Consider the following 137,866-nt stretch of genomic DNA (forward strand, 5'->3'; position numbering starts at 1 on the left):
CCGGATGGCGAGCGTGAAGGTCGTCTGTGTGGAATAATAAAACAAGTATTCTCGCTGGTGCGACACGATTTAAAGGATGTTTGTATTGCAGATCGCTCTCGTTAAATATTCAGTGCTCACTGGACGAGGCTGGCGGACATTTAAAAGACGTTTAGCTGAAGCAGATCCGTCGGAACGAGCAGGAAGTTCAAAGAAACCGAACAGAGAACAAAGTATGAAATCATTTATTGGCGTCATTCTCGTAGAAAGGCTCTTTGTGCAGGTTTCATTCCGTCAGTGAGGAACAGAAGTGAGATTACACATCGGCGGTTTCGCCCCCCTTTTTTTCCGCCAGAAGTGCGCGCGAGAGCTCGACGACGACGTTACATACACGTGATCCGCGGCGGGGAGGGGTCAAAGGTCAAAGACAACAGGACCGCCTCACTCAGAGGAAGCGAGGCAAAATAAGCGCTTTTCTTTAATAAAAAGCTCTCGGTTACAAGCGCCATGCGGAGACGACCAAAGTGCATCAGTGCCGGTACCGGCGAGGCTCATGGGACGGCGTGAGACCCACTCGTCCCCCAGTACGAGCAGCAGACATCGAAATATTTGCATATTATGACGCATTATTATAATCACACCAACACAGGACGTCGAGATGGAAGCAAACTTCAAATCTCCTCTCGGTGACGTCGTGGCGACGGTTACGTTTCTTCTTTGCGGGAATAAAGCATCCGACGCTTCCTTTGTCCCTGGAAGAACCCTGTATACTTAAAAAAATAACTTTCATTCATCAACATGAAGTCTACAATTTGCCAGGAACAAAAACAAAGCACAGTTGAGCTCAAAAATAAGGACGCTTAAAGAAAACACTGACTCCAGTGGAGATGTGAGCACGATCAGCACGACTTCTTCCTCCACTTTGGACAGAAAGTCAACAGATTTTGGTCAAAAATTCCAAGCAGCCGACCAAAACCAGGAATAAAGTCGTTACGGTTCCCGTTGCTGCAGACGGACGCATTCAGCCCAGCCGAGTCGTGACCTCCGACCCCACGGGACGCCTCAACAACAGAACGTTCTTCTAACAATTACAATATTACACTCACACCTAAATTGGGGCGTCACTGATGTAACAGCGCTACCTGCCCTCGTCTGGTGGACGTCTTTACAGCATTGCATTGTGGGATATTTATGCCGATGTTTGTACACTAAAACAGTATTATTGAATTGATGCAACACTGAGTCGGTGCGAAGGAGCGGCCCGTATGTTTTAGCGCATTAAATGCGTTGCGTTAGCGTGACATCTGCTGCCCCCTAGTGGTCAGATGCTATTTAACGCAGTCGCGGGTTCCCGTTGTGAGAAAGAACGAAAGCGCTGTCAACGGCTGTCAGGTCGCTGCGAGGAGTTCCAGGCCGCAGGGAGGCGTCCGCGTGCAGCCGGTGGGGCTTCACAGTGAGCAGGAAAGTGCGGCGGAGGAAGGCGAATAAAAGGCGCGCGAGGGAACATGATAAAGGAGATAGAAGGAGTCCTTCCCTTTCATGTAGTCATTTATAGTGAAATTGTAAATGAATCCTCTTAGAAACGCTCGGATCAGAGAGCATATGTGCGATGAGCCAAAACATATTCTATTTAAATTCAGATGTGTTTAAATCACCCACATCATCAATCACCCAATCTGATGCCTGGAGGAGTTTTAACCCTGTGAGCTCCATCCTGAGCCGAACCGACCGGGACTTGGGAATGAAACATCGAGACATCGAATCTTTCACATTCATTCTGGATATAAAAACGTTACGATCCTGCTGGAGTCTTTTCTCAGGCATCTTCACAGCCCATCATATTGCTTTGATATGACATCATGCAGCGGTTAGTTCTCAAAAAGCTCTGTTGGGAAAAAGGTGAAGGAGTGACATTAGTTTAGTGTCTGTTTCAAAGATTTGATCGATCGCGGCGATTCGCCTCGCTGGGCCGTCGATTGGGGTCAAAGCCACCAGACGGACCCTTTGAAGCGGTTTCCTTCATCACAGTGAACAAAAGTTAAAGCCATGTTTCATTATTGCTAAAAGGTCAAACCCCCCCCGAGGAGCATGAAGGTCACGACCGCGAGTCAAAATCTGCCTCCTCGTCACTCCGGTCCGTAACCCGGATGTCTCCCCGGCGTGCGGCGTGCTCGCGGTTTCCGATTCCCGCCGGTCGAACCCGCGCGCGTCCTGGCTAGGAGAAGCTGTCCCCGTCCGAGTCGGGGGACGGAGGCCGCGAGGTCTCGAAGAAGGAGCCCGAGGACTTGCGCGACTTGAGGAGTCGCAGCATCTCGGCCAGCTGGGACTCCAGCGCCGCCATGCGGCCGTTCAGCGAGCGGATGTCTCCCCTCAGCTCCTGCTTCAGCTCCAGGAAGGAGGCCTGCGCGCTGGCGTCCGGCGCCGCGCAGAGCGCCGCCTTCTCCTCGCAGCGGACGGGGCTCTGCTCCGCCGGCGTTCTGGCCTCGCCGGCGTTGTCCAGGCGGAGGTCGCTCTTGGTGATGCCGCTGTCGCAGGAGTCCGTTTTCTTGAGGGGCGTCTCGTCCTGGGACTTGGTCCGGTCGGGCAGCGTCTCCATGGACTCGGCCTTGGAGACGCTGCTCCAGGACTCGGCCTTCCCCACCGTCTCCCTGAACCGGCCCCAGCCGCGGGCTTTGGGCGGCTCCGCCGATTTGCAGCCGACGGGGCCTCCGTTCGGGGCGGCGGGCGCGTGCAGCACGACTCGGCTGGAGGGCTTGGACGAGGCGGCCGCGGCGGTGGGCGTGGCCGCCGGGCCCTCCGTCACCATGTCGATGCGGGTGGAGGCCAGGATCTTGGGACCTCGGGGCGGCTCCGGGGGAGCGGCCTTCTCCACGTCGGCGCGCTCGGCCGCCAGCCGCGCCTCCCTCTGCTGCCGGAAGCGCTGGAAGAGGCGCCGGACGGGGTGATCGGGCGGAAGGTTCAGAGGAGCCTCGTTCTTCCGCCTCAGCATCTCCTCTTCCTCGCGTTTCACGTCGCTGATCTTCCGGAAAACGATCTGTAAAAAAAAAAAAAAAGACAGAAGCGATTTCATTAACAAATGTCTCTAAGAGAATGTGAATCAATGAACTGATAAGAACTGAAAATGGAGACAAATTGATGAAGCTTTTGACGCACAGTGAAGAACTCGTGGACTTATTTAGACCCTCAGTAATGGAATTAGGTTTGCTGAACAGTGTTTCATCTTGAGAATGAAGATCTCCTAATTAAACGCTGTGCTGGATGGAGACATCGTAACCAGAGGTCATCGAGACCTCCTGACCTCTGCCCAAGTCCAGCCGCCGCTTTGTCATCAGTATGTTAACCTCCCCACCCCTCCCTCCCCCCCTCGAGCCAATCGGGAAGCTCCTGACCCGCTGAAATCAGATCGCGTGGACGGAGACGTGGCAGCCGGACGGTTCTCAGAGAGCCCCCAGGAGGAGGGAGGGGGGGGGGGGGGGAGGAACGTGAGAGGACTGCTGATGTTCAACTACTGCTGCACTGACTCTCTGTGCAAAAACACATGATACTGACCACTACAGCCCCCCACCCCCCCCACGGATTACTGGTCCAAACGAGGAAAATGTGAAATATGGCGGACTGTGTGAAGAGGATTTGCTCCCTGCATAGATATTTATATATATAAATAAATATATATAAAGTCTTTTTTTCAGGTGATTATGCAGAGTTATGAATAAATACCTCCACACTTCGTCTGTTCATTTCAGATGAAATGGAGGTAAAGTTTGAGGTTTGTGGCTCCACATTAGCAGTGTTGCGTCAGTGGTTCTGTGGGTTTGGAGGTGAGAGACGCCCTGCAGGTCGTTTCTCCACCAGCGCCATTATTGCACAACCAAGCAGAACAGGACACGACGGCGTCCACATCGATTTACAGCAGGGGAGAGAGCGAGAGAGAGAGAGAGAGGGAGAGAGAATACTGTCCCAGTGAAATCCCCTTATAGGGAATGTTCTTAACTCATCTTGTTTTAGATCAGGGTCTATAAAATAGAGGAACAGAAACTTTCTTTCTTCGTCCTTTCTTTCTGTCTCTGATATTCACATGTTGCGATTAACGGGTTTTAAACATACAATTTCCTTGTATGTCTGACATATTTTGGTAATAAATGTTTCCTGATTCCTGAAGAAAGCACATGTGAGAGTGTGTTGACCTTCAGGCTCCGATCAGCTGTATGTTTAATATCGTATCTTATTTCCAGAGGACCTGTTGAGCTTTGTGCATCAATTCTGCTTTATCATTTTAATGATTAAAATCATTTCTTAAATCTTACAGCTGATCGAACCTAAAATCGCTGCTTGAATGTTGTTGTTGATCCGATCAATAAGTCTGATTAAATTGCCCTTTGTGGGGCTCGAGACACATTTATGTTCTTCTACTGATAATGTCAGAGAAGAAGAAGAAGAACCACAAGGGGCCAAAGGTGAATCCACATCAAACTGCTTATTCAGTTAATTTCACTACAGTGTAGAAATACGTTGGTGTGTAGACGTACAGGTCATGCATAATCATTTTGGATCATTTGTGTCTAGGTGGGGGGGTCGAGGGTGGAGGGGGGGGGGGGGGGGGGGGGGGGGGGGGTGTTGTAAGATGGCGTGTTTGCATTGCAACCCGACCTCGGATGCTCGGCCGTGCAGCGTGCGTGTTGTTAGAGCAGCTGCCGGAAAAGACTGCAGCGAATGAGTGAAACATCTTATTGTTGTTCTGGGCCAAATAATAATAATAATATTAATGCAGGAGGTGAAATGAGAGGATATTTAGAGAAATAGGGTTTTAACATCAAATAGCGAGTTAATTGCGATAAACTCGTCCCAGCCCACGCAAAGATGGCCGCCACGGCCAGACAACCGAGCGGCGAATCGAACGTTTAAATTCGTCGTGCGGCCGTGGAGGGGCTGAACTGAGCGCGTCGCCCATCGGCTGAGGTGTGAACGCCGTCGAGGCGTCATCGCCCGCCTCCGCGCCGCACGCTCACAGCTGCTCCGCGGGGGGGGAACAAAAGCCGCTCATCCGATGTCCTTGGTGTGAGAAACCCGGCGACGACAGAGCGGCTCCGGCACCCGGCTGCAAGGCGAGCCGAGGTCATGTGACTCAAAACCCCCCCCCCCCCGGCCCGACAGACACAGACAAACACGTCCATCCTCTTCGTTTATGCTCCTTTCGGTTTGATTTCAGCAACATTTCGAGGGGTGTTTTTATTACATCTGTAACATCAGACACAGAGAGGACTTCTTCTTCTCTTTGTCTCCAAAATATTCTCTTTTTAGAAAGTCCTCGTTACAGATAAACGTTATTTTGTGTGTTTTAAACGCTGTTTGAGGGACAGTTGGATCAGACGGACAATCGAGGGAGCAGAAAGAGGTGAGAACTTAAAAGTGATGATTGAAGGGAGGAAGACGAACGCGAAGCCGACGCTTCCCGCGTGGAGCGGCGGCGGATGCAGACTCACCCTCTTCCTCAGGTTGTAGGTGAGCACCAGGTTCCTGGCAAAGTGGTTCGCGAAGGCGGCGTAAAACTCCAGAACTTTCTGCAGCGCGTCCCGCTTGATGATGTGCAGGTCGCAGTAGGTCAGCGCTCGCACGTTAGCGCAGGACTGAGCCAGCGTCATCTCCTTCCAGAAGACGGCGCCGAACACGTCGCCTTTACCTGCAGACGCAACAGATATGTACATACATAACAATACTGTGCATAAATAAATACATGTATATGGATGTATATGCGTATTTACACACGCACACATTTAAATAAATATACATCCATTTGAATAAAGCTGTACTATAAATAAATATTTACACAAGACAGTACGTGTAAATATATATATTTCAAAATAGAGTCACAGAGACACAGAATCTAATTTGTATTAGAAACCCGTTTCATTAAAAGAGACTTTTTATTAAAAGGCAAAAATTTTCTCTGGTTTCTCTTTAAGGGGTCGGACCTTCCTCTGCTCTGTGCAGCCTGGAACATCTGTCTCACACATGGAACATAGTTCTGCTTCCGATGTCACAGATTTATCTCCCTCAAACGGATAAACAGATAACGGACAACACGTCGGAGGTTCACGCTGACGAACGCAGTCATTAACCAGGAAGCAGAGGACGCAAGGAAAGTAGATGAGAAGAGAGCACAGACTTCACATTGTTAGCGGAGAAAGTCCAAATATTTATCCAGAGACGAACCGTAGGCAATTCAGTCTGCAGACAACCCCCCACCCCCTCCTCCCCCTCACCAAGAAAAAAGACAAAACATGCAGCTCATGCTAATGTTAGCATGTTAGCTCTCACAGGAATTCATTCATGTTATTCAAAACTGAAACACAGATGAAGTCAGAGGATGAGTCGGCAATTAGGTTCCTTTCATCCAAGCTGTTGACATTTTAAACAGCTCATGTTTTATGCAGAAGAGAGCAGAGTGTGTGTGTGTTGCATAGAAAAGAGTGTGTGTGTGTTGCATAGAGCAGTGTGTGTGTGTGTGTGTTGCAGAGAGAAGAGTGTGTGTGTGTTGCATAGAGAAGAGTGTGTGTGTGTTGCATAGAGCAGTGTGTGTGTGTGTGTGTTGCATAGAGAAGAGTGTGTGTGTGTTGCATAGAGAAGAGTGTGTGTGTGTTGCATAGAGCAGTGTGTGTGTGTGTGTGTGTTGCAGAGAGAAGAGTGTGTGTGTGTGTTGCATAGAGCAGTGTGTGTGTGTGTTGCATAGAGCAGTGTGTGTGTGTGTGTGTTGCATAGAGCAGACGGTGTGTGTGTGTGTTGCAGAGAGCAGCGTGTGTGTGTGTTGCATAGAGCAGTGTGTGTGTGTGCTGCAGAGAGCAGAGAGTGCATGTGTTGCATAGAGCAGTGCGTGTGTGTGTGTGCTGCAGAGAGCAGAGTGTGTGTGTGTGTTGCATAGAGCAGTGTGTGTGTGTGTGTGTGTTGCAGAGAGCCGACGGTGTGTGTGTGTGCGTTGCAGAGTGTGTGTGCTGCAGAGAGCAGAGTGTGTTGCCGAGTGTGTTTGCTGCACAGTGTGCGTGTGTTGCACAGAGCAGAGAGTGTGTGTGTGTGTGTGTCTGTGCTGCAGAGTGTGTGTGTGTGTGTTTTGCAGAGTGTGTGTGTTCTGCTCACTGCGCAGCATTCGTATATCACGGAGCGGTGAAAGAGCTCAAAGAGCTTTTGAGATTTCCTGAATGAATCTCGAAGCTGCTCCGCTTCAACAGTCTCCTCCTCCGTCAGGTTTCTTCCGTGTTAGTTTCTCTCCCTCCGTCGGTTAAAACCGAAAACAGGCAGCATGTTTTATTAGTAAAATAAATAAAACTGATGCTAATGAGCCCTGCTGCTTCCTGCCTGAAATGTTCTTTGTTTCTGACGCTGTGAGGAAACAGCGGCGCGTCTCTTCTGTTTCTGTGTTCGTGTGTGTTTGTGTAGCAGGTGACTCCAAAGAGCTCCACTTATTGTGTTTTCGGGCTCAGCTGTTTGCTCAGCGATCAGGTGGTAGAACACAGTCGCACAGTGAAAGAGGAGCTTGTGACGCAGCTGAGGGAGCTTTGATACGCGCTGATGGAACAAAGTCTCTCAAATCAGCAAAACAAGACAATTGCTCCTCAAGCCTTTGGTTTGATGTCGAGGAGGGAGATTCATTGTTCCTCCATTTAGGAACCCTTTTTTGCTACGTCATGAGGAATCTAGTTGTCACTGTTGAAAAATCGATGTTGATTTTCTTTGATTCATTGTTTTCTACCCTTTTATAACGTTTCTTTGTCCTATTACGTAATAAGACAGTGCTGGTCTCATCTGGTTTAAATATGGATTTTCCAAAGATGAATCTGTAATGATCAGCTTCTTGCATGGAGGAAATCTGCTGCGACTCACAATCGTGAAAAGTAACTTTAATGTAAGTGATATTAAAGTTAATGCCTCGGGTGCTGCTGAGGAAAACCTGTGTTTTATCGCAGAATCCCGACTTCTTCAGTCATCGAAGAACCAAAACTCACCTAAAATGGCCACCACCTCGTCGTCCTGGATGACCTCCAGTGACCCCGACACCACGAAGCAGAGGCTGTCCACGCTCTCTCCGGCGTGGAAGATGAGGTCGCCCGGCGCGCTGTGGACGGTCTGGAACTCCATGGCGAGGGCGCGCAAGCAGCCGTCGCTGGCCAACCGGAACGCCGGGTGCTCCTTGAACACCTTCCTGTTGAGGTGGACGCAGATATCCGCTCGCATGTCCTTGGGACAAATCTGCAGCACCTGCAGACAGAAGGGGCCGAACCAAGGTCCAAGTTAGGGGACATTAGGGTCTCACTAAGGTCACACCGAGGTCATACTGAGGTCAGACGGATGCATTTGCAACTCTCGGTCAACGGGAAGTTGAAAGACAAAATTAAAAAAGGGGGCTTGATGATTAACGCCACGGCGTTACCTTGTCGGTGTCGATGCCTCTGGACATGGACCAGGTGGACACGATGTAGTCCATCACCCTCTCGCTGAGGCCTTTGGGGACCTGGTAGAGTTTGAGGAAGTCCCTGACGCTGTTGAGCATCTCGTGGTAGCGGTTGGTGTTGGCGTACATCTGCTGGAAGATGGTGGTGACGTTACCGAAGATGGTGGCGTACAGCAGCGCTGGCGACGAGGAGCAAAGAGCGTTTACATTTTAGATCTACGAGACGTTAGTTCACGCATTAGTGTTGTACATCCAAAGCGATCCCATGTGGCGTTATATTAACTGGAAATACGTTTTACTGAACTAAAGAGAACGTCTTCTTTCATGTCAGAAAACGAATTCACATTTGATGAATGCAGCGCCGCCTCATGCTCATTAATGAGCGCCGAGGCAAACAGAATAATGGAGGATCATTTCCCGTCTCTTTGAGCCCAGTGGAGGTCGCCTTTGCATTTCCAATAAACTCTGCATTGTTCTGAAAAATGATGCATTGCTGTTTTTAAAGAAACATTTCTGCAGAAGGTTGCGCTTGGACATTGTAGTTTCTACAAGTCGTAGTGAATTTCTTTGGTAAACTTTAAAGCCTTGTTTCTTTAATATAAAACAAAGAAAATACAACCACGGCGAGTCGATTGCAGCAGATAAGGCATCATATGGAAAACAAATGCACCCTTTGGGTTTGATTTGCTGAATCCCCACGTTTGGTCCGGTGTCCCTGGAAGCAGATGGAGGATGCTCAGGAAAGCAAATGGACCGGTTATTTCTGTCCTTCCTCTCAGCACCCGACGCGAGGTCCCGCTAAGCGTCACAACGCTGGCGCTCGCTATGCTAATGACCCAAACTCTCATCCCGGATCCGGGATGCTGGCTGTCATAGCAACCGCTTTCCATCAGTCTCCAGCAGCACTCAGGCACTTGTTTTTCGTGGGCCAGGAAGCTGACAAGAGGTGGTGTTGGTGGGGAGGGGGGGGCTTAATTCAATACTCAGCTCCCTGCAGTGTTCCACATGAATCTAAATGCAAAAGCAAAAAGGGGTTTACCCAGACCGCATTGCTGCCCCCCCGCCGAGGGACACGGCGTCAGCGCGGGATGAGCCCGTGCGCCGAGCGCCACGCTCGCCTCCTGATCTAATGAAAACTATGTGAATGAATCAAACACACCGTGTCGTTTACAAATGGGTCCACACGCGGTGACCTCAATCACGGGTTTAGTTAAAAAAGAAACCGTCAGAAGGTGCAGCGATTCATCCATCAGTGGTTCGGAGGAGAGAGCGGAGCCGCTCGGAGGAGGTGATTGATGATGGAGGAACAGACGACGGAGGCTTCTCATGAAGGAGACTAATTGTCAACATTAGAAGGTCGCTGGGGAAAGCTTTTTACCCACAGGTGTTCTGGGAAACCTCCACTAAGCATCTGTCTCCTCTTAGTGTTACACGCTGTGTGGAGTCCGCCCAGATGTTCACGTTGGGAGGAAAACACGAGAAATGTATAAAAGCTTCACTATTAAAAGACGCACAAGAGTCTTCAGTAGCAGAGGTAGAATTATGTTTTGCAAACACGAAAGTAATAAACGAAATGAGCGTCTGAATTAGATCAGATTAAGATTATTAATCCACAGAGAGTAAAGCAATTAGGTTGAAGAAAAAAAGTTCATCAGAGTAAACGAAATATATTTTAGATATTTAAAGACGTCACTGGACTACGGGAAGAGTTTTGACTAAAGGATCTATTCATTAAAAACAATAATCAGCAGGCTGACGAGTAGCCGTTACTTGATAGTATCTCCTCCTCCTCCCTCCATCCCTCCGGCCTGCTACGCCACCTCTGTCCCCCCGGCAGCCTCCGCTCCACTGGTGCCAGCCTGCTGTCTCCACCACTCAGGACCGAGCACCAGACCGGTGGTGACAGGCCCGTCTCCATGGCAGCGATCCGCCCTCTGTCCCATAACACACACCTCTGAGACCGTGCCCATCTGTCCACATTCAAATCCAAAATACCTTTAACCTGCGGATGTTGTTTATTTGTTCACTGTCATTTTTTATAATGGAAAGTGTGATGAAAAGCTCTTTATAAATGCAATGCCATGTTATTCAAATGTTTGTCTTTTTAATGCGTCTTTAATTATTATTATTAAGAACCAAAACTGAATAATGAGAAACAGTAGAACTAAATTCAATTTCATTATTATTAATTACCAAGACAACAAGTTTAACCACTGAATGATTGTATATCATTTATTTAAAAGTTTGCTGAAAAAACGCTGCTTTTCTTCCTGCCGAACCTCTTTCGCTCGTAAGAGACTAAACAGCAGAGGAGCCGAGGAGGTTTCACCGGGTCACGATTTCATCCTCAGGAGAGAATGTGTTCGGGATCTTAACAAATATAATTCTGTATCTTTAAAAATCTTTATAATTGTGTACTTCACTAAGAACTCCTCCCTTCCCCGCTGCAGCTGCTTGTTGCCGGGCGGAGTCGCTCCACACGCCTGATACTGGACGAGTGTCCTGCAGCTCTCGTGCGTCCCGCTGAGCAGCTGGATGTGTGCAGACTGCAGCGGACTGCAGAAGAGGAGGTACGCGAGGCCGGCCGATCCGCCGCTGCGGTTAATATTTCAGTGCGGAACTCCGCCGCGTCAGGACTCATCATATCGCCGTCGCCGAGGCAACTTGCTGCTGGCGTCCGAGGCCGCCCCGTCGGATCGGATCTCACCAGACGGGCCTCTCTGAGCCTTCCGGTCATTTATTACCACGTCAGTTAAAGAGGTCGGGGTTAAGGTTAAATGTTAGATGTCATATTTGTATTGTCTGGTACTAACGACTCAGTGTTACAGTGCTAAAGCGTTCACAGACAGACCAAGAAATCCAGTGTGATATTTCAATCTATTTGACAGCTCTTATACCCCTAAAACCCGTTTGCAGACTTCTGCGTGTGCCATTGCAAACTGTGCCAATCATCAGTGAGCTGAACCCCTCTGCTGTCACAGCAGGTGCATTGAGACACGGAGACACGTTGGATACAAAGAGTTAGAAGGGTCTTTTTTTGTGTGTCAGGAGCAGATTAAAGTCCAGCTGAGAACCTGTACGCCAAGCTATTAATTCCAGTGAGTAACATTTCTATTCCAGCTCCTTTCTTATTGGATTAGACAAATTACAGACAACGTTTCCATAGAAACACTTACGTTTGCCAAACACACCATAGTGCATACGGTTGACAATATAAATATACATTTAATATATATTTATAAAGCAGCCAAACTGATCATCAAGAGGATGAAACAACAACACTGGCCAAGACTGAGAATCTATTCCTGATCGGCTGCTGTTATCATTGTAATCTGCAGGTGTGCCGTGCAGAGAATATCATTTAATAGTGGAAGAAATGGAAAGAAATCTGTCTGAAGTGATGCAATCCAAAGCCACACAGCTGCGATCCTCCATGCGAGGGCGAACGGACGATGTGGAGCTGGTGTGCGTTTGCGTCCCGGCTCAGGCCGCAGACAGCGGGGACCTCGCTTTGCTTCTCGCAAGCAGCCGTGACGACGGATCCAGGTTCCCAGATTATCTTCATACTACCGTCTGTTCAAAGGAGCCTTGACTGCTGCGTACAGTCAGCGGGGGAGATTTCTCTACTCCCAATACGTCACTCTGACTTAAATAGCTTTTTCATCACCGACACGCAGCATGCGAGATGAAAGCAAAGAGCACATCTGGAGTAGCTCGTTCTGAAGGTGCAGCTACAGACGCCACACAACCACACCTTAGAGCTCCGCCCGGCTACGTTGTTGGGCTTGATGTTGGTTTTTTTGAGGTGGAAGAGGCAAACTGCTTTTTATTTTGCACCAAATCCACTAATTTTAGCGACTGAATAGCAGATAAACTGTGTATAATTAAAGCGGCTGCATCCGACGCCGCGTTCAATAACTGTGAAAAGGAAGAAGAAGCCCCGACTCACATCCGATCATCATCATGGCCACGGCGAAGATCTTCTCTCCGTCCGTGTTGGGCGCGATGTTCCCGAAGCCGATGCTGGTCAGACTGGTCATGGTGAAGTACAGCGAGGTGATGTAGACCGAGTCCTTGCTGGGCCCCCCCTCCCAGCGGCCCGTGCCCGAGGCGTTGAACCGGTACGGCGTGCCCACCGTCTCCCCCAGCAGGAAGAGCCAGCTGTCCATGCGCACGCTGTTGGTGTCCTCGTCGATCACCTCGTAGTCCCCGATGCTGAACCAGATGCAGGCCAGCCAGTGGGCCGCCAGGCCGAACACGCACACCAGCAGCACCAGCACGGCGGCGCCGTACTCGATGTAGTGGTCCAGCTTCCTGGCCACGCGGCCCAGGCGCAGCAGGCGGACCACTTTGAGCGAGCTGAAGAGGCTGCTGATGCCCTGCAGAGGAGAGACGGGGGGAGGGGGGGATTAAGATTAAGATCAAGGGGGGAAGTTTTCATTCTTAATGTCCCGTCTGCAGTCACTGCTTTATTCTGCATTCTCTCGCCCGGCAGCTTTTGGTGTCAAAAACCTTTGACACTTGAACGCATTTGGTGGCGTTTGGGCGGCAGGACACAAACTCATTCTCAAAACTCCTATGAAACATCCTCTGAAAGGGTCGACAATGCGGCGAGGTTGTGACAGTTTGTGAGGCTGCGAACATCCACGAGGTTGTGGATTTGAGTTTCAAAATATGCTCTCACAGCGTGAAATGTGATCGACCGTCATCACACAAGTACGATTGATCTCATTGGATCCACAGGAGTCTCAGCTTTGCCCTCACACCCAATGTTTGCAATTCCCAGCGGGGTTCGGGGCACAAACAAAAAGCATTTATTGTATGCAAAACAATGGCTTGTTTGGAGGACCCGTTTTCATCCATTCAGACATCTTCAGGTGAAAGGTCAGTCCCAATTCACCGTGATAGGTCGATGTATGAAAGCGAAACACATGACCGACATCATGTGATCTCACTGGTCCGCATGCTGTTAGATCCTCGTCCTCCACCAAGGCTTTTAAAAGTGGAGACGGGTGAGGTCGCCATGAAAGATTCATGAAACACGTATGAAACATGCAGCAGCTTCGCGCCGCCGTCTCTCATCGCGGCATCCAACCACCTGCGTTCACCAACGACGTTGTTTGCTCTCCCACAATGCACTGCTCCTCCATCGGGAGCCCCTGGTCGCCGGCGCTCAGAGACGCCGACGTGAGCGAAAGGCGGGAAGAAAATGTTTGTTTTTCTCTTTTCAACGGAAGCTCACCGGATTGTTTCCTTATGATCAGAACATCTGATGATCTGATGACTTCCTGCTGCGACAAACATCAGATCGCTTTTTTAGATTCGGTTTTATGAGCTTGTAATTATTTTTGTCACAATTTGAGCCCAACATAATGATCTGAAGTTCTGAACACGCGTTAAACCGATCAGCACTTTAACGAGGTTTATTGATCACAGTTTTGTCTCCAGTCGGAAGTTCGACGTGTCCTCAAATAAAATGGAAATAATCCCCCAATATCTCCTCTTACTTTCCTCACTTTTCCTCTGCTCTCATTTCTCGCCGGATTTATATTTTTAGATAAAATATTTTATGAGGAAATGGATTTGACATCTTGGAATGTGAACGTAAACAGAAACTCAACAGGGGCTTGAAGTCATTATTTTAGCAAAAAAGAAAGAAAGAAAGAAACATTTGGGATTCTTCGCCTTCGTTTAGAATAAAGTGAACTGTGAGACAACTGAAGATGCTGAGAAACTGATTCCATTCAAGTTTACTCAGAACCTCTTTAGCTGATGTTGTGATTGTAATAAAGAATCCACACTTGATGGTTGGAACCAGTCGGGTGTGCGGGTTCCGTTTCTGTCGCTTTCTCTCTCACACAAAACGAACGGATTAGGAATCACTTTTCTCTTTAGGGAATTTGGTCGGAAAAGAGAAAACCAACCGACCGACAGCCCTTCCTGCCTGCTTTGAACGCCACACCGCTGAAGTGGTTTAGTCAGTGGACACATGACTGATTTCTTATATTTATATATAAATATATTCTTGTTGCTGGAGGTTTCGCATTTGTGCCGCGTCAGCGGTCATGGCCTCTTTTCTCTCTCTGCACCTTTATGAGTCATTTCACGCTGGCAAGTCGAAGGATGTAAAAGCTCACAGGGCGACAGCCGACATTAAAGATGCATCAAAGCTGCGCCGCTTACGTCCTCTCTGAGGACTTCTGACGGGCGACAACAGAAATGCCTAAAAAACACAAATAAGCAGCTTTGTCTGTAAAAAAAGACTTAGTTTTCCGTAGTTTTCCTCAAACCACCGGGACTTTAAGAGGGAGGAATTAAGCCCACCGACCTCGTCGACGTTTTCGAAGGCGTTGATGACATCATAAGGCAGGCAGGACAGCAGGTCGATGACGAACCACGTCTTGACGTAGTTCATGCGGATGAGCTTGGGGTCAGAGATGACCTCGCCGGCCGGCCCGACAAAGGTGGTGTGGAAGTTGAGGACGATGTCGACGAGGAAGATGACGTCCACGATGCTGTCCACCACCAGCCAGGTCACGTTGTTCTGCTTGGTCTTGAAGGAGACGTTGTAGGGCACCATGATGGCGGTGTAGAAGGTGAGGATGAGGATGACCCAGTCCCACGTGGTCTTGAAGAGGCAGTAGTGCAGGATGATGTGCGGCGGGGTCTTCGGGGTCTCCTGTTTGTACTGAGGCAAGATGTCCGAACCCAGCTGCAGAACCTGAGAGACAGAACGCAGGGTTTTCACAACCTGCCAAAGCGCCGCGGAGATTTTCACCAAAATCTGCTGCACGCTGAGCTCCGAATATATTTAACAGTCAGATTGTTAACTTTTTGGTTTTTATTTGTGGGAGGACCATTTATTTTAATCATTTGCTTTATTTCTACCAATTAATTGCGCAACGAATGAAAATAAAGCAGAGTTAAATTTAAAAGGAAAAAGGTCAAGCAAAAGATAAACTACACGATATCATTTATAATAAATGAAAGCATTAAATTATACAGAAGAGCATCAACGTTGGAAGCTGTTTTTTAGTTCATCATTTTAAAATGTTGGGTTATATAAATATAACAACATTAAATAGAAATCCTGACAGGAGGATGAATATCCAGATTTCATGTTGCATTCCAATAAAGGGAACCGGACTCTTTCAACTGTTACATCTTAATTACATTATTATTACATCTCCACTTTGTCATTACAGCAACGTACAAGTGATTATCAGCATCGAGGTATCTGAAACATAATGAGTGAATTAACGCGCCGCTCATAAAGAATAAAATACCTCGATTTTACAGGAGTTTTAATGTGGAGGACAAACAGCATCTCTCGTACCCATAAACTCCCGATAATAGACGACTTCCTCAGAAAGGATGTCGTGCGGTTAGCGGGGGGATTAGTCACAGTTAATTACCTCTAAAGGGATTTAACAGCCTGTTTGCAGGGAGCTGATACAACAAAATACACGTAACGCATTTCCTTTCTTATGATCTGGAACAAAGAGCTGTGAGGACGGTCGGCGCTCCGACGCCCTGCAGATTATCACAAGACACAACAAGGGACCAACGCACAGAGGAAAGGTGGAATAATTAAATATGAAATTATGCAATCAATTTATGTTCATGCAAAGACCCCGGTGTTGTTAAATTTAACTTTATTTATTTGTGTGCCTGGATGCAAACATCACGTCAGTGTCAGCTGAAAATATGTAATCCTTTTTAAATCTTTGTCTCCTTTTGCACTGAAAATCTTCATTCAATTAGACAAAACCTTTATTGTCAAAGTATTTAATTCAATCTAGAAGTGTAACAGAAATCGTGATGTCAGTTGTTTTGGAGATATGAATCAACCTGCTGTTACTGTTATTAAGAAAAGTTGAATTTCTTTCTTACACAAATGTGATCTAAAAAGAATGAGTGGTCCGTGTGCTATTAAAGGGAAGGAATAATCAACTTCCATCTTTCCTACGAAGCCTCGTTCTGAGAACACTCATAACAGGATGAGACAGGATGTCAGAGCTGCTTTGTTCCAGATCAATGAAGAGTACCTCTCATCGCACGACAGAAGGAAAACATCAACGTTGAATATGTTTCCCGTCCTGTGTCATCTGTATTTTGGACATTGTTACGGCTCGGTTCAGATAAAGAGTCCTCATTTATGAAAACGTCGGGTTCAAGCCAATGGAAAGCTTTTCCAGAGACCATGTGACACGGCGAGTCACCATCTGTCTGTCTCGGTCCAAAAGGTCTTATTGAGATTGATGTCTATCCAAACGTTATCGTCACGGTTTCAAACCGAGCGCGTCAGGTGGAGGAGAAAGCGCTCTCACCTCGGCCAGCCGGGAGTGCTTGTGGACGTTCTCTCCCTTCTGGACGGCCGGCGCGAGCTGCTGGAGAACCCCGCGGCTGCTGGTCAACGCTCGGGTCAGACGGGCAAACTTACCCCAACCTGCCGAATAGAAGAACGCCACAAGAGAAGGATTTCAAAGCAAAACGACGGGACAAAAGCGCTGCAGCTTTGAATCACGCTAGAATCTCAAAGGTCTCGTTCGCTGGCAGATTCTGTATCAATGTTGAAGTTTTGAGGCTACATTTATTGTCATTGTACACAGGTGTGCACGACAGAATGTGGCTATAGTGCCTTTACTCTACATAAGAAACACAAGTTTATACAGAGGCCCGAAAATGGCTTTTGATTGATGAGCTAAAAGATGAAAATTATCATTAAAAAAAGCCTCACGACATCCGTTTGCCACAGATCTTTTTTTTTTGTCAATAACCAAATATGAAATTATATATTTTGAGGGATTAAAACAACCAGCGAGTCTGTGCAGTTCAGACGTTTGTACGCGTTGAGATGACGTGTTACCAGACACGCCCACCTTTCACAGAGTCGTCCTCGATTGGCTGCTTGAAGGCGGTGATGTCACTGAAGGTGCAGAGAAACAGGACCACTTTGTCCTGCTCGTTCCTGATGGGAGCGATCTTCACGAAAAACCAAACTGGCATCCCTGCGGCACACGCACACACACACACATACAGGACGTCAGTCAGTCTCCTTGTTCCTCACAGGAATTATGTGTCAACACACTCCACAGCACACGTCCACGAGAGAGACGTGTGAAGATCGGTCCGCTTCACCGCGTCTCGGTACGGAGGGGCGTCTTATTTCGTGAGGAGTTGTAGTTTCTAGATCGGCAACAGTAACGTTTACAACAAAAATGTCACTATTTGAACACACACACACGGGTCATTTAGCAGACGCTTTTATCCAAAGCGATTTACATTGCACTTTAAACCCATGGCTTTTTTCACATTTTTGCCTGGGGAGCAATTAGGGGCTAGGTGTCTTGCTCAGGGACACTTCGACATGGAACATGGGGCAGCCTGGACTCAAACCACCAACCTTGTGCTTCCCAGCACACCTTCTCTAACCCCTGCGCCACGACTGCCCCATGAAGTTGCTAATATCTCACTGCAAGTATAATCTTTCATGTGAATGAAATAATAATCCTTAGTGAAGTCAATAAAGAATGAAGAGTTTGTCGTTCACTTTAAGTTTGCCATGAATTTTAAGATTCATGGCAAACTGAGCTCCATAGTAATGACATCTTTTGTCTGTGCTTTTCTAAAATACAGCTGTGATGAATTATAATTGTCGGCTATTGGTAAAGGTCTTATTTTGCTAATGTATTTAAAACTTTAAAACATGCAGTCTTAAATGCTCGTGCACGCTGGGTAACAAAGCATCAGTTTGGGTTGTTTACAATGACCTGCTGACTCATCCTCCTGTTTATGCTTTGTCCCAGTTTAGGACTCAAAGCTCAAACTCAAGCCTCTGGGTTTGTTGGGTGTGTGTGTGTGTGTGTGTGTGTGTGTGTGTGTGTGTGTGTGTGGTGGGCAGGTCGGGTCGGGTCAGGGCTCCTTTATCGCTGAGTACGTGACGCTTCACTCACGGTTTTTCTTGTACATGAGAATCTCAAACGAGTTCATCTCGTAGTTCTCGAAGGTCTGCCGAACCTTCTCCGCCATGTCCTTGTCCGTCAGCTCCCCGTACATGAAGCTGCAGGAAGGAGAAACACACACACACACACGCACACCGGTGAGCCTCGCCGGGTCCGACCTCGGCGTGGGCTGGCGAGGTCGCTGCCACGTACCTGCAGGTGCTGCTCTTCTGCATGACCTCGGCCCGGTGGAAACCCGACAGCTTGCAGAAGCCGTCGTTGCTGTAGACGATGGGCCAGTCCACGATCTGAGCGTTCCCCAGCACGAAGTTGGTGTCTGACCGGGCAAACCAGCGCGGTTACGATGAGTCACGTGACAGGGAGGTCACGTGACCGCGTGTCTCACATGGCGGAGGGCCGCGCGGTCGTTTATGGCCGGTGACAATTATCTTTGTTATTCCTTAGTTTGCAGATTATTTTCTCAATTAACATTGGGTCTGTGAGAATGGACATAATGTCCATGGGGACATTTTAAAATATGTCCAATAAACAGAAATAAATCACGCTGATAAACTGACACCGGTGATTCTTTTCTTTTAAATTGATTAAACTACTGTTTGATTATTGTAAAATTGTTGCCAATTCATTAATGTGTGTTTTCGCAGCTCAGTCCATAAATTAATTAATCAAGACTTATTTTTTCCATTTTAGTGGTAAAAAACATTTTGTTCCCAAAAGACAAATGAATAATTGGGATCAATAATCGTGTCCTCAATATAAAGCCAATCATAATTGTCATATGCGCCATAATCCTGCAGCAGAGAAAAGATAAATACGTGATATTTATCTTTTCTCTTTATACCCACATATTCATCCAGCTGCGATGTAGCGGAACACGTGTGAACCTGTGTGCGTTTGTGTGTTTTATCTCCATCTCTGCTTGTGTGTGTGTGTGCGTGTGTGTTGTGCGTGTTAATGAAGGAAACCTGTAAAGTGTTTCCTGTGCACAGGTGTTGTTTTTTCTCATCATCCACCTTCAGAACGGACTTCCTATTATTTCACGCTTCAGGTTTATTTTCTAAACAAAGGACCGAGTTGAATCCCTAAAGAGAAGCTGACGTTCGCTGCCCCCCCAAAAAAATACATGACCAGTTAATATCACATAGTTCAGGACGCAGATTCGTTTTCACAATGAGAGACACACACGACGCCGTCGCGACCAATAAAACAAACCGCATGATGATGATGAATGAAAACACAGACAAAAATATTAGAATTCAGTTTCAGATCTCATCTTATAGGTTATTGTATTTCATAGGTTTTGTTTTTATTTATTTAGGTTAGCTGTGTATCAGCTTTCTACATCATCACTACAGCATTACAACATAATCCTGTTTAATTACAGATAATAGTGAATTAGTGACTCTTCCTAATTTCTAAAGGTCTTCAAAATAAAGACTAAAATGTAAATTAGCCCAAACCTCCCTGAAGAGATGAGAATTAATAGAGTGCACGAAGCGATCCAGTTAATTAAAATGCATCCCGACCTTCCCTCTAGCGCCACCATCAGGGCCGATGCTTTCTCCCGTGTGGCGTAATGAACACGACGGCCCGGCGGAGCTTCAGGCTCGACTCTTTCCTTTGTCAGCTCATTAATCGGGGCGAATCGGGCAGAATGTCCCGCTGATGAATTGTTCAGCCGCAGTTTATCGCACTGAATTAAACCGCGGCCTGACATCCACGACCTGCTGCTCATTTAACTGCACCGGGAAAACACAAGAAAGACGTTTGACGGAGAGAAATGTTTATGCGCTTCGGTGTGTGTCAGAAAAAATATAATTAAGAGGTAAAATAGCTGCTGGTTTTATTTCAATAAAGCATGTTGACTCTACCGAGCTGATGCATGTCTGGGACCTGGGATATATACATATATGTATATATTATATACATATTTTACATATATATATGCACACACACACACACACATAGTATAATCATGGGTAGGTGGGAGGGGAGGGGTACATGTACACAACATTAAGTGGAAACACTGGTCTGTACCTGTCTGTCTATGTGATAATGTCCAAACTGAAAAGTCGAAAGGAAAAGTGGTTAAAGGAGCAAAAACAGATGAACGATCAAAGACGAACGAAAGCTGACGAGGCCCCCAAAAAATAAAATAAAGGCTACTTATAACCTACTACTACTACCTATAAGTAATTGATTATCATTTCAGTCCCTGGAGAGTAATTCAACTAAAATAACGATGAATGTAAAGCTTATTCTAAAAAGGGTTTCGTCACCCGACATCGGAACAGCAGCACAAATATTCACCACCGTCGTGGTGGACAAAGAGATATGTCTTAAAACGTGGTAGAATAAAACAGATAACAGAGTGCTGCTTATCTTATTATATCTTATATTATAAACATGTGTTTTATGTGGCAGTAATATTTGGCTAGAATTGGTGATGATCCTATTGTGGACTATTTAGGAATCGGATGAAGCAGCTCCTGCGTGGAAGCAGCAGAAGGTTTCTTTGCTCAACAAATAATTTCAAAATAATTGATGATGATGTGTGTCTGTTAACTGTTTAAAACTCAAATAATTTTAGAATGTTTTACATAAGAATGGAATTACTGCTTGGGTTCAAGGTAAATGTGACGCTTTTAGAACATGAGACATCATTATTAAAACACACTGCCTTTTTAATCTGAATGTAAACTCTGCTGAACCAAGAAGCAGTCAGACGGGGTGTGCAATGTCAGGCCAATTAAAAAACAAGAAAAAGGATCAATTTATGTGTATTAGCTAACGTTAGTTTGAAAACACGGGTGTAAATATTCCTGAATGATCCTTCAAAAATGATACAGTGCTGATGTTCTTTATATGGAAATATTCAATGCAGCAAACATTAACTTATATGAAAGCATAACGTTATCTGATTACATGAAAACAATCCCATTTACGAGACGTTGGTTGAGTTTACGCGAAGGTTACTGGCTAATTACGTTAGCATCCTGCCGGTGAGCAGCCATTGTAAAACAAATACCTGTTAGCTTTGAGAAAGGCAGGTCAACTACTTAACGTTAGCTGGTAGCCTTTAGCCCGAAGGAACCAACCGCACAACCAGCAGGTTTCCCTAAAATAATCACAGCCTATCACAGCCGAGCTGTCCGATGACGACACAGCCGAACGGAACCACGAGGAGCGAGTCGACCGGGCGGAACCGGATCCTACCGTTGGACCGGCGGACGATGTTCTCCAGGAACGTGTTCTGGGGGGCCACGAGACCCCGCCGTCCTCCCGCCATCCTGCCGCAGCGCGAGAGCGAGCTGCTTCCCGCCACTCACATATCTGATGCCGCGCGAGCCCCGCGCGCGAGGAGGAGTGGGAGCCGCTCTCTCTCTCCCTCTCTCTCTCTCTCTCTTACTCTCTGATCATGTCCCTCTCTCTCTCCCATGCTGCCCCATGGTCTCTCTCTCCCATACTGCCTGATGGTCTCTCTCTCTTTACCATGCTGCCCCATGGTCTCTCTCTCTCTCTCTCTCTCTACCATGCTGCCCAATGGTCTCTCTCTCTCTCTCTCTCCCATGCTGCCCCATGGTCTCTCTCTCTCTCCCATACTGCCCGATGGTCTCTCTCTCTCTCTCTCTTTACCATGCTGCCCCATGGTCTCTCTCTCTCTCTCTACCATGCTGCCCAATGGTCTCTCTCGCCCATACTGCCCGATGGTCTCTCTCTCTTTACCATGCTGCCCCATGGTCTCTCTCTCCCATGCTGCCTGATGGTCTCTCTCTCTCTTTACCATGCTGGCCCACGGTCTCTCTCTCTCTCTCTCTCTCCCATGCTGCCCCATGGTCTCTCTCTCTCTCCCATACTGCCCGATGGTCTCTCTCTCTCTCTCTCCCATGCTGCCCCATGGTCTCTCTCTCTCTCTCTCTCTCTCTCCCTCTCTCTCTCCCATGCTGCCCCATGGTCTCCCTCTCTCGCTCCCATGCTGCCCCATGGTCTCTCTCTCTCTCTCTCCCATGCTGCCCCATGGTCTCTCTCTCTCTCCCATGCTGCCCCATGGTCTCTCTCTCTCTCAGCAGGCTCGCGGATGGCAGATGTTTGCAGCCATCGTGAGGATGCTTGTGGTCGAGAGACCAGAGGTAGCATGTGAGAGAGAGGGACCATAGGGCTGTGTGGGAGAGAGAGAGAGAGAGCATAGGACAGCAGGTGAGAGACACATAGAGACAGGTAGAGAGAGAGAGACATAAAGTGAGATAGGACTACGAGAGAGTGAAAGACATGCAGAGCGGGAGACATAATGAGACATGAGACAGAGAGAGCGCGGGAAATAAAGGAAAGGAGAGAGACATGCATTGTGAGAGTCAGAGAGAAATAGACATGCATTAAAAGAGAGAGACACACAGAGGGATATTTCGAATGTTAAATTGACGACTGGAAGCCAGATGTTGAGACCATAAACTCACAGTGAAGAGAGAAGTAATTTTCTCATTGACTCTCGCAGGGGGAGTCGCCCCCTGCTGGTCAGCAGAGAGAATGTCAAGTTGAAAACACTTCGGCATCGCCTTCACTCGGCAGAGGAGGTTGAAATGACACATTCATAGCGGCCATTAAAAAAGTTGCCAAACTCACTTTAATAAATGATGTCGAGTCAAAGACCGGGACATAAAGACAGTTTTAACCACCCGGGGATCTGCACTAAATTATGCTCTGTTATTTTGGTACTATTGCTTTCTGGGGGTTTTCTGTATGTTTATTGTTTTTGTGTGTTTTCTATGTTAAATACTGTGGCTTACCCTACCATCAATAACTGAGAAATATTTTTAAAATGTACCTTTTGACGTTTGACTTTTCATCATTTTTTAAATGAGTTAATTGTACTATATACTGTCAATATGGACAGATTGCCAGTGGCTTCCCTGCTTTAGAAACGTGCATTTATTGATAGTTATTGATTTATATCATTGATTTATCCAAATCAATGAAATTGAAATAATTGATCAGTTTAAATCTGTCCCGCGAGCATCATGGGTCCTGTCTGTATGACGGAAGTGTTTAGAGTTAAATTGTTGAGCGGTGTCTCCCCCTGCTGGTCATTACGAGTCGGTGCAAAAACACTTTTATTAAAGATTTCCAAACATCACAGACTCCGTTTTTCTTTTATTTATCTTACTATGGGCCGTGTTGCTGTTAAATATCCGTTTTAATGTGGCTTTGTAGCTATTTTAATTATCGTTTGTGTATTAGTTTGCTGTTGGCGGAGGGATCCGCTGCTACAGAAGCCGCAGTAGCTGGAGTCGCACCGCCGCCAGAGGGTGCGTAAAAAGCCTTCCGCCGCGGTGGTTAGACCCCACTCGGTAATCGCTTTAACTGGTAAGAGAAAAACCTCCCCAGCGGTTGATTTCGCATATTAACACTGTCTAATGTCCAGAGGAGACTCTGCTGTTGAGATCTACGAGGCCTTATGGCCCGAAGCGATTGTAAACAAAGCGGCGGGAGCAAAGAGAGGAGCGCGACAGCGACGCGGACGGAGCGGCGGCGAGCGAGCGAACAGCAGCGGAAAAAAAAAACTCCAGCTCCTGGTGACATTTTATATTCCGACACCGCGGCGGAAAAAACGGCGAATTCGAGCGCTAAAATGCCGGGAATGATGGATAAAGGCTCGGAGTATTTAGGGAAAGGTCGATCCAACGGCACGAAGAGTCCGTCCAACGCTTCTAACGGACATTTTTCTGACGAAAGCGGCAGCGACGACGAACACGGTGAGTATAGCCTCGAACAGCGTCTTGTCGCTCGCGTATATGTGCGCGTTTTTAACGGGCGCGATTCTTTTTTGGAATCGAACTTGTGTTGTTTTTCATGCTGATGTTTTTCCCAGATGTGGGTATGCGGGTCGGAGCGGATTATCAGGCCAATATTCCCGAGTTCGAGCCCGGTGAGTTTTTTTCTACTGGTTTCTACCTGAGTGACGGACGAGGGTAGCCTCGGTACATGTAGTCTATCGTGAACTAACGTTACCAACACAGCGAGAACACAGTGACCGAAGCGGAACAATTTAAACGGTGTGCCAGTTCATTTTGGCGGCTTTGCCCCCTTGAAATGAGCTGCGGAGAGAAACATGGACCGAGGCTATCTCTCCTTCTCACTGACAACTTGTGACATTCGGGAATTTTTGTTAATGAAGCCTGATGGAGTGAGTTTGTTTACATTCATCTCCCTCAGTTTCTCTCCACTGTAGTAATTCATTTAATGTATATTCTTTGCAGTGGGAGAAAATATGGCCGGCAAAATAATAAAGATAAAACTGTTAATAATAATTATAACTTATTTAAACAATAAATACATTTTAAATAAATTAATAGTCTTATGTCCTATATTTTATTGTCTAAATTCAATTTTATTTCCATTTTTTATTTTAGAACAACAAACAATTTTATTTTTAAAACAATTAAACAGCATCAGGTTACCTTTTTTTATTTAAGAATAGCCTGTAATGCGTACAAAGCATTTAGGACAAACTTATCAATGCCTTTTAAAATTAGTTATGAAATTGAAATGTCCAGACTTTGATTCTCTATTATGGCTCAAAATAAGTCTCTCACAATGCAACAGAACCTCGGACCGATCCTTGGAGGCACAGAACATATTTCAACAGTACTCTGAACTTTGATGAACTTTGTCAATGTCGCGGTTTAGAAGCTAAAACTGAGAAATGATGTGTTTGTTCAGGCTCCACTAAGTACACAGATAAAGACAGCGGAGGGATGCTGGTTTGGTCTCCGTATCACACCATCGTCGACTCCAGGCGTAAGTCAACTCACACACACACACACACACACACACACACACCTGCACACAAACACACACACACCTAAATGTGTGTGTCCTCCACAGTGGACGAATACATCGCTTTGGCCAAAGAGAAACATGGATACAACGTGGAGCAGGTGAGTTACTCTCATCTTTCTGTTTTAGCCCCCCCCCTTAGTCTCATCACAGAAAAATACAGTACGTTTGTGTGCGTTTGTGTGTGCAGGCCCTCGGCATGCTTTTCTGGCACAAACACAACATCGAGAAGTCTCTGGCCGACCTGCCGAACTTCACCCCGTTTCCAGACGAGTGGACGGTGGAGGACAAGGTGCTGTTTGAACAGGCCTTCAGCTTCCACGGCAAGAGCTTCCACCGCATCCAGCAGATGGTAAATGCCCGTCTGTTTGTTTGTTTACCACCATGCATGCGCCATTACGGCCACAACGTCACACAGAACAATGTAACTAGACACTATTCACTGATCTGACGTCTGTAGCTACACATCACTTGTCAGATGATGTTTTTTAAGCGACTTCAAGAGCGGTAAATGTTGAATTTTTGATCACGTTCTTCCTTCAGTTACCGGACAAATCCATCTCCAGTCTGGTGAAGTACTACTACTCCTGGAAGAAGACCCGCTCCAGAACCAGCCTGATGGACCGGCAGGCCCGTAAACTGGCCAGCAGGAGCACGCAGGACGACAGGTGCGTCGCAGGGCCTCCGTCCCAAACCCCCCGTCCCAAACCTTCCGCCAGGAGGAGTGTTGATGCCAAAGTGCAGTAAGGAGAACGTTTCTGCAGGAAGTTAGAGAGTTAGTGGACACGCCTGAAGTTTCAGGAGTTTCACCGTAAGCCATTTCTGTCATGGCCGACTGTGTTGTTGTCGTCAAAATGACGTGGACCGACTCGGCTTTGTGTTCTTGTTGCCGTAGTGATGAGGAGATGGAGGAGGCTCCTCCGATCGAAGCCCAAGACAGCGACTATGACCCCAGCAAGCTAACCAAGAAAGAGGTATGTGGACTCACCCGACCTGCTGTTACCACGACGACAGCAGATTGAAAGTCTTTTACGGGTTTTATAGATCAATTTGAAAATGTTTTTGTTTAATAAATTGAGTAACCGATTCAAAGATAATCCTCAAAATCTGTCCTGTGGCAGGTCTGCAACGTTTCTTTTATTTTATTATGATTATTATTCTTTTTTAATTAGCTACTTTATCTATATGATTCTGTTAATGGGTCCACTCCATTTCTCTCAGTGAGCTTTGGCAGAATCACCTCTCTCCAACATAGTCAACATATCTAACACAGTTCGACAGCATAATAAACCACATCCTTTAAAATCATCATGGAGTTGAATCAACACAAACAGAACATTACAACCTGAAGGAGGATTTATTACAGGAGCGTTGGACAGAAGACTGTTGGTTCAATCTGGTGTGCCTAATAAATCTGTATATATTTCATATATAAAAAGACATTGAGAAGCTGGAGCCGGTTATTGTTTGTTTATAAAACAGTTTAAATGTTCATTTTTAGATTTAGATTTTTTTATTTATATATATTTGAACTTTTTCACAAATGCAACCCCGAAACTAACAACGGCCTGTTCCATGTTTGTTTCTTTTTGTCGGTTCCAGTTCAAACCCAGTTTGCCTTCTTCCCTCCAGAACCAGGTGGAGCCGGTGGTGCCCAACTCGAAGGTGGCGTTGGGTCGCCGGGAGCACCACACCCTGCAGCACCGGCACCACCAGCGCTCCCGCTGCCGCCCCCCGAAAGGCATGTACCTCACCCAGGAGGACGTGGTGGCCGTCTCCTGCAGCTCCTCCGCCGCCAACACGCTCCTCCGTCAGCTGGACATGGAGCTGGTGTCGCTCAAGAGACAGGTAGGAGCCGCCGCGCTCGTCCTCCCGCTCCACCCACGCACCTGAGAGAAGAAATCCATGCCCTTTTTTTTTAACCAGCTTTTGACCACCGCTCGACGTTTAAGGCGTAACTGGTGACTTTTTTTGTGTTTGGCTGTCGTTTGTTCAGGTGCAGAACGCCAAGCAGATGAACAGCGGGCTGAAGCACATGTTGGATTGTGGGATTGAGGAGTTCAAACTGACGGAGGTGCGTCACCGGTGACCCTCGCGGTTATTGCTTTCCACCGTCTTTGTATTGTAATCACCACCAGAGAACAACACAGGTTGTCGCGCCTTCCTCTTCCCGTCAAACCGTTAACCGTCAGTCGTTGCTGTTGCAGTGTAACCAGAAGGTCAACGCCCGCTGGACCACAGACGAGCAGCTGCTGGCGGTTCAAGGTGAGCTTCTTCCCAGGTGGTAAAGTAACGGGTTAGAAAAGGAGCTGAAATCCGACACGATGAAGAACTTCTGTTCCTGTTTTTAGTTTTAAAGTCACAGTGAATCAGATGTTTTTGGGTCTTTATCTTCAGCAAGACGGCCTTGAACAACATGAGGAGAGGATTAGCACTTAAAGTAGACATACTGTTTGTTAAAGCTGCTGTTATTCATGTTTCTGTGTTAGCATTGGATCAGATGAATACATGTATGTGAGCGAAGTTGTTCGTGGTTCAAAACACAAAATTAGCAGAAATCTACCAATCTTTTTTGGTGGCAAAAACTGGTAGTTTTAAGAATTTGATTACATCGTTGCAAACCCTCTGTGATGTTCTTCAGGCGTGAGGAAATACGGGAAAGACTTCCAGGCCATCGCTGACGTCATCGGCAACAAGACGGTGGGCCAGGTGAAGAACTTCTTTGTGAACTACCGGCGGCGGTTCAACCTGGACGAGGTGCTGCAGGAGTGGGAGGCTGAGCAGGGAACGCGAGCTCCCAACGGGGACGGCGTGACCTCCGGGGAGGAGGGGAAGACGAGCTCCGCCACTCCGTCGGGGAAGAGCACCGACGAAGAGGACGAAGAGGTGAGACAGTAAAGGCTTCAGGTTATCAGCCTCAGTAACGCGGAGACCTTTTCCCAGATGTGATGCGTTATATATTATATAAGGACAGAGATGCCCTGTTCTTTGAAGGTCTAATTTAAATAGCTTCCTAGAGACGTGAAGTGTTAAAACTCTCCAACAATAGAGAAAGAAGTAATCTTACGCCCCTTTTGGAGGCTTAGGTTGGAAATCACTGCTTTAAATGGCAACTTGAGGACCTGTGAATGATGCAGACGTGGCCTAATTATGCCCCGCCCCCCTCTTGTTACTGCAGGGTCAGGTGACCTCCTCAGGGGCGTCTCCCGCTGCCTCGTCTTCCTCCTCTGCTCAGGTCGCAGCGACGTCCGGCACCTCCTCCCTCCACCAGCCCCCTCCCCTCCTGCGGCCCTCCCTCCCGGCAACGCCCTCCCTGCACCGCCAGCCTCCGCCCCTCCAGCAGCAGGCCCGCTTCCTGCAGCCCCGCCCCACCCTGCAGCAGCCCCCGCCACTCATTCGCCCCTCCAACCCCATGCCCCCACGCCTCAACCCACGCCCTCCCGCCCCCATGTCCCTCGGCGGCAACCCCGGCGGGTCAGGTCCGAGCTCCGCCCAGCAGCCCCCCGGCGCGGCCGTCCACCAACCAGAGGCCTCCTCGTCTTCCTCGCTGCACTGACGAGCGTCGGACAGAGGTTCTGCCGAAGAGACACGAGAAAGAAAATGTTCAATCTGCCGCTGCGTTCAGGTCCCGTGGGAAAATCGGAGCGAAGAGGTTTCAAATCTTCTCTCCGCTAAAGAGCTTCGACTACAAGTCGATCAGTCTTTGTGAATTTGTCACTGAAAGCGTGCAGATTATTAAAGCTGAGCTTTGTCGGTCAGCAGACATGTGGCGTCCCACAGGGTTCAATCCTGGGTCCCTGCCTTTCCTCTTCATCGTTATGCCTCACTCGGACATTTCTGCATTAACTGCCATAAACAAAGGCACGCGACAGCGGTACCTGTACATTTCAACGTGACTTATCAGTCCTCCTCAGCAGCATAGTAGAAACTAAAAGCTGGATGTTGCAGTATTTTCTAAATTAATCTAATTGAAATGAGGTAATAGTCTTATATAACTTTCAATTAGGTTTTAAATTCAACTTGAATCAGCGTATCTTCTTACATTAAGAAAGTCAACATTTACATTTCATTCATTTCGTAATCATCTTTTATGAGTTTTGCTCATGAGTTCTCTAGGTTCATGCGGAGTCTCTGCTGACTCTTGCGTTCCTCAACCCTCTTTTGTTGATTGTTTCGAACAAATAATCCACCGACGACTGGCTCCCCAGAGGATGAATCCCTCTGGATGTTTGTGTCCCGCCGATCTTTCTTCTAGCGTCACCCGTAGAACTGACTTTACACTTTAAGCAATGTTGTCTGAACACTGCAGCCTAGAGGTCACTAACGTGATCACACATCTTTACGAAGGGCTTTGCTTCACTACATACAACCTTAAAGCTTAGATACAAATTAGGATTAACTCGAGGCTGATGCTAAAAGCTCTGTATATTTCTTATTGTCAAACAATCCCATGTTTACACTCAAACCAACGTTGTGTCTGACCGACTGTGCGTCACCCTAAAACCGTTTAGACAAACAAGCAGGATGAAATGCTTTAATTGGGAACTATCTTCAGCGGTGGATTAATCCCAGTTTGGTGATCTATTGGCAGCAGGACGGTGTGTGTGTGTGTGTGTGTGTGTGTGTGTGTGTGTGTGTGTGTGTGTGTGTGTGTGTGTGTGTGTGTGTGTGTGTGTGTGTGTGTGTGAGTGCGTTAGAATAACCTACACTGTGTTGTCATGGTGATGAAGAAACGCCCAGTGAAGGAGCGCCTCTCCGACGGACAGATGGAGGTCGAGCTGAGCGCCTCAGTAGCGTTAGACGAGTGCAGTTCGGGGTCTATTTGAATGGTTTGTAACCTGCGGTCCCTCCAATCGGCTGTCAGTAACTCATTAACTCCGTGACAAACGTTTGATATGAAGCCTTTTTGAAAACCCTTAAAAGTCCTTGAAATGAAAAATGTCTGTCAGCCACATGAGAAAATGCTCCTCACTGCTCTTCTAATTGTTCTGTTGTTGGATTTAACTTCCTCACAGTAGCTGATGTTTCTTTCCTTCGTGTTGAGGATTTATTTTGAATGTTTTACACTTAAATGTTTAATGTCATCTGGGCAGTGAGCTTCAGATGTGTTGTCTGTCTTTTTGTTATTTATTCTTCTTCCTGGTGCTATCAGTTTGGACTTTGTGTGAAAAAAAAAAGTAATTGTGAAAGTGCTCTTAATGCTTTTTGGGCAAACGGGCATCACAGCGTTAAATATAACTGGAGACATAAATAGAGTCCTTTTGAGTTTCAGTGCTACTTGTAAAATATTGCTGTTAAAAATGTCTCATTAAAAACTACATTTGTAACTTCTGTTTGCCGAAACACATCCCAGACTGTTTTAACAATTAAAAAAAAATTGATATATCTTTTGCAGAAAAGAATATTCTCTTCACAGTGAATGAAGATTCGATCGGTCTGTTATTGTTAGCAGCTTTCTGCCGTCACTAAACAACTTATCAGATTTGTGTTTTTACCGTTAGCTACTTGTACTGCTGATTTGTACTTCTCCTCCACCCCATCTCCAGGGATGATATTCTACTTTTTTACTGTGGTAGTTATTTAAAGCTTAGGTTTCTTTGCAGATGCCAAATATCTACATGATGTATTAACTTAAAAAGCTTTATATAAAGTAAAATTAAATAAGCTTCACATTTACCAAACAAAGCGATCAACACATTCCAACAATAGTTCATGAATCCATAATATTTACGGTGTTTATTATTCTTAAATGGGCCAGAATGAAATCAGCAGGTTGTTGACACTCACTTCCTGCTGGCATAATTTCCTCTTCCGCTTCTGCTGCTGTTCGGTCTGCAGATAATCGATACTGATCGTTAATATCGATCCGGAGGAGGGAGGACCAGGGGGGGGGGGGGGACCTCTCGGACCGAGGTATGAAAACCCGCCAAACCGGAGCGAGATGTTCCGTCTCTGAGGGAAAGTGAAAGTAAAGCAGCCGATCCGGGTAAGGAACCTCCGCGGGTCGAAGTGTGCCACACGTTGTTTTATTTTAAAATGTAAATCTAAAAACAAAGCGTGCAGAAGATCTGGATTGATTTACATGTTTAAAATACATTTTTTTTAAAACGTTGTCTTTAGCATCACCCGTGTGATCTCCTCAGCCCGGGCCTGCGCACGCATGGCGACGCCGCGCCCGGAGTCCGGCCCGCCGCCCGGGGACGTCGCCAGGAGGTGCGCGGAGTCCGCGATGAGCTCCTGGGAGTCGGCGCTGACCTCCGTCCAGCACTCGCTGAAGTTCGTGTCTCCGCTGAGGGAGGAGTTTGTCTGTCCCGTCTGCGGGGGAGTGGTGCTCAACCCCCAGCAGAACTCGTGCGGACACATCTTCTGCTTCCTCTGCCTGCGCGCGCTGCGGTGAGACGCGCGCGACACCGGCGGCACCTAAATGAATGGGAAACGTGCAGAACGCGCGTGACAAAAACCTCCCCAGTCTGCGTTTGTGTTTCAGGGAGAGTTCACCGGCGGAGTTCACCAGCCCGGTGTGTCCCGTGGACGGAGCCGCGATCACACCTGCCGGGGTCAGCTGGGCGGCCGCGCCGTGCCGCATCCACCTTCGCCCATGCAATGCGTCCGACTCCAACGGTAACCGAGAGCTTTCCGCCCGCAGGTTTTCCAGGACAACTGCTGCAAACGGGAAATCTCCGGTTTAGAAGTGTACTGCGTCAACTTCCCAGCATGCGCCTCTGTGGTCACGTTACGCCGCCTGCAGGTAGAACCTACGCACAAACAATCTGACAACTTGGTTATCATAGACGTCACCCATTGGCCCTCTAAGACCAATCGCCGTTTTTCGGTGACCATCATATTAAATGCTAATCAATTTATGAAAACAAAGCGATCCACCTGATCCACACTTAAGAACGCACACCGCTGGTCACCTGAAGATGTGCAACGCTTTCTATTAAAAAATCAACAACTATGTCCTCTGCAGGAGCACCTGGCCGACACCTGTCCTCATCGCGGGGAGCCCCGCCCACACCGCCAGCCACCGCAGAGGCTCACCTTCATCCAGGTGGGGTCGCGTGTGACGGCTCTAATCATGGAGAGAGTGACAAACATGATGTTCTTCCCCTTCATGCGTGTTTGGTGTAAAGAAACCAGAGGATTTCCACCCTGAAACCCAATGTAGAATTGTTGTTGGAGCACAGTTCTTTAATATAGAAGAATCTTTAAAGCTGAAATACATCTTCCTGTAGGATCGTGTGCAGAGCTCCTGTTTGCAGGTGGACTGTCCAGAGAGCTGCTCCCCGAAGGCTCCCAGACACAAGGTGAGACCATTCATACACTTCCTAAACCTCAACATCTAAACATTGGAGAAGGGCTTCTCCTGTAATTCTTCTTCACTGCCTTTTTAATAATCTGAAGAGTTTCTCCACCTAAAATAAAACGTCTCCGTATTCCAGCTGGAGTTGTGTCCAGAGCAGGTCGAGCAGGTTGACTGTTCATACAAGAAGTTTGGCTGCTCTGTGCAGGTGAGTCTCACCTGAGTGCGAGAAAGAGAGACCAGAGGGCAGCATGAGAGAGAGACTGATGACCATCTCGTGTGTCCTGCAGGATACTCGAGGGAGAGTGAAGCTGCACGAGGACGCCGCGGTCCATCGTCACATGCTGCTGGTCCTTAGGAGCAACACACACCTGGAGCAACAGGTGCGTCTCACAGACCCAGCTGAAATTACATTATTACTATTATTATTATTACTGATATCGGTGTAGGCGGAGTCATGAACATCTCTCCATGGATGACCTCTGATGGGGAACTCCGATTTCCTTCTCGTCTCCTCGGGCAGGTGGAGGTTCTCCGGGAGGAGGCGCTGCTGATGCAGCAGGAGGTCCAGACGGACGGTCTGCTGCTCGCCGGCCTGCAGAAGACAATCAGGCCGCTGCTGCAACAGAAGGACGGACGCGAGCTCACGGTCTCTGCAGCTCAGGTGAACACGTACCAGGATTCTTACATCCTGGGACGATTTCCCGCATTTTTAAAAGTAGTTTTAAGCCTTTTGTCCAGAGGGAGCTTTGTAAAGTCTTCATGTTAACGTTGATTGAGGACGAAAAGTGAAAAGTGAATCCCTCAGACCTCTGTAACAAACCACGATCTCACCCGCTCCTCTCAGAGGAAAAGTTGCATTGTGGGTAATGAACAAGTATACGAACCAACAGGGAATTTTATTTTATTGTTTGAAAAAAGAGTCTTGTAAACCATAATGACCCTGGTCTGTCTGTCCTGTCAGAGGACGCTGGGCCGGCAGGAGGACGTCCTGTCCACTGTCCGGCTGGACGTCCAGCAGGTGTCTCGGGGACTTGGCGCTGGTCTGCAGGAGCTGGAGGAGCTCAGGAAGTCTGTGGACGCTGTGATCCAGGAGGTGTCTGCAGCCGAGGCCCTCAGGCGACACCTGGGTAAGGACACCTGGAGTGGACCTGCCCCTGTTCTTAAAGGGGCAGTTCGCTGAAAAAAGGTGGATGTGATGTCCCTGCTCGCCCTGTGGTCAGAAGGTTGGTGTCGCAGTTCACAGTCTGGCCAGAACCTGAAGGCTGCTCTTCTTCCAGGAACTTTGGAGGAGGATCTGAAGCAGCACTCGGGTCTCCTGGATCTCCACGCCGCCCAGCTCGGCGGAAACGAGCGGCACCTGCGGGGGCTCGGCGGCGCATCCTTCGACGGCCGGCTGATCTGGAAGATCGACGACTTCACGAACAGGAGGGAGGCCGAGGTCAGAGGTCGGCCGCCCTGCCTAAGCAGCGTCCCGTTCCATGCCGGGACCTGCGGCTACAAGCTGGCCTCCAGGGTCTACCTGAACGGGGACGGCGAGGGAAGAGGGACCCACCTGTCCCTCTACGTGGTCCTGATGCCGGGGGACTTCGACGCCCTGCTGCCGTGGCCCTTCAGGCAGACCGTGTCGCTGTCCCTCCTGGATCAAAGCGGCGCCGCCAACCACCGGTGCCTCAGCTTCAGACCCGACCCGTCGTCCAAGAGCTTCGGCCGGCCCGCCGCCGAGTCCGCCGGCAACGTGGCCGTCGGCTTCTCCTGCTTCCTTCCCCTCGGCGAGCTGGAGCCTCGTCACAACGCCGAGTACGTGAAGGACGACGCGCTGTTTGTCAAGGTGAAGGTGGACACGGCCGGTCTGGACCCGTAAGCCTTTGGTCTCCACCTCACCCGATTTTTAGGAATTCATTTCTTTATTAATAAGTATTGTCAGCATTGTCTCGCTTTCTGACGTAAGTTTGGATCAATAGTTTTTTTCTTTAAGCTCTTGTAGCACCTCAGGGATTCTTTGATGGAGGTCCGACTGCGGTCAATCTTATCTTGAGGTCGAGACTAAATCATCTGACACTTGGAGCTTAAATCAAGTTATTTTAATCTTTCATCCTGAACTCCGGAGATCTAATTGAACGGGAGAGGAAATGCGAGAAATGAAGACTTGACTTTGCTTCATCGCGACTCTAAAATAAACACAATAATACGTCCCGTTAGTCTTGTATGAAGCGCTTGTGTAAACGCTGGCAGGGCGAGAAGGCAACAAGGTCGGCCAGATTCTGTGATGCGTCTCGCACAAAGAATTAGAGATGATGGAAATAATACTTTCAACATGTTTTTATTTAATCAGCAATTGGTCAAAGTGCTGGTTAGAATATTCAGATGCAGACAGGAGGAGCAGGAAAAGCATATATTTTGTGCAGATATAATATTGAACAAATATTAGTGAAACCTCTTTGTCTTATCTTTCCCTCACATTCCAATACATTCAAAGTATGTATCAAGTGAATATAACAAAGTATGGGTAGTTTGTCTTCATCTTATAACTAGTACACTTTAATTACAACACAACACAAATGATCGCACTTCATCATAAGGTTTAACACCGTTCATGTGGTCACTCAAGATATTTGCCTCACTCGGCTGTCTTGCATCCAGTTGCTCGTCTACTACCCGTTCTCCTCATTTCTACTTGGACACCCTGAAGTGCTTTTCTTCATACCGCCGGTAATGAGGCTTCCTGCGGAAATATGGAGTAATTGCAAAGCTACATGTCCTTATGTTCTTTGTCACCATAGAATTGGTAAATGTTGATGTTCACGTCTCCTCCGACGTTAACATTTTGAAGCTGAGGCGCGACATTGGCGCCTCCGTCCTGATTAAGGACCGAGGGGCTTCTTTCGTCCCTCTGATGTTCAGCTGGATCCTCCACAGGTTTCTTTGCTGGGAGGAGACAAACAAAAATGATCTTTGTTTTATTCCCTCACTGATCTGTTAATATTCAGTTATGTCACATCGGAATGTGACATAACTGAACACTTAGGAAAAGACCTAAAGGATTAAGAATAAATATAGATCTTTGCAAAAAAAATAGAATAGGTGGGCCTGATAGGAAGACCACCTCATCGCGCGGCTGGCTAGATTAGCTTAGCATAAAGACATACATAGGTACAGTATGTACCTACTGCGGGCCGTCTGTCATCATGAAGATCAGACAAGCAGTTAATGTTAATCTACTTCATGTGTGATATTATTTCCCATGTTATGTTTACTTGAAGAATCTTCAGGCCAAAGGGTTTATTGGTTGAAAGGGTTATTGATGAGGTTCGGCTCTGGTCAGGAGAGTCAGGGATTCCAGGTTCGGTCACCAGATGGAGCCCGAGAGGAAGGTAATGAACCGGCTGGGCGTGGATGAAGTGGGCGGAGCTTCTGATGGCCGAGCAGCCAATCGCAACGAGGCTGTAATATAATGAACATAAGTTGTTGAACTCTGCACCTTTTGGTCGTACAGACTGGGGGGGTGGAGATTCTCTGTTTTAGTGATTCCTTCTGTTACTGCACCACTTTCTTCTTCTTCCCCTCACACACTAGCTAAAGTAAGAACACTTATTCATGACATCGATGTCACACTTATTGCTGTGAAGGTGATGAACTTCTGAAGGATGACCAGTACAGAGACACCCATCATCTCATAACTCATATTTATTGGATGACATTAGACGAAGCTTGTCGTCATAACGACCACACAGCGACGGAGAAGGTCTTCTATATGTGTTTGTGAAAACTGTAATAAAGTTAGTTTCTTTTTGAGGATTTGGAATTAGTTTTCCACTCCGCAAAAGCAGCAGAAATAAGCGTCCTCGTCCTCCTACTGATGCAGCTACTACAGCGGCACTCTCAAAGAGCCTGTAGCAGCATCGACCAGATGATCGATCTGGGACGGACTGAAGTTCTCACAGGAGTCTTCTGATATCTTGAGGCAGGACACTGAACTTAGAGCAGAAGGATTATCAGACAATGGATTCAACAAGAGAGGGTTCTTTAGGAAAGATTGTTAAATGTTCTGTCCCAATCCCAAGAACCAAGTCGAGGTTGTGGTTAAAACAATGAGTTGGTTCATTAACACTCCGACAGAAACCGATTGAATCTAACAATGAGAGAAATTAAGTATACAATGATTACCTTGTCCGTTTTAAGGACCAAACTGGTTAAGAACTGTGAAAATTCAGATAAAAATTCAGAATTATTACAAACCGGCTGGATTGTTTTCCAGGTTGGCTGCGAGGGACTGAGAACCAGGCTTTCAAAGGACTTATAATCCAGTTTAGGTTTAAGGTTTATTAAAAGGCAGGAGTCATAAATAGCTGCCACTTCACCCCCATGACCCGTTTCTCAAGGAATGTGAGGATTAACATGGAGGAGTCGCTTCGTTTAAGATGAAATATTCCCCATTCGATAGCCACGTTTCAGTAAAACCAAAATATATTAACGTGTAACCCGTGTTGGGTATTACAGTTTTTTTCAATCGCTAACAAGCACTTACCCATACTTCAGAAATTTTTTCTAAACTCTTAACACAGACTCACACCTACAAGGCACAATTGGCCAAATTGATAATTTTCTTCTCAAAAACACATTTTGTTAAATATATACTAACTCTTAATTTCAAAACAGAACACATCTTTCTCTGCACACACTAACTTTACCAAAACACTGGAAATCTGATTCAAAATGAAATTATTCTGTCAAAGAATAACATTTGTTTTCACTTGACAAGGTACATGCAGTCAAACGAAGTACACCAGGTTTCAAAATTCTGGCTATTGTTGACATTATAAAAATTGCATAGACTTTTAGGTTTCAGGTAACATGCAATCCACCATTTACACTAAATTTATTGGTTTGGAACTGTATGTGCACATGTACGGTAATGTTCACATTCAAACGCATTCCAGTAAAAAGCAAATCAGTTATTTTTTCTTAACTGTTTACCAAAGAAGGTACAGTAGAAACAGTATAATAGAACAGAAAAGGTTTATTTTATTTTAACAAAATATCCATGAAACACACGAGCATTCTGAAAAAAAAAAAAAAACAGCCAAAAGCCCAGATGAAAAGGGGGGAACTAAAAATGGCAAACAATGTATGCATCTAATCCCTGCGATCTTCAGGGTTCGGCCACATGTTTTCGTCAACATCACATCTGACATCATCTAAGGCGATGCACCTGGGATCAAACCGCTTGGCATGTCGGATCCACCCTTGGCCATCTTGAACTGTGATGTCCCTGCAGCCAGCATCCATGGCTTCAAGGAGGGACATCTGGTCACGTGGCTGATGGTCATAAACCTTCCACCTCCATGCAGAAAAGAACTCCTCTTCCTGCACCTGCTCCTCTTCCTGCACCTCCTTCTACATCTCTCACTGGACCTGCACCTCTTACTCTTCCTCTCACTGCACCTCCTACTGCACCTCTCACTGGTCCTCTTCCTGCACCTGCACCTCCTTCTGCACCTGCATCTCCTTCTTCACCTGCACCTCTCACTGGTCCTCTTCCTGCACCTGTGCCTCCTTCTGCACCTGCACCTCTCACTGGACCTGGTCTTCTCCCTGGGCCCCTTGCTCTTCCTCTTCCTCGTCCAGACATTACAGTGTTTGTCTTTTTCTGTTTCTGTTTCCAAAAACATCACTCCTCAAAGTCCTCCTTAAATAAGCCAGACTGGAATCAGCTGTTGCTGGCCCAATTTACCCAACATAAATCAGCTGTCAATTATTCAATAGTTTGTTCATTATCAGCTGAGATATATTGTTTTTGAACTGATATCATTGCAGAAGCAGAGGTTTTTATACTGTATCTACGGTTTGGAATATTGTTTTTGCTATTGTGGGATGGTGTGTGTTAACATTTGTGAATACTACTAAAACAATCCATCGTTTTGTTGGGAGGTTTGGCTTGTCTGTTAAGAAAAATGCAAGCATTGTGGACATGTGTTCACTGACTGCATATTGTGTGAAAACGACATGAAATGTGTGAATGGTATGGCCACAAAACACCGATGCTGTGCTAATTGTGTTTAGAGTTTTGAAAATGTGACAACTGTTTGGACAAACGCTTGTTAGCGATTGAAAAAAACTATAAGAGTCTATCCCGCATTGGTAATTGTATTTTGAACAGTAAACAAGAAGTTGTCAATGAATTAACATGTACTTGTATGAACTGTTGGAGATTATTTTATATATATATATATATATATATATATATATATATATATATATATATATATATATATATAATCTAATCCAATGTAATATAACTCATGTGTAAACCAATAAATTCTGTTCAGTGATCAATTCGCAAGTTATTTATAAGGCAAAAGAAACTTGTTCAACAACCAATGTACGTTCCTTTTTTATTTTTGTTTGTAAATCATATTACAAATATTCACCAAAAAAAGCCCAAAGTGGCTTTTAATTATTCAAACTACTTTTTACACCAAAAGAACATTTGCATCTATATTATTAATTCACTTTTATGCAGTATAACAATAACACAAACGGTATTCTGTGAAAATATGAACATATTAAATATTCAACAACATGTTTTCAGAGGCTTCACATCTGATATAATTTGTCTCTTTTACTCAAAGTCAACCTTCAGCTTTGGATATTTAGTGAAAATAAAACAGTCTGGATTGAAAAGGTTGAAATAGATATTCTCCATAAGGCGTCATGATACAGAAATAAAGAGGAAAACATACAGTATTTATATAAAATATGTACATTTATTCCCTTTAATGAATAAAATCATCACATGAAAGAAGAGAATGATTAATTTACTCCGACAGGAGAGATGATCAGAGGAGCAGAGTTTCTACCATCGTAATAAACACCAGGATTAAAGAACGGGAAGAGCTTCTCAGTGAAGGAGCAGCCAGTGAAGGAGTAGATGAGAAATGCAGCTTCTACGTCATAAAAGGAGACCACACCCTCCTCATAGTCCACAAACACCCCCACCTTTTGAGGACCAGACTTCACAGAGAGAACAACTGGAGGATCATCAAGAGCTTTGTATTTATTTCCACTTATCAAACGTGTGATCCAGTAACCATTCTGAGGACTCAGTGAGATGAATCTCTCCCTGTTGACTGACTCTCTGATCACTCCTAAATCCCACTGAGTCTTTCCTTCAACCTGAACCTCAAAGTAGAATCTGCCTGAAGAGAAACTCTGCTTTGTTAAAACACAGAGCCAATAATAAAATCTCTCTGGGTTGTTTGGGAGATTCTTCTCCACATCACCAAGTTTCACTTGTTTCCCATCGTCAGACAGGATGAGTAGAGGATGAGCTGTTTCAGGATCAAGAGTCAGATCCACTGCAAACTTCTGGACCATCTTCAGCTCAGCAAACCACTTCTTCATCTTCTTACTGAGTGTCTCCTCCAGCTGAGACACAGCTCTCACCACAGTCCCCTCATATGAAGGACAAACACTGACCTCTGTCCAGTCCTTAGTGGGTGGTGGCTGATGGATGTTTGAGGACTGGAGAAGATGGAGGTGGTCTTCAGAGAGAGAGAGCTGCTCCACCTCAGCGCTCCTCTTCATAAACTCAGAGATTTCCTCTTCCAGCTCTCTGATGAAAGCTTCAGCCTGATTCTTTGTGGTTTTCTGCTTCTCTTCTATGGTTTTGAGGAGCTCCTTCAAGCCTCTTTCAACTGACTCCATCAGATCAGTGAAGACCTGAACACCTTCTGCTTTCTCTCTGCCTGCATCTTCCTCACTGAGGTTGACCGAGTGTTTGATCTCCTGAATCTTCAGTCTTCTCTTCTGGATCATCTGCTGGATTTCACCCTCTGTCTTCTTCAGCTCGACCTTCTTTTCTTCACATTCTTCTTTCAGAGGAACAACATCATGGTTCTTGTGGTCTAAAACACTGCAGAGCATGCAGACACACGTCTGGTCGCTCTTACAGAACAGCTCCAGAGGTTTATTGTGCTTCGTACACATCCGGCCTTCCAGGTTCTCCACAGGGTCCATCAGCTGATGTCTCTTCAGACCTGACATAGTCAGATGAGGCTCCAGGTGAGTCTCACAGTAGGAGACCAGACACATCAGGCAGGACTTGAGGGCCTTCACTTTGCTTCCAGTGCAGACGTCACAGGGAACTTCTCCTGGTTTGGACTCTTGTTGCTCTGAGCTGCTGCTGCTGGCTTTCTGCTGAGCAGACTGTCTGAACTGAACAACCATCTCAGAGAACATGGTGTTGACTCTCAGATCAGGTCTGGTGATGAAGTCCTTCTTACACATTGGACACAGGTTCTGGTCGCTGGTGTTCCAGTGTTCATTGATGCAGTTTATGCAGAAGTTGTGTCCACATGGTGTGGAGACTGGATCAGTGAACACATCCAGACAGATGGAGCACAGGAACTGATCTTCAGATGGACCATAGTTTGCAGAAGCCATGTCTACACATGTTGTGGAAGAGAAGAAAAACGTTTTATTTAAAATAGTTTTTATGAATAGTTTTATTTTGAAACCAGTCCAGAATGTGTCCACATGCTGTGAATAAAGAGCAGCACGCTAACAACGCTCTGCTTACTTGGTGACAAACACGTAGCGTCTCATTTAGATGACTCACACTAAAAGCCTCCAGCAGGTTCACTGTGGAACACGTTTAACTTGATCCACCAAAAGGAAACAGAGGAAGGGATCAGGAAACAGAGAGAGACTACTGTGGGTGGCATGCTGGGCATGTAGAGAAATGCCTTTCTCAGAGCTACTGTGCCTCCTACAGGGATTCATTTACTTAAATTGATCCCCTCCTGCATGCCTACATTCATTTCCCAGCATCCTTGCATGACAACATATTAGTTTTACATTACATTACATTACATGACATGTCATTTAGCGGACGCTTTTATCCAAAGCGACGTACAATAAGTGCATTCAACCATAGGGTACAAACTCAGGAGAACAACAAACAAGAAAGTGCAATTTTTAGTATTAGACTAATGTTTAAAGCACAGAGATTCAGCTCCAAGTGACTGAAGTCCTGGACAGTTTGAAGCTGTTAGACTGAGTTACTGTATCGTGGGACTGTGGATAAACACACGTGGTTTTATTGTTAACATTCTATCAAGTAGGAAGTGAACAGAGAGGAACTTCCTGCCTGAGTAAAGTACAAGTTGTGTGTTCTTCCTGCTTGTTGAAGGTGTAAATGTGACCAGCTGTACTCACCAGTGTTCTGAAGAGACTCTGCTGTGTTGCTGAGGAACACCTGATGACGTCACTTTGACTTTTCTCTCAGAGAAACACGGAGACTTGTCTTCACTGCAGCGCGTCTGCCTCTCTGACCAACGAACTTTCATTTCTGGAGAGTGACGTAGAAGCCCCGCCCCTCCATGTAGCTCCGCCTCCTACTGGAGCGTCATCAGCTGTTTTTTTTCCTCCCTCTTTTTCATCCTGACTGCTGGAGGAGTCAGTCACATGAGTCCCAGTTGTCCCTCCTATACACACCTCGGTGTTCTTAGGAAATACATTAGGTACAAGTTCAACCAATGCATATAATTCAATTATAGTGATTAATCTCAATTCGGGGGGCAACACCAACATTTTGATTTTCCGACAAGGGCTCTCTGACAGCTGCTGGGAGCGTGCTCACCTGTGTGGCCCCCTGAATAATGGGAGGGAAACACTGCATTACAAAGGTAAAACGATGTCATGAAATGCAGTAAAGCTGCAGGACACACTTGGTGGGGCTGAAATTAAACTGTTAAAACCCTGAAGACGTTTATGAGGTCTGTGCATATTCCAATGTAGGTAATAATACAGTTAATAGTATAGTTTTCTCAAAGTGGTTTGTGTTCCCACATTCGTTGCTGTTGACGGTGATACATTTCCATTATATTGTGTTGTTGCTTCAGTGAACAGAGCAGAGACAGTTACAAGGAGACGCAGAGTAAACATCATCACACATCTTTACCACAAGGTGGCAGAAGACCTGTATTTAAACCATAGATTTAATTATATTTAACTGTCTATGTTATTTATCTAGGTTATTACAGATGTATTTAATACTGTTTCTTTAATGTGATCTTCAGGGTTAATTTGCAACCCTTTTTCTATACATCTTGTTATTTTTATTTACTTGATGAGAAGATCTAATGTTGGTTAAATGCTGTGTTCCATAAAATGACTGTTTTATTGTCGTAATATTAGTTACCATTTTATAAATAGTTAGTCTTAAATTATCACTGATTGGCTTCGTTTTAGTTCCTCCTCAAAGACAGATTTTAGGCCAGCTTCACACAGAGTTCCCACAGATTTAGAACCATTTTATTTCCAAGAGAAACCCATTGTTAAACATTCGATTCTTATTTTGAGGAAGAGTCTCCCGGGTAACTCGGCCAGCGAGGCCGATGCATCAGTAGCTGCAGAGCAGAACCAACAAGAGGTGGACTCACTGACACTGACACCACACTTTGGTACCAATAAAGCGCTCAGGAACAGGAAGTTGCAGAGATGGAATGTGCTTCACCCAGATGTTGGTGCACTGCTGGACAGTGCTGTCAATCATTTGCCACTGTTCTTCAAGATGAACTCAAATGCCTGATGTTACAAGAAGACATCGTCAGCACTTGCTATGTTTTTCTCTTTCATCTACATAATAATACCTCTGCTTCTTTTTGAGTATGAATGAAATGTGATTTACGGTGCATTTCAGCCCGTTAGTTGCTGACGTCACTGGTTGTGATTTATTGTCTTGTATGATGCAGTTGTGTAAACGCTGGCGGGGCGAGAAGACAACAGATTGTGTGATGTGTCTTGTCCAAAGAATTAGAGATGGTAGAAATAATACTTTCAACATGTTTTCATTTAATCAGCAATTGGCTAAAGACCTTCCTAAACCCTGTTTTGACTTTGGTGATGATAGAAGAAATTAATCAAATGTACAACTAAAGAGGATACTAATGTTGTATTTCAAGTAAGAGGTGTCTCTTTGTCACTAGAGACAACCTGTCCAAACATTCCTTTTTTCTACTAAATTCTTACTTACTTACTACTCACAATTATTTGAATAATTTCTGTCATAGGAATTGCATGTATTATACATTGTTCATTCTGCACACATGGCATCCATTGTAGTCTGTCCATCCCGGGAGAGGTTTTTCTCCTCTGACGTTCTCCCTAAGGTTTCTTCCCTTTTTTTCCCTCTTGGAAAGGTTTTTTCATTTTTTGGGGAGTTTTTCCTGTGCCGATGGTGGGTTTCGGGACAGAGGATGTCGTATGTATACAGACTGTAAAGCCCTCTGAGGCAAATTTGTAATTTGCGATTTTGGGCTATACAAAATAAAATGAATTGAATTGAATTTTGGCCCTTTGATCTCTTCGGCGTAACTGTTGGATTTATGTTGAAGTGAGACAAATACAGCAGAACGAATGAACCAAACATCTCTATTCTTAAACTGTCATTATTTATTCCTCAATGAACAACAAATGTTCCCTCTTCCATGACATAAACAGACATGATGTATTCAACTGGTTTCAGATAAATAAATATCAAATGAAATAAACACAAGCATTAAATGCATCTGTCTCAGTACCTGAGATAATTAACAAAGACAACTAAATATCATGCCTCCTCCTCATTTGCTTCTCTGTTCTGTGGTGTTCCTCAGGGGTCTATATTGGGTCCTCTTCTATTTACCATATCGAGTTTCATTGTTGCGCAGATGATACACAACTTTACATCCCTATTAAGCCTGATACCTCTACCACCTCCTGCATCATGTCCTGCCTTGCTGACATTAGGAATAGGATGTCCAAACATTTTTTGGAGTTAAACGACTCAAAATGCGAAGTTGTTATTATTACACCTGCCTCCCCAAACACGAGCTGTGTTGCTGATCTGTGCTCAGGACTGGGCACGTTATCAACATTTGTCCGGCATGAAGCACGCAACCTGGGCATTCCTTTTGACTCTGCACTGTCCTTTGATGCTCGGGTTACCAGAGTTGTGCAGATCTGCTTCGCCTAACTGAGACAGTTAAGGAAAATTAGATCTTTCCTCTCACTTGCAGACCTAGAAAGAGTCATCCACGCACTTATCTTCTCCAGACTGAACTATTGCAACGCACTCTATTCTGGCATTAGCCGGCGGAGCATTCAGAGACCCTTACAAAGAGAAGCAACCACATCACACCAGTCCTCGCTGCTCTGCACTGGCTACCTGTGAGCTTTAGAATCATTTTAAGATTTGATTGCTTGTTTTTAAGGCTCTGAACAATCTTTCTCCTGCCTACATCAGTGAACTCTTGAGCCCGTATGACCCTGAGTGCTGCCTGAGATCTTCAGGCAGGGCCTTATTAACTGTCCCAAGCTTTCGATTGGTCACTAAAGGTGACCGGGCCTTTGCGATCAGGGCCCCTAAACTGTGGAACTCCCTTCCCTGCAAATTGAGACAGGCAATTTTCCGTGTCATTTTAACTAATTGAATCAGGCTTGTTTCACAGCACGGTATTCATATTTATTAACTGATTGAATTTAATTGTTTTTTTAAATTTTGTTTTATGTTTTAAAAATATGACTATTTAAATAAAATGAAATAGATGAAAACTATCCATCCATCCATCCATCTATATTATTACTTTTTATCTCATCATTTTAACTTTTATATCTCGTTATTATTCATTTAGATCTCATGATCTTTTTTTTACTGGCGTAAATGGGCTTCCATAATAAGTAGCTATTTAATGTAATTAAACTGATTAATTACTTCTCTGCATGAACAGCTTACAGAGAGAAAAGAGAGAAGTCAGCTGTTAGAACCAATCACACCGAGGTAACTTTAACTCTTAAACTTAAAAGCCAAAAGTTAAAAGCAGACAGAAAACACGGTGTGTTGTTTTTAAGGACTCGTGTGCTTCAACTACCTCTTGGTTTTAGTGAGTAAAGTGGTGATAATGAATGTGGACTGTGACAGTTTGTGGTGTTTGTGGGCGGAGAAAGCAGAAGGCAGCCAATGAGAGGGCAGGCATGGCCAAGGTGAGCACCATCCTGCTGTAACACTTCCTGTTATCACCTGTCAATCCACTCACCACTGATTAGTGAGCAGTACGAGATGAGGAGACAACTGACTGAGTTTTACTCAAATATTCAGTGAGTTAAGTTTTATGAAACCTGAAGTGATGAAATAAAAAGTCGCCAAATAGTATTAATATTATCATTATCATGTAGGTGTTTTCCTTTACAGAATCCCTATTATTTAAACATGAACACTCTATAATTAATAGTGAGATGTTAAACCGTGTATGTTGTTCATTCTTTGTTACTCAGCTGGTGTTGTGGGTCTATTGGACCTGCAGCATTTTGAGGGTTTTAATCAACAAAATCAGCCAAAGCCAAAAAATCTGAATTTAGTTTTAATAAAAAATAAAAACATGTCCGACAGACCTGAACACCAAGGGTTAAAAAAGAAGTTTATTCTAACAAAAGCATGTAGACGGCTTTCACTTTTAAAACTCGCCTTAAGACACATTGGCCTTTTGCCAGGTTAAGTCACCTGCATTCGATCTTTTATTTGTTTTCCTTTTACTCTTTTACTGTTTTTTTCTAGTTTGTTGTTTTACCTTTTCTTGTATTGTTTTATTGCTGCTGATTGTTTTTATCCTGTAAAGCACTTTGACTGGCCATTGGACTTTAAAAGTGCTATATAAATAAAACTGACATTGACATTGACATTCATAGGAACTTACTGAAAATGAGTGACTTTCTGTGAGACATCACCACTGTAAGAAGCCCATTGAGGACATGTGTCTTCACCTCGCGTCCTTGTGCTCCTCAGGAGACCACGAGAAAGGCGCGGACCGCCTGACCAACGCCATCGCCGTGTGTGGTAAGCCTCAGCAGCTGCTGCAAGGTGGTGCAGCAGACTCTGCCTCCACCCGTTTTCCAGATGCTGCTCACCAAACTGCTTTGTCCTTCGTTTGGACCTCACGAGACCTTCTGGTGCTTCCATGACCGTGTTGGGTATTACGAGTCCATCCTGCATTGGTAATTGTATTTTGAACATTAAATAAGAAGTTTTTGATGAATTAACATGTATTTGTATGAACTGTTGACATTAAAAAATATAACAATTTTTTTTTGCACTTAGCTTTATTTTTAAGTCATATTGCAAATACCCACAATACAAATAAAAATGAGCCAAAGTGACTTTTAATTATTCAAACCACTTCTAACACCAAAAGAACATTTGCATCTATATTATTAATTCACTTTCATGCACAATAACAATAACACAAAGTGTATTCTGTGAACATGATGGAAAGGTCAGAGGCGTTTATGAGAAAATTAAATATTCAACAATATGTTTTCAGAGGCTTCACATCAGAAATAATTTGTTTTGCTAATTTACTCAAAGTCAAACTTCAGCTTTGTATATTTAGTGAAAATAAAAACGTGTGGATTCAAAAAGGTGGAAATAGATATTCTCCATAAGGCGTCATGATACAGAAATAAAGAAAAAGACAGTATTTATACAAGATATGTACATTTATTCCCTTTAATGAATAAAATCATCACATGAAATCAGAGAATGATTAATTTACTCCGACAGGAGAGATGATCAGAGGAGCAGAGTTTATACCATCGTCATTAAAACCAGGATTAAACCACGGGAAGAGCTTCTCGGTGAAGGAGCAGCCAGTGAAGGAGTAGATGAGAGCTGCAGCTTCTACGTCATAAAAGGAGACCACACCCTCCTCATAGTCCACAAACACCCCCACCTTCTGAGGACCAGACTTCACAGAGAGAACAAATGGAGGATCATCAACAGCATTGTATTCATTTCCATTTCTCAACCATAAAATCCAGTAACCATTCTGAGGACTCCGTGAGATGAATCCCTTCCTGTTGACTGACACTCTGATCACTCCTAAATCCCACCGAGTCTTTCCTTCAACCTGAACCTCAAAGTAGAATCTGCCTGAAGAGAAACTCTGCTTTGTTAAAACACAGTGCCAGCTAGAAAATCTCTTTGGGTTGTTTGGGAGATTCTTCTCCACATCACCGTGTTTCACTTGTTTCCCATCGTCAGACAGGATCAGTTCACAATGAGCTGTTTCAGGATCAAGAGTCAGATCCACTGCAAACATCTGGACCCTCTTCAGCTCAGCGTCCGCACACCACTTCTTCATCTTCTTACTGAGTGTCTCCTCCAGCTGAGACACAGCTCTCACCACAGTCCCCTCATATGAAGGACAAACACTGACCTCTGTCCAGTCCCTGGTGGGTGGTGGCTGATGGATGTTTGAGGACTGGAGAAGATGGAGGTGGTCTTCAGAGAGAGACAGCTGCTCCACCTCAGCGCTCCTCTTCATCAGCTCAGAGATTTCCTCTTCCAGCTCCCTGGTGAAACCTTCAGCCTGTTTCTTTGTGGCTTCCTGCTTCTCTTCTATGGTTTTGAGGAGCTCCTTCAAGTCTCTTCTAACTGATTCCATCAGATCAGTGAAGACCTGAACACCTTCTGCTTTCTCTCTGCCTGCATCTTCCTCACTGAGGTTGACCGAGTGTTTGATCTCCTGAATCTTCACTCTTCTGTTCTGGATCATCTGCTGGATTTCAGCCTCTGTCTTTTTCAGCTCGACCTTCTTTTCTTCATATTCTTCTTCCAGAGGAACAACATCATGGTTCTTGTGGTCTAAAACACTGCAGAGCATGCAGACACACGTCTGGTCGCTCTTACAGAACAGCTCCAGAGGTTTATCGTGCTTCGTACACATCCTGCCTTCCAGGTTCTCCACAGGGTCCATCAGCTGATGTCTCTTCAGGCGTGAAGCTGTCAGATGAGGCTCCAGGTGAGTCTCACAGTAGGAGACCAGACACACCAGGCAGGACTTGAGGGCCTTCACTTTGGTTCCAGTGCAGACGTCACAGGGAACTTCTCCTGGTTTGGACTCTTGTTGCTCTGAGCTGCTGCTGCTGGCTTTCTGCTGAGCAGACTGTCTGAACTGAACAACCATCTCAGAGATGAAGGTGTTGACCCTCAAATCAGGTCTGGTGATGAAGTCCTTGTTACACATTGGACACCATTTCTTCTTGCTGGTGTTCCAGTGTTCATTGATGCAGTTTATGCAGAAGTTGTGTCCACATGATGTAGTGACTGGATCAGTGAACACATCCAGACAGATGGAGCACAGGAACTGATCTTCAGATGGACCATAGTTTGCAGAAGCCATGTCTACACATGTTGTGGAAGAGAAGAAAAATTCATAATTATAATGTGTTGTCATTTGAAACCAGTGGGATTGTACCATATAACATTGTGGAAAATACTGTTTTCAGGGTCACTATTCTTGATAAACCAGTCCAGAATGTGTCCACATGCTGTGAATAAAGAGCAGCACGCTAACAACGCTCTGCTTACTTGGTGACAAACACGTAGCGTCTCATTTAGATGACTCACACTAAAAGCCTCCAGCAGGTTCACTGTGGAACACGTTTAACGTGACGCACCAAGAGGAAACAGGAGAAAAATGTGAAGCTGTTAGAACGATCATAATGTGACTATTTAGTGTGATTCAATAGAGTAGAGTTGTATCAACATTTGCATGTATTCAATACACAACTAATTGAATTCAGAAAACTTATTTTAAAAACTCCTTTGACAATATTTATTTTCACGTAACAAAGAACTGAACAAACAGTTGTGGTCAAAAGTTTACATACACTTGTAAAGAACATCATGTCATGGCTTCTTGAGTTTCCCATTATTTCTACAACTCAGATTTTTCTCTGATAGAGTGATTGTAAGAGATACTTCTTTGTCACAAAAAACATTCATAAAGTTTGGTTCTTTTATGACTTTATTATGGGTTAACAGAAAAAGTGATCAAATCAAAAATATACATACAGCAGTGCTAATATTTGGTTACATCCTTAGCCATTTTCACTTCAATTAGGCGCTTTTGGTAGCCATCCTTCTCGTTGAATCTTTGACCACTCCTCTTGGCAGAATTGGTGCTCGACTTCCGGTGTCCATTTTTCGTTTTGGAGGGCGCCACTCTTTCCTCATTTTTCTCATCCGTCCCTTTCTCCGTCTCAAATTTAGCTATCTTTCTTTTTATTCTAACGTCTCTTTATTTGTAATTTGCCGCTACCTCGCTCGTTCGTACGCAGTATTTCAGGCCGTAGCAAGGTATAAGGTTTCGATCTGTCATGATGAACTACTTGCTCCTGTCCGTGGAGATCCAGCGGGCTGCCAATAAGATAGATGGGTCCCCGTTCTCCTTAAGAGTCCAACACAGCCAGGACCCTGTAGGGGCCCTTCCAGCGGGGAGCAAGTTTCAGGTAGTCCTCCGTACGTGCAATTCTATCATAGTACGGCTTTTGTTTTTCGTGGGAATCCGCACCACACTGTCTGGCACCACAAAAAGCCATCTCCAGTCTTTCTGCCAGAGATGTCGCAAAGTCAGCATGAGACAGAGGCAAGTCCATGCAAACCATCTGCGACGGCACCAACACCTTCGCAGTCGAGTGTGAAGCGGTCGGGATGAGGATTAGCACCTCTAAATTTGAGGCCATGGTTCTCAGCAGGAAACCGATGGATTGCCTACTCCAGGTAGGGAATGTGTCCTTACCCCAAGTGAAGGAGTTCAAGGGGTCTTTTTCACGAGTGAGGGGAAGATGGAGTGCGAGTTTGGCCGGAGAATCGGAGCAGCGGGGGCGGTATTGCACTCGCTTTACCTGCACTCATGTCAATGAACCAGTTAAATGTGACATTAGTCTGGTTTTTACCTTGATGGCAGCAGTGCAATTATGCAACTGTCATGTAATTTCCTGCTCATTTCTTCTTAGAACTTGAAGGTATGTCCAACCATTCATTTAAAATAATTGTTTGTGATTGAAAGTTTAGATTCCCACCCTAATTCTATTGCATAAAATTGTCGTAATGAGCATTCTATTTAACTGTTTGCATATAAAATGACTGGAGAGATTTGTTTTGGTCTGCAGTTTGTATTTCTCTTCAAGATGCACAACTGACGATCCAGAAGAGGCTTTGATTGTAGCCTCAGTAATCCAGTGGACGACCGGTTAAGCTCACAGACATTTGCTTTTGGAAGATCGGCAAACATTCAGACTTACTGTGAAATGGTATCATTTGTGTCTGAACATCATACCTAACCACAGTGTATTTTACCCAAGTGTCAGTGCTTGTCACATTCCCAGTAGCCAACCATATAGATTATGAATATTTTAAACACTCCTTCAAACTGCCATTAAGTGTGGTGCATAAATGTGTTAAATAGTTGTTGGCAAGAGCATGGTCCTGTGTTACGTGTTTCATTTTATGTTTCTCTTCTTTAGTGAAACAAAGAATCATTTTATACTACAGCTTTTTATGCCACCTTGTAACATGAGTGAGCAAAATAAACACACAAGTATCAAGTATGTTGATAGGAAACGTCATCCAAAAAATGAAGCCAGTTGAAGGACATGCATGTAGATGTCCCGTCCAGAAGAAGAGGAATCCACGGCACTGCAGCAAGACAGTAATGCTAGAGTCAGGTTAGGGTGATACAGAAAAATGAACAAATACTGTACCTCACGTTAAATTGCATTTCTTTGTTATTGTGCTACATGTACAGTACACACAGTACCTCCTGCAGATCTAGTTCTGGCACAGGTAAGTTACCTGTCGCGTCCCAATCGTCCAAAGCTGATTGACAATTGTACCTCGGTCGGTGAGAACCAAGCCCATAGGATTTATTAATATAGTGTCATTAATGCGTAGCTAACTTTAGCTAACACGGACACGTCCAGGTGGGTGTAACCACTGTTAGCCCAACGTTACCGTTACATGCACGTAGAAACTTGGGCTTCATGTCAACACAGCAGCCCTCCATGTTGTTCTTTAATAAACCACACCGCGACACTAACAACAGTAAAAGTAAAAATAAAGCTGCTGCATTTTAAATCATTTTGACAAAGTCAGCTTACCTCCGTGTCGCTCCTCACAGTCGCCTCCCGTCGGTTTAATGGTGGAAGCAAGAAACCAAGCGCCCAGTCGATCCACCAATAGAAACTCCTGGTTCATTAAGCTGCGTAAGCCCCGCCCATGACGTACAAACTCGGATCGCAAGTTTTTTAATTCGAGACCAAAAGATTTTGTTTTGCAACCAAAAATTCAAAACAAGAAAAACTAACAAATAATTTATTCTCAGTTTATATATTTTTACCTAAACTTGATATTTGTTTGAAAGGCAAGACATTTTCTCTCAAAATTTTGCATAATAAGGACACAAATCTACCTTCATACTACCGTAAAAACGACCAAAGCTGCACCAGTCGAAGAGTCACAGTCCTGTTTAAATCACAGTCTTTATTTAGCTTTTGATCCTGATCCAGACCGTGGTCGTCCAGTTAGTGACCTCTGAAATAGACGAAGGGATCCGGTAACATAGAGAGACTAAAGTTTAAAGCACAGAGATTCAGCTCCAAGTGACTGAAGTCCTGGACAGTTTGAAGCTGTTAGACTGAGTTACTGTATCGTGGGACTGTGGATAAACACACGTGGTTTTATTGTTAACATTCTATCAAGTAGGAAGTGAACAGAGAGGAACTTCCTGCCTGAGTAAAGTACTTCTTCTTGCCACTGGTCAGATGTGTGGAGCACACGGCTGCTAGATTCTCCACCTCAGCTGTGGATCTTTGCAGCTCCTCCAGAGTTACAAGGGCCTCCTGGTTGCTGCTCTATTAAGGACATCACAGTGTACTGTGGATACATGTGACCTTTAACTTTGGTTATGATGGAGGACAATGGTCAAATGTACAACTAAACTATTTCCCTATAAGTATAAGTTGTCTCCCTGTCACTGGAGACAACCTGTCCAAACGGAGGGACCGTTCTTTATAACTCCAGTTAATAAGGATTTCTTCAGAAATTACATGACATTACATGTCATTTAGCTGAAGATTTTATCCAAAGCGACTTACAATAATTGCATTTCAACCATAAGGATCCAAATCCAGAAGGCACTTTCATCAATAAGCCAATTCACATTATAAGTACAATTAAATTGCAACAATGTTTTTTCTATGTTATCACACCAGAAAGTTCAGCTGGATCCTCCACAGCTCCCTCTGCTGGGGGGAGACAAACAAAAACAACGTTTGTTTTATTCACTCACTGATCTGTTTATATTCAGTTGGCCTGATATTAATCTACAAGAAGACCATGGCTTTGTTTTAACCAAGACAAAAGAAAGTTAAATAGAACTTAGAATATGTGTTAATATCTTCAAAAAACTTTAGTTCAAATGTAGATAAATCCTGTTTTTAATCAAATTCACAACTAAAGAGGATACTTAAATATATATATATATATATATATATATATATTGTATTTCAAGTAAAAGGTGTCTCTCGGCCACTGGAGACAACCTGTCCAAACATTCCTTTCTTCTACCAAATTACATTGCAGTGTGACTAAAGTGCAATCTCACCAAATCAAATCACCAAACAGCAGCTCAGAGGATTCAGCCTTTTCGGAGACCCGCATGGGCGATTTACGTAAGTAAAAGTCTGTCGTTCACTCGCTTTTTGGTTTAAAGCGGAAAATGAGAATACTATGGTATTTGAGATTTTTCGTTTTACCGTTTAAAAACTGTAAAATGAACTACAAAAGCAAACCACTGTACCTGTGTAGGCGTTCTGTAACTTCTCCACAGCGTTGTTGCGTTTCATCGCCCTCAGGATGGCGACGGTCACGTTCACGGCCGTTTCCTCGCCGTACCTCTCCAGATGGCACCTGGCAATTGGAGGACAGCTGGGCAAGATCTCATGAAAAAACTTTTCAAAATCTGAGTAACCCTCAAGAGAATGAAGGACTGGTATCATGTGAATTATCACATTACTGCTTATGTGATACACAGTAAAGGTAAAATGCTTCTGTCTTTCAATAACATTTGGAAATACATGGAAAGCTACTTGTTCTTCTTTTCTATGTTACCACGTGACAGATGGAAGGGGATGTTCAAGTTACCTCTGACGCCTCCATCCTGAGGGGGGGGGGAAGGGGCTTCTTTCTTTCCTCTGAGGTTTATTTGGATCCTCCACAGCTCCCTCTGCTGGGAGGAGACAAACAAAAATGATCTTTGTTTTATTTCCTCAGTGACCAAAAGGATTAAGAATAAATATAGATCTTAGTAAAAAAAATTACAATAGGTGGAGCTGATATAAATTTGATTGTTGTTCTCTCAGGCTTTCTGTCATCATGAAGATCAGACAAGCACTTATCGTTCATTACCGGATGATTAAAGCGGTCGGCGCAAGTTGTGATTTTAACCCTCGAGCCGATCAACTACTAATTCTTGTCTGACGAGTCTTTTTTTGTTTCTTACATGTTGGTTCATATCCATCCAGGTATTAACACCTTTCGCCCCGCGGCTGTTTCTCCTCATGAAACCAGAGAGCTCTATACGGAGAGTCGGCTGTCTCACCACCACAGAGGAAACTACTGAAGTACACATGACATCTATTTTACTCAACTTTAAGGTCCTTCCTGAGGCTTCTTCCTCTGCATTATTCACATTCAGGGGTTGTTTGTGTGGTTGGACTTCTGGGACAGAAGATGTCGCATGTGTGCAGACTGAAGGACTCAAAGGTCTGATTTTGTTCTATATAAAATGAGTTAAGTATAATGTTTATGGAACATGATGATGAATGTTAGCTGTTGGGTGATGAAGGTGTGATATTATTTCCCATGTTTACTTGAAGAAGCTTCAGGCCAAAGGGTTTATTGGTTGAAAGGGTTATTGATGAGGTTCGGCTCTGGTCAGGAGAGTCAGGGATTCCAGGTTCGGCCACCAGATGGAGCCCGAGAGGAAGGTAATGAACCGGCTGGGCGTGGATGAAGTGGGCGGAGCTTCTGATGGCCGAGCAGCCAATCGCACGAGGCTGTCATAACTCATATTTATTGGATGACTACCTTGTCGTCATAACGACCACACAGCGACGGAGAAGGTCTTCTATACGTTTTTGTGAAAACTGGAATAAAGTTAGTTTCTTTTTGAGGATTTTGAATTTGTTCTCCACTCCGCAAACGCAGCAGAAATAAGCGTCCTCGTCCTCTTACTGATGCAGCTACGCGGTTATAAAAAGGCCGCCGTTGTTTGGACTGTAACTGGACCCCCCGTGGGCTGCAGGATGAGCAGCTCCGGACCAACAGCACTATTCTTAGAACCATTGTAGCGCCGGACGACATGTGGAAGGTCAAACGTGAGTGTTTTTCTCGCTGCTCTCCGTGTTTTTATCACCCGGCAAACCGACTCGCTGGGACAGTTCGATCGATGAGACCACGCGGCCACTCGTGGAACCAACGTGGTCGCCGGTAGTTCTACCCGGTGGGGGGGCCGGGGGCCCGGGGGGGGTTCCTGTCTTTAGCGTCTGTGTTGTTCAGTCAGACTGAAGGTGAACAACGAGTTCTTTGTAGTGTTCAGTTTAAAATTCAGTGTTTGGAGTTGAATCCTAATAAAAACATGAGGATCTTTATTGATACTGAACTAAATTTAACTATTTATCAATTGATTGTTTAAAAAAAAAGTCCACACTTAACTAATAACTCTTTATATTCAGCGTTTTGCTTTTGTTGCAGCTCCGATTGCCTTTCCAATGGAGACGAGGTACCGGCCGATTTTGGAGGTAATACTACGGTGTGAGATAATAAAGCCTTCATATAACTTATTCTTCTCTAACATCACCTAACTGAAGAGTTTCAATATTCATTTATTGAAATTTTCACACGGGCTGAATGAGGGCTGAATCAATTAAAAAACATCTCTCATGCGACTAAATGAAAACATGCCCGAATAGACTCAGTCAACATCGTCACCATCCTTCAGAATAAAAGCTGTTCCTGTCTCATCTAAAACCACTTCCTGTGCGCTCAGAGTCTGGTGCCCCCTGACCCCATGTCCCGGCTCCACCTGAGGAGATTTTCTGCCGACGAGGAGTTTCCTGACCTGAGCAGGAACTCCACCTGGATGGCACGGATCCTCACGCCGGCCATGTACCGCCGCCAGTTCCACCGCTGCACCCAGAGCGGAGTCATCTTTGATGACGTCATCCGCCCGGGCCTCGAGGAACCAGGTGACGTCAGCACGTTAACATGAGCACCTTTACTTCTGTATTTGACCCTTTTGTGTCTGAAGGTGAACAGCCCACTCCAGAGTCCGTGGGCTGCGTGGCCGGCGACGCTCAGTGCTACGTCCTGTTCTGTGACTTCTTCGATCGGGTCATCGAGGCGCATCACCAGCACGAGATAAGCGGCCAGGCGCCAGAGGGCGACCTCAACTACGACAACCTGAAGGTAGCTGGTCGGACCAACGAGCGGCAACCCCTGAAAAGTGAAGCGAATTAGCTTGCATTCTTCCTGTTGTCCACCAGGGGGCGACTCCTCTGTGCCTATAGAAGTCAATGGGGAAATTTATTCCCTCAGTAAACATCCTAAACTTGTGTTTATGGTCTTAATCTCTAGTTTCATCAGTTTTCATCTTCTTTAATACAGTCTGATGTTCATTTAGTAAATGAAAGTCAAATACACCATTGGGCAGGATATGCTTGAGGGCGGAGCTCTGCAAGTTTTCTTCTTCCAACTTGAACTGCTTCACAATGTGTTTTTGGTCATAAAAATGTATTTAGCGTTACACCAAAAGCCATGATAGCGGCGGGCTGAGAAGTCTGTCTTGTGACGTTATTGATGTAACTGATGTTTTCTGGCAAAAGTCCTATTGTTAAGCGGAGTTTCAGGTCTGTGGGAAACTACTGCTGATTTGTACAATGCTAATACTTTAGCTCAATGCGCTACCACTTTAACTTTATCGTTGTTTGTGTGCAGGGCACTTGCGACTTGGACAGCTCGTACGCCGTTCGCTGTGAGGCGAGCGTGGTTCGAGGCGTCGAGGACTTCTGCTTCCCGACGCACTGCAGCCGAGGAGAGCGCAGACAGCTCCTCACGCTGGCCAGGAGAGGTACTGCACGCCTGTGATCCAGAGTGTTTACCACTCCTCAGAGGTTACCTTGGAGCTCGGGGGTCGGATGCAGAGGAAGACGAGACGGTCTGACCATCCGCTCTGAGTATTCGACCACTTTTGGCCCCCACAGCTCTGCTGCGGCTGGAGGAGGAGGAGCTGCCGGGTCGATTCCTCCCACTGGAGGAGCTGGACCAGGAGCAGCAGAGGGAGCTGAACCTGGAGCCTCCGTCCGCCTATCAGCTCCGCATCGGCACGGCCCGGGACTGGCCCGACGCCAGGGCGGTCTGGTCAGTTCGGTTGGCTGTTCGGAGCCTGAGAGTGTCGTACAAGCCTAATGGCATCATCTGCCACTGTGACGCTCAAGAATGTAAGTGGAACATTTAGTCTAAATCACATTGCTCCTGGTTGCAGGGTGAGTAAAGACGGCAGTCTAGTGGTCTGGGTCAACATGGACGACCACCTCAGACTTGTGTCCACACGAGACGACGGCAACATCGTCGAGGCCTTTAAGTGCGTCTGCATCAACCTGCAGAAGGTCAGTGAAGTGTCTCCTTCTCAGGAAGCAGTTATCGGCTGAAAATCAGCTGGTTGCAGATGGTCATCGTCGACGCAGACAACTAGAAAACAACAGAGCTGACTTCATTTTAAGTAATTGAAATGCATATTGTAAGCAGATTTCTTTTTTTTTTTACAAAAATCCCTTGTTGTTTAAGGTACGGTTTTCTGGTATTTATGAATTTAACAAAGTAAAATACCACAAAACTGACTTTATAGTGTCTGACGTCTTTAAGTCCCCCAGAGTTGTTGACAAAAAGGGGTCGTGACCTTTGACCTCTGCGTTCCCAGCTGGAGGGCTTCTACAGAGAGCTCAGACACCCGTTCACCTGGAAGCAGCAGCTGGGGTGGGTGAGCAGCTCTCCGGCCGACGTGGGGACGGGCCTGAGGATCCGGGTCCACCTCAGACTGCAGCACCTCCCGGGACACAAGCGCCTGCAGGACGTCCTGCGGAGGCTGAGGGTCTGCATGCACGCGACCACAGGTAGCGAGGGCCGCGCTTTAGGTTCAAATATGCACAAGATGGTCTCGAGTTATTTATGTACTCAAGATCAAAGAGCAGCAACGCGCACAAACTCCGAAAAGATATCTGACATGCAGGCAGCTGCACGTGTATCTACATGTAACACAAATCGGTTTATTACAATTAATAAAACTGAGGCTTCAGTATCTCTTCACTCCACTAAAAGACAGCAACTGTGGTTTTAAACTGTCTTTTTTAAATTTCCCAGAATCCCCGGCGCTGTATTGCGTGAGCAACGCGGCGACCTTCGGCCGGAGCGAGGTGGGACTGACCCAGCTGGTGGTGGACGGGGTCAAACTGCTCGTCGCCATGGAGAAGAGGCTGGAGGACGGCCGAGACATCGACGAGCTCGTCCCAACGCAGAAGTAGGTCGAGGCGACGATTGGCTGGAGTCAGGAAGAGAACGGATGGACCGACCAATCAGAGGGAAGCGTTGAGCCGTCGTACAGAAAGCGTTTTTAAATTTTAAAAGAACAATTTAGTTTCATTAGCTTCAATGTTACAGTATGATGTTTTTAATTATACTCATGATAAAGCAAACAGGAGTATTTCTTTCAAAATCAACATTTTAAGTATTTTTAGTTTAATCAAACTGTGAAGGTGCCATTACATGAAATCTCTATTGGTAAAACAATCAATTCTAGCAAAATGTGTCAAGACAAGAAGCTGAATTCTTCATTTGCACGTTGTTTTCGGCAGAATTTGGCGGAACCGGAAAAAAAAAAAAAAAAAAACACTCAATGATGGAAGAAGTTCCTCAGACAGTCTCCTTTATTAAAAGTAGCCTGGTTGAATACCAGTAGAAACACTCTCACAAGAAAAAGTGCCGAGTTAAACATCTAAATGTATGCTGAATGTACCATAATTAGTGAAGGACTTATAGATGCATGAATGTTACTCAAATGTTGCAGCTGGGAAGATTTTTAATGACTTTCTGTACCGCCTGGTGACTCAGTCCGTAATGAATAGTTTACAATGTCATGATTATGGATTTCTATTGCGTTACAGTTGTATTTGGACTTGTAGTTTTGCCACAAATAAAACAAACAAGTAATCAAAACCCTCGTTCTGGATCAGCATCGGGGACACCTGTGAAAGGTGCACAGCAGGAACATTGCACATCATCACATCCCGTCTCCTCGTGAAAACTGGCCCGGCTGTAGAAAGAACAACGACATAATAATGTCTGTGCTTTTTTTAATTTTTTTTTTATTGAAAACGTTGTCATCCATCGCGGCCACACGGGACTTCTGCTACTGTCCGGCTGAGGGCGAGCCGGTCGGTCACGTGGTGCGAGTTATGACGTGGAAGCTGGAGGCGAAGGCTAGTTTTCAAGTAAGAGGCTCAGGTGCACAGTCTTCCACAGGTGACGTGAGGAATGCGTCGTATTCGCACCCTTTTCGGTTACGTTTGCATCGTTTTGTTTCCTTTCTATTTTTTTATTTTATAATTTTTTTAAGTGCTAGAAACGTAGAGTCCAGAAAAGTGTTCTGTTGAACCGTCGACACTGTGCAGACTCGGTGGATTAGTGGGAACACAATTTAAAAGATGTAAAGGAGCAACTGAAAGACACAAGATACAGAGCGGTACATTCGGAAGGCAGTCAGTGATGGGGCAGATTCATCCGCCAGGAACCCGCGGCACACAGGAAGTAGTCCCTCAAGAAAAGGACCAATCTGGTGATTTTCTACGTGCCGCTTCTTCCCAACATGAACAGTTTAAAACTAATATTATAACATATTATTAAAAACATTTAGCGTCAGTTATTGTGTGTGTTAATGCCTTGTGTGTCTTAATACTAAATGTGGATTAAACCGCTGCGGAAAATAGTCCCCAGCAAAGTGTTTAAAAAATAAAAAACAGTCACCAGCTGTTTTAGGAAAGACTTTTTTAAACAGTAAACTTTTCTGTTTTAAAAAGTGGGCCGAGGGCCACAAACAGGAAGCACATGAGATTGATTATAAAAAACAAATATGTATATACATATAGAAACGAACACCAGACTGATCCTTTACGTTTGAACCGGAGACCAAGTGATAGATGTTCTGGTTTTGATGCAACATAAACGTTAAGTTTAAATCTCACGGTTAAAAGCTTTGGAAAAAAAGACAATGAATGAGTCATTTTTGTCAGTGAGAAACAAATGAATGTCGACAGTGTGGATCAAGTAAAAACCGACTGATCGATACTGTACCTGCACGTATTCACCTGGACGGGCGTTTTTTCACACAGCATCAATAATAAAGTAACAAAAACACATTCTGTTCGATCAGCTTAGAATGTGTAAAAAAGAAAAAAGAAAAAAGAGCTTTACAGGTTGCATTCGAACTGACATCATCGACCCAGAGCTCCAGTATTATTGCGAAAGCATTAACATCAGCCAGCGGGGGGGGAGGTCGGAGGTCAGAGGTCACAGGCTTACAACCACCAGGGAGGACGTCGTCCCGTCTCGTTGCCCCGCCACGTCTTCAGGCGGTACAGAGAAACTACAGGGGGGTTTGGTGGAAGGGTCTTTTCACATTAGATGTTATTTTGGTTTTGAAGTGGATACAAAGTGAGATACAAAGACGCCTCCGAGCGACAGCTGAACAAGAAAAGAAGAAGAACCGGGAGATTAACATCCAAACGTGTGCGGATTTAAATGTGAAGTCGTTTCACAATAAAAGCAGGTAGTAGCGAGGGTTAAAAAGCAGCTCTTCTTGGGAGTTTCAGGACGGAAAGGGACGTCCGTGTGGGGACAAGCGCCTCCTCACGCGCAGTGTTCAGGGCCCGTTGGGGGTCAACAGTGATCGAGGGTCACTTACGCTTTTCTGAAAAAGGAAAAGAAATCTACCTTGTGACCCCGTCGCCTGAATGGAACCATTTATTTATTCTCCTCTTGGGGCCAGAACTTCAAATGTGAATAATACATTTGGTGTCTGAGTTACGCTGCTTTCTCGCCGCTGAAGTCGCTTCCTTCTTCTTCTTTCAGAGAGCATCTTTACATTGAGAGCGAGTCAAGACTTCTTGCACATGTTCATATACTTGGCCAATAAAGGTGATTCCTTCACTCACACACACACACACACACACACACACACACACACACACACACACACACACACACACACACACACACCACTGTGCAGGTACAGCGGATGTCGCGTTCCACTCGCTGTTCACCTGCACCTCAGAGACGGGATCGCGTCCAGCAATCAGGCTTAAGGCAAAATAAACCATCCGATTATACGTCGGCATGCACTCAGACCTCCAGATCACGGAGCGTTCCGCTCTCGACGTGCTGTTGCCTACAGCCGAAAACACGGACTCTCAACAACCAGGTTTCTCCAACAGAACCCCCCCCCCCCCCTGCCCCGGTGATCCGCTTTAATCCGCCTGACCTCTTTCCACTTAACGGGACGCTTCAAAATTCAGTTTCCAGGGTGTTGGAAAAATCTGAAGTGCGTGTAAACAGTGATAAACCAACAAAGTCCGGCAGGCTGGGACGGATGGAAACACCCTCATCGGCCCTGGATCCCGTCACCGAGGTGGGGGGAGTGGATGGGAGGGGGGGGCGACCACGACCCGGTGAATATGCGCTCCATCAGCTTTAATATTTGGTTTCACCGGCGAACACTTAGTGAGAAACATGAACCAGTACGTGTGCGGAGGACAACAAGGCGTTCCTCTGAGTCGTACAGCAGTTAGCGCGCGGGGTGGGGGGGTGATGGAGGGCGCGCGGAGAGGGGGGGGGGGGGGGGGGGGGGTCGGGGTTCACAGCCTGAGCTCGTTGGCCACTTTGGAGGCGATGTTTTTGAAGGCGATGGACGTGCCGGAGATCCGCTTGAAGCGCACGCCGTTGAGCGAGAGGCGGGGCAGCTTGCACACCTCCATCTCCCACTGCACCAGGCTGTCCTGCCGCGCGTCGCCGTGCACGCAGAACAGCGAGTAGCGCTCGCGCTGCTCGTAGTCACAGTTGTTGGCGTCCAGGACCCTGCGGATCTCCTTCATGATGTCCCCCGGCTCCATGGAGGACGTGGTCTTCATGCTCCAGGTGAAGCGCAGGGCGCGCGGCTTGGACTCCCGGCACTCCTCTTTGGGCTCGCCGGACAAGCTCCTGGAGGACGGAGAGAGCGAACGAACACGCCGACCGCGTTAAAGGCGCCGGTTCACACATGACAACGTTTTTTTACCCCCCTTGAGTGAGCTGGATGGAAAACCAAGAACTGCCATTTACTGACTGATTTTAATTTCCTTAAAATCCCCCTAAAAGCGATAATACAGTTTGGTTGGTAAATCCGGATGGACGCCACCTTCTGACCGAGCTTAAGACCCGTCAGAGATGCAGAGGAACACGAGACAACTGATCATTCTGAACATGCAGCCATGTATCTTCATCATTTGGGCTTCATCAAAATAAAGAAAATACGAAACCACTGAAAACAAAAGTCTTTGCTTATCTTCAAATCTTCAACATTTGGCATCCTGGCTCTTACTGACCTGCGTGCAAACTTGGAGGTGATCTTCCCGATGAGGGAGGCGGAGGTGCCGCGGCGGGGCGCGGCCAGGGAGGCGGCGGTGTGCGTGGACAGGCTGGGCGAGGCCGGCGGGCCGTTGTAGGTGGCCGAGCGGCGGTCTCGCAGCTGAGCGCCGTGGAAGGTGGAGCGGCTGGAGGAGCCGCGGGGGAAGCGCGTCCGGTCCGGGGTGGCGGTGCCGCTGCTGCTGGTGACGCTGAAGGTCGAGGGAGACGACGGAGGAGGCTGCTGGGCGGAACTGCGTGGGGGAGGGCGGGGCGGGTAGAGCGCAGTGTCAGGACGACAGGGCGAAAACGTTTCCGTGGTTACGCTGAAACGAATCCACGCCCTGCTGCCCGGCTCACCTCTGATACTCCACGTTGTCGTCGATGGGGGGCAGGCAGGACTTCATGGGGTGTCCCGACGCCGACATGGACTTGACATGACGGGGACGCGCCGACGAGACGGTTGCCCCCGGCGACGGGGAGGGGGACCCAGCAGGCACCTCGGGGAGACTGAAAGCGGAGACGGGTTTGTCGAGCGATTTGGAGGATAGAAAAATAAAAAATAAAATAAAAAACGAATTCCCAGAATCCCTCTCACCTGCTGTCCTTCCCGTTGGAAACAGCAACCGAGTGACGATCGGCGCTCGTCCTCTCGTGGACATACGTGTTCCTCCTTGTTATGTTCTGCAACACACATGAAGTTTAGTTCAGCTGATGACGCGACAGTATGAATGGCTGACCCCGCCCCCTTAGCGCCTTGTACGGCGCCCCGATTCCGAAAATAATAAGATCCTCTCACCCCTGAGGCGGTGGCCGACCTCCTGCGGTCCGGCGCTCGTATGGGGGACGCCGCCTCGTCCTTCCTGTCGCTCTCTACGCTGTTGGCGTGACCACGCTTGGTGTAGCAGACGGGTGGGGGGATGGAGGGCGCCACTGAAACGCAGACGTCATTCAAATATCCGCTGTTGGTGCGCTTTCGAGCGACTGAGTCCCGGGCGCACAGGAAAACTCACCGTGGTCGCTGAAACGCCGCTGCTTCTGATTGGCCGAAGAGTTGCGAGAGTGAGCGGGGGACTGACTGGAGCCGTTGAGGTCGCTGCTGGGTCGCGACCTTTGAACCAGGTTACCGCTGGACAGAGAGTCGCCGGCTTCGCACTGGCGGAGAGAGAAGTAACAAAAAGGATTCTGGGTAAAAGTTGGTGCAAGGAGGATTTATCCTCCAGTGATGGAGCTAGGCTAACAGTTCCCCCCTGCTTCAAGTCTTTGTGCTAAGCTAGGCTACACAAGTGACTGAATAGAGGAGAACAGCATGTGTACATGTCACAAACCTCGGCGGCTTTCCTCCCCAGCAGCAGGTATATCGCCGTCACCTCGTTGTACTTCTGACCGTCCAGCGCCTTCATCACTTCCTCTCGAGGGAAACCCATCGTCCCCATCAGCTCTGATTGGTCAGAAAACAAACATCACGCACAGCTTTGGTCAATGTACCGATGCTCGCCACGTAAACATTCTTCATTTAGCGTGTTAGCAAGCTAACGTCAGCTAATTCAATAGCAAACATACCACAGTTGTCAATGCATTTCGTTCAACCGACAGACATTCTGTCCACTTTGGTGACTTTGTGTGAAAGTATTGTAATGTGTGTGTTTGTGTGAAAGAATTGTAGTGTGTGTGTTACCGATGCGTTTGAGGTCGTTGAAGTCCTGCTCCGGTTCGTTGTACGTTTTTAATTCCTTTTCGTCGTAGCCGACGTTCATCCATCGATCCTTCATGATTTGCTGGGAAAATAAACAGGAGCTGTTCATGCAAATCATAATTACGCAAATTTAGTCGGTGGATTTGCGCCTCCAGCTTTTATTTTGAAGGACGACACGTGCGGGTTGGAAAGGTTGAATGTTGAGGTTTTTCTAGCGGCGGGTTGCGGGTTCCACTCCCTGCGGCTGGTCTCACCTGCAGGCTGCCTCGTTTCCCCGGGTTGAGCACCAGGAGCTTCTTCAGCAGGTTCTCACAGTCCGTCGACATGTAGAAGGGAATCCGGTACTTTCCTCTGAGAACACGCTCCCGGAGCTCCTACACACACATACACAGACACACAACAATGCTGTACATCCTATATTTGGGAGTTGAGTCATTTGTGTTTCTATTATTTTGTCCACACCTTGAGGTTCTGTCCGTCGAAGGGCAGCGAGCCGCTGACCAGCGTGTACAGAATCACTCCCAGACTCCAGACGTCCACCTCCGGCCCGTCGTACTTCTTCCCCTGCAGGGTTACAGGACTACATTACCCAGCAGCCCACTGCCACACTACGCGTCACAGTCAGAACGGTGCTGCACGCTCACTACAAGGCCGAGATTGATTTAAAGATTGTGATTAAAGAGACATTTTCATCTGGTTTCATCTTAAATTTTGCTGAGAGTAAATATCCTCCTTTCACAATAAAAGTTCCGGAGGATAAATATGTGGCATTAACTTATACTAAAAGGTTATCTGGAATGAGTTGGTTAGCTCTAAAGTAACGAGGCGATGAAACAGAATGTTATGTTGACGTGTTGGTTATGCAGGTGCGGTGGGCGGAGCCAACTGGTCACCTGGAAGAGCTCGGGAGCAGCGTAAGGAGGAGATCCACAGAAGGTGTCCAGCTTGCTGCCCAGCGTGAACTCGTTACTGAAGCCAAAGTCTGCGATCTTAATGTTCATGTCGGTGTCCAAGAGAAGGTTCTCAGCCTGAGAGACACACACACACACAGGAGTATTTAACGTTAAATTGAAATTAAAAAAAATTAAAAATTTTTTAGACCTAACATATCCTTAGCCCCTTTTTTCCCCCAAAAATATTTTTGGACTTATTTTCCCATGACATTTTTCCACCTTACATATTTGTACTAAATATTTTTCGACCTAATATATATATTTTTTTATTTTCCACAACGATTCTAGGCAACGTATTGTTTTAAAAACTCTTTTCAACCTTATATTTTTTGACTTTTTTAAAAAGATTTTGCGACACATTATTTTTTGACTTTTCTTCCATGACATTTTTCCACCTTAGATATTTTGACTTTTTTTAATAAAATATTTTTGACCTAATATATATATATATATTTCCATGATATTTTAGAAGCAACATATTTAAAACCCCTTTCAACCATACATCACTTTTCTTTTTTTATAATATTGTTACTTTTTTCCCAAGATATTTTTAACTCTTAAAAAAAAAAAATCTTTCCACATAATATTTCCATGACTTTTTTGCAAGTTAGAAACCAAAGCCGACATTAAAGCAGCATGTAAAATAGACTAAAACAAAGAAATAGAAGCCACTCAAAAGTCAAACAGTGGACAACACACAGTCTTTAACAGAATTATGTGTAATATAATTCAGTAATTTTACTCAGTGTTTGTATTAATACATTTATAACAGAAATACAATATTATATATAATGTAATGTAATTAAAGTTCAAATATTTACATATTTCTTCTGTGTGTGTGTGTGTGTGTGTGTGTGTGTGTGTGTGTGTGTGTGTGTGTGTGTGTGTGTGTGTGTACCTTAAGGTCCCGGTGAACGATCCTTTTCTGGTGACAGTATTCCACTGCAGACACAATCTGACACAGTGGTAGAACAAGAAGAAGAAGTCAAATTGAAACAACACATACAACGTTCATCACGTGGTTCTTACCACAAGCAAAAATAACAGTGGAGAGATGATTAAAAAAAAGATAAAATGTGTAATGTTTCTTTAACAGCCGCAGCGTTTGTTGACCGCGGCTCATTAAGCCGCTACGCTGATGGACCACAAGCGAACTAATGGGTTTTATTGGCGGTTACACTAATGCAAGCGGTGGTATTTAGTATTTATTCCAATTTTATTCTCCACTTTACAGGAGAGCATGAGCTGCTCACAGATATTAAACAACATTTACGTTGTTTTAAATTTACATCAGAGGCCGCCGCTTTTCAAAAGGGTCTTTTATGGTTGTTAAAGTGCAGGATTTGAGGCGGTGAAGCAGAATGACGTAACTTCACATCGCACGGGAGAAACTATTGAGCGTTCAAAACCTACAACCGGCAGGCCATCAAGACGAGTTTCATCCGCCCCGAACGCACCATTTAACAACTTAAATGGACACAGTGCATTATGGGTAATGCAGGAAAAGGTAGTGTCGTAGATATAAAATAATATCACCTGGCGAAACTTGGCTCTGGCCTCCTTCTCCTTCATCCGTCCGTGAGCAACAAGGTAGTCAAAGACTTCACCTGTTACAGACAGGACAGGTAAGCAGACAGACAGGTAAAAAGACAGACAGGTAGGCAGACAATCAGGTAAGCAGACAGGACAGGCAAGCAGACAGAGGTGAACAGACAGACAGGTGAACAGACACCTCTTGCTAAAAAATGATGAACTATAAAGATCATACAGAGGCCACACTGCTCGTGTTTACCGTCAGAGGTACTAGTGTTTATGTGACAAAGACAGACAGGTGGACAGAAGGGGGACAAACAGGTGGAGACGGTCTTACCTCCACTGGCGTACTCCATCACCAGGTAAAGAGTTTTCTCCGTCTCAATAACTTCAAACAGCTTCACTGAAAATGACAGCATCACGGTATTAGTGCCGCTGAGTACTGAGCACGGCAGGAGGAGGAGGCGCAGGAGAGGGGTGGAGGTGGGATGGGAGGGAGGTGGAGGGAAGGGGACAGGAGGAGAAGCAGGAAGAGGAGGATGAGAAAGCGGAGGAAGAGAAGGAGTGCAAGGTGTTTGTGGAGGTTAAGGGGCAGGAGTCGGACGTTTACGCCGTGCGCTCACCGATGTTCGGGTGGTTGAGGATCTTCATCACACTGACCTCCCTGAAGAGCTGAAGAGACGATCACAACCAACAATCACAACCAACGATCACAACCAACGATCACAACCAACAATCACAACCAACGATCACAACCAACGATCACAACCAACGATCACAACCAACGATCACAACCAACGATCACAACCAACAATCACAACCAACAATCACAACCAACAATCACAACCAACGATCACAACCAACAATCTCAACCAACAATCTCAACCAACAATCTCAACGACTCTTTGTTCATTCAAAATCTCCATGATGTTTTTCTAATCATTAATGAGCTCATAAAGCGAGAAGTTATCAATAGCTGGTTTTTACTTGGAGCACAATAACAGGTGGAGGTGTGAGGGGGGCCGAAGTCTGAGGCATCGCGTCCTTGAAGTGACGTCATGCTGCGTTCACTTAATGTGGGGATTTTTTGCGTCCCCACGGTTGTTTGCAACAAATGTCTTAACGTGAACATTTGCTCAAATACACGATTTAAGAACAATTTGGAGGCGACTTTTGGTTTAGATTTTTATGGGTATTTTATAGTTCTAGTAAGTGTGGGAGGTCAGAGGTCAGAGGTCAGAGCGTACCTTCTGCAGACTGGTGGGGTTCAGCTGTGTTTTGTCGATGATCTTGATGGCGACCTGCAGAGAAACGTCGAAAGTTGTAAACAATTTAATACCAATACATCGATACCTTTAACTCATCAGGTTTGGGTTTTAGATCATGAGATGATACAAATTCATTATTTAAACAAGTCAAGACTTAAATGTAAAGTAACCGAGAGTTGTACTTTTCTGTCAGGGTTTGGTTATCTGTTAAATGCTGTAACAAGACAGGAATCCTATTTTCCTTTTGTAAGTTATTATTTTTATATTTATCTTTAAGTTGAGAGTTTTATGGCCGTGATTGCAATAAGACTGTTAACATAAGACTTGCTGTTAACATAAATCAATTTAATTAAACTGGAGGCCGCGCCTTCCTTGAAAAGATTAAAGTGCCGTTAAGATACACTTTGCTACCTTAATCAAATTTATTGTGATCTATAATTTAATATCTGTGTTCCACTCGCAATCTTCTGTTGCTTTTACATGAAGCTCTTTTGAACACAATGAAACGGATAGTGTCGGATAACCGGAGCAACAACTCAAGTTAAAATTTACAGTTTTTTTACAGGAAAGAAACAGAGTCAGCAGGACGACAGCTCAGTTTCATCCAGGCTCAAGTCCAAAAAAACGCTTTGAAGATGATCAATGTGATTAAAATGGACTGCAGGAAATCAGCTGAATCAGACCATCCACGTCCTGCCGTCTCCAGAGCGGAACAGAGCAGCCGATTGGACGGCTCAGGATCGTAAAACGCATCTTAAAAATAAGTGGGAAGGAAAAACGAGTCGCACGCGCACACACTCTCGTTTGATGGTCTGACCAATCGGCTGCGAGCTGCTGACGTCTGCAGCATTAATAATTAATCCTGAGGCGTTTCCAGCTGATTTCACCGCACCGACTCCCTGACTGGGTCTGACGCTGTATCGGGAAGTTAAACCTTACCCCTAAGAAGGTGAAAGGCAGCGGGAAATGATCAACTGAAAAGATTATCCTGGATACATGATGCACCTTGTTGTATAATGCTAGAATTTAAATCACACTTCAGGGTCTGAGGATGTGTGACGGTTCTCGTGTTAAAACAGTGGCAGCCATTAAAAATAGAGTATAGAGGAGAAAACTAAATTTGTGATGAGACAGATTATTTTTGGTTTATATTCTCAGACTTGACAAAAACCCAAAGGCCCCTAATCCCGACGAGATGCAGTAATTGCCACATTTTCTGCATTAAAAGTATGTGTTTTGCAGTGACATACGTGCGTGACTGAGTTTATACCAAAAGACCTCATCGTCTCCATGATGCTGCTGCTGCTAAAGGAGCTGAGGAGGATTCATCTAAATCTCACCTCTCGGCCCGTCAGAGTGTGTTTGGCCAGTTTGACTTTGGCGAAGTTGCCCTTGCCGATGGTCTTCAGCAGGCGGTAGTTGCCGACGTGCGGCTGTTCGTCCGCGACGGACGTGCCGCGGCCCGGCGGCAGACTGTGGCGGCTCGACGATTTGGTGGGCGGCGCCGGCGGATCGGGGAGGCCGTCCGAAGTCTTTACCTGTGAGAGACACAAACTGTTATTGTAAAACATTTAGCTCATTGTGACTCCTCTGGGTACCCCGGGCGGCAGCGGGGTGCCACAGGGAAGCGTACTCGGACCTCCAGTGTTTATGACACAGCAGATGATTCCACTCACAATATAGTTGTTGTTGTGTTTGTGGTTTAGATTTAATAAACTGGTCCTAAACCAGAGCTCTTAAGGCATTTAATGAAGGTGCTAATATCTACGAGCAGCTTCTAAATGTTCAGAGCAGAGAACTGCGGAGGCTGCAGCGCCGTAAAATGAGCTTCTGATTTGGGTGCAATAATCAGATCAATGATAGCAGTAAAATCATCTAAAATGCTGTTGAGCTACAGAGGTAACAACTAATGGGTCGGAGGTCAAAGGGTGAGGCTGTGAATGAAATACTTATTAGTAAAATAATACAATACAAGCATCTGCTGTCTCTAAATGACTATATATAGTATCTAAGCAAACTTCAACGGGTCAGGTTTACTCTTGATGGATGTTTTTGCATCTCTGGTGCTCCAGATACTTAAATTGAGAAGGACTAAACCGGACAGCAACCTCAGGCTCTGAAAGTGAAGCCAATGAAAAAGTACCTGAAACCTGCGAGTTCTCTGGTAGACGTCTAAATGTCTCTACTCTCTTGATTTATTCTCTCAGTAAACAGCGTAAACATGAGTTGGTGGTCTCAGTCTCTAGTTCAAAATCTTCTTCAATAAAGCATGAGGTTCATTTAGTAAATTATGGACCATTTAGCGTCACATGGACTATAAAGAAGTTCATGCTAAAGGGCGGGGCTAACTTCATCACGCAATTGTCCGGTCTGGAAGGTGTTCATGTGTTCTTCTTTCACCCTTTGACTGTGTTTTCAAGTGACGTCTCCCTCCGTGTCCAAAGAGTTAGATGTTCAGGCCTGTTGGGTTTGATGCCACGGCGAGCATCTGGTTATCTTAGCTTAGCATAAAGCTCAGTCTAAAAAGGTACTACAAGCCCCTTTAAAGCTTACTGATTAACGTGCTACGTGTCATTTGTTTAATCCGTACAACAACAGAAGCTTAAAAACAGCAGTTCGTCCCTAGACCGTCGCCGTGGTTTCAGTCCGGGACGCTCCCAACAGAGTGAACCGTATCCACGGCGACGGGCCGGGGGTTGGGGGGGCGTGAGATTAAACTGGAGCCGATGGTTACCAGTCCGACGGCGTCTGAACCGGCTCTAGTGTTACACTCCGGCGTGGCCGCACTGCGCCGCCGCTGACTGACACCCGACACCCTCCGAAGGACATGATGTCATACTCGCTCAACCGATCGGGTTCTGGGAAGAAAACCTGAAACTGATCGGGTGTCAGAAGCCCGGTGGCGACGACTGTGTGTAGAAAGATTCGGTTTGGAGAAGCACGGTACAAGTACATTTATTAAAGTACAGATTCAAGGTACTTTACTGGGCTACAGCCATTTTCAGATACTTTATACATCTGCCGCAGCACAAACGTTGTACTTTTTACTCCGTTACATGGTGTTAATCCTGAAACTGAAGCTGAATAAACCGTTAAAAAGCCTCTTGGATCAGCTGTTACAAAGCAGAGAACAGGTGGTTTGTTTTTACCAGGTTCTCACCGGACAAACATGCCGACGATCTCACAGATCATGATTTAGATTCAACTCGACAACAGCATAAATAGGAGCCAAAAATATCCACAGCAGTAAAAATGAATCAAACATTGATGCCGCAGTAATACTAATCCAGAAACATCATTATGTAATCCCAGAAACACAGACAGCGAAACGTCTACTGCACAATATTAAGATGTGGAAGAATCTTCCCAACAGTTGCGGTATAGTGAAACTCTAAAATCAGCTAATTGAGACACACATGATTTTCGGGGATTGCGACATCATATAAAGTTTAGGGCAAAGATGCTGTAAACAGATCATATTATGAATTGTGTGCGGGGCTGAAGAGACACAAGTCGAAATCCACTTAATATTTAACCTTGATGATATGTCGTTTGATAGAAAGCTCAATTCTTGGATAGATTTAACTGAGAGAGATGTTCGTGACTCAAACCGCCGGAGAGTCGCTGCTCTGACCAGAATGTGTCATGAGGATTATCACCGGGCCGTTTAACAATAAGAAGGCCATTGCTGCCCCGGAGTTCTCATTCTAAAGTGACGTCTGTTCATATTGACGCATTTCACGAGTCTCATCATTGTGTTTCCTCTTTCCTCTAAGAGCATAAAGGGGATTACAAGATCATCATGGTGACAGAGGTGGAACCATTTCCAGGTCGAACGAGGAGCGAGTACGCAAACCGACCACATCACCATCAACCACACACACACACACACACACACACACACACACACACACACACACACACACACACACACACACACACACACACACACACACACACACACACACACACACACACACACACACACACACACACACACACACACACACACACACACACACACACACACACACACACACTCCCACCCGGGGGGGTCCCACAGTAAGCCTATCTGTTGCCATGGCGACCGAGAAAGCCTCCGGCAGCTGATTTCACAGGAATTCATTCACTGGGGAGGTTCTCTGTGTGCAGGGAGATGACCTCCATGCTGTCTGCGTGATGGACGCAATCATCGGGGAGGGTCAAAGGTCACACCAACAAGGGAGGGGGGGATTGTTTTTTTTTTTTTATCGCCTCGGAGACAGTGACTGTAAAGCTGTCTCGTCAAGGTTTGGGATTTTTAAAAAGGTGACTTCAGGAGGAGCAAAAGACCGCTCCTGATATCCTTTCCTGCAATGTATTCTGGGAGCGATCAATAGCAAACAGACAGCAGGAGCCAGCTGGGATTACAGGAAACAAAGACATGACCGGGCAGCAGGTCAGCACGTGCTTTGGATAAATATGTACATGGATGTATAGAATATATATATATATTTAATGTGTTCTGCGATTACGGCAGAACAACTGAAATAGTTCAACAAAATGTATATTTATTGTTCATTATTTTCAAGCATACACCAAATCATAAAATGTGAGGCTTTACATTTTTGTTTTTCACTTTTATTTCTTTTTATATTACGTCCAAGTTTATCGCTGTAATGAAAAAGACACTTAAAGTCTTTAGTTAGCGAAATATTGTAAATTATGAAATCAATCAAGACCCTATTAATGAACACACTGGGCGATGCTTAATTGATTGGTACACACATCACTACATAAGTTCTATGACGGCGACGCAGTGAGACTCTACGGGGTGACGATGAGGACGTGCATGAGCAGCCTGAGAACAGCTCTGCTAGCATTCCAGCATTAGCATGACAATAAGGACGCGGCTTTTACCCAGAATTCCTTTGGGGTTCACCAGCTTCCACGGACCCAAAACACTCACGCGATGCATAAATACATCACACTGCCGAGGAAGAGGAATAAAACAACATGACAGGCTGCAAGACCTCGACTACGCAGTTCATCAACTTGCTTCAAATACTCTGCAGTAAAACGCTGGGCCGGCTGTAGTAGATCATTAATAATAAAAACTAATATCTGTTTAGCTACCTGCTACATGAGTGTTTGTATGGCGCCAATACGGTTTGTTTCCGTCCTGCAGCGCCGGGTATCGGCCGATTCACAGAGTATTGATCCGCTGCTGGTGCTCAATCAATAAACTGTGTCCTGGGATGGTTCTTTAAAGAGTGATGCAACACCACGCCTGAGGTGAGAATTGGTTACTTGACTTTGTAAAACTAAATGAAAACAAATGGATAGAAATGTATTGAACTGTGATCCATTTTCAAAATGATGAAACTGCACGTTTGTAATGAAACGTAAAGGAATTACAATTTGATTTCGAACCATTTTGAAAATTCTGCAACAAAAATTCTAGTACACAAACAAAGTGGATCGAAAAGATCGGCCTCAGAGACCAGATCCCGCCACGTGAGTCGGCCCGATATCGATGAATTCCTTTGTATCGTTCCAAATATTAAAGAATTAAAAAATGTACTGCTGGCTGGGGAAGATTATCAATAATCAAAGCAAATATTTATTCTACTTCTCAGCTGTGAAGTAGCAGTTAGCTTCTCGCTACATGACTCCACAAAAACAGCCCCAAGCAGATTACTTCTACTACTATCCTTCTGCAGTAAGTACTCGGCCCTTTTACTGGGAAAAACAGTAGTAACACACAATGGTGTATAAATACTCTGACACGTTAAAGTGCTGCATTGGAACATTTTCTTTTAAACACCAGACACCTGCCACTCCTTGCACAGCACCTGAATCTGGTGCTAAGCGGTCAGCAGGAGACCGTTGCATTGTGGGTAATGTAGTCGCCATGTTTTGACACAAGTGATGCAGCTGAACCAAAACTCTTTGGATAACTTTTCCCTTTTTTTTTTTTTTTTTTTTTACTGAATATCTTACAGGAGTGTGACGATGATAAATAAGTCGAGCACTCGATCTGGTTTCCAGGCCAAGTGAAGGACTCCAGGTTTAAGTTGTGTAGTTATTTGGGTGCACTGGCCCTTTAAACGTCTCCCTCCAGTCGCTGCTGGGACATTAAGCGGGATAGAGGACATCCTCAGAGACACTGAACTTCAGCTATGTAACATTTAGCATCACTGTGAACCGATCTGCTGAGCCACCGGGGATCGATCAAGCTGATCACCCGGTATCTCCTCCCTGTTCACGCTGTCACATCAACAACAAGAACTATTACATCAAACCGATACGCGAACAGTCAATGGCGACACCGCCACGAAACGCCATGAATAATAAAAAACACTCAAACTCCATCAATAATCGATAATCAGCGGTTGACGTACCTGCTCGGGCTCCCTCTCGCTCACCGGGGTCAGCGGCATCCTGCCGGACATCTCCCTGCTTCCCTTTCCGCGGCTTTCGGGTCTCTCGTCAGTCCGGATGAAGCATCCCCTCCGCCGGCCGCTCTACAGCATCGCTCCCCGGGAACCAGGCCACCTCAGCGGGGCTCGGCTGCGAGGCTCCGCCGGCCGGAGGGCGAGCGAGCGAGGCCGGGGCGTCGGCTACAGGAAGGCCCGCTGTCTGCGCTGGCGTCCGGCGGGTGGGGGGGGGGAGACTCGCATGGAGACAAAGACGGCGCGCAGATGAGTGGGGGGGAGAGAGAGAGAGGAGGAAGACGAGGAGGAAGAAGTGGAAGGAGACTCGAGCAGCGTGAAAGTAGAGGTGCTTCCGGCAGCCCGCGGCGGTTCGTCGGCTCGCGCACGGCGGCAATGCGGAGCTACGGAAAACACCACATTAAAAGTGTGACGTCAGAGCTCCGCCCACCCGTCATCCTCGTCCTCGGCGCCGTCCTCCTAAATAAATCCCAGCATGGTCCCCCATAAAAACATTGTGCTTCCGTATTTTAATTGTATTGTCTGCGTCGTTGCGTCGACGCACTCGTTTCAATTCATGGTTCTAAAAGTCTCGCGTGTGTTGCAGAGCAGTTCACCGCCAGAACAACAGGCGGAGTGACGTGTTTTTGTTGAAGACGACCCAGAGAGTCACGTCTGTTTATTTATTTGTTTATTTATTTATCATAGACTTTATTGCGCCGTGCATCGCCACTGCTGCTTTTCATCAAGGACACATTTGTCCCGTATTTTCCGTATTTTCCTGCGCTTCCTTGCGTCGCTCTGAAAACGCAGACGCATAAACGAGGCTTAAGAAACCGGTTTGTTTAAAGGAGCGCTTCATATGTTCACCAGGGGCAGGTCCTCTTCACCGACTCCTGGGAGCTTTTTTTTTTTTCATCTCCACGTCACCAGGGGTCCGTTTCAAGGAGGATGTTTAAACAAAGGTCTGAGTCAAACCCTAAACTCTGAGAAAATTGGAAAAAGTCCCAATATAGTTTTGTCGGTTAATATTTAATGAACACACTAATCATAATCCATACGTTTTACTAATTCCCAGTGGGAAAATTACATTTTTTTACCGTTTGTTAGAATCAGAGCTGCCAACTTTTCAAAAAACCTTGGAGTGAGATTTTGTCGGGGGTGACCAAAATGTTGCCGCGCACGCAGCCACACACGTTGGCGGCTCAAATATCAGGAAATTGTAATTCATTTGCCGTAGTACCCATGTTGTACCCTGCATTCTGGTGGTTTGTGGGGCCCGAAGTCGTTGATAGGGGCGGCCTGCCGGAGATGGACAACACTGGTTACATTCTGTGAAGCAGAGACACAGCTGATGGTCCACCCGCAGGACATTTTGGTTTAAGTAGATGTTATTTCATGCATTCCAGTGGATTTTTGGGTGGCATGCCTGAACTTATTCTGATTCATGTTCATCTGCTCATGACTTGTGGGGCCTTCTAGACTTGAGCTGAACATTCAACCAGAAAACTATTGCTGTGCCTCAATGACTGTCTATGTACCACAATATAGCCTAATTAATAGACTTGTGTTTAAGATTTGACCAATTTAGGTTGATTGACATTTTGATTGCAATGGTATTCAACTAATTCTTAACTGAAACCTCACCTATATTGTTAATAAGTGTATTCTTAAAAGCACTTAATGATTTATGTTCAGCAAAAAATAACACAAGTTTAGTTAGGGAAAAATATTTTTCATTATCAAACAAGAAAGTGCAACAAATAAAGTGCTTAAACAGTAGCCTTTCAAAGCAAAACAATGGATACATATAATATAAATACGCATAAATAAAATAACAAATGAGGTATTAAGAAGGCGATCAGAAGCTGGTTAGTAAAGATTTGTGGGCAAGGTTGTCCTGGCCTGTGGCCTTCTTGGAGGCCTTGAAACACAACTAACAATTTCTTTCAAGATTTAAAGTTTAAGAGCGTGAGTACTTAATTGAACCACGTGTCATTAACATAGCTTAGTCTTTGCTCCTCCTGAGTTTCTCCCGCGGTTGTGTCTGTTTGAAAATCTTCTTCTGTTGCTAACTTCGGGACTCTCTGGGGTAAACAGGATGTCTATGCAGCGAATGGGTTTACAGACGCGCTCCTTAGTGCCATCCGCCGTCGGGGAGTTTGAAAAGGAACGAACGCGCTTCGGCCCAAACTCTGAATTTTAGTTTTGCCGTGAGAAATTGGTTGTGTGGCGTGAGTGCGTGTGTCACACGGCGAACACCGTGAGAGTTGGTAGCTCTACTAGGAGTCTATCTGTGCACGCGCCTGAGGATTTCACACTGCATCCTTTCATTTAATGTGAATTATTACAGAAAATGAACAGACGTTTATGCTCCTTACAGGTTCATCAATATGATCTTCACATATTAACAACACTTTTATGATGTTTCCCTTCAGCAGAAGTAAGACGGTAACATTAAAGCAGCTTATTGTTTCTGCAGCTCATGCACACAATGACGTAAAGAGGAAGGAAGCTCTGCTGGGGTTGAACAGCAGCTTGTTACCAACTCCAGAAGAGACGAGCTGACCTCAGAGACATCAGCCTCCTCTTTAATGTAGACGTGTTTCTGGTGACTTACTGAATAAAGAGTTTCTGATCTGCTGATTGAACACAGAGGAGCAGCTATGAGTCCATCAGCCGGTGGATTAGTCGTCTTCCTTCTCTCTGTACAAGGTACTGTACTTCTACATCTATATTGTGAGGCCGTTACACACCTCACACACACACAGGGAGCTGTGTTTTTACTTCACACACAGGTCTGATGTCATCACACACAAATAATGACTAAATGAACATTAACAAAGAAGAAATGCTCTGAATAATTTGTCTCTGTTGAACTTCCTCTAATCGTTCAGCAGCGTTTCTTTGCATTAGACCACATTTAGAGGCTGTTATTCACTCCGAGACTCTGACGACATTTGTTCTTTTTATAAATGTTACATCTAAATCTAAATGTTAAATCATTTAACATTTACATTTAGATTCAACATTTAGATATAACATTTATATTTAACATTTATATTTATATTTAACATTTATATTTAACATTTAGATATATTTAACATTTACATTTAGATTTTACAGCAGCGTTTCTTTGCATTAGACCACATTTAGAGGCTGTTATTCACTCCGGGTCTCTGAAGATGTTTGTTCTTTTTGTAGGATTTTCTTGTGTATTTTATTCTCTTCCTGGTTGTTCAGTGTCTCTTTGAGTGACATTTTGTAGCTTTGATCTGTGTTACAGATAATTGATTCACTGGCAGATGCTGAAAAGTCACATTCTGTAGTTTTGAGCTGGATATTGGGACATTTGATTGACGTAGTTGACCCACGTACGAGGAACAGGGCCCTGGTGATGTGAATTATCATTGTCGTTCCATCATCACCTGGAGACAAACAGCACGTTACCTCATCAGAAGGATTTGATTTACAAAGAAACGTGCAGGGGGATTCTGTTTGTTAATAAAATGATTCATGTCATGGAGAAACTCACCAGAGTCAGTAACTAAGTAACTGTCCAGCCATCTTGACCCGAATGACTGGAAGAGAAACTAAAAAAAACATCACACCCATGACATCAGAAGGTGTGTACCTCCATTTATATATAAATATAGTTATTTATTCCTATTTGTGAGAGTCAAGTCAAGTCATTTTATTTTGTATAGCCCAAAATCGCAAATTACAAATTTGCCTCAGAGGGCTTTACAGTCTGTACACATACAACAGTAAACACCACAGGGGATAGAGAGATACATTAAATGTATGTTTGAAGGTGCATTTACAGAAACAGCAACACATCTATTGATAAACAGATTTTGAGAAGAGAATATTAATTATTAGCTGAAAGAAAAATGGTCTTCCTGTTTGTGGTGAGGTCAGAGTCAGAGACAAAGAAGGAAGTGAAACTTTGATGCATTTTGGTATGGGGCGCCGTTCGTAAAATGTCGCACGTTCTAAAATCCTGCGCAGTTTTGCCACATTTAGCATTATCATATGAACAAAAAAGCACGACAATATTCACATGCACAACATTGTTTATCTCATTTACAAAATTCGAGACTCCAAAAGCAGAAGGACAGGGAAAATATCCTACTGTGTTTTTTATTTATTAATTTTATTATTAGTATTCTTAATTTCATGAATCATTTTGGCCAATGGGTGCCCTTTTGTTTTGGTTTGAGTTTCTGTCCCCCAAAATGTCAATGCACGTGCCTGTATCAATATATCGAGATATATGTCTTTTTAAAATTGAATTCACATCTGAAGTGTGTTTCTTAAAGCCACTGCCTTTAAAGTGTTGATCACACCTCAAACCTCAGTGAGGTGTGATCTATATGTCACAGTATCGTTGACCTCAGAGTTCCGCATTTCGCTACAGTTTCCATCTCCACTCTGCAGCAGACTGACCACAGACAGAAGAGCACAGACCAAAGACACTCTTCTTCTCATCAACCAAACCCTTCTAATACTTCAACTTGAGCTTTTTCAAGTCCACAGGTTCAATACGTCGCTGTTCCTTCCAGCTGCAGAGTCCATGTGGACATCGTGGACTCTTTCATTACTTTCTATAAACTCAATGATTTTCATATTTCTCATAATATCTTTTCTCTTCAGTAAACTACCAATGAGAGTGTGTCCTGTGATGTTGTTCTGAGTGTGACTGTGGTTCCTGATGTGCTGTGTTACAGTGATACAGAGTCAGGATGGATGGAGAGTGAATTACCATCAGACTGACATCTGTGCTGCAAAAGGATCAACAGTGGAAATATACACACAGAGATCTGGAATACGTCCCTCTGATATAATGGAGAGATTCTGGTTCACTAAAGAGAAAGATGGTGAACCTGTGGATCTGAGAACAGACTCTGAGTATTCAGGCCGTGTGAGGTACACATGTTCTGGTATGAGATGTTATCTGCACGTCACAGACGTGAGAGAGAGCGGCTCAGCTGAGTACAAACTCACATTCATGACAAACGTACCAGGAGAGAAATATACTGGTTCACCTGGAGTCACTTTGTCTGTCACAGGTAACATTTTAATTCACATATTAATCATCTACAAATGTTCAACATCTAGAAAACTAGAGTATAAATGTCTTCTGTGAATGTTGACACTTTAATAAATAATATTCACAGATTCAGGTTTCCAGGTGCAGGTGAGAAGATCAGATTCTACCTGGTTGGAGCTGACGTGTCACAGCAGCTGTGTTCTGTCTGATCATCCTGGATACGCCTGGTACAAGAATGGAGAGAACATCAAGAACGGATCTTCTCTTTCAGTCTCCTCTGGTTCTACAGACAGATATTCCTGTAATTTAAGAGGATATTCTGGTCAACGTTCTCCTGCAGTGTGTAAGTTCACTCCACTGTGTCGGCCTGTGGAGCTTCAACAACATCTCACATGGAGGCACCAGACCGCTGCATGTAAACTAGAGGCATCAAAAAGATGAAGCACAACGTTCCTCAGGAGGTGGAGCCGTGGTCCACTGACCAGAGGGTTGCTGGTTCAATCCCCGGCCCCTGCAGTCTACGTGTAGAAGAGTCACTCACACACTGACACAACAATATGATTCTAATCACAGCTGTAAACACGCTGGAGTCTAAATGTTAAAGGAGACACAGATCTTTATTTATGTCATTCTCTTATTAATAGAAACACAAATATAAACCATCAGCAGACAGAATAATGTGATTTTCATAAAGACTCAAGTGAATTATTCCAGAACATAAGTAGAAGTGACGTGTCAGCTGGTGGAGGAAACAATCAATAACTCCTACAACAACTAGAAGTGAGAGGACAGACTCAGCTAAGGACACAAGCAGCATCTAAAGAGAAGAATGTGTGGAGATATGAACATTACAAAGGATTAAAGGCTGCTTATTGTCACTTTACACCAGCAGGAGTCTCACCTGTGACAGCTGCTGTGATGAAGAATAGAGATAGTCTGATAGAAAGACACACAAGTATTCATTCAAATGATCAACTATCTACGCTGACATCTTCTAACCTCTTAGTGTGTTTATTCACGTCTCCTCCAGATGGTCCACAGCGTCCCTCTGTGTCAGTGAGTCCCTCTGCTGAGATGCTGGAGGGCGATTCAGTGACTCTGACCTGTAGCGCTGATGCTAACCCAGCAGCTAACTACACCTGGTACAAGCAGGATAGAACGTCAGACCGTCGTCTTCTCAGTGAAGAACCTCAGCTGGTCTTCAGCTCCATCCAGTCCTCTGACTCTGGAAGGTATTTCTGTACAGCTGAGAACCAGCTGGGGAGGAAGACGTCTGAATTCATCTTGATCCGTGTGAAATGTGAGTAAAACAACCTTTTTAAAAGCAACATAATCACTACTGAGGTAGTGTTTTGTTATGAACTTCTATTTATTGAACTCTAACTTGTAACAATATGTTGACACGTCTCCTCCAGATGGTCCACAGCGTCCCTCTGTGTCAGTGTGTCCCTCTGCTGAGATGCTGGAGGGCGATTCAGTGACTCTGACCTGTAGCGCTGATGCTAACCCAGCAGCTAGCTACACCTGGTACAAGGAGCATGAAGACTCACCACGAGCATCAGGACAGATCTTCACCATCACTGACTTCACAGCTGAACACAGTGGGAATTATTACTGTGAAGCCCAGAACGAGATGGGACGTAGTAACTCCACCTTACTTCTGATTACTGAGTCTGGTGAGTTTCTCCATGACATGAATCGTCTGATCAACAAACAGCATCTCCTGCATGTTTATCCATGAATCAAGTCCTTCTGATGAGGTAACGTGCTGTTTGTCTAATAACTGTGTGTCTCCAGGTGTTGATAGAACAACAATGATAATTCACATCACCAGGTGGCCTCTGCTGGTTGTGATGATGATTCTTCTGCTTCTCTTTTGTCTGTGGACGAGGTAAAACAACTAGAACTCATCCTCACTGAGCTTTTACTTTGAAAAGGTCCATCAATCTATTTGTGTATGTTTGTTTTATGACTGAATGCAGGAAGAAGAAAGCTGTGAGCTCCACCACTGAACCACATGAGTCCAGAGAGGCTGTGGAGGTGAGACATTTGTCCTCAGAGACAGAACTCACCAAAGGGTCATCGTCTGTTGTTATTAAGTCATGAAGATAATTCATAAGTAACTTTATCACTAACATCTTTCTCCTTTTGAACCACCAATATTTATTTACGTTTACTGCGAATGTCCTTTGAATCCAAAGAGCCATTTAAAGGACAAAGAGTCGTATTGACCATCAGCTAAGCCCCTCCCCTTGGTTACTGTTGCTAGGTCTGTCCAGCTTCAGCATCACAGCGTGTAAACATGGCGGTGAAATGTCGGGATGCAAACCAGCAACGTTTACATTTCAGTCATACAGACTTTTACTAAATACGCTTGTGTCTTCAGAAGCACATTTAGGAAAAGATTATGAAATACTTGGTTAAGTTCAGGCGACAAAACTACCAGAGTTTAGGAATAAATATTAGTTAGGGTTAAAATAACTAACTGTACTAATGTACTGTTACTGAAGTACTTCAGTAGACAAGGTTGTACTTGTTTCACACCAGGAACAAACAAGGATCTCCTGGGTGAGAGATTTGTCACACAATAATTACGAATAATTTATATTCGACTGTCATGCTAAGCTAGCTAACGTTATTAGCATTTTACCGTGGCGCAAACAAAGGAGTTTTTATTGATCTTTGATGGATTCAGTTGTGATTGAAGTCTTCCACATGTTTAATCCATAAGTGACATCAACCCTCTGAAGGCCTCTTGTCCCTTAAGCCTAGCGACGTAGACGCAAGACCCCCTTGCGTGTCCCTTGCGTGCCTTTTCACACCTCCTTGATCGTCGACGCAAGCATCCCGCAGCGTGGGAGGGCAAGGCTGCGATTGGTCCGCTAACTACGTCCTTTACGGAGTCTCACATTTCCGCTTTCACAGCCCGATACCGCCATTATTAAAACGAAGAATATTTACGAGAGAACGGATCAGATTGAAGAACTTTGGTACGGCGCAGACGCAGAACCACGCGCCAGCCTTTACGGTTGCTAACGCAGGAATGTACAGTGTGCGTTGGGGGAGGGGCTTAGCCGAGGGTCGGTTTGTATCTGAACTGCTTCTCTGAGGACTTTGACTCTCATCGTCTCTCCATCAGATGGACCTTCATCCTGAGTATGAGAACCTCTCAGACATGGCAGCACAGAGAGAAGACCCAGAGGAGCAGGTGTGAAGGTCAGCCAGGTGTCAGTCTGCTGCATGGGGGGGGGGACTCACCTGGACGGAGACAGGAACAAGTGGACATATTTCCCTTTAGTACTACAAGTTATTATCTGAGGTATTTTATTTTAAATGCTCTTTTATTGTGAACTGCATTGATAGAAAACTTTGAATTTCATTGTTCCTGTAATGTGTTTTATACATAAACTTGACTTAAAATATCAGAAGCAGTGGCGTGTAGCAGAATATTCATGATGCTTTAATTATACCTGTGCTGGTACATTACTTGTGTGTGTGATTTAATTGTAATGCAATAAATTGCTTTTAAGAAATACTGATCACCATCTCATCCAGTCCACAGTGCAATATTCCTTGGAATAGAGAATCCGCCTTCTCAGTGGTCTCTACCTGCTGTTCTTCTGTACTTGTAGATGGAATCAGTGTTAATTATATTGCTTAACGTTACATTTAGTAGTGAACTTTTCCTCACCTGTCCCTGTCCTGAATAAATTAAATCCTCATCGGAGGGCACTGCATGCTTTAACGCCTTTAATCTGTCACTATTCTACGATGTGACCCCGCAGGAGCCCGCCTCCGGATCATATTCTGTATTTACACGCTCATGGCGATTAAAGAGGAGGGGATCTGGTGTTTAATTTAATTGAAGTGGTACCAAATTGTGAGATATCAGCAAAGCCACCGTGGGAATTCCATCCAAGGATCAAGTCTTCCCCACGCAGTATTTCCCAAGAAGACACAGAATCGTTTCTACAGAACAGCATGAGACGAGTTTCCACTTCAAAAACAGTTTATTATAAAACAGTCTTCATAAATTGTCAGCGGCCGAGGTTTTTTAAAACTAAAAGTGTTGCCAACAACGCCACCTAGGTAAAAGCTAAGAGCCCTAGGAACTCAAAATAATTAAAAATAAGGTTTGTTTGTTTGGGGGAGAGCAGTGAAACAATGACCCAAGAGGAGACAGGGGCGGAAATACTAATAAAAGAACATTAATACAATGATTAAAATATATAAAGGAAGCTAAAATAGTCCGTCCAAACTCACCACCACAGTAGAGCGAAGTCCTGCGTGTCCTTAGTCCACCGGTTCAGACTGCTGCTGCTGCTACTGCATGCCACTGCTAGAATATATATATATATATATATATATAATATATAAATAAAATATATTAAAAAATATATAAATAAAATATATTAAAAAAAATATATATATATATATATTGCTCCGCTGCATTCCGTCTTTAGGGGAAACCTTAGTAAGAATAAACTGACATTTTTAATGTCAAGCTAAAGTTAATCTTAAATATTAATGTTATCAAACGAAGAACAAAATGAACAAAGAGAATGAAGTAATGTCTCCAGACTACATGTACAGTAGAATGCTTTTCATATCAGTCTTGATAAATGTCTATTTGGCCCCCTGATCTCACCTGTAACGCTGTCGTAGGACATTTGGTTTATAAGCAGAGGAACGGAGCCGAGGGACACCGGCGGTCCACATGGAGGCTCACGTACTTCTTGTGTAGTATGCGACAAGTTGTGTAGTATTCACAGTATGACATGGCGGTTCTTATTTTAAACACAATAAACAGCCTTCCAGAAAACTACACATTCAAAAATGGAACCACACCACTCTGTGTTGTAGGAGTTTGGTTTAATGTTGTATTGAAAAATAAATTAATGAAAATAACTTTTAAAAGCAACAGACAAGAAAAAAAGAAAAGAAAGATCCAGATTCTAAACATTCTTTGCCAGCAGGGGGTGAAATCCTAGTGCTCATGTAAGATTAATTTACAAATATATATATATAAAAAAAAGGAAATTTGTTAAGACATATCCACAAATCACGAAAGCATTCCAGTGAGCTGAATCTGGTCTACCGCCCGAACCCTTGTTCTTCCAGCTACAAAAAGGTCTAGAAAATTTATATTTATATATGTATATATTTCGTACACATGCCCTATGTGCGGATGAGGCTGTAAAAAACGGAACTGTACAAAAACAAAAGCACACAGTGGTGATGTTTGTGTGGATGGAATGACATTTAAATTAAGAATATAGGACAATGCGGTAATTGTTAGAATGAACCGATTGATGGATTTTGGCTTTAAAAAGTGTCCATAATAGATGTGAGCGATGAAGTATTTTACCTTCTGGTGCTGTAAAAACAAGATGAGGCGGTTCAGTCCTTAAGGAATAAAGCAAAGAGGAACAACGGAGAGGAAACAACGCTCGCGTTAAATAACAAATATCATCTACAAAAAAAGGTCTCTGCTGAAGTGGAACACGTTTAAAAGCTTTGCTCCCGCAGTCGGACCGTCGCCATGGACTCAGAATCACGAGCCCCCGAAGCCGGAATCCAGAGGTCATTGAAGACTCGAGGAGAAGTTCGTAGTGTTTACTTTAGTTTTTATGGAGATCAGAGATCAATATAAAGTTGTGAAGGAATGAAAAACTGTCAGTCAAGAAATGGTCCCAGTTGTGACTCCAGAGATCCATCGGAACGTCTCCCTGAAGCGTGTAACCGTTTATGTAACAAAACAAAAAATACTGAATACTAATAATCATAATCGTGTCATCACTGGAAAAAGGACGATCAATCGAGATTAAATAATCAAGTAGACGTCTAGCTTGCTACGTCGAGGGTCAGCTGGTTTTCGGGGGAAACTTTTACCTTCTCAGAGTCGGACAAACTTCCAGGACGTCTGGGTTTTAAAGAGTACACATCTGCACGAGCATCTGGATCCAGGGAGTTTATCCGAAACGAGTTGGAATGCCGCATTTTTGACAACGTATAAGATGTAGGAAATAAAACGTTACATTGAAGCAAATTCACAGGAGCTCAAACCGTTTTACACTCTGTACTTGCGAAATATTTAAAGGATGAAAACTCTTCCTGTTTCGGAGTTTCTACAGCAGAGTCAATTTAAAACCAGACGACAGCCGAGTCGTGCTAATGCTAAGCTAACATTTACTCTGCGGATCAAAGTCCTCACATCTGCCACAAATATATTTGGTCAAGATTTAATCTCCACGCGCGACAACTTCCTGACGTGTTGGTCATTTTATTAAAAAACAGCAATAGAAGTTTGCGGCGTTGAAGAAACCCTCACATCTTTAGTCTACTTGTGGAGGGGAGACCGCGAGACCACGAGACCAGTCTAACGGTCCTACGCACTCCCAGCCCGCAGATACACACCGATCAGCTTGTGATTCTGTTAAAAAAAAAGAAAAAAAAGACCCCGAAACCGAACCGCTTGTGAAGTCCTAAAAACGTCGCGCCAGCTGCAGTTTCCCGCTTGTCGGTCCGCGAGCCTCCGGCGAGTAAAGCTGTACACTTTGGTTGGGACCGCGAGGAGGCTCTGTGGTCGTGCTCTTCATTCATACATTCACATAAATGGGAATCGTTTGTGTAACAAACACACACACACACACACACACACACACGACACTGTGACTGAAAAATGGCCCCTCCCACCAATAAATACCGTAAACCCGCCCTGAAGTACATCACACTGCTTCAAGTCCTTAAACCTACAGCCAGCGAGACGAGGAGCCGCCGTCTACGGTCCGACAACAGAAACTCGTTGGCTCAAACTGCTCGAAAAAACAAAAACGTCTTTTTGAAAACCGAGCAGAGTGAGAAACAGGAGGACGAGAGGAGACGGCGTGCCGCTAGTTTTTCTTCTTGACGTTGTTGTTGGAGGCGAGCCGGGGCCGCGGCGTCGGGATCAGGCCGCCCAGCGGAACTCGACTCCGAGCCGCGTCGAAGAGTTTGGAGAAAACCTGGGCGGAAGAAGAGGAAGAGGAGGTCAGGCGGAGGAGTGCTTTGCTACGACAGACATAAAATAAAAAGCTTAAAATGTTTTCAGTTTGTGGACTCAACAAGCTGCCTGGTTTCCATTAAGCCTTGAATCTTAGAGGTCAAAGAGAAAGCTCGACAGCGTGATAATAGCACAACTATTGTGTGCAATCAGTGGGCTTTTAATATAAATGCTTGAAGCGGAATGAAAAACGCCTCTGATCACATCAGGAAACTACAGCTGACATAAGCGGCACATTTAGGTCGTTAAGCAGTCGAGTCTCCTACGGGTCGTTAAAACGTACCTTTCGTGGAGTCCTCTGAAAGCATCGAGAGGGAAAAGAAGGAGGAACATGAGAAGGTGAAGGTGAAGGAGAACAGAAATCAAGTAAAAGGTAAATCAAGAATCAGCAAAGTTAAAGTTTTCACTCGCTTGTTTGAAAAGACGAGCAGAGCGGAAACATCCAGGAGGAGAAAATACAGAGCGGAGAGTAAAGGAAAAAGGATACAGGCTTATTTTTACTAAACGCAAGTAGAGGATTAGAAACATTATAATGCAGGCGGATCCCGGACGTTTGGTGGCAACTTTCACTACTTTGCTTTCTCTCTCGGCCTCACCTGCTCCCAGAGGGTCTCCGCCACGCGGTCGATGACTCCTCCCACCTCGCGGAACTCCCCGGAGTATTTGACGTAGGCCCAGACGCACAGCGCCGCCAGAGCCACGCCCATCACCAGGTTACACAGCGCCGCCACCGAGCCGATGCCCACGAAGCCCGTGACCATCGACGCCGCGTACATGGCGAACATGACGGCGAACAGCGTGGCGGGCGTCCGCGCGGCGAAGAAGATGTTCTTGCCGTCGTTGTGCTTGCCGAAGTTGGCGAAGGCCACGTCGAGCTCCGCCTCCAGCTGCTCCTGGTAGCGCCGGCAGAAGTCCTCGCCGCCCATCTTCTTGACGGAGCGGAAGTGTCGCACCGACGCCTGCAGCAGCTCCGCGTGACGGCGCTCCAGCTCCGCCGGGGAGATGTAGGGTTGGTCTCCGCCGCAGACCTCCAGACGGAACAATAACGCACAAACAGGTTGTCACACACAAACGAGAGGAAGTCCTGTCAGCAGCAGAATCGTCCGCGCGTGATGAATTACCTGCTCCATGCTTTTGTTGTACAAGTCTTTGGCTCCTGCTACAGCTGCGAGGTTGTTGGCTTCAGCGGTCGCCTAGGCAACAGGTGACAAATCAAAAAAAGGTTGAACATTGAGAAAAGGGTCAACACGCGATTACAGACAAGCAGTTTATGGAGAACAGCTAGTGTGTGTATATTTACTGCAAACAGGATGTGATTTCTGTATTACATATGGTGACGTAGACTGTCCAGCAGGCGGCGCTGCTGAGCAGCGACGTGGTGTGCGAGCTGACCTGCAGCATGGACTTGGGGTGAGGGAGCTCCTCTCCCTGGTAGATCTTCATGTAAGCCTGAAAGCATGAAAGTCACCTTGCCGTTTGGTAAACGCCACGATGTCACGTGTATTTTTTTATTTTTAAGCCATTTTTTGCCTCGTCTCATCAACAAAGTTTGATTGATTCTCACTTTGAAGTAGTGCAGCAGCTCTCTGCAGGTGATTTTGACTCCTCCGATCTCTTTTTCCACCAGGTTCTCTGGAGAGAGCAGCGTCGGAACGAGGTTCACCAGCTCCTTCTTGAACTCCTCGTCGATATCTGAGACGCACGCGGTGAAACAAAAAAAAAAAAAAACACACTTTACCCGGTCGGACTCGCTAGGACTCGGGCGGACTCGGCGCGTCCCGGGTCTCACCTCGGAGCCGCCCGTCGAAGTGAGGGTTGGTGGCCACCCTGAGGCCGGGGTGAGGCAGCAGGAAGCAGCCGATGTTGGAAAAGCACGAGTGGATGTGTTTCCTGACGTTCTGCAGCTCCTCGTGTTGGTTCTGCTTCACCTGATCGCAGACGTCAACACACGGTCACAAGTTCTGCTCCGACTTTGGGCCGCTGGCTCCAAAGCACCGCACACTAACCTGCAGCCGCTTCTCCAGGAAGCTCAGGCCTCCCTTCAGGCCGTACGGGTGCTCGTAGGGGTAACTCCAGTCTCTGATCAGGAACATCAGACTCTGAACAGAGGGACATTCAGCTTATTGAGCCCGAATCCACCAGAACATTGATGATAAAACACAAATAAGAGTCGCACAAACACATGGGATATAACACATTGGCTTATTCAGTTCATGAGGATCTCTGGTGTCAGAGGGTAAAGCACATTTCCTCTCTGGATCTTTAGGACTTTACGCAGGTAGCAGATCCCACCTGAAAGGGCTTCTCGTAGACTTCCTCCATGGCCAGTCGTCCGTACTCCGTGAAGAGCTGAGGAGAGAAAAAGAGCAGCCGCCTGAAGTCTGACCCAACATCACAACACGGGCAGCAGAACGATCGCTCGCTTTCTTCTGATTCAGCCGGTCGATTAAAGCTTTCCGCGTGTGCTGCTCTAAACGAGAGAAAAGCATTTTTATTATTATAAAAGATAAGTTTAAAGAAAAGCCGGGTTGAAGTTGGCCTGACTGATGTTTGTGTGTTGTTGCAGCTGCTTGTTAAAAACAAAACAAAAAACAATCATGATATATATAATTTATATATCACGAAAAATGATCCAACCCGTGCAGAACCACACGGGCCTCAGTCAACTCTGGTGATAAGAAGAAAAACGCACCCTCACTGTTTGATTGACAGGTAATCTCTGGTGTGATGAGGACCAAAGATGGAAAAGAAGTTTCCACTGTGAGACCTTCCACCTCTGCCTCATTTGGCAGCCTGCTGCCGGCTTTAGTTCAGCAGATAATCCGGACCTGAACACAACATCTGACGCCTGATATGGAGCTCTAGACGATGAGTTTTAAAAACAAACGCTTCAGTTAATCTGCTGCACTGGAAATAGACGCACGGCGGCTCTATAAGGCCGGACGGCGGAATCCGTAGACTCGGGACAAACTTTCCAGTTTGGTGAGATCATCCTGTCGAGAGACTAACACGGCTTCAATGCACACGAGTGACAGAGCGAAGGGAACCCAGTGGAGCGTTTTAAAGGATCTGGAGCGCGGACCCGAGGCTCCACAGACAACCTCAGGAAGCCATTGTGTTGGCGGTGAAAGATGCACGATGCCTGATAGTTTGGCCGCGCACACGGCGACGCTTCAGCTGCTCCCATCGTGTCATCAGGAGACACAGAAAGCTCACAATGTGTAACATCAATACAAAATGAGAAGAAGAAACAACCTTAAAAAACAAGCTTCAGGAAATACGAAAATGCGGTTGCTCTCGTGGCGCCACTGACCTGGAGGTGCTGGAGGTCGTCTTCCTGGACATTCTGGGACAAGTTGTACACCTGAAACACACGAGCCGTCATGGAACCTTTTAAAGCCACAGACACACACACGGGACTCGGTGGAACTACGGAGCGCAGCGGACCTGCACAGAGCTGGTCATGGTGCTGAGGGCGAACAGCGTGGCGCAGTCTTTGATGGTCGACTGGCTGTCGAACGCTCCCTGCGTGTCCATCAGTAGAACGGCAACCTGCAACAACCACATGCAATTCATTGCGGCGTCTCTCGGGCCGTTCGGAAACGTCGCTTGGCGGCGGCGGCGCCGCGGACCGACCTTGCAGCCGTCTGGTTTCTCCACCACGAACACCTCGCTCCAGGCCAGGATGCCCGTGGTCTCCCGCTCGCAGCCGCCTCGCCAGGTGAAGCCGGTCAGCGGCTCCTCCTCGCCGCCGACCCACGAATCCGACTGCACAGAGACGAGATGTCCGGTATCAAATCCAGATCCCTCATGTGGATGCACACGTTAACAGCATGAATGGAATGATACAAACAAATACATGTGAAAGAATCAACATCTGCAGACGCAGCACCGGTTTGAACGCTCTAATCCCCATTCTCGCAAACATGGCAGCCCTAACATGACCTGACCTGTGTGGGCGGGGCTTATTCTATGCATAAAGATGGCCTTTATGAGTGGAATAAGCAGCAGTGACCTCTGTGCCCGGTCACACAGCCGCCATTGTGTCGGCACTAAAATCCGCTTTGCAGCCTCATGAAACCCAAAGGAATGTTTCTCGCTGCTTACCGTAGATTAACAGGGCGACACACGCGCACCAAAACAAAAAAAGGGGGGGGGGATTTCCTGCTGCAGGGTTGCGATGGCGAAAAAGGTCACGGCAAAAACATTTGATTCTTAGCCGAAGGAGTCCGCATGAAAACAAAAGACAAACTACTACTCGGGTTTCTCATGAAATCTAATAGAAACCTCTTAAACCTGAAAACACACGACTGTGAAGATCAAACCGGGATAGTTTATTCATAATAACACTAGAGACAAACAACAACAACAACAGTGTGATATCAGCATATCATCCAATTCTCCACTGGGTCTGGCCTGTAATCTTTTAGAAAACAATCCCAACTCGAGGTGCGTGACCACACGCATTATGTTGAAACAAGTCATCGGGGGCTTAGTTTCATCTGAAGGGAAGAATGAGGTCTACAGATTGTGTTCTCACGGCCACAAAACGACTAAAACATTTTAGATATGTAGGAAATGATTGATGAAGGAGACAGTTGGAGTCCTACGTGAGTTCTAAAAGTTGCTGAGCTTCTCAACAACGGAGCGGCCGATGCACCGATGGGAAATGAAGATGCAGTTACAAGCCACAGGAAAAGACATGAGAAAAACAACAACAACTATGAAAGGTCCTCAAAATGGGCATTTTGTGAAGTCACCTTTGTAAAGAATGTGCTTAAAATGCACAACGGAAATGAACTCGTGGTCCCGGGTCAAGCTCATGACATTTTAGATAAGACAAGTTAAAGTACGCAGACACAAGAAAACGCTGTTCAGCACTTAACCAGGACAGTGAAAAGCAGTGGAATGTGTGTGTGTGTACACAAACTAGTGACAATACAGGCACCCAAAGGAAAAGACTAAAGCCTCCAGTCGCCGCGGTTACCTGTTTGTACATGAAGCGCAGCATGAAGTCCAGCAGGAAGGACTTTCCCTTGCGGAAAGCTCCGGCCACGGAGACGACGACCACCTGGAGGTCCCGCACCTCCTCCTGCAGCAGCAGCCGCTCCAGCGCCTCCTCCTGCAGCGAGAACGAGTGCTCCTCCTCGTCCGCCACCACGATCTGCACCGGCCTGGCCGCGCTGACCTCTTCCAGCAGGTCGCCGTCGTCCTCCTCCTCGCGCCTCATCGGGGATGTGTGGGAGTCACCTGAGGAGGGAAAGCTGTGGTTAAAGTTTGACCGACTCGAAGGACTGAACCGTTTCTAACGGGGGCGTTCCCGCGGCGTCAGGGTTTGACACAACCTGATTTTTGTGATCAGCTCTCCTTAAAAAACAAACAAAAAAAAGAGTGGACGAGGACATCGTCTCTGCGGTTTGATTCCATCCAGAAGGCAGAGTTTCCCTTCGGGGATCAATAAACTCTGATGTTCGGAAGTAGCAGCGGTTGGCGGAAGAAAAAAAAATAAAAATAAAAAAAAAAAAAAACAGTTCTGACCTCCTCTAGTTAGTGGAGCTTCACAGGAGAGGAAGGAGTCGCTGACATTGTAGATGGTGGAGCTGGCGGGAGGTTTCCAGTAAATAGACCGAGCCGTCTCATCGTGTGGAGCAGTCCGGCCTTCAGCGCTCCTTGTATGGCGTCAGTTACACTTCATTGACCTTCAGAAACCGGGTCATTTCAGGGAGATCGTTTGACTCTTTTGCTCCATCTGACACGTCGAAGTGAAATGAAATGTTTCGTCCTTTCTAGCTCGCCGGTGTGAAACGAGCCGCCAAGACTTTTGCGTAAACAGCGCAACGTTTCCGTCGCTGGACAACGACAAAGTCACTGCGTTTCAGTTTCATGGGATTGGGACCCGTGACGCCGTGGTCACGCAGCAGCGTTACACTCAGACGCCGCCATGTGATTGCACCGCCAACCGAGCAGCCTCCAGCCTTCCATCGTGGGAAGAGGAGTCCTCATTCAGGTCAGCGATGAGCTGGTCGGGGCCACATGACAGCTCCGCAGGCGACAACAGCGATCTGCCAACACCGAATCCAGCAAGCACCTCGCCGGTTCAGACAGGAGAGGACGTAAAAAAAGGCACAAGTCCCATCGGAAGCGGTTCTGTATGGATGGGTTGTACTTTAACTGAAGCTTTTAGGGAGACCAGTGATCCGGTAAATCCAATGTCCCAATGTTCTCTCTGGTGAGCACATGAGCTGCCTGAGGATAAACGCTCCCACGGTGTACGGCAGAGATGCAGCGCGAAGCTTAAAGGGGTCCTGAACTGCTCGCGATCTCGGCTACGATGATGTTGAACTCTCAAGTGTCGGCCTTCAGGACACACGCACTCCCTTTCGTTGTGTCATAGCTACGGCTGGTTGCTTCAAAAAGTAATGTGGGCAGATATGTAAGACGTGTCAGAAGGGGGGGTTTAAAACCCAGTTTGGTCGAATTCTAGTCATGCAAATTTGAATCCATGGTTATGCCTCAGGTTAGCACATCTGGAACGATAGCTCTACATTCCTCGAACTGGGAAAAGCTGTGCACTTCATTACGTGAACAAAGGATCAGTGGATTCAGACTGGTTACCTTCCTTATGACAGAAATCATCCCCACACACCCGCCAGAGAAGAAACGCGGGTCTGAGTTGTGCTCAAATCACAGTTATTAAAGTGTGCTGGCTGAACACAGTCTGGTCTGACTGCATTCTGACGAGCAAGGCATACTCCAACAGCACTGCTGAAGAGGAAGTAGTGACATGGATCTCTATTTACTTCAATGAGACAAAACTACAGTTAACCCTCAAAGTGCCAATGTGATCTGGAGTCTGAGGAGTTTGTGTCTTTAAACAGGGATGGAAAATAAGAAGGAAAGGAGTTTAAAAAGGTGGATGTGTATCTTTGTGCTTTCAAGCCTCCAAAATATCAGCAACGTGGGCTCAAACTGTGGACCTTAAGAGAATAGTTATAAATCGTACCACATGGCTGGGTTTTGGCCCCACTTTGGTCTTAGCACACTGTGCGCTCAACAGCTGCAACAACACAAACAGCACACGCCTTCACCCTGGTAAACTTCCTGTGATCATCAGCTTTAATGGAGCAAAGGCACCGGCTGAGAACATATTCCCAACACTTTAGGGATTCCAGCTCTAACTGGAGGGCTGATTACTACACTAGCAGTTACTTGTTGACACAAGCACTGATAAGAAAAGCAGCAAGTGGGCCACAGGTCCACTGGTCAGCCAGCTGGTGGGCTGATCCACTGCAAGAGAAACAGAATAAATAAATGAAACAAGAGTCGATCTGTCGCTCACGTGTTATCATCCCATTAAGGACGTTACACCACACGCCCAAGACCATTTAGAAATGACCCACTTATTAATTAAAAATGTGTATACTAATACTCCTGAAATAAATTCGATTAAAAAGGGTACCGATACGAAACATTGAGAGGTGGATGCGCGCTTAACTGGTCAATATTTCCAATGGGGTTCGGTGTTGACGTAACGGTATACTTGCTTATACTTTAACAGATGTGGTACGTGGCTAATTTAAGTTATACGAGCATGAGTGTCAAACAGTTACACCTAGTTAGCCTAAGGCGAGCCTAAATGAGAGCAGCGCCTCAACGGAGCGCCGTTACCTGCTGCTGGTAACGGAAGCTAGCTAGCGTTAGCTTCCCTCACCTGCCGCTGGTACATGTCGCTGCTAACGGAAGCTAATTGGCGCTAGCTACCGTTACATGTCGCTGGTAACGGAAGCTAACGGGAGTTAGCCACGACCTGCCAGCCTTTGATAGAGCCGTCAGAAACGAAGAGGCTAGCAGCTACGTTAGCTGACATGCTAACAACAAACACATATCCAGCTGAAGGTGAGGACCAGCGGGCAGCTGGACGGCAAAGCGGAAAACGCTCATCGCCGGCTGCCCAAGCGACCACGCACAGCGGGGGATACATCAATGAGATTAGGTTCGTAAACACCGCCCGCGGCCGCTGTCACCGGGGTGTTTTTTAATGACATCTTTACAGCTCCCAGCGCGGGGAGGATGATTAGCATGGGGATGCGAAAAACGGGAGGAGATGCGATTATTCGACAGCAGTTTCCATCACCGTCAACGGAACAAACCGGCAGGCGGAAAACACGTATTCGTTAAAAAATCCCTAAAACCGTTTTCCTTCCCTGTGTGTGTTCAAGTACCTTCTCTGAAGATGCTGTTCTTGTGATTCCGTTGCTTCAACCTGCTCTCCTCCGCCGCCATCTTTCGTGACCTGCCGTTCGAAGCGGCACTGCTCTGACGTCACCGCTCTTGAAGCTGCGGGTCTTAAAAGCCAGCGCTGAAGCTCCGCCCCCCCCCCTGGTGACGCTCGCCCCGTGAAGCATGTCAGGACCACCCTTCGAGACCACCCTCCTCCAGATGCGTTGATCCCTAATGTTTGTGTTGAACTAAGGTTGTTCCCATATTTATTTTAGATCAACTTCTAAAATCCAACATCATAGATTAATCTACCCCTTCATATAAAGCAACAATATTTAACACATGCAACAGTAACATTTAATAACATTTAATTGTAAACCACAGGGAACATTTTACTGCACAGTTATTACTTCTCATACTTTGCTGATGACAATTATGTACAATTTTGAATGCCGGGCTTTGACCAGATTTTTATTTTCCAGTATGTGCTCACATTCATTAGTTTGACACCCACCTCTCATCCCATAGTTTTATGGACGAAACATGGAAACTGAACTATAAAATCCAAACCAGACCAAATTTAGCCTGAATGGCAGTCTTGTTTTTATTTAACCTTGTGACTGACGTAGAAATCGGATTTAAGTGTGAACAATCCACATTCCCTCCTGCCACGCTAGATACTGTCTGTCTAGGGAGGATGTGCTGTTTCAGTGACTCTTCCTCACCCTGTGCATGCTGGGATTTCTGTACATTTTTTCACCAGAAGAAAAAAAAATCTGTCACAAACACGGGCTGCACCCTCAAACTTTGCCATCTGCGCTGCGTGTTGACGTGCGCTGCAGCTGGTTTGATCAGATTAAGTCTCCACTTCTTCGTGTCAGTGTGGTCGAGTGTTATCTGACTGCAGATATCAGACATTTGCATCTGGAACACACAGCGAAGCCTTCAACCGTCATTTACCTCCACACCGTTGTTTTTTTAAACCAACATGCCTGTTGTGCTCCAGGCTGCGATCGGTTGATTGCATCAGCACATAATCTGTGTTCTTTCTACCGGCCCCCGAGCAGCAACACATACACGATCCTTCAAGACAACGAAGGAGAGGTCCTCATTTAACCTTGTGATGGGCAGATAAAAATCAGGGGAATACAAATATCTACAGAACTGGTGACATTCCCCTCAGCTGCACATTGTGTTTACTGCATGCAACGTGGAGATCATTACACCTGCTCAACTTCAACAAGTTGACACTTGTGAGCACGTTAACACGCTGACGCTGGCATAGCATTTGGTTAAAAAGCACCATGGAGACAATTAAATGTTTTGTGTGTCTGACATTTAAAGCGCCAGTATAGTGGATTTAAGGGCATTTATTTGTAGAAATGGAAAATAATATTCAGAACTGTTTTTATTAGTGTGTGATCAGCTGAAACTAAAAATCATTGTGTGTGTGTGATACCATACAATGAGCTATTTATATCTATGTGTGGAACGGGCCCCCTAACCCGGAAAAATGAACCAAACACTGGAGAATCCATGTTTAAAAAATTAAATCCTACACGCTGGCCTGGAAGTTGTGATTTTTTTACAATGTTAACAACAGAAACTCAACCATATACTTTGTATAATGTAAATAAAATCAAAACATGACTTGCTGACGTTATGAAACATGAAGGGGTTTCACTAACCACTATCGATCAAGTTAAAATAGCACTATTAAAACCCTGACACGAGCTGTTCATCATTGTTATTATGATCATGCATCCATCCCGCGGTCTCATGCAACTTATTGTTGTTCTAAATGGCTGCGGTCAGTCTGGTGATTTATTCAGCTGTTTGATCACGTGAGGCGGAAAACCTTCCACGTCATTCGTGACATCCACACTGAATGCAGTCGTGGCAAAGATCTGTTTGAGTTGTTTTCTAGCAGCTGGAAATAACGACCGTATTAACAACTTGTCATCAAACAGCTGAACCATCATTTCTGGGCATAAGAATCAAATTCATTTAATAAGTACACAAAGTATTGCTATTTAAAAGGAAAAAAAACATCTTGAAAATGGAACTACTCTGTAAACCGTCAATTAATAATGATACAGGATATATGAATACATTTATAATAATGTGCTTTTCACGTATATAGAGGAAACTATTAACTGCTTCTCAGTAAAAAAATAACCAACCTCCTCTATTAAAGAAGTAAGACACCTAAAAGTATAATTAAAACATTTAAATAAACATAAATATCTGTATCTGTAAGTATCTGATTAGTTCACTTTCAAGTGATTCCTCCCTGAGTTCGGCCAGTTACAACAACAACGACATCTAGTTTCATATGCAACTATTTCTGTTAATAGTGACAGCTGATATCTTCATCGCACTTCAGGATATGAAGGCCTTTTAATGAAGGATGAAGCCATCTATCGATTTGATTTGATGGAAGAAAAGCTTTTCTCTCAGATCGCTGGCATTCACGTTTCAAAGGAAGCTCAAAAAACCTTCAACTGGTTCAGTTCACCGGCACCGAGGTGCTTTTCCTCACTAAAAAGGCCCCGTCGACGACTTCATCTCGACGCTCGACCAAACCAGAACCTCGGAAAGCAAAACCTCTCAGGAAAAAAACTCTTCTGCGGTGGTTCTGCATCATTTCCGCCTTCTGTAAAGAAGAAAACTTCTGCGTCGTCCCGGAGGAGCCGGCGAGTGCGGCGGCCATCTTGTTTGTGGCTCACAGATGGGAGGAGGTGGAGAAGCAGAGTTTCAGGGTGAAGGGGTTGGAGCAGTCTGCAGGTCGGAGAGGGACATCAGGTATAAAATTTACACATATATATATAACATATCTATAAATAAACACTGTGAACAGTGGATGTGAAGGTTTCCAGATATAACAACGTCAATGAATCTGTTCAGCGGAGACGTTGTCTTTATTTGTTGTTGTTGTTGTTTTTGAATGAGATCAGTCTGAAGCCTGACATCTAGTGGCGTCCACCAGCTGATGGTGACAGATGACGTCACCACGTGTCCGGCCAGCAGCAAGAGGAGCAACTGGCTAAAAAAACACTCAGCTGGTATGTGAGCATGCTAGTATGCTAAATTGAGTATAGAATGCTAACAATGGCCAGATAGGAAGATGGTCGTCTGAACTAACAAATAAGGGTTTTACAGATTTCTTTGCATAGTTAAAGTCAATCAGGAATCAGGACCGCTGTGTGGTCATAAGAGTACTTACTGGGTATTCTAATCTGGTGGTGGTTGAGGACGGTGAGAGCCTCCACAGCTTCAGTTTTACTGTCGAACTCCAGCAGACCAGACAGGGTCTTAGAGCCGGCTGCTGGGATGAGGAGGAGGAGGAGGAGGAAGATGAAAGGATTAAAATTGAAAATATGTGTCTGATTTGAAAGATCTCAGCTAAATACCTATTTTCTATTCATAATTCCCCCAACAAGAGTTTGTGATATTTCTTTCTGTAGCTCTTTGTCTGGTGTGACATTGATTAGACTCACATTTGGCGTCAAAGACCTTGAACTTGGTGAAGGCGGGAACGTCGCGTTCGGCACACAGCTGCAGATGAGGAACAGAGAAGAGAGGTCAGAGAGTTGTTGAAGGCCCGTCGTGTAGGATTTGGTGGCGGAATGCAACCACTGGGAGTCAGTTCTTTCCAAAATGGGTTTCCAGTTCATGACAGTTAATTGTGACACCTAAAACTTTCCCATTCAGCACTCGGTTTTTCATAGCTCAAACATCTCCTGTCACTTCTGAATGCAAAAACAAGATGCCGATGGCCGGTGACAAAATGCCGAAGTTTAGGTTTCAAAACCGCAGTCCAGCAACCAGCAGCTGACATCACAGTCTACTTGTGGTACACATTTCTGTCACAAACAGGATGACGTGGTTTGTGCCTGCACGTCTCAGAATTGCAGAATCTAAATGATGAGAGTTTGCACGCGTGACAACAAATGCAGGGTGATAAGATCCTTCCTGTGTTAACCTTTGGTCTGACTCAGAGACAAGCGATTAAAATGATCCACGCAAAGAACTCTAAACTACAGACTGAGATCAAGTCAAAGTGAAGTTTAAACAAAACACTGATAAATCTTTGGCAAGGACTTTATTTAAAGCTTCAGTCTAAAAGGTAATGAAATGATTCACTTCACCCAGAGCTACACAACATGCGGACGTTTCTAAAATAGCCCGGAAATTTTTTTCACATCGTCCGCATTCAACATGAGAAGATATTTTTAATGTCACGTCTGATAAGCAGAGGTGTACCGCACAGGTCCGTACTGGGTCCCTTTCTCTTCTCAGTCCACCTCTCTCGGGAATCCAACATTCCCGACCGCTGTGACCTCGTACGCTCGCTGCAGGTGTGACCTCACCTCGTGCAGCTGGTGCTGGCTGAGGGTGGGCGGGGCGTTGTAGAAGTGCAGGACGGCGGCGGGCGGCTGGATGATGTTCCTGCTGCTCTGTGCGCTGCTGAAGCGGTTGTTTCTGGTCAGACCAAAGTCCTGGTAGCTGCTGCAGCCGTCGGCCAGCTCAAACACCTGACTGGGAATCACCGCCTGCTGCTTGGACACACTGAGAGGAGAAGGGAGGAGGGGGGGGGTTAGGTGATGAACAAAACCATGCAAACACAGAAGAACGGGAGGAAGAAGGAAGTCCGAGACATGATGTTTGTCCTGCATGGGAAGAAGCTGTGAAATCATCAGCTATGGCATCAATATCCTTTGCATGTTTCAGTGATATTTGGAGCTTGAGTTAAGGAGGTTGTGGTCAGCAGTCACTGAGAGAAGCAGAGACTCACCAGACGTTCAGTTTTTGGCCGAACACCTTGATATTGTTGAGGTGAGTCACGGCCCGGTCCACCGCGTACTCGTCCCCCATCTCCACCAACGCCGTGCCAGGAACGCTCTTCATGAATTTCACCTGCAAGCAAAACCACGTCAGGTATTTTGGGTGGAGCAGTACTGTGACACAACGAGGTCTTCTCGTGTTTAGAGCAACGCGTGACCTCTGAGGGTCACCAGAAGACAGAACACACCTTCTCCACGTTGCCGTAGAGACAGAAGAGGTTGAAGACGCAGCCGCAGTTCATCTTGGCTGGATGGAGGCCGCTCACCATGGCAACTGAGCTGGAGGCCCCTTGTCCCATGAAGTGGGAGGAGGAGGAGGAGGAGTAGGAGTAGGAGGTGGAGGTCTTGGGGAGGAGCAGCGGGTAGGCGATCATGTCCTGCATCTCCTCACTGCGCCTCCTGTACCTGCAGTTCGCAGGCAGAGGCAGCAGGGGGCAGTGCGAGCCTGCAGAGACACACGATCCTCTGGATTAGAAACCCCGGAGGACATTCAGGGATTCAGGATGAGCGGGACGGACGGACGGAGAGACAGTACCGTAACTGTTGGATGGATGCTCTCCCAGGATAGCCTGCCGCTGCCTCCCCTTTCCCCCCTCTGCAACACACACGACCAGACATTTAATCCAAATAAGAGTTCACAGGAAGGTTGTTGCTGGAAGCACTGTCTCTGCACACAGTGGAGTGTGTCTCGCGGTTAGAAGAGCAGCACCAACATGGGTTCAGAGCAGCAGGAGGTCAAAGTGAGCGCTTTCTCTCTGATCAAAACCTATTTTCGGCCTCCGCAGCAGCATCAGCAGCCTCACAAACCACCTTCAGGCTGCAGTTTAACGTCCGATTGAGTCTCCAGGCAGAGCTCCACGCAACCCCCACTCGCTGCGGCTCGGATCGCTTCACCGCGCAGTTATTTAAAGTCAGTGCTTCCTGAGTGACTGAAAGAAGGTCAATCTCCCCTTGGTGGTAGTTCAATCGGCGGCAACAACACCTGAGTGTTTGTGCGTGTGTGTGTGTGTGTGCGTGTGTGTGTGTGCGTGGTCCTACCTCGCTGCAGGGCGAAGGGTTTGGTGTAATCCCAGCTGCTGTTGTCATTGCGGACCACGTTCAGTCTGTTGGGCTGCAGGGGGGGGCGACAGAGCACAGCACCTCCGGGTGGGTGTGTGTGCGTGGCGGCTTGAGAGTGAGCGTGTGCGTGCGCGTGTGTGTGTTTACCCGAGCGTACTCGATCTTGAGCGTGCAGCAGCCGGCGTAGATGTCGGCTCCGTTCAGAACCAGTTTGGCCCTCTGAGCGTCCTCCACCGACCCGAACGTTGACGGGCTGGTTAAGGAAGACTCACCGGGAGGAGCAGAGGAACAACCTCGCCTCTCACGCCGCGGAGATCTGAGTACAGCCGCCACTGACGTGCGGAGTGCTTCACACATGTTCAAGTACACACAGACAGTTCAGGATATTCCACCATGGCCTGGATGCCGTTGCGCTTGAAGATGACGATGCGCAGGACGTGGACGACGGGGTTACAGACGGTGTAGAGAACGTCCTGAGGGAGAGAACGAGAGGGGGTGACATCACAACTGGAAATGCATGAACGCACACTAATAATAAAATAAGTAGTTAAATATGACAACCGTTTTGTGGTTGGAACTTGGACGCGGAGGTGGCGCTTGTGCAGACTCACGGTGGTGATGGGGTACAGCGGGTTCTGGATGGACAGCAGCAGGACCTTGTTTCCGCTGGCGGGGTCGTCTGCGTTGGTGGGCCTGGTGATCCTCTGGCTGGTGGAGAAGTTGAAGAAGGCCTGCTGCTCGGCCACGCACACGGCCTCGCTGGTCCCGCGCGACACGCAGCGCTCGGCGCTCTCCACGCCGTCGAACTCCACCAGAGCCTGCCGCTTGAACGGCATCATCATCACGTAGCTGCCGACAGAGCAGACGGTGGGGGAGCTTCACTCGGAGGTGTGAGGTTTCACACGCAAGAGCTAACGAGCCCGTCACTCGATCGCTAACCCCGTGGCTCTGAAGCGCATATTAAGGCTTCTCTTTCGGACAGGGGGAGACAGAGCAGAAGCGTCCCCATCGTCGACGTAACTTTTCGTCACGACGCCTCAAAGATCCGTTCTTCAGGTCCAAAACCCCCCGTTTGGTTGCCGTGTTTGAACCTTCGCCCTGGTTTGTGATTGGAGGATCGATTTGATTGCTGTACTCCTGCCAGTTTTTTTTAACATTGAACGATAGAAAGCGGATTGATGAACCACATGACCAATTATCACAGACATCAGTTGTATATTTCAGCTGTGAAGCATTTAGCAACACGACTCGCGTTGCTAAATGCTCGTCCTGGCTCCATAATCTGAGAGCTGGCGTGCAGTACTTCTCCTGAATATTGAAATCCTCCCAGGAAACTGCGGCCTTTTCAAAAAATGTGAAGCATATGTGAGCAATTTCTCTTCCCTCTTCGTCGACCCCGGGAGTCCTTTCAGCTCTGTTGATGCTACCGCCGAAAGACCTTGTGGCACATGCGCAAATAACATCACTAGTGAGCAAGCCGTATCATTGAGGTTTACGTCGTTATTTTAGGTCCATAAGCCACATGCTCTGCGTGTGAAAAGCTTGATAGAAACCAGGCTGAAACAGGAACTGTGGGCGTTACGCGGCATACATAATGTTAACGCGCTTGTTTCTGAACAGGTTAGAAAACCGTCCCTGTCTGCCTCCCATTTGGCCCGGTAAAGTCTCGCCTGTTGTTACGTTGAGTCATTTTAAGCCCAAACTAGTGTTTTTTTAGCTCTCTTCACTCCGCATGTTTTTGAGTTTTTGGTCTCAATCTAGTTTCAAGTCTTCTTCGATACAGCATGATGTTCATTTAGCAAATCACGGTTCACAATTTAGAGTGAAATACACCATAAAGCAGGGCGTGCTTTAGGGCGGGGCTTCCTGGGATTGACGCTTTGCTGCCGTTGCCCAAACTAGATCGCATGGCGACAGCCATATTCCAAGACGGCGACGGGTAAGCAAGCGTAAGTGGTGAATGTCTGTAAATGCGGAGACGGAACATTTCGTGTGCACCGAGTATTTTTTACCAGATGTTGCCGAACTTGTCGAGCGCCTCCACCAGATCGGCCTCCACCACGGCGTCGCAGAGCCCTCGGACGTGGACCACCGGGGACGGGGGGATACGGTGACCGTCCTCCGCAACCTCCTGCAGAGAGAAGAGGGCCGAGACGATGAAGACAGGAATACTCCTGAGAATACTTGTGTACTTGTACTGCAGAGCAGGCACGGCCACAGACATTTTGGGGGGCGGGGGGCAGGTGCTCAAACCGAAACGAAAGGGCACCAAAATGATTCATGAAATTAGAAAAATAATAATAATTAATAAAAAACATAGTAGGATATTTTGAACAAATATATTTATGTTTGCTAACAAATTAACTCAAATCATCAAATTGAATGAATAAATGATTAACAGGCAAACACAGACAAAACAAGGCCATGTTGTACTTAAAGTACGAGAGGTTGTACTTCATCAATAATGTTACAGTTGGAGGGTGTTGTTAGGCTGACAACACAGCTGGGAAGTATAAAGAGGAAGTAAATACCTGGGAATTATAAAGAGGGAAGTAAATAGCTGGGAAGTATAAAGAGGAAGTAAATAGCTGGGAATTATAAAGAGGGAAGTAAATAGCCGGGAAGTATAAAGAGGGAAGTAAATAGCTGCCTTCCAGCAGTCTTTTTTCGGCTGCTGCAGTTCCCCGTCCTCCGGCTTTTGGAGTCTCTCTTTTCTTGGCATTATGCTGCAAATTTTGTAAATGAGCTAAATCAATGTTGCTTCATAAATCACAGATTTCGTGAGTTTTTTGTCTGTTTACTTTTTAGGAAACGTCGGTTAATTTATCACCGAACAGCGTCGGGGGATTTCACAAGCATCGTCTTTAACTGTCTTTTTTCTCCCCGGGCAAAAGGTGCTACAGAATGCAGGACAAGCATTTTTCATCTCCTTGTTACCTGAGTCACTTCTATCTCAAAGTCTTGATTTGCAGCAGGAGGCCTTAAAGGTTGCTGCCTGTTCTCCTTTAGAAGACACCAGCTAGTGGGAAAACGCTCTGGTTACCTACAGAGCGCCGATGACACTGTGTTTACCGTCTCTCTCCAGGAAGCGCTGCAGGTTTTGCAGTCCGCCTGGTTTTCCGCTGCAGGTTGAGACGCTTCACACCTACGCCTGCAGGAAGCGCGCTCTGAATGGGGCCTTTTGTGTGGATGACCTCTATAGGCACCAAAGCCTCGTCTCAGCTACTGAACGACGCGGGGACGCACGGCTTCCTGCCGTGTTTACACTTCTTGTCAAGAACCGTTTTCATTTATCGGTGTATTTTTCTCTTTCGCTGTGCTCACAGATTTGTTTTTGAACGCACAGATGCGAGTGTTGACCTTTCTTACATATTATTATCCGTCGGTGAGCCGGAGCATCTTTCGAAAGCGACCTTCAGACGGTACACAGTACGGCAGAATAGCTGCTCCTCTCCCGACCAGCTGACTGTAGAAGTGTGACGCCGGTTCGCTCGGACCCACAGAAGCAAACCGTCGAACTGCCGCTCTCAGCTCGCGCGGCCGATGCTTCTCCTGGGCCGAGGGGGGAAGCGGGAGCGTCCGCCTCAAACGCGTGGCTTCTGAGAGACGTTTCTTAGTGTGGTCTGTTCGGGACGAGCGCACACTCGGCTGCGCCTATGCCGGCCTCGGTAACCAACGGCAACGGCAAGCAGGAGGCAGGCGGACAAAGCCCTTCGCGGGAGGGGGAGAAGGTGACTCAAGGGTACCAGAGAGACCGGATGTTTCTCCTTGTTGGTTCTTGTAGGTGAGAGCGACGCATCTCGGTTAACTTCATGGTTGCCTTTGTGACAACAATGAGGGGAGAACCTCTTCCTCCTCTTCCTCCCCTGCAGGAGGACCGAGCAGGTGCAGCTCGGTCTGGCCTGGTCACCATAGCGACAAGCGTTACGAATGTGCATCCTTATATTGTGTGTGTGTGTGTGTGTCCACTGACATGTTGTTTCTCTCCAGTAAGGCTGCTGTGTCAGTATATCTCCGCCTACACACTCCCCCCCCCCCTCCCATCTCCTCCCCTCCTGCTGCCTTCATCTACATCACCTCCTCCTCTCCGCTAACAAGCCTTTAACGAGGCCGGATGATGCATCATTCATGAAGCCCTGGAGAGTGTGTGTGGACGGAGAGGAGATGTGACAGTTTGACGGGTTGAGACGGTGCAGCCCTGTGATGTGAGGCGCACGCTGTGGTTCTTACCGACGACGTCTGGCCAAAGCGCGAGAAGTTCAAAGACGCCGTTAGCGCAGCTTATCGTTTAGGGGCTAAAAATCTCACATTTTGTTGTGACGGTGGCGCTCGAGGAGGAGAAAAACAAACATCTCATTCTGACATTAACCCGCTGACGTTGGATCTTCTGCGCTGCAGGAAGGTCCCCAGGTCACCGAAAGCAATCACCCGACCCAGACGGTTTCTCACGCAAAACCAAGCCGTCAATGCTCCATGCACGGGACCTTTGATATTACACTGTTATTCCAAACACGACAGTGTTACGAAGTTGGATATGCAAACATCATGTTTTGCATATTTTAAACAAGGCCTTACTCTACATGCGGGATTTCAGACGTTATTCAGGTCTTTAGGAGGAGTCTTTGCATCCCGTCTGCGATGTGCGTTGCACGCCAATAGTTTGCAAAGCAAAAACCTGTTACCCGAAGCCGGCAGAGATCCACGTCTCAGCACTCAGACTTTATGCCAGAAACTCATTCACGATTTCATGAATCCTTTTCCGGTGCAGCAGGTCGTCGGCTCAACGGAGGGACTCGGTCCTCGGGTCAGTTTTGCACCTCGGGCGGTGACTTCTGTTTGATCTTCACTCTGTGTTCTATCGAAACCGTAAAGAACATGAGATCAAAGGTGCTTTGATGTCGGCTGAAGTCTGCAGACGGGTGATTATAATCTACCTCAGCGCAGCTCACAGGAGGTAAAATAAACCTGACCAGTCTGAACACGAACTGGTGGTTTGATTAAGTCTATATTTTTTCATCTTGTTCGGCCCCGTTTGAGAGCACTTAGCTCCATCAGAGACGAATGCTAATTAAAAAAACAGGAGCTGGCAGATTTGAATAATTAAAATGTAAGCGCTGGAATCTGCGTGTCTTCAAACTGAGTCTCCTGAAGTACCTCGAGAGACTCGTGTGGCCTTCTAGAAACCTCCTGCAGCAGATCACCGAACGTACACAGGGACGCAGGAGATATGAAACCTTTAAAGGACACCCTGAATTTAAACCAGACCTACAGAACCACAGAAACATTTGAAACTCCGTTTAAGTTCCTTGGGACTCCAAGGGGCTCCAACAAGACCTTAGGACTTTTTGAAAGTGGATCACCAGAGTTATGACTACAGAATGCCTGAGCTCATGACAAACCATCCAATAGTTGGTGAGATATTTCCCTCCAAAGACTTTTGTGACATTTGTGAACCCCGTACAGGAAAACAGTTTATTACGAGCTGTTTTTCACATCATAGCTACTGTCTGTGTGATAAACCAACCACGGTTACAGGCTCACTCAGAATACCAGGTTTACATTTAGCAAGGTGAGCACATGTCCTCATTTCCTGCTCCGTGCCCCCACTTCCTGTTACTGCCAGAACCTCCGAGAGAGGCCGAAATGTCCCGCGGAAACATTGTAAATACCAGTTTCAAGCCTTCTCTGATACAGCATGATGAGGATAATTTAGGAAATTATAGTCCGTCTGGAGTTAAATAGACAGATTGAGCTTTTGGGCGGAGGATTCTTTTCTGATTGACAGCTCACCACCACCTTCACTCGTCAATCTGGTGTGAGGCGCCAAGCTGCCAAGACAAACATGCAGAACCCAAAGCTTCAAAACATCTGTCCGCGTCACGATACGACGGGCGATCGTCTTCGTTCACGATTGATCTGCTGACTCGATTCATGAGTGAATCTCTTGATCTACACAAAGCGATAAATGGCGTTTAATGAGTCGAAGGAGAAGATCCGTGTTTGGTTTAAATTAACAACAGTCGTTGCTGCGACGGGACAAAGGGACCGATATAGATCCAGCTATGTGAGTATGCGATCAATATTCTACATCAGTGGTGGTAAAGCTTTCACCTACACACACACAAATATATATAAATGCTCATTAAAACAGGACGTTCCTCAAGCCTTCCAGAACCATCTCTCTGTAAAGCTTATAATCATCTCTATAACTCTCCTCTCTGGAGGAACAGTCTACCTGATCACCTCCTGGGGGAGAGCAAGGTGGAAGGTGTATCTCTGTCATATCATTGCATGAACTTCAACCAATAACTCTTTTCTGTCCGGGTTTCATTCTACAAACCTCTGTCATAAATTCATTACATTGCAAAAAAAAATTAAACTACGGACAAGAACAGAGGAAAATATTTATATGTGTGTTTTCTTTTCGGTTTTAACCCACATTTATTTAAATATAAATGAGCGGAAACTTCTAAAAGCACGTTTCTCATCTTCACCTTGGCTCCTCGGCTCCGGCGGCTCCCCCCCGCGGCGTCCTCCTGCCCGTCCTCCGGCTCCTCGCCGCCGGCCTCGTCTTCCGTCCGGAGCCGCTTGGCAGCCCGGTGGTACCCTCCTCTTCCTCCTCCTCCACCTCCTCCTCTTCCTCCTCCCCGGGATTCTCTCTCCTCCATCACGGACGAGGCGGTGAATTCACGGAGGATTGTCGGTGTAAGGGAGGAAGAAATGCTGCTGACACCTGCCAGGTCCGAACCTCTCTCTCTCCCCCTCTCTCTGTCTCTCTCTCCCCCTCTCTCTGTCTCTCTCTCTCTCTCTCTCTCTCTCGTTTTACAGATATAGGAAATGAATACAGACGTCTCACTCCGCCACAACGTCGGGAGCCGAAACCCGGACGCTCACATTCTGCGTCATAATTACCACATGACGATTAGTTTGGACCACGTGCATGAAAGACAGATGATTTGATTTTACTTTGATTATACAAACACACCCAAGCGGTTTCTGTCTGTACTGGAGAGGGGATTTTAATACATTTGGTTCTGGTTAATGATTTGAAACTGGACCGCTGCAGTAGCCTGATTGAATTATGACAGCTGCCTGTGATCAATACATAAATATATTGTAATTTAATTCTTATTATTGTTCTCAATGAACTTAAATACTTGAGTAAATTGGCTGTAAGTTACACAAAGACCCGAAATCCCAATCAGTCAGACTGAAGTCTAAACTGGAGGAGAAGAGAAGAGGAGATGCGTTACCTTCCGCTCGACAAGAGGCCCAAAAGAGGAGCAGCCTCTCTGCAGCTGCTTCCTCCAGGTGGAGGTCACGTTGCCACAGCAACAGCCTGTTAAACTGCTGCACCCCAGAGAGAGAGAGAGGGAGATGTTCATCCACATCCCACTGTGATGCAGTTGTGTTGAGTTACTACAGGTAAACGTGTGTAACAATAAATCCAAAATACACAAACGGACTCATTAGTCCGCCTCCCTTTCTGTATTTCACACGCTATCAATAAGTGTTTTTTAGAGACCTCATCAAACTGCTTTCTGTGCATACTGGGGTTTTAAACTGTCCATTTGCACAATTTCAGCCATTTCCAGCTGCACTGGTCCCGTCCAGCAGGGGGCGACAAAGTGTAAAAGAGGGACAGCTGATAACAAGATTGAGTGTCTCCACTATTACTCTACTAAGAAGTAGAAGAAGCAGAAGCCCTTTGAGCAACACTTACGCTGTGTCCTGTGCGAACGGGAATCAGGGGTCTTTAGAAGATTTTGTTGCTCTAGAAACAACTTCATTTGCAGTTTTGTCAAAGCTGCATCAAACTTTTATTTCAGACTCAAGGCCCAGATAGTACAAAAACAGTAAAACATGTATATAAAGATAAAGAATACAAACGGGGTCACAAGCAGAGTACTTAGACCTACTACGGCCTTATGAGCGGACAACTGTACCGATGTCTCCACAGCTGGGACTGGTAGCGTGAAGTGCTAAACTTTATATTTGACAAGATTATTCACACCCGGCAGATATATTTATACATGAGATTTCTTAATACAGCTTTGAAAGTATTAACTCCCGCAGTCTAAAACATTTCACTGGCACTTCACCGTCTCGGTCTCTTTACTAATATCCGCCTGACATCATCATAAGCCACTTGGAGTCTCTGTAGACTTGCCTTTTTTATAAATGGACCACAAGTGTGCAGAGTGGTGTACAAAAAGCTCTAAATAGAGACGTCCTCACACCAATTCTGAGTCATTATGACAAATAAGTTTTCAGAATGAGCAATGGAAGATATTCACCTTGTTAAATTTTCCAATACTTTTCCGTTTTGATGAATGTGTCTGAGGTGGAGGTGGAGGAGGTGTTAATGAAATCTAACACCCAACGGTTGTCTATTGAGTCAATGAACGACTCCGTTAAAAAAAAGACCTGAATGAACTTTAAAAACAGAACGTTTTTTTGGATAAAGGAACATTGTTCGCACATGACTCCTCCCGGGTTAGATGGATTCAAATTAGGGGGAAGTTGGTGCATGCGGCAGAACTTCCAAAATCCCTCTAAGGAGACACGGAAGTGTCTTTACGGTGGTTCTTGCATGAGGCCCTTAGTCAAAGAAGTTCGGTTTGGGTTTTAAAAACTCGACAAATGTCATCCTACGTCAGACTTGAACTCTTTGGTTTTCATTTGATTGAATGTTGTATATCGAATCTCAATGAGTCACAGAGCTGCTGATGATGCTCAGCTCCACTGACTCGATTCTCACCGTCATCTCTCGTCTACGGCAAATTAAGAAAAATAAAATGTCGACACAACCAGCCAAAGTAGAGCGCGGTTTGCGGTGTTTCAGCGTAACACGAAGAGATCCACCCAGGTGTGTGATGCCAGGATACTATTTTCAACCAAGGTGGTTACACGTTAGTCTGTGTGTGTGTGTGTGTGTGTGTGTGTGTGTGTGTGTGTGTGTGTGTGTGTGTGTGTGTGTGTTTTGTGACAGATCACAGTCCCAGTTTGAAACAGTAACTAATGATTAATGTTTCAAAATGGTTAGGTTTAGTATAAAACATCTTGAGATGAGTCACTGTAGTTGGACATCGAAACCGAAACAAAACAGCCTTGGAGAGCTCTCAATGGAGAGCATTTATTCTTCTCAGGATCAGCAAAGTTATTGTTATTCATCCTTTCAGGGGGTGGATGAATGTCTGAACCACATTACCACCCATAGAGCAACACTGCAGACATATGAAGTACAAATCAGCACAAAAGTAAAATATTATGAATTCAAAGCTCAGTCCAGGGTCGATGAAGCCTCGACGTCTCTGGGCGGCGTGGAGCGTCTTCAGATGCTGAGGACCGTGCATCAGGAACCGATGGCCTCTCATGGGTCTCCATTCAGTTCCTGATGCAGTATCACCAACATCAGGGAACCTGCCGAGAGGTTGATCATGCTCACCTGTACATGAACACCGATAATAACTCACAGAACAAGTGAAACACGCCACGTTTACATAAAAGTGTTTCTGCCGCTTAGCGAGGTAAATAACAGGGACATTTCCATTACTAACAATTTCCCCTCCTTCTGATATACTTACTGTATCTGATATACCCTTTACTGTATCTGATATACTCCTTACTGTATCTGATATACCCTTTACTGTATCTGATAGACTCCTTACTGTATCTGATATACTCCTTACTGTATCTGATATACCCTTTACTGTATCTGATATACTCCATACTGTATCTGATATACCCTTTACTGTATCTGATAGACTCCTTACTGTATCTGATATACTCCTTACTGTATCTGATATACCCTTTACTGTATCTGATATACCCTTTACTGTATCTGATATACTCCATACTGTATCTGATATACCCTTTACTGTATCTGATAGACTCTTTACTGTATCTGATATACCCTTTACTGTATCTGATAGACTCCTTACTGTATCTGATATACTCTTTACTGTATCTGATATACCCTTTACTGTATCTGATATACTCCTTACTGTATCTGATATACTCCATACTGTATCTGATATACCCTTTACTGTATCTGATATACTCCATACTGTATCTGATATACCCTTTACTGTATCTGATATACTCCTTACTGTCTCTGATATACCCTTTACTGTATCTGATAGACTCCTTACTGTATCTGATATACTCCTTACTGTATCTGATATACCCTTTACTGTATCTGATATACTCCATACTGTATCTGATATACTCCTTACTGTCTCTGATATACCCTTTACTGTATCTGATATACTCCTTACTGTATCTGATATACTCCTTACTGTATATGAGGCACTTAAATAAATACTGTAAAATATCAAACAACGTAAAATCAAAAGGTAAATCTTTTACTGACATTTTACTTATAACTCAGGATTCCTATTACTTTGAAATAGCGAAACGGAGACTGAAATAACAACATAAATATCTCATATGTTTTCATATGTGGTAGGAGGAGGTGGGGTTGCCTGCAGGTGGTGTTGCCTTCAGGTGGTGCTGCGTTCAGGTGGTGTTGCCTTCAGGTGGTGCTGCATTCAGGTGGTGTTGCCTGCAGGTGGTGTTGCCTTCAGGTGGTGTTGCGTTCAGGTGCTGCTGCGTTTAGATGGTGTTGCGTTCAGGTGAATCTTAGTTGGCTCTGTGAGGCGATTAAAGCTCACAGTTGCCAGCTGAGATTAAACTGGATCACAGCTGGTTCTCGGTTTTAAACTTTTACTGTTGATTTGATCTTTAAAGGGACAAATTTGTAGTTTGTGAATTTACCCGCAATCATCAGAGTCTCTGCTTGCTGGTATTTGTTTTATTAATCAGACTCAGCAAATCATTGTTGAGTAAATGTATAAATATGCAATACGTCCCTGAAAGAGACACAAAATGACCTCAAAGAGACATGAAACTACTACAGAAACACACCATGACTATGACATGGGTAGCAACACTTACAAAGATACACAAACACGGACAAACCGAATACTAGCTCCACGAAGGGGGGGGGGCGTTACCTGAAGTCCACCTTAAGTGCACCGTAATTCCACCTTAATTAACTGAGGTCACGTGAGAATCCAAGTGGGAATCTGTGGTCCAGCCGACCGCCATCTGCTGCTCATCGACGACTGTGGCTGTGGACGTTAGTCTGGAAGGAGAATAACGAGGATAATAAAGGATTTAGAGTATTTTCATCTGCACAGAAGCGCACGAGACCAGGCCCAGATGACATGTTGGATTTGTTCCGGCCTGCGGCCTCCGGGCTCTAACGAGGCGAGACGTGGACGGACAAAGGATCAATTAGAGCTGCGGGGTGTCCGAGCAGCGGACGGTGGACCCTGAACGCCCCCCTATTGTCCCGTCCACAGGAAACAGAGAAATAAAGACAATGTGATATGTTTCTGCTGAGCTGCACTCCAAAAGGCCTCGCAGTGACAGGGAGGTTCCTCTTTTCCTCTTTTCTTTAAAAGCGCTCGATGACGTCTTCAAAGCGTCGGCAGATGTGTCTCTACATGTCCCCCCCCACACACACACACACTCCCCCCTTTCATCGGGCTGTTTCTGGTCAAACTTCATAAACATCATGTAGCATGATTAACGTTTGATGTGCAGACGACATGCTAACAGAGGAAGAAGTAAATAATCCGTACTATATACCATAAACCAGCTTCGTATAACAGCTCTGACACGTAATATATATATAAAATAAAATATATTGTGGTGTGAAAAGAGGAGAGAAAATAGATTCTTCCTGACTGTTTTCTCCATCCAACCAGAAATATTCAATTGTGCTTCTTTAAATTGCACGGTAATGTGAAACATGCTAATCTGCGTGACGTGAGAATGAAGAGACTGAAGTAGTTATGAACCTCCAGTTCAGAGACACGTAGTTCACGTCTTCCTAAAAACGACAGCTAACAGCTGAGAACATTTTAAAGCAGAATCAGAACCCGCCGCTGTGAACATGTGGCGCCGCATTAGAACACAAACACATCAAACTGAACCTCTCAGCTCAGAAAAACACGCAAAAAACCAAGCGGCTTCCTCACATTCAGAGTTTGATGGCGTTGTGATGTTAGCGTGACGTTTTAAAATCAAAGTTTGGCTTACCTCCGTGATGAACACTCGCCAGCTGCCAGACTGAGGCGAGCAGGGAGAGTCCGTACTGACCCCAACAGCCAACAGCCAACACACACACACACACACACACGCACGCACACACACACACACACAAACACTCCTCCCTGCCCCCCCCGCCCAAACACCCCACCCTGGTCAGTCTGCTCTCACTGGGATCTGGGTTTGAAGATGTCTACCTCTCTTTTATCAGGATTTATCTTCATAAAATACGTTGGATTTTAATGCAGAACTCAACTTTAGTTTGTCTCATTATCTAACTATTTTATCTTTAGCAATATATAACAATTGTTAATTCAACCAGACTTTTAAAAAACTGAAGTCATGAATACCTTCACAGCACAAATATATTTATTGACCATATCATTTTCTGCATATTTAAAATAACATTATCCTAAACTTTAATAATTCCATGCATTAGGGTGTAAACATGTTATTCAAGCTTTTGGTTGTAGATTCTAAATCCCTTTCTTTGGTATACAAATTGTATTCCCTGACACCAGCTAGCAAAAGCACCCTTTATCCCTCCTAAGATGTGTGAAACAAATGCAAATATGTAGAAATTAGCTCACTTTCAGTTCCTCTAAATGTTCTTTTATCTCTGTAATTCAGTTTCCTCGTTTTAATACTACGAATGATCTTCAGCTCAAACACACGTTCCTTCTCAGCTGCGGGTGAATGAAGAAACATTTTGCACTTGTTAGTAGCTGGTGGATTGTTAACCGATCCAGTCAGCCATTAACCGCTCTCTCTCTTCTGGGAGCCTTGATGTCGTGCGCTTGTCTTATCGGACAGCCGTCGGCCTTCCCACCTTCGAATGCCTGACGTGTAACAGCTGACGTCTTCCCAGCGTGGAAAACGCACGGCGGGTCACTACAACGATTCACAGCAGATCATAGTGGATTGAGATGTATAGAAATAGAATGTGTTTATTAAGTACATTGTTTAAACTAGGTCATGACGATTAGTCCCTCGGGTTTTTATTACTTCTGCTTCTGTTTCTGGTCTGAAATACGAAGCCAACGAGGAAGTGAATTAAATTCTTTCTAATAAACACCAAGGGGCGACTCTTGCTATGACGAAGTTTGAGTGTGTAGACGTCTATGGTAAAATGCCTTTTGATACATTCCGTCAGTTAAACATGAGTTTATAGTCCCGATCTCTAGTTTTGAGACAATACAGCATGAGTTCCATTTGATAAATGATGGCCGATTTAGCGTGAAATAGACTATAAAGCAGGATTGGCCGCTGCTTGGCTTTGCACAGGAACCCATCGACCATATTCTCATTGAATTGGGACTTGATTGGTCACGTATCATGTCAATATTCACCAAATATCTTAGATTGATAGATCCAGAACTGAGTTCTCTAGTTTGAAGCGAACATGACGGGCGTTCGGTTACATAAAGCAGACCCTCGGAAGTGGAACAACAGCCAGCTGAGATGATTCCTGCGAATTACTGTGACCACCAGCCTGACCTGATTGGTCGAGGCTGGTAACAGACAAACAAACATTTAGGGTCATGACCCAAAAACACAGAAGTCACAGTGATCATACTTAATGAGAAAATATCCATATTTTAGTCGAGAAATGTCGTGACCAAATGAATCTTCCCACTTTCAGCATCTCGGGACCTTTGTCGGGGCGTTGAGCCCAGATGATCTCCTGGAGTGAGGCGCTCACAGATGTAGTTTTAAACCTCCTGAAGCCTTCGCAGCCCCACCGGGGCCGTTCCACACTTCCTGTTAGGGGAAACCTTCTCTGCGCAGTGAAAGTGTGCCGATCAGCCGCGGGCGTGACCGCACGTGGTCGGTGACGTCCAACCATAAAACCGTTGTGTGCATACGCTGCTTTCCATAACTCGTGTGCGTCCAGAAGGGAACCAGCACACCAACAGTCAGGTATAGACACAACGGCTGCATGGCTGACTTCTAAGTTACCAACTGGATCGAGTCTGGACAGGGAGCCACGATGCTAAAAGTGGCCCTCTTGAACACCCTGGACGAACTCGGAAAAAAAGACTTGGAGCGCTTCAAGTGGTTCCTGAAGGACGAACGCCTTCAAGACTCCTCGCGCATCCCGGTGAACAAGCTGGAGAATGCGGAGACGTGGTACGTCGTTGATCTGATGATCCAGACCTTCACAGTTCCCGGAGCTGTGACGGTGACCAATCAGGTTTTGAAAAAGATCAACAGGAATGATCTGCTGCTGAGAAAAGGTCAGTCCCTGGAACCACGAGAAAGAAAGATTTGTGTAATGAGCAGCTGAGGTCTGTCCCGGATAGACATAGGATGCTAAAATAATTATTTGACATGCAATAATCGACCGTGTTTTTGACCAGCAGCAGGTGTTTTGTTAGCGTTTCAGGCCCTGGTTGCATGTTGTGTTGTAGATTGTTTTCTCCTCCGGTGGGCGAGTTTTCTTTTCAGATTACTATAAGAAAACATCCTGCTAAAAGAGTAATGGGATTGAATTTGATTTGAATAAAATCCAGATTATGAGTACTAGCCTGTATTTTGTGTGCAACATGGTTTAGAAATGATGCTGTACTCCAGTATGAATATCATTGGAGATCTGATATTAAGTTGCTAGTCATGTGGTAGCCAAGGAGCTGATGAATGCAATTTCTCTGCCCAAGATAACAGGGATATTACTGACTTGTTTGACTATAAAGACAGCGACGCTGGTTTCATATTTTGTTGATGGGAAGTCTTTGTTACTTTTAGATGGACAATCTCAGGCCAGAGGACAATTTTGTACCGTTTCTGCAACCACAAGCAAACTAATACTTTTCAATATTTGTGTTTGACACAGATGAAATCACTTTGCAACCAAAGTCAGCATCCATTTTAAATTACCAACAAAAGCTTCAATCAAACCTTCAGAACAAGTTTTTTCTTGCCTCAGAATGGTTCAAGAACGATCAGCCCCGTCTAGATGATATCTACACAAATCTGTACATCACATCAGGGTGCGACGGACACATCAACCTGGAGCATGAAGTCATCGAGCTTGAGATGAAACCAGCAGGAAGAGAGAACCCCATTAAACGTTGTGACATGTTCAAACACCCCTCTGGAAGATACAAACCCATAAGAACAGTTATGACAATTGGAATTGCGGGAATTGGAAAAACCTTTCTAGTGAGAAAGTTTGTGTTGGACTGGGCTGAAGGAAGAGCCAATCAAGATGTGCATCTCATTTTCCCTCTCAACTTCCACCAGCTGAATTCATCAAAGGGCCGAAGTTTCTGTTTGGCAGAGCTCATTAATGAATTCGTCTCAGAGTCCAGAGACATCCGGAAAGAGGTTCTCAACAACATCTTCACAAGTCTGCAGTCATCAGGAAACGACAACTATGACAAGAGTGAATTCAAACTTCTGTTTGTCTTGGATGGACTGGACGAGAGCCGTCTTTGTCTGGACTTCTCTACCAGTGGAGATCAGGCATTTAACTTTGATGTGACAGCGTCAGCCTCAGTGGACGTGCTGCTGACGAACCTCATTAACAAGAAACTGCTTCCCTCTGCTCGCCTCTGGATAACCACGCGACCTGCCACAGCCAGTAAAATCCCTCGAGAGTTCATCACCATCATGACAGAGGTCAGAGGGTTCACCGACCCACAGAAGGATGAGTTCTTCAGGAAGAGGTTCAGAGACGATGACCAGTCCAGCAGAATCATTTCCCACATCAAGACATCGCGAAGCCTCCACATAATGTGTCACATCCCAGTCTTCTGCTGGATCACTTCTGCAGTTCTGGGGGAGGTGATGGACACCAAAGAGGGAGGAGAGCTGCCCAAGACACTGACTGAGATGTACGCAGAATTCCTGGTGTTTCAGATTCGTCATACAAACAAGAAGTACAACCAAAAACAATGCATTAAGTGTATTAAGTCATTAGCAAAACTGGCTTTCCACCAACTGAAAATTGGCAACCTGGTCTTTACCCAGGAAGATCTCAAAGAGAGTGGCATCGATGTGAGTGCAGCCTCCGTGTGGTCTGGAGTGTTCACAAAGATTTTCAAAGAGGAACGTGGGAGACGGAATAATGAAGTCAAGTCGTTCAGCTTTGTCCATCTGACTGTTCAGGAGTTTCTTGCAGCTTTTTACGTAGAGATGGCAGCCAATTCCAAACACAAGAATGTAATGTGTGAGCCAGATCAAACTTGTGGGGAACAAGTGAAAATGTTTTTCAGTAAAACATCGATGTCTGAGGTCTACAAGTTTGCTATTGACAAGGCCTTGACGAGTCTAAATGGACACCTCGACCTGTTCCTTCGATTCCTCCTGGGTCTTTCTCTGCAGACCAATCAGAATGTCCTACGAGGTCTGATGACACATACAGGAAGAAGCTCAAAGTGCAATCAGGAAACGGTTGAGTACATCAAGAAGAAGATCAGCGAGAATCCAGCTCCAGAGAGAAGCATTAATCTGTTCCACTGCCTGAATGAACTGAACGATCGTTCTCTAGTGGAGGACATCCAACAGTACCTGAGCTCAGAAGGTCTCTCCACGGATAAACTGTCTCCTGCTCAGTGGTCAGCTCTGGTCTTCATCTTGCTGTCATCACAGGATGATCTGGCTGTGTTTGACCTGAAGAAATATTCTGCTTCAGAGGAGGCTCTCCTGAGGCTGCTGCCAGTGGTCAAAGCCTCCAACAAAGCTCTGTAAATATAAACTGTGTCACATGTTTAGGGTCATATAAGTTTTTAACAAACTGGTAGTTGTAAGCTTTAGTCAACAAATTAGTTAGCTGATTAATTGAAAAGTCTGTCATATTGTCACCTCGGTATGATTCCACCTCCACAACTGAATGAATGAAAAACAGGATTGGATTTTTTTCTGTGACTGAGGATTACGGTGATACGTATGAATGGAAAACATTAAAAATGTCTTCATCACATTGTAGACAAACACAAATGGTGGCACTGCCAGTGTTTATCTTTATCATCAATTCTCTTTCAGGCTGGGCAGCTGTATTCTGTCAGAGAGAAGCTGTGAAGCTCTGTCCTCACTTCTCAGCTCCAGGTCCTCTAGTCTGAGAGAACTGGACCTGAGTAACAACGACCTGCAGGATTCAGGAGTGAAGCTGCTCTCTGCTGGACTGTGTAGTACAAACTGCAAACTGGAGACTCTCAGGTGAGATAGCAACGTGATGATTTAGTGTCACACGTCTTGTTTACAACGTAAACAATAGCTTATAGTCATATTGATTGAGGAACAGAGAAAATGTTTATCAGAATAGCAAACTATACATGATGCATAACTATTTATTACGTTTCTAAGGTATTTTTGATGAACTTGTGTTGGCACCTTTGCTTCATAAGAACAATCAATACGTGTACCTAAATTTCACTGGACACATTTGGGATGTAAGAGAAAATCCAAAAGGTAATTCTAAGTACTTATTTCTGTTTTAGGTTGAATCAAACCAAGCTCACAAAGACTGGCTGTCAGGTGCTCTCATCAGTTCTCACCTCCCAGTCCTCCCATCTAAGGGAGTTGGACCTGAGTAACAACGACCTTCTGGATTCAGGAGTGAAGCTACTCTTTGCTGGACTGGAGAGTTCTCACTGTGCACTGGAGACTCTCAGGTCAGATTTGTAGTACCAATATTTTTCCATTTTATTGTGCTGTTGTTTGAAATTATGCAGCAGAAAGTTTTAAAAGTCACCTGGAATAAGAATTTGAGAAAGTAAGATATATTCATTTTTTACAAATAACAATGTTAGAATAAGGTAATTTTAAAATCAGGAACATTTTCACATTGTACACAATAAAAACAATGTTTGTCTTTCTTTGTCACAAACTCTCCTTCAGACTGAGTGGCTGTAATGTATCTGAGAGAAGCTGTGAAACTCTGTCTTCAATTTTAAGCTCCCAGTCTTTTACTTTGAAAGAGTTAGATCTTAGTCAGAACAGCCTGCAGGATTCAGGAGCCACATTGCTCTCTGCTGGACTTGCGAATCGACCCTGTAAACTGGAGACTCTCAGGTTAGATCTCAAGTTTTCCTGTAAAAACAGAAACTGTGCCATGGTCTAGTTTTTGCATTGTATGCCTACTGTTTGAACATAACCTTATTTTTCACCGCAGTAACAACATTGTATGTAACTATTTTCAACAATGTAGGTCATCCTGACCACATCCAGATCATCATATTTCACACTTTAAATCTTTAAACATTCAACTATTTTGTTTATCTATGTTTATCTTCATATTTGTTTTACACTAACGACTTTATTTTGTGGTAGTTTTCAGCCTCACTATCACATTTGTTTTATTGTACTCATTTAGGTTGAGTCAAACCAGGCTTACAAAGATATGCTGTCAGGGGTTATCATTAGCTGTCAGCTTCCAGTTCTCCAGTTTGAGAGAGTTGGACCTGAGCAACAACGACCTGGAGGATTCGGGAGTGAAGCTGCTCTCTGCTGGACTGGAGAGTCCACACTGTAAACTGGAGACTCTCGGGTCAGTACTCTTTTTTTAACAGATGTCACTGATGGTATCTAACAGGACATTTCAGAGTATACTTAGAAAAAGTGTCTGCAGGAAAAGTAGTAGTATTTCATAGTGCTGGGAACGGCCTTAAGCGGGGCCCCATTTTGTTGGGCACAACGGCGGGGTAATGTGTTGGTTAATAGCTAGTGTGAAATGAAATCATTGACCTCATTAGAATTATTAATAATCGCTAAGATAATTCTCAGTAAATAAATAACGGGGCACCACCCTAAAAAGGGACTAATAACCAAACTATAAATCAAGTCTCATAATTGATATTTACTCATTAAGGAATTGATGTCTGCGCCAAAAACACGTTACTCCACCTGTTGTTCTGGCGGTGAATTGCTCTGCAACACACGCAAACGAGTGTGCCGACGCAAACGAGTGCGTCGACACAACGGTGCGTAAAGACAAAGACGCAGAAGCATGCGCCAGCCTTCAGGCCTGTTTCACCCTGGGGGAGAAATCACACCTAGATGTGAAGGCACATTCCTTTCGGGGGTTTTATGTCCTGCAGCAAAACACTACATTTGAAAGTCAGCCTTGGTCTTACGCTATGGTGGAGCCCAACAATAGTGTTTTGGCTTTTCTTGAACAGGTTCACTCAGTTTATAATGTCAAATTATTCTGTTGGGTGAGGAAGTCTAACGTGTCTGTGTGTGTGTGTGTGTGTGTGTGTGTGTGTGTGTGTGTCTCCAGGCTTTCAGGGTGTCTGGTCACAGAGGAAGGCTGTATCTCTCTGGCCTCAGCTATAAGATCCAACCCCTTCCACCTGAGAGAGCTGGACCTGAGCTACAACCACCCAGGAGTCTCAGGAGTGGAGCTGCTGTCTGCTGGACTGCAGGATAAAGCCTGGAAACTAGAAACGCTGAGGTAAGAAGAGGTCCTGTCCCCACCGAGACTGACCTCCTTACTGGTCTTATACACATATAGATCAGGATTCAATGCCGATTATATTACAAAAACTACATCTCAGGTTGGGTTTGAGCTTCGTGGTGAAGTGGTTATCATTTGAAGGTTATATATTACTCATATTCTGCTTTGTCTTTTCAGTCATTTAGCTTTTTTCAGAACTTTTCTTCTGCAGCATTCATTCATTTACTTTCATACTTTTTATTAGATTTGACTTACTACATCTGAGTGATTTGTTTCTTCCTTCAGGGTGGAACATGGTGGAGAGCATAGGCTGAAACCTGGCCTGAGGAAATGTAAGCGTGTGTTAGCTTTCGTTCAAAAAAAAAGGGCAGCGCATTTTAGTCAAGTGTGTCAGATGATAAACCTCTGGTGTATCGTTTGTTTTCCCTCCGTCAGATGCCTGTGAACTCACAGTGAACACAAACACAATGAACAAACACCTCAAACTGTCTGACAACAACAGGAAGGTGACAGTGGAGAAAAGGAAGCAGCTCTATACCTATCACCCAGAGAGGTTTGACTACTGGTACCAGGTGTTGTGTACCAATGGTCTGACTGGTCGCTGCTACTGGGAGGTTGAGTGGAGAGGAACCGTTGAGGTCTCGGTCACTTACAGAGGAATCAAGAGGAAAGGAAAAAGTGCCGACTGCTCGCTTGAAGGGAACAATCGTTCCTGGTGTCTAACCTGCTCCACAGTCGACGGTTATTCGGTTAGTCACAACGACAGGAGCAGCCGCCTGTCGCCCCCCGCCTCCTCCGGCAGAGTAGGAGTGTACGTGGACTTGCCTGCTGGCACGCTCTCCTTCTACAGAGTCTCCTCCGACACACCGGTCCACCTCTACACCTTCAACATCACATTCAGCGAACCGCTGTATCCCGCGTTCGGGTTCGGGTTGTTCGGTTCCTCCGTGTCTTTTTGTTCACTGTCAAAGGGAGAATCTCCTCCAGTGTAGGGAGACACACACACTGCTGTGCACACACAAACACACACACACACACACACACACACTGCTGTGCACACTCAAACACACACAGACAGACAAACTCAGTCATTTTAACTTAAGTGTTTATGGTTGTGTCTAAAGATTTAGATACGATCTGACTTTATTCATCCCCAAATGGGAAATTCAGAGGTTGCACAGACACAATAAGAAAAGTATAGAAATATAAACTTTTAAAGAATCTAGAATCTAAATTACAATGCAATCACAACAAGAGAGCTAAATATTGGTACAATACCCTCTCAAGCTAAATTTTCATTTTAAACCGCAAAGCAAATTTAAAAGGGACATTATTTTACAAAATCTCGACTTTCTCTTTGTTTTCTGAAAATGTGATTTATTGATTGCAGCCTGACTTCTCAACGACTTACTTTCACTCCCATGTTTCCCTTTCACACTGTAGTCATTTTCTGTATGAAGCCTTGTATGAAGTGATAACAGCACGTACCCTTTCACAATGTAGCATCATTGCTCACTGGTTGGCTCCACGACCACCCTCATCCCCCTATTATAAATTTGTATTTTCCTCTGATTGGTATTTTCTCAATTTGTAGTTTGCAGGATCCTATGTCACATCTAATAATAAACACAAAATAAAATCAAACAAGTTGGTTGGAGATAAATATTGATACAATAACCTGTCAAGCTACGTTTTCGTTTTAAACCGCAAAGCAAATTTAAAAGGGATATTTTACAAAAACTCGACTTTCTCTTTGTTTTCTGAAAATGTGATTTATTGACTGCAGCCTGAATTAGAATCTCAATGACTTACTTTCACTCCTGTGTTTCCCTTTCACACTGTAATCTTTTATTTATAATACGTTGAACACGGACTTACAGGGAACAGGGACTTACATGACACAGGGACTTACGGGGAACAGGGACATACGGGTAACATGGACTTACGGAGAACAGGGACTTACGGGGAACATGGACTTACGGAGAACAGGGACTTATGGAGAACACGGACATTCAGGGAACAGGGACATACGGGGAACAGGGACTTACATGACATAGGGACTTACGGGGAACAGGAACTTACGGGGAACATGGACTTATGGAGAACACGGACATTCAGGGAACAGGGACATACGGGGAACAGGGACTTACATGACATAGGGACTTACGGGGAACAGGAACTTACGGGGAACATGGACTTACGGAGAACAGGGACATACAGGGAACAGGGACTTACATGACACAGGGACTTACGGGGAACACAGACTTACAGGGAACAGGGACAAGGTTCAGGGTATACATTCAAGGCATAACATGCAGGGTTGAACAATCAATGACGCAACAAGGGACAAGAGACACACATGGCTTAAATACACTGGGAAGGTGCAGGTGATTGGACACAGGGGATGACACGACAGGGCAGGATGGTTAACGCAGGAGCACCAGAGGCATGAAACAAAATAAAACAAGACGTGAACCCAAACCGTGACATTATCATGTGTTTTCCTCTCTGCACAGTGTTGCAGATCCTGTGTTAAGAAAATCTCTAGATTTGTGGTTAATGTTTGGCTGACCATCAGTGATTTGTAACGTCACCAGAAGGCTTCGCTTTGATGACAACATCTCGGAATCCCCAAATCACCATCACACTGGCATCAATGAGGCTGCGCACCCTGACTGACTCGTGTTGTGCAATTGTGTGTTTTTTCTTCGGATGAAGGTGCAGGGGGCTCAGACAGAAAAAGAGGAACCCGAATGAGCTCAAAGAAAGAAATAATGTGACTTCTACGTCAGGCGCTTTCTGGGCGGATTTCGTCTTTCTTCATTTCTTGTAAACTTTCTTGACTAAACGCTGTCGACGGCTTCTTGTATCAAACCTCCAGGTGAGACTGTTTTTCTTTACTACTCAACATCTTTCATTCTTCTCCGCCTCTCAGAACTTTCACTTTCGCCGCACATTATTTTCTCCTTCCAGACCAAAGCAGTAAATTTTTGTATTTAAGGTCCTCATTTCCATGTTGCTGTTCCTCTTCCTTTTGTCTTTATTTTCTCTTTAGCTGTAGTGTTTGACACATTCAATTAGAAGTGTTTGACTCGGCTCTTGTGGGGTTTTTAGCAGAAGAAATAGGTTTGGGGCGGTGGTCAAGCTCTTAGCTTCTTGCTGACAAAGTGGAGGCTCGTTTGTTTGTGAGAAATCGCCCAATATTAAGTTTGTTGTCCTGGATGCACCTGGAGCTTTTTACAAAATGAATCAAATCATCATCTATTGATGATGTTGTATTTTTGGTATTCGCATTAATCATAAAGGCGTTAACTTACTACTATACTGATTTTAGCTTTTGGAATCATTGGAGAACATTTTTCGTCCACATAGTTTTGTTGTATGTGTCTTTGGTGCATTTTACATGGACGGAAATGCCGCTGAATATTACAAATAGCGTCCATTACCGCGCAGATCCCAGTAGAGGCGCACTCTCGTTTGTGAGCAGCCGCTCTGAAGACCTGACGGCCGGCTGGTATTTTCCGTTCAGTCGGTGTGGGTAATGAGCTCCACCTAGTGGAATAATATCGGAACTACGTCAGCAGATGTGTGTTTTTCTCTGCCGGCTTTTCATCTCCCTCTAAATGTGGTTTAAAAATGTCCCCAAACGTGTTTATTTTATTTGGATCTAATTTGGTTTATTTTTTAACGCCGGTTTAGATAATTTTGGTGTTTGGGTTCTTGTTTACTCATCCTTCACCTGATCAACTATTTTAACAACACAACAAATAACACCAAAGATCTGACTGACCTGATTTCACAGAATTTTAATCTTTTTTATAACCAGTGAGCAAATGACAGCCTCTTGCCTCCAGCTTTGAGATGGACGGGTGTGAGGAGACGGAGGAGGGATGCTCTCCCTCCAAACTCCCCCCGCATGAGGCTCAAAGGTGAGACGAGGAACTCAGTGTCTCCATTCTCCTCCCTCAGCAGCTCAGCACACAAACAACTACCTCAACGTTGTCCCGAGTCAGAGCTCCATGTTTTGTGTGTTGCATTTCAGCCCGGAGCGGCGGTGTAGGCCAGACTATCACGGACCTGCATCCAGCTGCGTGTCCTTCAAGTCCATGGAGCCGCCTTTAGTGTTTGCAGTGCAGCTTCCAGCAGAGACCGAGTGAGTGAGCTTGCAGGGGAAAAAACACATATCTTGAAATGACTTCTTGAGGCTGTTAGGGATTTAAGTAGAAGTGCACACCCGGTGGTAGAAATTTTTAGTGTAGAATTGTAGTTTGTGTGTTATTAGATATTAGTTATTACATTAGCATGTTAGATGAAGTGAATGCAATATGAATCAAACACAATGTAGTTATGTAAATCATATAAACACTGTACACATTAACATTCTGTCACAATGAGATGTCAAAACCTGGGGACGGATGCTAGTCGCCGTCCTTTATGGATTTCTCCCAATTTTCTCCCCAAAGAGGGTTTTTTGGGAGTTTGTTCTCCTGTAAGGTAGTAGATGAGCAACTGAATGTAAGACAGCCGATTGAGGCAAATCTCTTGTGAATTGGACCACATGAACTGTGTTAGATCTTATGATGTAGTGTGATGAACGGTGATCATTCATGGTGTGTTGTAATTAAAGTGTACTAGTTATAAGATGAATGCACGCTTTGTTATATTCACTCATTGAAGCATAAAGGCAAATGTATCTACATTGAATGCATTGGAATGTGAGGGACAGATAGGACAGAGAGGTTTCAGGTTGCAGGTGCAGCGTCACACCTCCATGTGAAGAGGACAATCCAGGAGGAGACACGTTTGAAGAGAAGCCAGTCAGTGTGTTTACATGATGGTATAATTCAAATTTTTGCTTTCAAATGCACCCAAAAAGACACACCTCAGGAGTTTTCAAAGGACAAGCGTGGAGAGAGGACGGGTAGAATTTTCCTGCAGTCACTTTTGACTTAGCCTAGATTTCTTTATTTCGCGAAATATTTTACTATTCGCATTGTATTTCACTTTGTAATTGTATTCCTTATCACCTTAGTTATTAAATTAAACTTTTTGATCTTTAAATTTGAGCAAGTTGACTCATCGTTTCCGGCCCGGACGAGAACAAAGGAGTGAGGCCTCCTCGCGTTGTTTCGCAACCCTTAACAAGGCCGGCTCTGAAAGCGAGTCGATCCCTTTAGACCTCTGCGTTAAAATGTCAGCAGAGTGAGAAATATTTACAACCTGGGGAAAAAAACAGATGGACTAACAATGCTGACAATTAAAGAAAAATATTGGATGCTGTCTCAACAACAACATTGAGCAGTTTTTTAATATTATATATAATATTATATTCAGCTATTCTATTACATTTCCCCAAAAGCAGCAAATGTATAATATTTTCCGTCATATTTTCTGTTTTCTCTGCAGGGTTCGGGAAGTTCCCGGTGACCCGTCCATCGGCCATCCTCAGATGGATTTGGAATCCACATTTGTGGTGTGTAAACACTGTGAAGGCTCAACACAAACTTTGACCTCAAACACCAAATGAAATAAACATTTATTTTATTCCAGCATCTTGAGGAAATCATTGTCGCCTTTGCCAAGAGCGAGCTGAAGACGTTCCAAAAAGCTCTTACCCATGATTACCCAAAGGGCCTAAATCGGCGGAGTGAGGATGAGGAGGTGTTGGAGGATGAGGGGAAAGAAAAGAGGAGGAGCAGCAGAGAGGCCTTTCTGAAGATCACACTGCACTTCCTGAGGAGAATGGGGCAGGACGAGCTGGCTAAGTCTCTGCTGAGCAGTAAGAGCCTTTTACACCCTCTGCTTCACTCATATTGACATGAACACCCACTGACTGATAATTTAATGTCTCTCTATCCAGTATACTGTCAACGTCAACTCAAATCCAAGCTGCGGAACCAGTTCCAGTGTGTGTTTGAGGGGGTCGCTAAAGCGGGAAGTCCAACTCTTCTGAATCAGATGTACACAGAGCTCTACGTCATAGAGGAAGGGGCAGCTGGGGTCAACGATGAACTTGAGGTCAGACAGATTGAAACGACATCCAGGAAAGCAGACAGAGCAGAAGAAACAATCAAGTGTGAGGACCTCTTCAAACCCTTTCCTCGAAGACTAAAACCGGTCAGAACCATGGTGACAAAGGGAGGGGCCGGAATTGGAAAGACTGTCTTGACTCAGAAGTTCTCCCTGGACTGGGCTGAAGATGAAAACAACCAGGATATACAACTCATATTTCCATTCACGTTCAGAGAGCTGAATGTGCTGAGAGAGAAGATGTTCAGCTTGGTGGGACTTGTTCATCACTTCTTCAGTGAAACCAAAGAAGCAGAAATCTGCAGGTTGGAAGAGTTTCAGGTTCTGTTCATCTTTGACGGTCTGGACGAGTGTCGACTTCCTCTGAACTTCCAGGAAAATGAGATCCTGACTGATGTCACAGAGTCGGCCTCAGTGGACGTGCTCCTCACAAACCTCATCAGGGGGCATCTGCTTCCCTCTGCTCGCCTCTGGATCACCACACGACCTGCAGCAGCCAATCAGATCCCCCCTGAGTGTGTTGACATGGTGACAGAGGTCAGAGGGTTTACCGACCCCCAGAAGGAGGAGTACTTCAGGAAGAGATTCAGGGATGAGAAGCCGTCGAGCAGGATTATCTCCCACGTCAAGACCTCACAAAGTCTCCACATCATGTGCCACATCCCAGTCTTCTGCTGGATCACCTCTGCCGTTCTGGAGGATGTGATGGACACCAGAGAGGGAGGAGAGCTCCCCAAGACACTGACTGAGATGTACATCCACTTCCTGGTGGTTCAGATCAAACTGAAGAAGGTCAAGTATGACGGAGGAGTTGAGTCGGATCCACACTGGAGTCCAGAGAGCAGGAAGATGATCGAGTCTCTGGGAAAACTGGCCTTTGATCAGCTGCAGAAAGGCAACCTGATCTTCTATGAATCTGACCTGACAGAGTGTGGCATCGATATCAGAGCAGCCTCCGTGTACTCAGGAGTGTTCACACAGATCTTTAGAGAGGAGAGCGGGCTGTACCAGAATAAGGTGTTCTGCTTCGTCCATCTGAGTGTTCAGGAGTTTCTGGCGGCTCTTCATGTTCATCTGACCTTCATGAAATCTGGTGTCAATCTGATGTCAGAAGAAGAATCAAAGCCCTGGTGGTGGTTTCTGTTCAGAACAAAGCCAGAACCAGCAGATATCTACCAGGGTGCTGTGGACAAGGCCTTGAAGAGTCCAAATGGACACCTAGACCTGTTCCTCCGATTCCTCCTGGGTCTTTCTCTGCAGACCAATAGAAATCTCCTACGAGGTCTGATGACACAGACAGGAAGAAGCTCAGAGTCCAATCAGAAAACAGTCGAGTACATCAAGAAGAAGATCAGCGAGAATCCGTCTCCAGAGAGAAGCATCAATCTGTTCCACTGCCTGAATGAACTTAACAATCGTTCTCTAGTGGAGGATATCCAACAGTACCTGAGCTCAGAAGGTCTCTCCACGAATAAACTGTCTCCTGCTCAGTGGTCAGCTCTGGTCTTCATCTTACTGTCATCGGGGGAGGATCTGGCTGTATTTGACCTGAAGAAATATTCTGCTTCAGAGGAGGCTCTCCTGAGGCTGCTGCCAGTGGTTAATGCCTCCAACAAAGCTCTGTAAGTATGAACATATCAGCTAAAGATGAGTTGGTCCTTTCTTCTTAATTGGTTCTTCAGTATCTTTGTACCATCACAAATGAATGGAGCCATGTAATGAAAAGTATCTTCCATTTTATAGCTCATTTAAGGGTTTGATAAATTTGAGTAAGTCTCTGGGATAACAGATGAAGGGCAATTTAAAGGCAAGTACAACTGAAAAACCATGCTGCGTAATGGCAACCATAGAATTGTGTTTTACTGTCCCTCAGGCTGAGTGGCTGTAATCTGTCGGAGAGAAGCTGTGAAGCTCTGTCCACACTTCTCAGCTCCAGGTCCTCTAGTCTGAGAGAACTGGACCTGAGTAACAACGACCTGCAGGATTCAGGAGTGAAGCTGCTCTCTGCTGGACTGTGTAGTACAAACTGCAAACTGGAGACTCTCAGGTTAGTTTTAAAATATAGTTCGATGCATTTCATTTGTGTGTCAAATATACTCAACCTTTGCAGTATTTAATAAAAGCTGTAGTGACCATTTTCCTTCAGAAATTGTTAACCTTTCAAGAAGTTTCCTAATTTCTTTGAACTTTTCTTTCTTTTCCGCTACAATCATTAAAGCAGCAATCATCTTTTTTTTATACATCAAGGGATCAAACAGAGTTGCTCACAATGACAAACCATTATCATATAACTGCACCATCATCTCCTTGGACATTACATGGCTGATAGAGACTAACCGGTGGAACCAAGTGGAACCAATAGCAGCTAAAGAGACAGATTTCTTTTAAAGAGACTGTGAGGCCTTGGAGCCTTCTTTAACCTCATTACCCTGCACCCCTCCTCTGCAATTCGGTCTCTTGGTGCATCTTTAAAGATGTGTTTGTGGTGTCGCAGATGTCTGCTCTCTGCCTGTCAATGTTGTGTTTTAAAGCTTCCATTCATGAGTGGTCGACAATCAATACAATACACATTTAAGTCGAATGGTTGTTGATCACAGGTCCTATTCCCATTTGACTGTATATTTATAATTCATTTCAAAGTAATGGACTTCTGAGTAACTTAAAAATTCAAAGTTAATTCACACTGACAAGGAATATAAATCGGTGTCTCCCCCTCTCTCTCCCTCTTTCTCCCTCCAGGCTGTCAGGCTGTCAGATCACAGGGGAAGGCTGTGTCTCTCTGGCCTCGGCTCTGACATCAAACCCCTCCCACCTGGGAGAGCTGGACCTGAGCTACAACCCTCCGGGAGACTCAGGGGTGGAGCTGCTCTGTGCTGGACTGGACGATCCAAACACGACACTTCACACCCTCAGGTATGATGACCTCATCATTTAGTATTTTATGGTCTTCTTTTTCTTACTTTTTATTTTTTTATGTAAAGTTAATTTAAGTCCAAGGTTCACTGATGAGGAAGCTTTCGGAGGTTTGTTCTGACTTTGTTTAATCCTCCAGACTGGACCACCGTGGAGAGCAGTGGTTGAAACCCGGTCTGAGGAAATGTAAGTTTGTTTTCACCAACATGGTGGCTTAAATTAAACACTACACAACAAAGTCAGTCTGTTAATGAATGAAGAACAAACAAACCCATCAGATGTGTCGGGTGATAAACTTCTGCTGTTTTGTTGGTGTTCTCCCCGTCAGATGCCTGCGAACTCACACTGGACACAAACACAATGAATGAACACCTGAAACTGTCCGACAACAACAGGAAGGTGACACACATGAGAGAGAAGCAGCCGTACCCTGATCGCCCACAAAGGTTCGACTACTGGTACCAGGTGATGTGCACCAAGGGTCTTACTGGTCGCTGTTACTGGGAGGTCGAGTGGAGCAGAAGGGTCGATGTCTCGGTGGCTTACGCAGGAATCAAGAGGAAAGGAAACATTGCCGGCTGCAGGTTCGGAGGGAACGTTCAGTCCTGGTGTCTGTTTTGCTCCGATGACGACGGTTATGCCGTCTGGCATGATAACAGGAGAACAGATCTCCGTCGTCCCTCCCCCCCCTCCGTCTCCTCAGTCCCTCACAGACTGGGAGTGTATGTGGACTGTCCTGCCGGCACTATGTCCTTCTACAGAGTCTTCTCCGACACACCGGTCCACCTCCACACCTTCAACGCCACATTCACTGAGCCTCTTCACCCCGGGTTTGGTTTCTGGTTGCCCGATACCTCGGTGTCTCTGTGTCCACTGCAGGAGCGAGAGAGTCCTCTCCCGTCTGGATGACGAAAAGGATGGACGGGGTGAAATGTGCCGGATGCAAGGAAGCAGCAGCCATGATAAAAGTTGGTTGGATTCTCTAAATGCAAAGTAAAGGTGCTTCAATGCTTCCTTGCTTATTTCCTTTAGCATAGGGAACACGGCACCACAGCAACCGGTCCACAGCATTTAAAGCGAGGCTGCTAAACACTTTCCTTGGCTGTTTAATTGCACAATATGGATACTACATAGGAAGTGTGACAAATAATCCTTGATTGAGTTGTACAGCAGGGAATTTGTCAACAGACTTAAATAAACACCATAGAGATAATTATTAAGTCCTAAAGGCTTGTTATAGAGGGGCAAGCCCCGCCCCGTAATTGTCAGCCAAATCCGATGTTTTTTAAGTTCTAACAAAAAATGCACTAAGAGTCCCATTTTGTTGAGTAATCATATTTCTGTGAAGATATGTAGTAAAGGTGTGTCAGAGTTTCACCTACAACACATTCACTGAACATCTGCATCTTGGAATTGGGTTCTGGTTTAATCCATCAATGTTTTATTTACCTTCGCCCTAAAGCAGCTTCCGTTAAGTGTGTTTTGGAAGTTCAATGTGCAGAGGTCCAACAGCTTCATGTCCTTCAAAATCCTTTGCAAAGTCCCTTTTTTTCGTGCAGGATGAGTCATCTTTCAAACTATTTTTAACCAAGAGAAAATATTTGGATGAAAAATACTCCAAAAACCATTTTTTGCACATTTATTTTGCATATGTATTTCAAAATTAGTTTTTACTTGAAACTCCGTCATTATTTCTGTCGATTTTTCCAATTCCCTTGAATGTTTGTATGCTGTTTGTGAAACTGCACATGTGCCATGGTTATCAAATAAACTGATAAAACATTCCCACAAAAGCCTGACGGTCACGTGACTACTATAAACGCCCATAGGGATGCCTGACTGTAAAACGTCATACAATTACTAACGCGTTCAAAGGCTTCCTTTGAATTAATGTTGGACGCAGTAAACTCTACGTGATAACAAACACACCTCACGTTCTAAAACAAAGTTTAAAGGAGTCGAGCTGCCCCGTCGATTAACGCTGCGCGTCATAACGATCAGGCAGCTGGTCAGCCACCTCCATCCGCGCGTCATGCTCCACACCGGAGAAACAGCTGATCTCTGAAGGTGAGAGCGACTCTATTATATCATCACAGGTTCGTTTGCGGGGTTTAATGTTTTTGCCAAAGTTTTATTTCTGTGTCTCAGCCGCGTAAACCGACAACTAAAAGCTCCGAGCTGGTCGGCTAACCGCACGCTAGCGCCATGCTACAGCTAGCTTACACAACCGTTAGCATGTTAGATAACTGCTGCAATCAATGTTTCGTTGTTATTTTGCTTTATTGTTAAATGACCGGACAATGTTGGCTTGTTTCTACGGACACAAGTTCTCCGAGGCAACGCGGTCTAATGTCAGTGGTTTGCGGAAGTAGTCAGATCATTTAGGTACACGTACATTTACCACACTGTAAACATACTACTAATGTTAATTAAAACTTCTCAGTCGAGGTGATACTTCAGTAAAAGTACCTGAACATGTATTTAAAGTGCAAAACAAAACTCTAGGGGAGATTTTTTTAGTTTGTGCTGCTGTTGCATCACACAGAGGCCTTCGTTTATACAATGAACAGAAACCCTGTCTGCACAATACAGTTCAACTGATTGATTAATTGATTCCGGGATAATTATAGCTTAAATCTGAAAGTTTCAGCATAATTAAAGAGCCCTAGTTGGATTTTTTATTCACTTAATAGATGGTTAAACCCCTAAAATCAGTGATCAGAATAAAATGGTTGTTACCTCTGGTTGAAGCTCGTGAAAACAACAACGTTAATTACAATAAACAATCTGTGTACTATGAAGAAAATAAAAATAATCCTGTGTCTTCTCCTATTTGCCCAACATCCTATTTTATTAGCGATCCATTGTCTGCTCTTGTTTGTACTGCGGGTGTTGTAATCACAGCAGCAGCCTGAAACCTGCTCTCCTGTTTCCCAGCCGCTCCGTCATGGGCCTGCGGTCGTTCTGGCACAGCAACAAAGTCCTGATTGTGATGGGAACGAGTCTGGGACTGATCCACTGGGGCTGGTTCAACCTGAAGACGAACCCACATCTGCGCAAAACCAGGGACGAGTACGTTCCTGAGCCCGGCATCGTGGCCTACGTCTCTCCTCCCGCTGCCGCCAAGAGCAAGTGACCCACACTCAGGTTTGACCTCCGATTGGCCCCGCGGCCGCTTCCCTGTGCTCAGATCACCCAACGCCACCCCTGCTGAGGCGCGATGGGCTGCAGTTCCTCTGCTGTCCACCAGATGACGCTCCAAGAAAACTCCTCTTTGGAGGCAAATGGGGAAAACCCCTCTGATTCCCTCCAAAATACCAATTTAATGCAGGTTTTACACGGTATTCCCTTTGCACTCAAGTTACAATTTTTCTCACTTAAAATGTGGAACCAAGAGGATTTTTCCCCCAAAAAATTCAAGGCGTCTCGGATTACAATTAGTTTAAATCACATTATGTGAATAACCCAAACGTCTCTGCTGCCACGCACATTGAAGGCCACGGCGCTTAAATCAGCCAGCAAATCGAAACTGATCGTGTCCCGATAAACTCTCTGTCCACAAGGCAAAGCGACCATTTCTAAAGCTGCTCTGGTTTCATTTGAGTTTTAAGTCTGAGGAAGTGCATGTTGTAGAGACTAAAGACTCCTCACGCAGAAATCTAACCACGGATCGTTTTTCAACTTGTTTTCTCCGTCAAACTCATGAAGCCGCCTAGAAGGTGAGACTGAGGCGTGAAAACAAATGTCACTTTACTCTGTAATAAAAAAAATTTAAAAAAAGGCTCAACCTCATCAGAGCGGCGTCATACTGGAGGCGCAGAGAAAGACACACTAAACAATTTCTTTATAATTAAATGAAAAACAAGTTGGAATGATGAAGATGAATACAAGTGATCTTCATCACCTGCTGGTCAGCAAACAGCCACGAGGACCAAACACCACAAGATGGCGATCAAAGTTCTCCAGCCTATAGAAAAAAAAACAGAGCACAAAGTTAAATATGACCAAACCTGAAAACACTGTGATGACAGAGGGGATCGAAGGCGGGAGTTTGTTTTTTCCGGCTGCTGGTTGGCCGTCTGGTGTTAATGACTTGAGTGGATTTCTGCCTCAATAAGAAGCGTCTGGTTCTCCCGTTATGTGTGAGATCACACTCATAATCAAATGCACTACTGTGGTGTCTCTTCATGCGAATCCCTCCGCTTTAAGAACTTCAGGGTTCGCCTGTTCACAGAAAACATGGAAAAGTTGTAGAATTTTAAAAATAGCCTGGAGAAGTTTTGGAAAAATGCTTTAACACAGAAACATTTGGAAAAACAATCGAAATGTGCTTCAAAATTACCTACAAAATAGAGAATATGGGGCTCAGTCTCTATTGGTTAAACAACGATGTCCAAACATGCTATTTTATTCCTACGTTTGAGAGAATCTACAGCGGGAGAAGGTCCCTGAAGGTCTTGTAATGTGTGTGTCCTGCAGAGGAATGACGCCTCGGAGCTGGCTCAGGAGGAACTGGCTGTGGGCCGCCGGCGGCGCCTTCGTCACCGTCCACTTGGCCACCTGGGCCGTGCAGAGAGCCGCGAAGAGCGCCGCGCGCTCTGAGGCCGCACGCCATCAGGAGCCGCCGCACTGACGCTTTTGGCACTGCTTCTTTTTTCTTTTTTTTTTCACACTCCTCAAAAGGACGGACGGAGGCCGGCGTTGGTTTGACGCGGCGGAGGAACCCGACTCAGACTTTGAATATCAGATTGTGAATCACAAAGCTGATGTGAAAAAGCAGCTCTGTTCAACAGTTTTTATTTAATTCTAGGTTGTTGAGTGAGGTGTGATTTATTGTAAATAACAATAAAATTATCAAGTACGAAGCAAATTGAGTGATCATGAAAAAAAATGCACACCGATAGTCTATTAAGTGTCCAATTTTATCCCTTGTGTTTGTTAGCTGACACGAAAAACAAAGATTCCTGTTCAATAAAGGATTCTTTATAACTAGAACTAACTAATGAAGATTACTAGATTGTAAAATCCTAATATTCACATGAGTTTCTAAAATAAAACGATATAAAAGAGTAAATTCTATATTGTTTTTATTCATATTGAGACTCAGACAAGCAGTGAACGTATCTACAAACTAGAGCGTGTGTGTGTTTTCCAGTCCAGATGTGGCGTGTCTATTAATCTCCATTCACTGCTCTGGTGAGTATTCGTTGGCAGCAGGACGGGAGACGGATCGGTTCTCTGTGGGACGTTTCCTAACCAGAGGAAGTCTCTTTGCACGAGACTCCCACAGCTCAGGATCCCCTGAAGTCGCACAAACTTGGTCTTTTAGCTCCGCTGCTGGTCAGACGTCATGATTTGGGGTTTTCGTCTTGTTTTCACACGCACATTTTACACACGAGTCAGACTGGAACATCTGCCCCCAAATCGGACCAATTCGTCGAGGAGGCTGAGAACTGGCCGCTGGCTAGAAAAGTAATCACAAAACCTCCTCTGGGGACCATGAATGAAGGCACCTTGTTTCCATGACAACTCCTCCAATGGCTGCTGAGATATTTCAGTGTGGACCAACAGCAGAGAAGCAAACTGAACTTCTCTGCATTCGCTTTGTTTTACAAATCGATACCGTAACGAGGTTCCATAATTAAACGGCAGCTTTTGTTTTGCTGAAGCAGAATTTGATTACTCCTTATCGCGTGTCCAGAGAGTCGTTGATCATCCTTAAGACCGAGCCCGGAGCGCCGGAGGTCATGTGATCCTCTGCAGGAGATCTGCGCGACCTCCAGAGAACTCTCGAGAAAAGCAGAACCGTGTTTTATTTTGCATTTAACTCCCAGCAATCAACAAAACGGCTCGAAATAAAGACAGCAGGGCTTAACAGAGGTAAAGACTGGACACCACGATTATGTACGCAATGTAAATACAAAAACAAATGTATATAAAAAGCATCAGTCCAACCATATACATGTTGCAATAGTGCAGCATGCAGGATGCTGGATGGACAGAAGCTACTCGAGGGAAGTGAGGAGACAGTTATGAATCATTCATTAACTTGGCCGGTGTGACCCTTTGACCTGCAGATGTCGGCGTCGATCTCCTCCAGGAGCTCCACGTCAGAGGCGTCCAGCCCTCCTGCCGCTGCGCCTCCGGTACGCGCTGGACCCGTCGCTCCTCGGCGCCGACGTCTCCGTCCGCCGCCGGCCTCCGGGAGGTCAAAGGCCAAGGGCGCCAAGATGCCGAGGATCCCTTTTAACTGGTGGGACCTTAAACTGGGGAGATTCCGTCCAGGCTGACGAGCCCTTCCTCGCATCCCCGTCGCTCAGGTTTTGTTCATTCGGCTTTATGTGGCTGTGGACGCACACGCGGATTTACAAGCAAACGGGAAGAATGGAAAAAGAAGAAAAGACAAAAAGGAAAGAACAGAAGTAAGTATGTACACACCTGAACAGGAGGTCAGCTGGCGTCGTCGTCAGTCTCGCTGTGGTTCCATACCTGTCCACCGGGAGGCCTCAGTGAGCTCCAGGTCAGCTGCTGCACACTTAAATACGCTGTTCAGTGGGTCCCATGCGCTGTTTTAAGTGCATAGGACCATTTCTATCCGTTTTACATGTTTACGTCCAGACGGACAGAACTTTTTAAATCCTTTTTCTTTCTCAGCTCCCGTACACTGCTCTCTACCTGGTCCAGTGTTGTCGTTAATCATCCGCTAACTGTGACGTTGTAGTCTGGGCAGGAAGTAATCTGCGGCTTCCTCGGGTCAATACTCGAGTGCTCGACCACTTCCTGCAAACAGCCGACAGCTGGGGATCGCGTTTGAGCGTTTGGGAGCCAAGGAGACGGGTATTTGGCTTTGGAGCAGGCAGGTGGAGACCAAAGACGGAGCTGGAAGAGGGAGCGCGACGACGTCATCGGGTGGACGGAGACACCGAGGACGACGGAGGAGAAGCTGCAGAACAAAAAGCTTCTGAAAGCATTTACTCTCCTCTAGTGGTTTCCTCCGTCGTCTTTGGCGTTTGCTTTTACTCGGCTTCGAATGAATTCATTCCGCTTTTATTAGGTTTGTTCGGGCTGTTTTGACTTTTATCGGCTTGCGTTTCTCTGCCTTCATTCTGATCCTTCTAATCCCAACAGGACGAGTGCGCCGAGGTTTAATCGCTGTTTTGGCTTTTAGGTTTAAACTGGAGGATGATGAAGAGGAAACAATCACTGGCTTGTTCCCAGGATGAAGGATCACTTGTTTCTGGGAAACCAGCACTAACAGTTACAGTTTTTAGGGAAGGGCCTCTATTTCTCATTGGTTTAAAGTTCAAAAATCCAGGTTTTATTTCTTCAATGTTTACTTTAGTCAAAGCAATAATAGCAATGATCTGTGAGATGAACAGATGCTGATCAAGTTGGAGCCATTTGATTAGAAAAAAACATCAAAACCATCAAATCCATACAAACATTACCAGCTATGTGAGGATTTGATGCTCAAACATATTTGTGTTTTGGATGTTTCATCCGAGGAAACTTGGCGATTGAGAACGTGACTTTGGGCTCCGAGAAGATGAAATGAGTCATTGCTTGATTGGGACAATAATCCTAAAATTGATCGATAATGAGAATCACTTTTAGTTGCAACGAGATTGAGAACTTTTGGACGTTAACGCATCCGTATTCCGGCGTCGTCTCGCGGTTCAGATACCAGTTCATCAGACTCGCTGACGTTCCCCTCGGAGTTCTTCTCAGGCCTCCGGGAGCCTAAACACGCCGCGCAGGTCGTAAAGAGCGTTAGTCTTTTTAATTTGATATTGATCTGTTGGTTTTGGTCCCTCGGCGAGGAGGAGGGTGCGCTTGTTGTCGTCGGGACGTCACACGCAGCTGAGTAATGAGCGGCTGTTGTGGGGCCATTTGAGAGCAGCTTTGAATCATTTTACGCCCGTGGTTCGTCTTTGCCTTTCCACATTCCTGCAGCTTTTCCCTCCCCTGCGGTCGCATGAGGCGTCTTCGGTGCGTCTTTATTATTTGATTTTTGATTTGATTTTGATTCGTTGAAAAAATAAAGCTCCATGTCTGAACTATATTGTCTATTTTTAATTCTGTACTTGGCCGTCTCGCTGTGTGAATCAGTTCTTTAGCAGCCGACTGTCGGCTTCATTGACATTTGAATCAACAGTCCAACATCCAACAAACTGGTCAGAATCTTCTCCCAAGATATAGAATATAACTGCATATCACAATAACAATATGTATATCAATAAATCGTCCTTATGAAACATCCGTGTGAATTAAAAACATTACAGTTTCTTTTCCAATTTGATGAAGACCAAAATTGCAAATGGAACAAACGGATAGTTTGATTGATTTATTTAGAAGGCTTCATTTTTTATGATAAACATGAAGATATCTCACTTTGTTGTATATGATATGATTCCACTGACCATCAATCGTCACCCTGCTGCCGCCCGTCTGATGGGGCGTGTATGGAGCAGGCTCCATGTGACCCAGCTGACCTCTGACCTCTTATCCTCCCCCCGCTGACCCTCCTCCCGTCTGGAGGCGTCGGGCCCGTCTGACCTCCTGCGACTGCATCTTTGCTTCGGAGCAACAGACCACCCAACATCATCGAGCTCTAGTCGGTTTTTCGAGCCCCCCCCCCCCCCCCCCCCGTCGGCGGATTGTTTCACGATGTTGTCGTCCGATGGGGCTTCTAATTGTGTTGTTCTTCATCGTGCGGCTTTGAGGATGCACACACTTCAAAACGCAGCCATCATCTCATGAGTCAGACTGGAAACAAACTCTGGACACAAACACTCAGGTCTCCACACAGCAGCATGTGGAAGTGATCAGCCCCCAAACTCCATCACGCACACACACACTCACACACACACACACACACACGCATATGCACACACACTCACACGCGCTCTGGGAGGAGAATCCGCGGCATGTACGGCGGTCTCCGCTGTGGGTTCTGATTTTGATGATCTGGCTTCAGGTCAGCTGGAGTAAAAACATTTAGATTATTAAGAATTTAAATAAATCACGTGGAGAAACTCTGTTCGTTAGAAGGAGAAGAAACACGGGACGACGGGACAGACGCATTTATTATTATTATTATTATTATTATTATTTTATATTTTGGCCATTTGTTTGAGCTTTTGTTCATGGTGTGATGCTGGCGAATGCATCCAGGTAGAAAGAAAAAAATAAACTCAACCTTTCCTCAG

The 137,866-nt window shown here is 45.4% G+C and overlaps 11 protein-coding genes and 3 long non-coding RNA genes across 26 annotated transcripts; 6 read left to right on the forward strand and 8 right to left on the reverse strand.

Moving 5' to 3' along the window:
- Positions 1-208: 208 nt before the first annotated feature.
- kcnh1b (potassium voltage-gated channel, subfamily H (eag-related), member 1b) lies at positions 209-21,845 on the reverse strand. Its single transcript, XM_040186842.2, has 11 exons — positions 21,601-21,845; positions 18,577-18,700; positions 18,376-18,482; positions 17,302-17,430; positions 16,750-16,868; positions 14,748-15,140; positions 12,369-12,798; positions 8,399-8,598; positions 7,974-8,226; positions 5,460-5,656; positions 209-3,013 (listed from the first exon to the last, which is right to left on the reverse strand). Exons 1-11 carry the CDS (start codon positions 21,671-21,673, stop codon positions 2,195-2,197), a joined length of 2,844 nt encoding a protein of 947 aa, XP_040042776.2. The 5' UTR covers positions 21,674-21,845; the 3' UTR covers positions 209-2,194.
- Positions 21,846-23,627: 1,782 nt separating this feature from the next.
- On the forward strand, positions 23,628-30,605 carry rcor3 (REST corepressor 3). Of its 2 annotated transcripts, none has more exons than XM_040186857.2 (12): positions 23,628-24,134; positions 24,251-24,307; positions 25,102-25,179; positions 25,267-25,319; positions 25,409-25,570; positions 25,762-25,886; positions 26,114-26,192; positions 26,851-27,066; positions 27,215-27,292; positions 27,426-27,483; positions 27,860-28,104; positions 28,397-30,605. In XM_040186857.2, the coding sequence occupies exons 1-12, from the start codon at positions 23,837-23,839 to the stop codon at positions 28,772-28,774; spliced, it is 1,827 nt and encodes a 608-aa protein (XP_040042791.2). In that variant the 5' UTR covers positions 23,628-23,836; the 3' UTR covers positions 28,775-30,605. The 2 variants fall into 2 exon arrangements, with proteins under 2 accessions (XP_040042791.2, XP_077935732.1); XM_078079606.1 differs by having other exon boundaries at positions 23,666-24,134; positions 25,762-25,961.
- On the reverse strand, positions 28,600-31,136 carry LOC144383065 (uncharacterized). The gene is made up of 2 exons (XR_013450517.1): positions 31,006-31,136; positions 28,600-28,793 (listed from the first exon to the last, which is right to left on the reverse strand). It is a non-coding gene; the product is annotated as an uncharacterized LOC144383065 (long non-coding RNA).
- traf5 (Tnf receptor-associated factor 5) lies at positions 31,038-35,597 on the forward strand. Of its 5 annotated transcripts, none has more exons than XM_078079612.1 (11): positions 31,038-31,204; positions 31,339-31,611; positions 31,706-31,775; positions 31,865-31,966; positions 32,189-32,269; positions 32,454-32,525; positions 32,661-32,729; positions 32,812-32,904; positions 33,045-33,185; positions 33,486-33,651; positions 33,802-35,597. In XM_078079612.1, exons 2-11 carry the CDS (start codon positions 31,379-31,381, stop codon positions 34,383-34,385), a joined length of 1,611 nt encoding a protein of 536 aa, XP_077935738.1. In that variant the 5' UTR covers positions 31,038-31,204; positions 31,339-31,378; the 3' UTR covers positions 34,386-35,597. The 5 variants fall into 5 exon arrangements, with proteins under 5 accessions (XP_077935738.1, XP_040042806.2, XP_077935739.1 ...); XM_040186872.2 differs by having other exon boundaries at positions 31,062-31,204; positions 31,688-31,775; XM_078079613.1 differs by having other exon boundaries at positions 31,062-31,204; positions 31,688-31,775; positions 32,682-32,729.
- A 1,463-nt stretch (positions 35,598-37,060) lies between these two features.
- Positions 37,061-38,857, reverse strand: LOC144383066 (uncharacterized). Its single transcript, XR_013450518.1, has 2 exons — positions 38,087-38,857; positions 37,061-38,038 (listed from the first exon to the last, which is right to left on the reverse strand). It is a non-coding gene; the product is annotated as an uncharacterized LOC144383066 (long non-coding RNA).
- Positions 38,858-38,902: 45 nt separating this feature from the next.
- On the reverse strand, positions 38,903-41,936 carry LOC120825298 (E3 ubiquitin-protein ligase TRIM21-like). Of its 2 annotated transcripts, none has more exons than XM_040186858.2 (2): positions 41,741-41,936; positions 38,903-40,968 (listed from the first exon to the last, which is right to left on the reverse strand). In XM_040186858.2, the coding sequence occupies exon 2, from the start codon at positions 40,964-40,966 to the stop codon at positions 39,335-39,337; it is 1,632 nt and encodes a 543-aa protein (XP_040042792.2). In that variant the 5' UTR covers positions 40,967-40,968; positions 41,741-41,936; the 3' UTR covers positions 38,903-39,334. The 2 variants fall into 2 exon arrangements, with proteins under 2 accessions (XP_040042792.2, XP_077935736.1); XM_078079610.1 differs by having other exon boundaries at positions 38,903-40,935; positions 41,741-41,877.
- A 5,101-nt stretch (positions 41,937-47,037) lies between these two features.
- LOC120825306 (E3 ubiquitin-protein ligase TRIM21) lies at positions 47,038-53,477 on the reverse strand. 2 transcript variants are annotated; one of them, XM_078079607.1, is made up of 2 exons: positions 53,203-53,477; positions 47,038-48,743 (listed from the first exon to the last, which is right to left on the reverse strand). In XM_078079607.1, the coding sequence occupies exons 1-2, from the start codon at positions 53,399-53,401 to the stop codon at positions 47,104-47,106; spliced, it is 1,839 nt and encodes a 612-aa protein (XP_077935733.1). In that variant the 5' UTR covers positions 53,402-53,477; the 3' UTR covers positions 47,038-47,103. The 2 variants fall into 2 exon arrangements, with proteins under 2 accessions (XP_077935733.1, XP_077935734.1); XM_078079608.1 differs by lacking the exon at positions 53,203-53,477 and adding an exon at positions 51,814-52,063.
- A 1,031-nt stretch (positions 53,478-54,508) lies between these two features.
- LOC120825334 (zgc:172076) lies at positions 54,509-59,188 on the forward strand. Of its 2 annotated transcripts, none has more exons than XM_040186920.2 (9): positions 54,509-54,781; positions 55,158-55,204; positions 55,453-55,651; positions 55,714-55,871; positions 56,400-56,532; positions 56,666-56,822; positions 56,947-57,070; positions 57,382-57,574; positions 57,822-59,188. In XM_040186920.2, exons 1-9 carry the CDS (start codon positions 54,766-54,768, stop codon positions 57,980-57,982), a joined length of 1,188 nt encoding a protein of 395 aa, XP_040042854.2. In that variant the 5' UTR covers positions 54,509-54,765; the 3' UTR covers positions 57,983-59,188. The 2 variants fall into 2 exon arrangements, with proteins under 2 accessions (XP_040042854.2, XP_077935741.1); XM_078079615.1 differs by lacking the exon at positions 54,509-54,781 and adding an exon at positions 54,890-54,973.
- A 1,997-nt stretch (positions 59,189-61,185) lies between these two features.
- On the reverse strand, positions 61,186-74,570 carry mark1 (MAP/microtubule affinity-regulating kinase 1). Its single transcript, XM_040186852.2, has 18 exons — positions 73,945-74,570; positions 68,902-69,099; positions 67,541-67,594; positions 66,917-66,965; positions 66,631-66,696; positions 66,297-66,367; positions 65,659-65,715; positions 64,701-64,835; positions 64,270-64,371; positions 64,062-64,181; positions 63,790-63,889; positions 63,440-63,552; positions 63,125-63,266; positions 62,911-63,044; positions 62,710-62,795; positions 62,472-62,621; positions 62,093-62,365; positions 61,186-61,709 (listed from the first exon to the last, which is right to left on the reverse strand). Exons 1-18 carry the CDS (start codon positions 73,993-73,995, stop codon positions 61,367-61,369), a joined length of 2,244 nt encoding a protein of 747 aa, XP_040042786.1. The 5' UTR covers positions 73,996-74,570; the 3' UTR covers positions 61,186-61,366.
- Positions 74,571-76,405: 1,835 nt separating this feature from the next.
- Positions 76,406-82,566, forward strand: LOC120815175 (B-cell receptor CD22-like). 3 transcript variants are annotated; one of them, XM_078079616.1, is made up of 8 exons: positions 76,406-76,689; positions 78,705-79,046; positions 79,155-79,370; positions 80,058-80,327; positions 80,443-80,703; positions 80,825-80,918; positions 81,010-81,067; positions 82,167-82,566. In XM_078079616.1, the coding sequence occupies exons 1-8, from the start codon at positions 76,641-76,643 to the stop codon at positions 82,239-82,241; spliced, it is 1,365 nt and encodes a 454-aa protein (XP_077935742.1). In that variant the 5' UTR covers positions 76,406-76,640; the 3' UTR covers positions 82,242-82,566. The 3 variants fall into 3 exon arrangements, with proteins under 3 accessions (XP_077935742.1, XP_077935743.1, XP_077935744.1); XM_078079617.1 differs by having other exon boundaries at positions 79,161-79,370; XM_078079618.1 differs by lacking the exons at positions 78,705-79,046; positions 79,155-79,370.
- A 1,316-nt stretch (positions 82,567-83,882) lies between these two features.
- Positions 83,883-94,480, reverse strand: LOC120825300 (atlastin-2). Of its 2 annotated transcripts, XM_040186864.2 has the most exons (14): positions 94,292-94,443; positions 91,057-91,319; positions 89,706-89,837; positions 89,517-89,621; positions 89,383-89,433; positions 88,362-88,418; positions 88,076-88,168; positions 87,859-87,997; positions 87,634-87,761; positions 87,462-87,518; positions 87,191-87,262; positions 86,666-87,097; positions 86,353-86,367; positions 83,883-86,031 (listed from the first exon to the last, which is right to left on the reverse strand). In XM_040186864.2, the coding sequence occupies exons 1-14, from the start codon at positions 94,350-94,352 to the stop codon at positions 85,921-85,923; spliced, it is 1,716 nt and encodes a 571-aa protein (XP_040042798.1). In that variant the 5' UTR covers positions 94,353-94,443; the 3' UTR covers positions 83,883-85,920. The 2 variants fall into 2 exon arrangements, with proteins under 2 accessions (XP_040042798.1, XP_040042799.1); XM_040186865.2 differs by lacking the exon at positions 86,353-86,367 and having other exon boundaries at positions 94,292-94,480.
- Positions 94,481-94,742: 262 nt separating this feature from the next.
- Positions 94,743-107,017, reverse strand: LOC120825304 (heterogeneous nuclear ribonucleoprotein L-like). Of its 2 annotated transcripts, none has more exons than XM_040186874.2 (13): positions 106,690-107,017; positions 102,208-102,326; positions 100,807-101,044; positions 100,583-100,668; positions 100,343-100,439; positions 100,175-100,247; positions 99,672-99,731; positions 99,325-99,581; positions 99,088-99,209; positions 98,663-98,861; positions 97,790-97,847; positions 97,516-97,617; positions 94,743-97,070 (listed from the first exon to the last, which is right to left on the reverse strand). In XM_040186874.2, exons 1-13 carry the CDS (start codon positions 106,861-106,863, stop codon positions 97,015-97,017), a joined length of 1,641 nt encoding a protein of 546 aa, XP_040042808.2. In that variant the 5' UTR covers positions 106,864-107,017; the 3' UTR covers positions 94,743-97,014. The 2 variants fall into 2 exon arrangements, with proteins under 2 accessions (XP_040042808.2, XP_040042809.2); XM_040186875.2 differs by having other exon boundaries at positions 97,516-97,614; positions 106,690-106,998.
- Positions 107,018-114,190: 7,173 nt separating this feature from the next.
- Positions 114,191-130,444, forward strand: LOC120825287 (uncharacterized). Its single transcript, XM_078080005.1, has 19 exons — positions 114,191-114,552; positions 115,149-117,003; positions 117,302-117,475; positions 117,757-117,930; positions 118,157-118,330; positions 118,632-118,805; positions 119,538-119,711; positions 120,000-120,046; positions 120,150-120,702; positions 122,557-122,595; positions 123,569-123,643; positions 123,757-123,867; positions 125,121-125,187; positions 125,265-125,493; positions 125,575-127,366; positions 127,618-127,791; positions 128,484-128,657; positions 128,797-128,843; positions 128,986-130,444. The coding sequence occupies exons 1-19, from the start codon at positions 114,306-114,308 to the stop codon at positions 129,564-129,566; spliced, it is 6,861 nt and encodes a 2,286-aa protein (XP_077936131.1). The 5' UTR covers positions 114,191-114,305; the 3' UTR covers positions 129,567-130,444.
- LOC144383062 (uncharacterized) lies at positions 130,442-133,731 on the forward strand. Its single transcript, XR_013450511.1, has 3 exons — positions 130,442-130,724; positions 131,595-131,804; positions 133,137-133,731. It is a non-coding gene; the product is annotated as an uncharacterized LOC144383062 (long non-coding RNA).
- The last annotated feature ends 4,135 nt before the right edge of the window (positions 133,732-137,866 follow it).

This window comes from Gasterosteus aculeatus, chromosome 9 (assembly GCF_964276395.1).
Source record: "Gasterosteus aculeatus chromosome 9, fGasAcu3.hap1.1, whole genome shotgun sequence".
Lineage (NCBI taxonomy): Eukaryota > Metazoa > Chordata > Actinopteri > Perciformes > Gasterosteidae > Gasterosteus > Gasterosteus aculeatus.

What these genes read in the sequence shown, in the direction of transcription:
- LOC120825287 (XM_078080005.1), top strand. Translation starts at nt 114,306, where the DNA reads ATGCTAAAAGTGGCCCTCTTGAACACCCTGGACGAACTCGGAAAAAAA. An exon ending in TGTAAACTGGAGACTCTCAG is followed by an intron (nt 118,331 to 118,631) that starts GTTAGATCTCAA and finishes GTACTCATTTAG; the next exon opens with GTTGAGTCAAACCAGGCTTA. An exon ending in AAGGGAGAATCTCCTCCAGT is followed by an intron (nt 120,703 to 122,556) that starts GTAGGGAGACAC and finishes TAAACTTTCTTG; the next exon opens with ACTAAACGCTGTCGACGGCT.
- LOC120825298 (XM_040186858.2), bottom strand. Translation starts at nt 40,966, where the DNA reads ATGGCTTCTGCAAACTATGGTCCATCTGAAGATCAGTTCCTGTGCTCC.
- rcor3 (XM_078079606.1), top strand. Translation starts at nt 23,837, where the DNA reads ATGGCCCGAAGCGATTGTAAACAAAGCGGCGGGAGCAAAGAGAGGAGC. An exon ending in ATGGATACAACGTGGAGCAG is followed by an intron (nt 25,320 to 25,408) that starts GTGAGTTACTCT and finishes TTGTGTGTGCAG; the next exon opens with GCCCTCGGCATGCTTTTCTG. An exon ending in AGGAGTTCAAACTGACGGAG is followed by an intron (nt 27,293 to 27,425) that starts GTGCGTCACCGG and finishes TTGCTGTTGCAG; the next exon opens with TGTAACCAGAAGGTCAACGC.
- LOC120825334 (XM_040186920.2), top strand. An exon ending in TCAACTACGACAACCTGAAG is followed by an intron (nt 55,872 to 56,399) that starts GTAGCTGGTCGG and finishes GTTTGTGTGCAG; the next exon opens with GGCACTTGCGACTTGGACAG. An exon ending in CCCGACGCCAGGGCGGTCTG is followed by an intron (nt 56,823 to 56,946) that starts GTCAGTTCGGTT and finishes TCCTGGTTGCAG; the next exon opens with GGTGAGTAAAGACGGCAGTC.
- traf5 (XM_040186872.2), top strand. Translation starts at nt 31,379, where the DNA reads ATGGCGACGCCGCGCCCGGAGTCCGGCCCGCCGCCCGGGGACGTCGCC. An exon ending in CGAAGGCTCCCAGACACAAG is followed by an intron (nt 32,526 to 32,660) that starts GTGAGACCATTC and finishes TCCGTATTCCAG; the next exon opens with CTGGAGTTGTGTCCAGAGCA. An exon ending in ACACACACCTGGAGCAACAG is followed by an intron (nt 32,905 to 33,044) that starts GTGCGTCTCACA and finishes CTCCTCGGGCAG; the next exon opens with GTGGAGGTTCTCCGGGAGGA.
- LOC120825304 (XM_040186874.2), bottom strand. Translation starts at nt 106,863, where the DNA reads ATGGAGGAGAGAGAATCCCGGGGAGGAGGAAGAGGAGGAGGTGGAGGA. An exon ending in ACCCTTCGCCCTGCAGCGAG is followed by an intron (nt 99,732 to 100,174) that starts GTAGGACCACGC and finishes TGTGTGTTGCAG; the next exon opens with AGGGGGGAAAGGGGAGGCAG. An exon ending in TCTACGGCAACGTGGAGAAG is followed by an intron (nt 99,210 to 99,324) that starts GTGTGTTCTGTC and finishes TTTTGCTTGCAG; the next exon opens with GTGAAATTCATGAAGAGCGT.
- kcnh1b (XM_040186842.2), bottom strand. Translation starts at nt 21,673, where the DNA reads ATGGCGGGAGGACGGCGGGGTCTCGTGGCCCCCCAGAACACGTTCCTG. An exon ending in CATCGTCCGCCGGTCCAACG is followed by an intron (nt 18,701 to 21,600) that starts GTAGGATCCGGT and finishes TTGCCCGGTCAG; the next exon opens with ACACCAACTTCGTGCTGGGG. An exon ending in CAGAAGAGCAGCACCTGCAG is followed by an intron (nt 18,483 to 18,576) that starts GTACGTGGCAGC and finishes TCCTTCCTGCAG; the next exon opens with CTTCATGTACGGGGAGCTGA.
- LOC120825300 (XM_040186864.2), bottom strand. Translation starts at nt 94,352, where the DNA reads ATGGCGGCGGAGGAGAGCAGGTTGAAGCAACGGAATCACAAGAACAGC. An exon ending in TGCGCTTCATGTACAAACAG is followed by an intron (nt 89,838 to 91,056) that starts GTAACCGCGGCG and finishes GTCTCTGTGCAG; the next exon opens with TCGGATTCGTGGGTCGGCGG. An exon ending in CCATGACCAGCTCTGTGCAG is followed by an intron (nt 89,434 to 89,516) that starts GTCCGCTGCGCT and finishes CGTGTGTTTCAG; the next exon opens with GTGTACAACTTGTCCCAGAA.
- LOC120825306 (XM_078079607.1), bottom strand. Translation starts at nt 53,401, where the DNA reads ATGATACCAGTCCTTCATTCTCTTGAGGGTTACTCAGATTTTGAAAAG. An exon ending in GTTACAGAACGCCTACACAG is followed by an intron (nt 48,744 to 53,202) that starts GTACAGTGGTTT and finishes CAACATGTGTAG; the next exon opens with ACATGGCTTCTGCAAACTAT.
- LOC120815175 (XM_078079616.1), top strand. Translation starts at nt 76,641, where the DNA reads ATGAGTCCATCAGCCGGTGGATTAGTCGTCTTCCTTCTCTCTGTACAA. An exon ending in CATCTTGATCCGTGTGAAAT is followed by an intron (nt 80,328 to 80,442) that starts GTGAGTAAAACA and finishes CGTCTCCTCCAG; the next exon opens with ATGGTCCACAGCGTCCCTCT. An exon ending in ACTTCTGATTACTGAGTCTG is followed by an intron (nt 80,704 to 80,824) that starts GTGAGTTTCTCC and finishes GTGTGTCTCCAG; the next exon opens with GTGTTGATAGAACAACAATG.
- mark1 (XM_040186852.2), bottom strand. Translation starts at nt 73,995, where the DNA reads ATGTCCGGCAGGATGCCGCTGACCCCGGTGAGCGAGAGGGAGCCCGAG. An exon ending in ACCCCACCAGTCTGCAGAAG is followed by an intron (nt 66,966 to 67,540) that starts GTACGCTCTGAC and finishes TCGTCTCTTCAG; the next exon opens with CTCTTCAGGGAGGTCAGTGT. An exon ending in GCGGCGTTTCAGCGACCACG is followed by an intron (nt 63,045 to 63,124) that starts GTGAGTTTTCCT and finishes TCTGCGTTTCAG; the next exon opens with TGGCGCCCTCCATCCCCCCA.